The 104966-nt window shown below is 53.2% G+C and overlaps 3 protein-coding genes, 1 non-coding gene and 3 pseudogenes across 4 annotated transcripts; 3 read left to right on the plus strand and 4 right to left on the minus strand.

The window, feature by feature from the left end:
- The first annotated feature begins 2390 nt into the window (after window positions 1–2390).
- Window positions 2391–8413, plus strand: MAPK7 (mitogen-activated protein kinase 7). The gene is given in 8 exon segments (XM_070393351.1): window positions 2391–2697; window positions 2969–3205; window positions 3766–3931; window positions 4880–5961; window positions 6071–6207; window positions 6209–6736; window positions 7111–7244; window positions 7369–8413. Coding segments are annotated over 7 exon segments (2433 nt in total). The 5' UTR covers window positions 2391–2697; window positions 2969–2973; the 3' UTR covers window positions 7523–8413.
- On the minus strand, window positions 7707–10637 carry MFAP4 (microfibril associated protein 4). Its single transcript, XM_070393352.1, has 6 exons — window positions 10532–10637; window positions 10213–10294; window positions 9789–9943; window positions 9258–9354; window positions 9005–9187; window positions 7707–8782 (listed from the first exon to the last, which is right to left on the minus strand). The coding sequence occupies exons 1-6, from the start codon at window positions 10535–10537 to the stop codon at window positions 8535–8537; spliced, it is 771 nt and encodes a 256-aa protein (XP_070249453.1). The 5' UTR covers window positions 10538–10637; the 3' UTR covers window positions 7707–8534.
- A 12088-nt stretch (window positions 10638–22725) lies between these two features.
- On the minus strand, window positions 22726–23270 carry LOC138994556 (diamine acetyltransferase 1-like; annotated as a pseudogene).
- A 21460-nt stretch (window positions 23271–44730) lies between these two features.
- Window positions 44731–51210, plus strand: RNF112 (ring finger protein 112). The gene is given in 15 exon segments (XM_070394213.1): window positions 44731–44879; window positions 45048–45088; window positions 46367–46477; window positions 46479–46602; window positions 47045–47260; window positions 47334–47459; window positions 47622–47726; window positions 48092–48142; window positions 48417–48473; window positions 48553–48606; window positions 48720–48855; window positions 49250–49413; window positions 49485–49538; window positions 49655–49729; window positions 49836–51210. Coding segments are annotated over 15 exon segments (1839 nt in total). The 5' UTR covers window positions 44731–44825; the 3' UTR covers window positions 50307–51210.
- A 26933-nt stretch (window positions 51211–78143) lies between these two features.
- On the plus strand, window positions 78144–78215 carry TRNAW-CCA (transfer RNA tryptophan (anticodon CCA)). Its single transcript has one exon. It is a non-coding gene; the product is annotated as a tRNA-Trp (tRNA).
- Window positions 78216–95979: 17764 nt separating this feature from the next.
- On the minus strand, window positions 95980–100021 carry LOC138994557 (cold shock domain-containing protein E1-like; annotated as a pseudogene).
- Window positions 96151–98264, minus strand: LOC138994509 (cold shock domain-containing protein E1 pseudogene; annotated as a pseudogene).
- Window positions 100022–104966: the final 4945 nt, after the last annotated feature.

The raw sequence follows: 104966 nt of genomic DNA on the forward strand, positions 1-104966 counted from the left end.
AGTACCCTTCAGTCCGCAGGCCGACGCTCTATCCACTGAGCTAGGACTGATCTTTATGGGTCTAAATCAGGGGTGGGCAAACTTTTTGACTCGAGGGCCACAATGGGTTCTTAAACTGGACCGGAGGGCCGGAACAAAAGCATGGATGGAGTGTTTGTGTGAACTAATATAAATTCAAAGCAAACATCATTACATAAAAGGGTACGGTCTTTTTTTTTTTTTTTTTTTTAGTTTTATTCATTTCAAACAGGCCGGATCCGGCCCGAGGGCCGTAGTTTGCCCACAGCTGGTCTAAATACTAGATACCTATTTGTTCTAATACTGATACTGACTAGTGCTCCTAAATATATTTTCTAATGTTGAGTTTTTAAAAATGTAGTATCTACTTTTCTGACAATGTATGTATCCCAATAAAACTCTTAAAATTCAATGCAAAAAAAAAGGTATGGAAGAGTTAACAAAAACTATTGATAACATTGTAATTCAACATAGTTACTAATAACAGGAAAGGAGTGGGGAGGCCAAATATGGGCACCCACTGGTGCAGCTTTGCCAGGAAGCACGGTCTATTGGTCTATTCCCCCTGCAGATCGCTGCGGGGAGGGACTGGACAGGCCGGAATGGACGTAAGCCCAGTGAAGTCTGAGTGACAGAAGGTACTTGTTTGTCAGTCACACCCGGGAACAGGTCACTGGCCAGAGTAGGTGTGGCCACTGCAAGCTCAGGATGATGAGACGTTTATTTTTATTTCACAGAGGAAGGGAGAGATAGAAACATCAATGATGAGAGAGAATCATTGATCGGCTGCCTCCTGCACGCTTCCTACTGGGGGTTGAGCCCATAACCCAGGCATTTGCTCAGACTGGGGATCTCCTGGTTCATAGGTCAATGCCCAACCATTGAGCCACACTGGCCAGGCTGAGAGATATTTAATCTCCTAAACAAGGAGTTTTCTCTCTTGTGCTCTTGCCCTCGTGGCTTCTGGCTCCCTCTTGGCTCCCCTGCATGAGTCCACATGGCCCGGAGTCACGTGGCCACCACAAAGGCCTCATGGACGGCAACCAGCCTGCTGGGACCAGCTCCCCGGGAAAGGGGCCTGGACACTGGCTTTGCTTCTCGCTCTGCATCCCCAGCTGCATGCACGTCCTCCAGGACTAGATGAGAGCAATGGGACTGTGCCAGCCTAGGCTGCAATTCCACAGAAATACAGCTTCTACCACAGCTCCTCCCACCACGGGAGCCTCCAAAAAGGCCTATCCCCGCGGCACCCAGGAGCCCACTCCCACCGGAAACAGGATAACAGTCACCACCGGAAGAGGGAAGGGCCTGCCAAGAGCTTGTAATGGGTTTTTTAAATGCGTTTTTCTTTCATCTGAATTCAATACACTGGCATATTGTTTGTGAAAATTAGTGGAACGTTCTGTATGTTTTAATAAAAGGTTTTAAAAAACACAATAGTGGGGAATATAACGACACCATTTGGAAAGTGTAGCCACAGGCTCACCAAAACTCATCCGGTCCGGACGCGCTCTCCGCCCTGCGTGCGCCCCCGGAGACCCAGGGCCGCGGACACGGGGCCCAGCGCGCCCCGACTCCGGGCAAAGCCGGACCCCGCGCTGCGTGCGCCGCCAGGCTCCCCCCTGCCCCGCCTCCCCCGCTTCCACCGGGGAAACCCCGCGCTCCGAACCCTCCTCCTCGGGGCCCCGACGCCCGCTGAGCGCCTCCTCTCCGGTCCCGCCGCCGCCCGGCGCGGCTCAGCATCTGCTGTGAACCGGGAACTGCCGCGCGCGGGCCGGGGCTCGGGCACCGGGCTGCGGGGGCTCTGCCCGCTCGGGCTCCGGGCGCCATGGCCCCGCCCACGCCCCCTCCGCTCGCCGCCGCCCGCAGAGCCCGCGGCCGTGGGACAGAGCCGCCGCCGCGGGGACGCCGGGAGGCAGGAGAGCAGCCGAGGCCCAGCGACGCCGGGACCGTGAGGAAGACCAGCCCCGGGAGTTCGCGGCGGCCTCGGGCTGGACGCTCTAGAATCCCGAGGCCCGGGAAGCTGCGCGGCCGTGACGGGTCCCCTCTGTGGGATGGATGCTGTGTCCCGGAGCCAGCGCCCCGGAAGACGGGGAAATGGCGGGCACTGTCCCCGAGCGACGGGGCTGACGACGGAGACGGGTCTACCAGAGGGGGTTTCGCGAGCCGGCCCCCGGGACAGCCCGGTGTCTCAGCCGCTCGGGGCTCCCCAGGCCCGCGGTCCCCGGCCCGGCGCCCGGCGGATCGGGACCCGCGCGCGCACGGGGCGTGGCCTCCCTTTCAGCTGGGCCGGGGCTGCCGACGCGCATGCGCCGGGGCCGCCCGCCGAGAACACCCCTGCGAGAGCCGAGCGCACACTGGGCGGCGTCCGCCGGGGAGCTGGACAGCGGCGCGCGGAGGGGTGGGGCGGGGGCGTGGCTTCCTCGGTCGATGGGCTCGTATTGGGCGAAGCAAACAGAGGGGGTGGGAACTCCGCAGAACCCCCCGGCGATTGGCCAGAGGCTGGAGGGAGCGTGGTCTTGGGAGGCGGGGCGGAGGGCCCCGAGGGGCACAGCGCGACGTTGAGGTGGTGGCGGCGGCCTTGAACGAGTGAGCTTTCGGGGTCCCCTCCACTGGGCCGGAGGCCGGGGACCCGCGGGGACCTCCGAGAGCCCGAGGGGCGTCGGCGAGGCGCGGTCGGTGAGTGTAAGCCGGGGACAGCCGGTGCCCCTCCCCTCCCTTTCTTCCTGGACCGCGCTTCGGGCGCCTCCCCCACCCGACCCTGCGTTCACCGGACCCGAGCCCCGAGCCCCGGTGTGGACGTCTCCCACGTGCCAGCCACCCTCTGTGCCTCCTACCCGGTCTCCATCGGCTTAGGGAACTTGGAAGTTCCCTGGTCCTGCCCCCCAGCCTCAGAGGGGAAACTGAGGTCCTGGCGGGCGGGCCTCCCCTCACCAGCGTTTCCACGCAGGCGCCATGGCCGAGCCCCTGAAGGAGGAAGACGGCGAGGACGGCTCTGGGGAGCCGCCCGGGCCAGTGAAGGCGGAGCCCGCCAGCACCGCTGCCTCCGTAGCGGCCAAGAACCTGGCCCTGCTGAAAGCTCGCTCCTTGGACGTGACCTTTGACGTGGGGGACGAGTACGAGATCATCGAGACCATCGGCAACGGCGCCTACGGGGTGGTGTCCTCCGCCCGCCGCCGCCTGACCGGTGAGCCGCCCCAGGTGTCCTGTGCCAGGTGTGGAAACCGCCTCCGTCCCAGACAGCCAGGAGGGAAGGCTGGGACGCAGATTCTGGTTTAAGTCACACATGGGGTGGGTGCCATCTGGGCGCCAGGCTCTGTGTTGGGCACGGGTCTCAGAGACCCGCCGTGATGGTTTTGCCAGCACATCAGCCGACTTCCTCCGTAGAAAAACGAGTCCCGATTGGACCCGGTTGGAGTTCCTGTGCTGGGCAGATGTAGGGCGGTAGAATGAGCAGGCATTAGGGAGTCTAGACTACCACTCACTAGCTATGTCACCCCGAGTAAATTACTGAGATGAGATTTCCTCATCTAACGATGAGCTGTTAGTAACTGTCTCAGCTGGTGGATGAGAAGGGAGAACCTGATCATGTCTGTAAAGTGCTTAGCACAGGGCTCGGCACTAGTAGGTGCTCAGTATACAGCAGCTGCTGTTATTTGCATCCTGGATGGGAGGTGTTGAAGGCGGCCCTGTGCCACTGCAGCTGCCCCAGGAACCTTACAGTATCTGCCTTTCCTCTGCTCCCAGGCCAGCAGGTGGCCATTAAGAAGATCCCTAATGCGTTTGATGTGGTGACTAATGCCAAGCGGACCCTCAGGGAGCTGAAGATCCTCAAGCACTTCAAGCATGACAACATCATCGCCATCAAGGACATCCTGAGGCCCACCGTGCCCTACGGCGAGTTCACGTCTGTGTAAGGAGTGGTGTTGGGAGAGGAGGCTGGACTGGGATGTTTTCTGAAGGCTGGGACCGGGTTGCCACCGTTCTGGAAGGACAGCTGAACCTCTGTAAGGCAGGCCAGAAAATTCCCACGGTTTCAGGACCAGTGTTCCCTTAGGGCAGCGGTTCTCAACCTGTGGGTCGCGACCCCTTTGGGGGTCGAACGACCCTTTCACAGGGGTCACCTAAGATCATTGGAAAACACATATATAATTACTTATTGTTTTGTGATTAATCACTATGCTTTAATTATGTTCAGTTTGTAACAATGAAAATACATCCTGCATATCAGATATTTACATTACGATTCATAACAGTAGCAAAATTACAGTTATGAAGTAGCAACAAAAATAATTTTATGGTTGTGGGTCACCACAACATGAGGAACTGTATTAAAGGGTCTTGGCATTAGGAAGGTTGAGAACCACTGCCCTAGGGCATTCCCAGGGACAGCTGTGATTCCTCAGGAAGAGGACAGGTGCTACAATTTTATAGACTCTCAGAATATGGATGTCGAATGGAGGACACTCGACTATAACCACACCCTCCTTTTCCCACAGCAGACATCACTAGTCAATCACAGAACATGTTCCTACAGAAAATGGACAAGATACCAGTTTTCATCATAGTCTTTCAAGCAGCCACTCCCAAATAATAGAGATGGCTGCCAAACGAAAACTCTTGGCCAGCCCTGGTTTAGTGCAACCTCACTTTCTCATGGGGAAATAGGTCTGGAGAGAAAGGGATCTAACTTCACTTAAGTTCATGGAAAAGCTGTAGAGACTCTAGGATCTTTATACCATGCTGTTGGCCCCTACAGAATCTGCGGGTAAGGCCATTACATGTCTGCAGTCAGGAGGGCATGTGAGGCTGGGGCTGGAGTGTGGGCAAGACAGCCATGCCTCTTCCCTGTCTCTTCCAGTTATGTGGTCCTGGACCTGATGGAGAGCGACCTGCACCAGATCATCCACTCTTCGCAGCCGCTCACACTGGAGCACGTGCGCTACTTCCTGTACCAGCTGCTACGGGGCCTCAAGTACATGCACTCAGCTCAGGTTATCCACCGTGACCTCAAGCCCTCTAACTTGTTGGTGAATGAGAACTGTGAGCTCAAGATCGGTGACTTCGGCATGGCACGGGGCCTGTGCACCTCGCCTGCTGAGCATCAGTACTTCATGACCGAATATGTGGCCACGCGCTGGTACCGTGCCCCTGAGCTCATGCTGTCGCTGCATGAGTACACGCAGGCTATTGACCTGTGGTCCGTGGGCTGCATCTTTGGTGAGATGCTGGCCAGGCGCCAGCTCTTCCCAGGCAAAAACTATGTGCACCAGCTGCAGCTGATCATGATGGTGTTGGGTACCCCATCGCCAGCTGTGATTCAGGCTGTAGGGGCTGAAAGGGTACGGGCATATATCCAGAGTCTGCCACCACGCCAGCCTGTGCCCTGGGAGACAGTGTACCCAGGTGCTGACCGCCAGGCCCTCTCACTGCTGGGGCGAATGCTGCGTTTTGAGCCCAGTGCCCGCATGTCAGCAGCTGCTGCCCTTCGCCACCCCTTCCTGGCCAAGTACCATGACCCTGATGATGAGCCTGACTGTGCCCCACCCTTTGACTTTGCCTTTGACCGGGAAGCCCTCACCCGGGAGCGGATTAAGGAGGCCATTGTGGCCGAGATTGAGGACTTTCATGCCAGGCGCGAGGGCATCCGCCAGCAGATACGCTTCCAGCCTTCTCTGCAGCCTGTGGCCAGTGAGCCTAGCTGCCCTGACATTGAGATGCCCAGTTCCTGGGCTCCCAGTGGGGACTGTGCCATGGAGTCACCTCCGCCAGCTCCACTGCCGTGCCCTGGCCCTGCACCGGACACCATTGATATGACCCTGCAGCCACCCCCCGCGTTGGCCAGTGAACCAGCCCCTCCAAAGAGGGAGGGTGCCATCTCCGACAACACCAAGGCAGCCCTCAAAGCTGCCCTGCTCAAGTCCTTGCGGAGCCGGCTCCGAGGTGCCTTCCAGAAGCAGCTGCTGACTGGGGAATGGGGTGGCAGGAGGGGAACTCTGGGCTTGTACAGGGCCACCGGCTCTTACCTTCCCCCTGTTCAACTTCCCTGTAGATGGGCCCAGTGCCCCCCTAGAAGCACCGGAGCCTCGGAAGCCAGTGACAGCCCAGGAGCGCCAGCGTGAGCGGGAAGAGAAGCGGCGGCGGAGGCAGGAGCGAGCAAAGGAGCGGGAAAAGCGGCGGCAGGAGCGGGGAGCGCAAGGAGCGAGGGACTGGGGCCTCTGGGGGCCCCTCCACCGATCCCCTGGCTGGGCTGGTGCTTAGTGACAATGATCGCAGTCTGCTGGAGCGCTGGACTCGGATGGCCCAGCCCCCAGCCCCCACCCCTGCACCAGCCCCTGCCACAGTAACAACACCCCCGGCCTGGCCCACCAGTCCTGCTGGCTCTGTAGCCCAGCCCACTGGACCCCCACCACCTGCAGGCGCCACCCCTGGTCCTGCACCACAGCCGGCCTGCCCAGCCGCTGGCCCTGCTCCCCACCCTGCTGGCCCTCCTAGGCCTGTGCCTGGCCCTGCTCCACTCCAGACCACCACCACCTCCAGCCTCCTGGCCCCCCAGTCGCTTGTGCCACCCCCTGGGATGCCTGGTTCCAGCACCCTGGGTGTTCTGCCTTACTTCCCACCTGGCCCAGCCCCTCCAGACCCCAGGGGAACCCCTCAACCCTCCACCTCAGAGTCACCCGATGTCAACCTGGTGACCCAGCAGCTGTCCAAGTCTCAGGTGAGAGAGAAGCCTGGCCGTGCGGACCCCTGGACCTGGGCCCAGGGACATGGGTGTGGGAAGTCCTTGCTGTTGGAGGTGTGTCTTGTTCCATGAAAAGTGAGCAGCAGAGGCTTTCTCTCTGAACGTATGCCCATGCTCGTAGGAGGAGCATAATGCTGATGAGCAGGTGGCTGAGAGGTAAATGCGATGCTCCCCAGGAAGGGCCCGGCCTGGAGAGGGGCCCAGCCAGCTCGCAGGGATTGTCGAGGCTGGCGCTGGCACCCATGGCGGGCATCCAGGCGGAGTCTAGAGCAGTATCAGGACGGGTTCCCTGCAGACCGCAGTCCGCTCTTGGTGGTGCCTGCGTCGTAACCTGCCAATATCCCCTGCAGGTGGAGGACCCTCTGCCCCCCGCGTTCTCGGGCACGCCAAAGGGCAGTGGGGCCGGTTATGGCGTTGGCTTTAACCTGGAAGAATTCCTCTACCAGTCTTTCGATATGGGCATGGCAGATGAGCCACAGGATGGGTGAGTTGGCTGGACCGAACTTCTGGAGCGCAGCTGGGTTCCTGGTGCAGGAGGAACGTGCCTTGGGGGGCAGGCAGGGGAGCCAGCCCCGGTAACAACTCTCCCTGCTCCCCTTTCCCTGCAGCCAGACAGACTCGGCCTCGCTCTCAGCATCCCTGCTGGCTGACTGGCTCGAGGGCCACGGCATGAACCCTTCTGACATCGAGTCTCTGCAGCGTGAGATCCAGATGGATTCCCCGATGCTGCTGGCTGACCTGCCTGACCTCCAGGAGCCCTGAGGCCCACAGCGTGTGCCGGGGGAGACCCAGGGCCCAGGCCCCAGGCCCAGCAGGGGAAGCTTGGCTTGGGATTATCCTGAGGCTCCTCTGAGACCCACCCCACAGCCTTAAGCAGCCACCTGAGCCACCACCGAGCCACGACAGGATCAGGAAACCCCTATTCCCGGGGCGAGCCTTCTCAGTATTCTATTTTTATTATGTAATTTTATTAGTCGTTCTCTTTGCCATAAAAATGAGGCCTGTGAAATAGAAGTTTCCCTTTGGTGCTAACTCCGCGTGTCTTTGGAGTGGAGGGCGGGTGCTGTTAGGAAGGGGAAGGAGGGGCCAGGCCCCACGTTGAGAGCCAACAGATGCAGTTGCACGTACAACCTCCACAGCCCACTCGCCCTCCTGAGGCTGAGACCTCCTCCCCCGCCTGCTTCCAGCCTCCCACGGCGGCCTGTGCTCCGGTGGCCCGACCTCATCTGCCTGCCCGGGTTGTGGCTGTTTGGGGTGCGTGCAGGAACTGTGGTGAAATACACTTTGGGGGCCTGGGACAGGAAGCGGAGAAGCTGAGGTGATAGATGGGGCGAGGGGCCCACGGTGCTCACCACTAGAGGAGGAAGCTACGGGTGAGACGCTCTGAGAACAGCCAGGGGGGTTGCTAGGGTGTGTGATGGCGGCCACGCAGGTGGCCTGGCGTACTTGGGGTGCGGATCACGCCAGGCGCGCCCCGGCAGATGAGCCGCGGGAAGGAGGCTGGCTAAGGGGAACACCAGCCTGCCGCCCGGGCGAGCAGCTCCTGGCTCGGTGTTGGGCGGAGGCAGAGGAGGCCTGGGGACTGGTTGGCAGCTTCGCCTCAGGTGGCGGGGGAGAGGCCTGGCTCGGGTGGACGCCTGCTGTGAAGGTGAGCTGAGCCATAAAGCCCTGTGAGAAGCAGAGCTGATGGGGGAGGGGTGCAGGGGGGCGCAGGCCCAGCAAGGGGAGTGCTCCTGGAGGCCAGCAGCCAGGAGCAGGGGCTTGGGGCCAGGCCTCAGGCCCGGCGTATTTTCATCTCCGTGCGCTTGAGGGAGTAGTAAAAGCCCTTCCACTGGGCCCAGTTGATGCCGTTGGCGTAGGAGAGATGGGGGCCACCCAGGTAGAAGCCATTGAGGTTGGCGAAGTGGCAGCTTCGGAACCAGAAGGCTCCTGAGGAGAGGGCAGCGCAGTTCTGCAGAAAGAGGTCCTGATCGCGGTCGAAGGTGGAGAATTTCTGGCCGCTGTGGTAAGACAGGGAGTCGCCTGGTGGGAAGAGGAGCGGCTGTGGAGGCTGAGCTGACGGGAGGCGCCCTTCCCCAGCCAGAGCCTGGGTGCTGAGCTGCACAAAGGGAAGCAGCTGCTCCCGGCAGCGGGTGTGGCTGCTCCAGCGCTGCGTGGGGCTGGCTGGGAGCCAGGAAGGGAGAGGGGCCACCAGGGTCAGGGACAGCCCGCCTTCCCCACCCCCTCCGCCTGCCAGGAGGGTACCTGCCCCGCCGTCCTCGAAGCCTGCCACATAGAGGGAGTAGCCGTCCTCCTCGGCGCTGACTGCGTTGGGCGCAATGGAGAAGTCGGCGTACTTGGCATAGGCCGTGTTGTTCTCAAAGTCTTCCAGGTCCACTCGCAGCTCGTACTTCTGCTTCAGCGTGAGGAGGTGCAGGTTCTGCAGCCCTGCGGAGGGGCAGCAGGTCAGCCAAGCCCTGGCCCGGGGGTCCCCCCGCCTGCCCGGGCCCCGCCTTACCCAGCCAGTACTCCCCATCTGCACGGCCGAAGCCCATCTTGTAGTCGTTCCAGCCCCGGAAGAAACTCACTGAGCCATTGAATCGCTTCTGGAAAACCTGGAGCAGAGATGACAGGCCTGGGTTTTCAAGGTCCAGTGGACAGGGCCTCACCCCGGACTGGGCCCTGATCTACTAAGGTGGTTTGTTAGAGGACTGAGCAGGGAGCTGAAACCAGGCGCACACTGGCACCCCTCGAGCAGCTGCTGAGTGCTGGGAAGAGGTTAGGACGGTGTCAAACGCCAGGGTAGGAGTCTATGTTGGCTGTGTGATGTTGAGTAAGTTACTTCACCTCTCTGGGCTTCAGTTCCTTTATAAAAGGAACCTTCCTCCAAGAGTTATTATGGGAATTACGTGCCCCTAGAATTCACTGTTGACAGCAGTTTACAAACTATGCTGTGGGGACAGAGATGAAGAAATTGAGGTTCCCAGAGGTGCAGCCTGGTCACATGCTGGGACCAGAACTGGGCCTCTGTTTTCCTCCTCCCACTCACCGTCCACTTCCCGCCCTCAGTGGTCATGTCGCAGAAGACAGGCACCGGCACGCTGGGCCCCTCGGGGTAGATGAGGTACACGCCGTCGGTCTGGTAGCCCTGGCTGTAGATGTCGTCACAGTCCAGGGGCTGCTGAAGGCAGGACTTCTCCAGAGCTGGGGGCCAGGGAGGGGGAGGAAGGGGCTAAGGCAGAGCTCACACCGTGCACCCCACAATTTGCCTCTGTCCCTAGGGGCAGGGTACTCTCACAAGAAATTGCAAGAGTTCTCAGAGAGGGGGTGTTCGAAGGTCATCTCGTCCACCTGCCCTGTTTAGAGCAGGAGCTGAGTCCTGAGAGCTGGCGGGCTCCAGACACTGGCTAGGAGCCTCGCCCGCCCGCCCGCCCGCCTGTGGGCCCGGCTGCGTTTGTGAACGGGCTCCTTACCATCTCCTCGGATCAAGGGGGTCTGGGGGGCACAGTGGGGAGTGGAGAGCAGCAGCAGTAGCAGCGGCAGGGCCAGGAGGGCCTGTTGGCAGGAAATTAGGGTCCTCAACACAGTTCTTCCGACACCGCAGAGCCCCTGCTTTCTGCGCACTTGCCCCCCCCCCCCCCCCCCCACCGCCCCGCCAGAAACCCGCTCTGAGACAGGCTCCGTGCCCTCGGAGGTGAGCAAGCTGCTGCCAGAGCCCCGGTGCCGTCCCAGTCCCCTCTCTGGCTGGGGCCCTCTCCAAAAAGGGCTCAGTCCCCCACCCAGGGCCCGTACCTTCATGCTGCCAGTTCAGCTCGGAGCGGCTGGGTCTGGGTGTCTGCTGCCCCAGACGGCGACCGCGCCGAGTTATGTGCTGGGCCCCCCGCCAGCAGCCCGGCCCCACCTCCTGGAGCTGCAGACCCCCCTCTCCCCGGCCGGGCGCCGAACCAGCTTCTGCTGGAGCCAGGGGACCACCTGGGTCTCATTAGGCCTGTCGGGCAGACGCCGCAGACGTTAACTCTCACTGGCTCGGCTCGAAGCTGGTTTCCTTCTCTCCTTCCGGGCCTGTGACCTGTGTCACCTGCTGCCAGGGGAGCTGGGGTGATGGGGAGGGTGCGCGTGCCTGGGTTCTGCGAAGGGGAGGCCCACGGGGGACAGCTTCAGAGCCCCCGTGTTGGGCCAGGCTGGGGGGTGGGCGAGGAGGCGGCAGGGCCCGCAGCTCCTGGCAGGGCTGGGGCATTGCTGAGCCATGAGCTCGGCTCGCAGGCGTCCAACTGCTGTCTGCTGCAGCTCCAGCCAGGCCCTCTCCAGCCCTTCCTTCCTCCAGACTCCCCCGGGGCCTGGCTGGCCGGCTCCGGAGCACAGGGCCTCCTTTGTCTTCTTCCACTGCGCCGTCTCCCCTCCTTTTCTCAGACCCCTCACTTTGGCCTCCAACCTCAGACTCCCTCCTAGGCCACTCGCAACCATCGCACGATTTCCCAGCCCCACAGCCACCTCTTCCCTTCTTGCCCCCACGGGGCATCCTGTCTGCCGGCCAACGTCCTGAGGACCCGTGCTCCTTGTGTCGCTCTGGCTGGCCTCCTAGAGCCCTCTCCCCAGCCGCGTCAGCTCTTCATGGTCCCCCCTGCTCTGTACTCTCTGCTGCTCTGTCCCCTCCCCCCCGCTCTGTCCCCCCAGCTGCTCTGTCCCCCCTGCTCTGTCCCCCCATTCTGTCCCCCCAGCTGCTCTGCCCCCCATTCTGTCCCCCCAGCTGCTCTGTCCCCCCTGTTCTGTCCCCCCAGCTGCTCTGTCCCCCCTGTCCTGTCCCCCCTGTCCTGTCCCCCCTGTCCTGTCCCCCCGGCTGCTCTGTCCCCCCTGTCCTGTCCCCCCAGCTGCTCTGCCCCCGTTCTGTCCCCCCAGCTGCTCTGTCCCCCCTGTCCTGTCCCCCCGGCTGCTCTGTCCCCCCTGTCCTGTCCCCCCTGTCCTGTCCCCCCAGCTGCTCTGCCCCCCGTTCTGTCCCCCCGGCTGCTCTGTCCCCCCTGTTCTGTCCCCCCAGCTGCTCTGCCCCCCGTTCTGTCCCCCCAGCTGCTCTGCCTCCCTGCTCTGTCCCCCCTGTTCTGTCCCCCCAGCTGCTCTGTCCCCCCTGTCCTGTCCCCCATGCTGCTCTGTCCCCCCTGTTCTGTCCCCCCGGCTGCTCTGTCCCCCCAGCTGCTCTGTCCCCCCAGCTGCTCTGCCCCCCGTTCTGTCCCCCCAGCTGCTCTGTCCCCCCTGTCCTGTCCCCCCTGTTCTGTCCCCCCGGCTGCTCTGTCCCCCCGGCTGCTCTGTCCCCCCTGTCCTGTCCCCCCGGCTGTTCTGTCCCCCCGGCTGCTCTGTCCCCCCTGTCCTGTCCCCCCGGCTGTTCTGTCCCCCCGGCTGCTCTGTCCCCCCTGTCCTGTCCCCCCTGTTCTGTCCCCCCGGCTGCTCTGCCCCCCCGTTCTGTCCCCCCAGCTGCTCTGCCCCCCGTTCTGTCCCCCCAGCTGCTCTGTCCCCCCTGTTCTGTCCCCCCGGCTGCTCTGTCCCTCCAGCTGCTCTGTCCCCCCTGTTCTGTCCCCCCGGCTGCTCTGTCCCCCCTGTTCTGTCCCCCCGGCTGCTCTGTCCCCCCTGTCCTGTCCCCCATGCTGAAAGCCACGGGTGGCTACATTTCTCACCTTGGGCTTGAGAGGAACTTGAAGTCGCACTTTAAGGACCTGACCCCTTATTGCCTGCAGCTCATAAAGCACAGCCCAGCCCCGCCAGCTCCCCGCTTCGCCTGCTCTGGGAGTCTTCTGGTGGCACCTGTTGGCCTCCTCTGGTGGCCATGAGTGCCAAGGGCAGGTCTCCCCCTGCACCCTCAGCACCCGTCCCAGAGCTGGCCACAGAGGACTGGCACAGCCTCATTCACAGACCCAATGTCTTCTGAGCAGGGGCTCGGTGCTGCTGCTGGGGATACAATATCTGCCCCCAAGGAGAGGCAAGCACAGGCATTAGCCAGTCCACGCAAGTGTAGAGTGTGGAGTGCTGTGAAAGAACAAAGGGAATGCTCAGAAGTACAAAGGAAGAAAGCAGCTGTGCCTCTGGTGCCCTGAACCCTGCAGGCAAGCCCCGCTGGCCTCCAGGATGGTGGTCTGTCCTCGGGGCCCTTCTCCCGCGGCCCTGAGCACCAGGCTGTTGCAGCTGACTGCCTGCCTAGCCCCCTGGTGCAGCCACATTTCTGAGTTTTGCCAACAAGATGCAAACAGCAGTGTCGTAAAGGTAGGTTTCTACCCCGTCCTGTCACTGGGCGGATGTAGGAGCGCCAGCTGCCACCTTAGACAGTGAGGACGAGGCCACTGGGGAGCTGTCCGGCTGTCCGGCTGTCTGGCTGTCCGGCTGTCCTGTTGTCCGGAGGAGCGGTCCTGCCAGCCTCAGGCAGTGGCCCAGGGCCAGCTTCGGCCTGACCTCTAGGCCTGTTTTACGTGGAAGAGAAAGAAACATGGATCTAGTTTAAGGCTCTTTCCCCTGTTCCCACCGCTGAATGGAACCTGAGTGCAAATGCCAGCTGGTTTTAGCATGGGCTACAAAAAGGAAAATAATGAAAAATCGGCCATTGAAACAAAATGAAATGTGTTCGAAGCCAAGTATCAGAGACTTTTGCAGAATACAACTAGTAAAGGAACCAAAAAAGAAAGAAAAATTAAGCAATGAGATATCAATCCTATTTTGTCTATTAGTGTTCTTTTAAGTTTTTTTTAAAAATATGTTTTTATTAATTTCAGAGAGGAAGGGAGAGGGAGAGAGAGCTAGAAACATCAATGATGAGAATCATTGATCGGCTGCCTCCTACACGCCCCCCACTGGGAATTGAGCCTGCAAACCGGGTCATGTGTCCTGACCAGGAATTGAACCGTGACCTGGTTCACAGGTCAACACTCAACCACTGAGCCACGCTGGCCAGGGCCTCCCTACTAGTTTTTTGAAAAGAGGCAGTGTTCACTGGGCACAGTTATGAATGAGCATCGGGGAGAGAAATTCGGCGACACGTACCGAGGTCAGGGGCCAGGATCCCAGTCTGGAAATACTGTCGGAAGGACACTGACTTAGAAGAAGTATCTGTGGACATTGTTGGCTGCCCAGCCTTTGAAACTTCCTCCCAACTTCGTGGTTTCCGCCTAATTGGAATGTGGGGTGCTTGCTTTCCCAGGCTTTCTTCAAGGTTGTTTGCAGGCACCTGACCTTGGTTTAGCCAATCAAATGCCCTGCCCTCGGTTTCATTTTGGGAGGTGTTGGTTAGAGAAGCAGGGGCATGAAAAATCCATTCTGGGGGTGGTGGTGACCCCAGAGTGTCTGGGTCCTAGGGCCTCTGGCTGGTTGGGGGTGACTTTGCAAGTGCTGGCTTCGGCTGCAGAGCCCTGAGCTTGGTTCTGAGCCCTTCTGGCGATGGGTTGGTTCTGCCCATTCTCTGTTGGAGAGACTCCCAACTCACACAGGTGATGCTCACCAGCTCGGACTTTGCTGGGAGGCTTTCTGGGCGTCGCAGGTGGGAGCACCCCTGCCTGTTGGCCTTGCTTGGGTCCCTTGCCTACCCCCCCTCCCCCCCGCCCCACGTTGCTCTGAACTGCTCTGTGCCCAGGACATCACTGGGTTCCAGGGCCCCTGGCTTCTGACTGGATTTGGCCACTGGGAGCACTGGCCGAGATGGGAGAGGAGAGAGGCGAGGGTAGTTCTCGCTGGCTCAGACCTACCCAGCCTGCAGCTCTGGTGATGGCTGTGCCCTCCCCTGGCCCTCTCTTCCCTCCCCCTGCTGGTCCCAGGGGGCCTCACACCCAGCTGGGTTCCTTGATGCCCACACTCAATAGTCCCTCATCAGAGTCTCTTAAAAACAAACGACAGCTGAGTCTGCTTCCTTTCCTGGCAGGCCACTGGTTTTGTTTTCAAGCCCAGCAGCCTGGGGAGTGGCTGAGGACAAGACCCCAAGCTCCTCCTCTGATCCCTGCTTTGAGTGGGAGGGAACTCCCTGCAGGGAGAGCACTCGAGGGGAGAGGTGTCCCCAGCCCAGGCCAGTGAGGGGCTCTGAGGGGACAGGGGTCCTGCCAGATGGAGACTGTGGCTGAGCCCCCGAAGCCCAGCCCTCCCGGGGCTGCTCCTGGGGTGGGTGGAGGGACTCAGGAGCCAGGGCAGGAAGTGGTGCTCCATGTGGAGGGAGGGCCTGTGCAGCTGGCGGGACCAGCATGTGTCGTCCTGGGGGCTGGTGGGTGCTGGGGGCCTCAGGCAGCAGGGTGAGGGCCACTCCAGTGGTCTCACTGGAACACGCCGACTCTTCAAAGGCCTGTCTCCATGCAGTCACGGTCTGAGGTGCTGGGTTAGACTTCTGGGGTCACATTTCAGCCCCTAACACGCACCTGCAAAGATGCATTAGACACTGTACCTCTACACAGGCAGCGCTGGGCAGACACCCACCTTTCAGGTCTCCTGGAGCTGGCGGGGGGGGGGGGGGGGGGGCGGCGTGTGGAGGAGATGATGACCAGCGCTGTGAGGAGGGTGGTGAGGGGTGGAGGCCCTGCCAGGAGAGGGAGAGTTTGTGTAGGGAGCACATTCCCTCCCCACGTTTTCTTCTTTGTAAAGGAGATTGTGAGGAATTCGGGGTCTCCCCGCCTTTTTGTAGTGTTGGGGCTAGTTCATTCGAGCTGAGAATGTGGCCAAGAGAAGCAGAAGGCTGGAGATGCGGGTGGGCATCGAATGCCAGGCTAGGGGGGTTGAAGGTGCCCGAGGCCTCTGGGATTGGGGTGTGAGACACCACCTCCATTCTGGCCTCCCTCTGGATTTATGCTGGCGTCAGGCCTGGGGCTGTTGCATTCTGGGAGAAAACATGCCTACAAAAGGCTCCTGTGCTGTGCTTTTCAAACAATCAGATGAATGCCTATATGTAGCTGGGAAAGGCCCCCTGGGGCCTGAGGGACAGTGGCGGTCTCCCCGCCTCACGGTGGCCCCTCGGTTGCCCTGGTGCAGTGAGCTCGTGTCCTCATTCTGAGACAGTCTCCCCTGTTGCCTCTTTTTTCACTGCTTCCTGCCTTCCATTTTCTCTGTTGTCTTTCTGATAATTTTATGAGTAGGACTAGTGGCCCAGTGCACAAAATTCGTGCATGGGGTGGGGGGGTGTTCCTCAGCCCGGCCTGCACCCTCTCCAATCTGGGACCCCTGGAAGGATGTCCTACTGCCGGTTTATAGGGATCGGGCTTAAACCAGCAGTCGGACATCCCTCTCGCAATCCGGGACTGCTGGCTCCTAACTGCTCACCTGCCTGCCTGCCTGATTGCCCCTAACCACTCTGCCTGCTGGCTTGCTCACCCCCAACTGCCCCCCTGTTGGCCTGCTCACTCCAAACTGCCCCCCCACAGTCCTGATCACCCCCAACTGCCTCCCACCCGCCAGCCTGATCACCGCCACCGGCCCCCCCCACCGGCCTAATGATCCACAACTGCTCTCCCCTCTTGGCCTCTAACCGCCTCTAACTCTGCCCTGCCACCATGGCTTTGTCCAGTAGAACATCCGGAAGATCTCCTGGAAGGTCTCCCAGTCTACTTAGCATATTATCCTTTTATTAGTATAGAGGCCTGGTGCACGGGTCAGGGCTGACTGGTTTGCCCTGAAGGGTGTCCTGGATCAGGGTGGGGGTTCCCTTGGGGTGTGGGGCAGCCTAGGCAAGGGACCTGTGATGGTTTGCAGGCCGGCCATGCCCCCATGGGGTGAGGGTCCCCGCTGGGGGACGTGGCCAGCCTGGGTGAGGGGCTGAGGGCTGTTTTCAGGCTGGCCATACCCCCCAGCGACCCAGGCCCCCAGCCCCTCCTTGAGTGGCAGCCAGGGTGGGCGGGAAGTTTGGCTTCCTCCATCGCCGGGGGCAACCCAAGCCTCCAGCTCTGTGGCCGCCACCATCTTTGTTGGGTTAATTTGCATACTCACCCTGATTGGCTGGTGGGCGTAGCGGAGGGATGGTCATTTGCATGTTTCTCTTTTATTAGTGTAGATGTTGGACCTCCCAAACCAAACCTTTATTTGTTCTTATCTTTTCTCCAGCATTTTCCATCTGTGTTTTTAAATCTAATTTCTGGAGCATACCTTTCATGTCCAACACTCCTATTGATGTAAAAAAAAATTGGCTTTCGTATTATTTTTATTTTTCATTTCCTCCTTGTTTTAAGGCTTTATGGGGGATATAATTTACAAATCGTGCAACCTATTCACTGTAACTGAACAGTTCAACAATTGTTCCTTTAAACAAATTTACTTTACCTTTTAGAGTACTTTCAGGTTCACAGCAAAACTGAAGAAAAGGCACACAGATTCCCCATACAACACATGCAGAGCCGACCCACTGCCAGCACCCCGCCGGAGTTACCCCCGTGACCCGACACGCTCTTCCTTCTGCGGAGCAGCACACAGTATCACATGTTGGAATCACGCGGTCTGTGCCCTTTCCCATTGGCCACTTGCACTTAGTAGTATGCTTTTCTGTCTCCTCCAGGCCTTTTCATGGCTGGGTAGTGCATTTGTTTTTAGCGCTAATACTCCATTGTCTAGATGCTATAGTTGGGTCAATACCAAGGAGTGTGATTGGTTGCTGGATTGTATGGTAAGAGTATGTCTAGTATTTTATGAAACTGCCGACTGCCTTCCCAAGTGGCTATGCCATTTAGCAGTCCCGCCAGCAGCGAGTGGGAGTCCCCATTGCTCCACCTCCTTGCCAGCATCTGTCGTCAGTGCTCTGGTTTTCGCCGTGCTAGTAGGGGCATCATTTTGTTGTTTTACTTTGCAGTTCCCTGATGACATGATGTGGAGCGTGCTTTCATGTGCTTATATGCCATCTGCGTATCTTTTTTGTGAGGTGTTTGTTCAGATCTTTAGCCCATTTTTAAATTGGGTTGTTCACATTCTTATTGTTTAATGAATTGCTCCACTTTAATAGCATGCATTATTTTCTCTTGGTTTTGGTTTGTTTCATGGTTACATTTTTTTTTTACCTCTTTGAGGATATAAACTATAATTTGTGAATTTTTCTTCTGTTTCCTGCATCGTCTCTCTTCCCTCCACCTGTTTGACTTGGTCACTGTCTCTCGTGTTGGCGGCTTCCTTCCAATGCCTGCCCCTGCTTTTTCCGGTTTGGGAGGAGGCGCTGGGACCGGTTCGGGCCTGTGTGGGCCAGCGCGGCTGTGCCTCCCTGTGGCTGCGGCGTGCTCTGCTCCACAGAACAGAAAACCCGGCGGCAGCAGCACAACCAGATGGAGGTGTTCTCAAAACAAGCCAAACAGAAACGGGCAGAGCAGGGCTGCTTGAGCCTTTATAGCTTTTCTCACTTCCATACACTTTTCAGCGGGTTTGGGAAGGAAGAGGAAATAAGTATCAGAGATGAATTCACCAGTTTAAACCCCATGGGTTAGTCACACATTTCATCTTATTCTAAACAATTTCCTGTTGCAGGCACAATGTTTTCCCTTAAAAAAAAAAAACTTTTAAAACCCAGTGTTTTATTTTTTTCAAATATATTTTTATTGATTTCAGAGAGGAAGGGAGAGGGAGAGAGAGATAGAAACATCAATGATGAGAGAGAATCATTGAGCGGCTGCCTCCTGCACACCCCACACTGGGGATCAAGCCTGCAACCCCGGGCATGTGCCCTTGACTGGAATCAAACCTGGGACCCCTCAGTCCACAGGCCAGCGCTCTATCCAGCCACACAAGCTAGGGCCAGTGTTTATTTTAACAGTAAAATGCTCAAGAGTCTTTAGAAAGATCCAAAGGCCGAGGGATACCCAGGTGTCAGGCAAGATCACAGGCAGGTGTGAGTGTTGGTTTCTCCATTGCTAAAACCTAAACTTGAATGTGCTCGAGTCTGTCCCCCATGGCTCTGCTTGTTGGGAGCCGTGACCCTCTGACTCCTGCCCATCACAGCGCCACTCGAACCCGAACCCGGACCCGGACCAGGAGAGGAGAGGGCGCAGCGGGCGCTGTCGTTGCCCGGGGGCGTTTACGGCGGGAGGAAGCTGCCACAGCAGCAAAAGCAAAGCTCACCCGCTCAGGCAGGAGGGAGTCGCCGCAGAACCACATGAACACGTTCCGGTGCTCCCCGCCAGGCCTGCGGGCTGAACGCAGATGCTGGGCCTCGACTTAAACCAGCTCAGCTCGACCCACGGGCCTCAGGCTCCCTTCAAGATGAGGTGGGTCTGCTTGTTATAAATGAGAGAAACTGGCGCTCACCAGGGCCAGGACCTGCGCCTTCTTTCCCACATTCCTGGGCCCAAGAGACCTCTGGTGGGCCGCGTGCAGGGGAGATCCGGGCAGGGAGGAGGGTGAGGGCCCGCCGCCCACAGAGGAGCTGGGTGGCTGGCCTGTCACGGCCCACGTGGGGGGACACACGGCGCTTTCTGTGGTGCCTCCCACTGTGCCCGTCCCCGACACCTAGTTGGCCAGGCTCTGGCCTCTGTTGCCGTCTGGCTCCTGCCCACCTGTCGGCTCCCGAGGCAGGCCCTGCCCAGCCTAACTCCAGCCCAGCGCGCTGGGAGCCACCTTGTGCTGGCGGCTGGGGGAACAGCTCTGTGCAGGTGCTGGCACCGGTGGGAGGAGGGGAGCCTGGGGAGAAGGAGGAGGGGGAGGAGGAGGAGGAGGAGAAGGAGGAGGAGGAGAGGAGGGAGAAGAGGGGGAGGAGGAGGAGGGGAGGAGGGGGAGGAGGGAGCTGCGTCAGGAGTGGGTGGGCGCCTGGCCTGGCTGAGGGTGGTGGGCAGGGGCGCGGGGCGTCGGGCTCAAGCACAGGGCTCTGTGAGAGTGAAGGAAGGTTCTGGTTTACACACTGCAAGTCCGCACAGCCAGGAGCGCCGTCTAGAGCTCTGTGAGTAAAGCCAGAGCGGGCGGGCAGGAGCGGGGACCCTGGCTCAAGTCCCAAGTGCCATTCCTGCTGATGGAGGACCGGGCTCAGAGTTCTCTCCAGCAGTTGTCTCAGCACTGAGCTTCCACCCTGAGTTCCATACGCTCCCTCTCCATACTGCAGTGTTTAGGGAGCACACGCTGTGAGTTTAGGGAGACAAACAGTCCTGCACCCCCAAACCCTCACTCATTCATCTTACTGACCCTCCCCCCCCCCGCCTGTGGCAATGGGGATGCACCAAGGAACGAGGCAGAGACAGTCACCTGCCCCGGGGCTGACTTGGGTGGGAGAACAGACAATGAACAAGACACAGGTGGCTCGTGCAGCTCTCGGGGTGAGTGTGGTGGAGGGGAAACAGCATGCAGGTGGCGGTGGAGGGACTGGCATTGTATCTCCCTTGGGCGGGGAGGGCCCACGGAGGTGAAGACGGGATTAGACCAGGGATCAGCCAGCGTGTTCTGTGAAGAGCCGAATGGGAATGACTTTAGGCCGTGGGAGCGTGTGGTCTCTCACAATTCTCCAGTTCTGCCGCTGTGGGCACAGCTGCCGGTCACCCCACAGAAGCAGGGCACGGCCCTGCTCCACGGAGCCTCTGGCAGCACCGTGCCCACCCCTGGAGGAAGGCCCTAGGAAATGAGGGTGGAGCTGTGAGGATTTTGAGTAAAGAACAGTTTACTCAAGGCCCTGAGCGGCAGTGTGCCCCCATGTTCGAGGGACTGAGTCAGGGGCGGCGGCTAGAGCAGCGAGGACAAAGCGGGAGACCAGCAGGAGAGTGGGGAGAAGTGGAGCAGTCTCTGGGGCCTGGTCGACGTAGGAAGGGCCGTGGCCTGTGCAGTTATAAGCGGTGGAAGGAAGGGCTGCGAGGAAGTCTGAGGCCGGTGCATGGTTGTATCGATCAGGTCACACCGAGACTCAATGTCGAGCGCCTGCCTGAGGTAGAACCACGAGCTGGTTCTGCTTTTTCCTGCCCAGAGAGCTGGTCATGAGTCAAAGAAGAGACTGACCAGGCCAGAAAATCCAAAGTCAGCTTTAATGCCTCTCCTCACCCGGACCTTGGAGGGAGCACGGGGCAGGCACTCCTGCCCAGGGCCTCGCAGACTGTGGCCAGGCAGGGTGCAGAGGGGTGAGATTCTGGGCGACCTGTGGGTCCCGAGGCACCAGGTCTCCCTGACCCAGCCATGGCATTGCCACCTGAGTGTCCTATGGCCTTGGAGGTCTTCCCTGGCTGGATGAGGGTGATCTTGGCTCTCACTGGGACCCTCACCGGTGGCCTCTGATCTTGACAAGCTAAAGGGCAGTCACGCCCTGGCATTTCGAATGAAGCCGATGAGCCAGGATGTGTTTCCCCGTCCGGCCTCCTGCTGGTGGGCATCTGGGTTCTTTCGGTTTGGTTGTTAGGAATAAAGCCACCGTGAACATTCATGGCTCTGTCTCCGGCGACGTTCCCCTCACTCCCCACCGATGTTTGTGTAGGCACGGATGCGGGAAGGGAGAGGGGGAGAGAGAGGAACATCGACGTGAAAGAGAAACATGGGTCCGTTGCCTCCCACATGCATCCCACCGGGGATTAAACCCGCCACCTGGGCATGTGCCCTGACCAGAAATGGACCCGACCTTCCTGTGCACAGGGTGATGCTCAACCACCAGAGCCACACCGGCCAGGGCGACTGCAGCGAGAGTACCATCTGGTCCCCAGAGAGGGCACCTCAACACACACTGGCTATTTCAGGGGCTTGTCCTGGGGTCCCACCAGCACACTCAGTACAGCCAGCCTGCGTGCAGGCCGGGTGGTCACAAGTGGTGCCCGAGGGTGAAGTCTGGTGTGTGGTCCCCTGAGGGGGATCCCCCCAACTGGAGGTTCAAGGCAGGCCTCGTGGGGGAGGGGGATCCAAGCAGAGACCAGGGCGGTGAGTAAGAGTGGCCCAGGCTGGGCAGCCTCTCATGGGCCCTGCCAGGGAGGGAGGGAAAAAACGTGTGGGTGGGCCGTGGGGAGAAGTTCAGGCTGGCACCATAACACCCTTGGAGAGTTTGAAGCAGGAAGGGACACACTTTAAATGTTTTATTTTATTTTCCAGTTAGATTCACATGCAGTTGCAAGAAATAATACAGAGAGATCCATGAATCTTGCGCCCAGTTTTCCCCAATGGCGGCGTCTTGTAAAATTCTAGTTCAGTATCACGGGATATGGACTTGCATGCAGACAGCTGAGCTCACTTCCCTGCTGCCTTCTCCAGCTACTTCCGCTTCCGCCTCCCCAAGCCCCGCCCATAAGCCCGGCCTCCCAGCAACCACCCAGCTTCTGTATGATTTTGTCCTTCAGGAATGTCATGTAAATGACATCATACAACATATAACCTTTCGGGACCGGCTTTTTCACTCAACATACTTCTCTGGAGATTCATCCGTATCGTTGTGTGTATCAGCATTTCATTCCTTGTTATTGGTAAGTTATTGGTCCATGATGTTCATGAACCACGTGGTTTAATCATTTGCCTATTGGAGGCCACCTGGGTTGCTTCCAGTTTGGGGCTGTTATGAATGAAGCTGCTGTAAACATCTGTGTGCAGGCTTTTGTGTGGACTTAATTCTTTATTTCTCTGAGACAATGCCCAGGAGTGCAGCTACTGGGTTGTATGGTAGTTGCGTGTTTAGTCTTTTAAGAAACTGCCAAAGTGTTGCCCAGAGTGGTTGTACCATTTTACACTGTTCCCATCAATGTGTGAGCAATCCAGTCTCTCCGTGTCCTTGCCAGCATTTGATATCGTCTTTACTTTTATTTTATTTTATTTTTTTGAAATCAAAGGGTAGTTTATTTAAAAAAAAATCAAAACAGAAGCTCTGAGTACCAGTGTGTACATTGTACACATTTAAATGACTCACAAGAATGAAGTTTTTCATGTACATGAAGACTACACCACCATGTTACCTTCTCAAAAGATGTTCCAGGGTAAATCCGACTCCACACTGCATTGCCATCTTAAAGTGGCCACATTCCAAACATGCAACAACGAACGCCACCGGCAATAAAGCTTGGGGATGGGTGCTCCTTCTCCTATTTCACTGCAGACACGAGAGAAAGAAGGCAAGTTGAGGATTTGCTCTAAAACACAACGGGAGGTGTAGTCTGCACCCCACTCCTCACGCCTCCGCTGCCATGTTTAGTGAGTGATCTGTGGAACTTGAAGCGTCTCCATCCCTCCTCGCTGGACAGACCAGAGCACCTCTTTGTTCGTAGAGGTTGATAGATGGTGTATTCCGTCCCGCTACCAGGAGGTGCACGCTGCTGCGGCGACATTTCATCACAACCTGCCTTAGAGTCTTCAGAACGTCTGCTCCTATCCCCAAGCCTCTAAAATCACCCACTAGGAAGAAGTCCTCGAGATGCAAGAGTTTCCAATCCATGGGTCACCGGTAAAATAGTTCGTGGAGAAGCCACAATGCTGTGTCCTCCCGGGTGGTGCGCTCCCTGGCTACTCTGCCAGCGGGCAGTGGTGGGAGGGAGGCCCTCCGAGCCCATCCTCCCGCAGGTCTCTCTCCGTTACTATTGCTTGTCCTTCCATATATTCATATTCAGCCAGTTCCTGGAGCAGGCGCGGACGTCACTGCAGTCGCGGCGGCGGCAGGGCGGGCGGCGAAGTTAGCCATTTCGTCCTTTGCTTTTCTCCCCTTTGCAGGCCAGGCCTCTGCACTTGAGCAGCAGGAGGAGCGGCCTCTTCTCAGTCGGGCTGGCCCGTGACGGGAGCCTCGGTGAGCAACTGAGAGACGCGACCCGCGAGGGGGGAGCTGCACGTTGTGGCGCAGCTGACCTGCCTCGTTACTTTTATTTTCACCTTTCCGATGGCTGTGTCGCGTGGAGTTTTCATTTCCCTGGTGACTGGTGATGTTGACGATCTCTTCATGTCCTTATTTGCCACCCGCACAGCCTTTCCAGGGAAATGTCCGTGCGTGTGTTTGCCGTGTTGTAATTGGTGGTTTGCTTTTTCACTGCCAGGTTTTGAGGGATCTTCACATGTTCTAGGTAATAGTTTTTGTCAGACACGTGGTTTGCAAATATTTTCTCCCACACGGTGACTAGCCTTTTATCCTCTTTCAGGGTTGGCCTTTCACAGAGCAAACATTTTACATTTCGATTGTCTAATTTATCAATTTCTCCTTCGTGGATTGTGCGTTTGGTGTCATGTCTAACAACTTTTTGCCTAGTTCTGTGTCCCAAAGATTTCCTATTTTTTTTCCCTAGAAGTTTTATAATTTTACATTTGGGTTGGTGATCCATTTTGAGTTAATTTTTATAAAAGCGTGAGGCTTAAGTTAAAGTTATTATTTTGGGCTATAGATATCCAATTGCTGCAGCATCATTTGTTGAAGAGGCTGTCTTTCCTACACTGAATTATTTTTATATCTTTGTCAAAGTCAGTTGGGTAAACCTGGTCAGTGTGGCTCCGTTGTTTGGGGCATCATCCGCACATAAGAGGCGGCAGGTCCAGTTCCTGGTCAGGGCACATGCAGGAGCCAACTGATCAATGTAGCTCTCTCTCTCCCCTCCCATCTCGCTAAAAAGCAAGTCAGTGGGGATATTTATGTGGGTCTGTGGCTGGGCTCTCTATTTGTTCCATTGACCTATGTGTCTGTCCCTGTGCCAGCACCATGCAGTCTTGATTACTGTAGCTATATCATGTCTTCAAGTTGGATAAACTAGTTTCTTTTTCTTTTTTTTTAAAAAAATGTCACTATTCTAGTCTCCCTGCCTTTCCATATAAATTTTAGAATAATCTTGATATATGTACAAAAATATCTTATTGGGATTTTGATAGAAATTGTATTAAATCTGCATATCAGTTTGGGGAGAATTGATCAACATCTTTACTATCTTGAATCTTCTAATTCATGAACATGGTCTGTCTCTCCATTTATTTAGATCTTTGGTTCTTTTATTGGAGTTGTGTAATTTTCAGCATACAAATCCTGCCTGTGGCTTGTTAGATTACAAATAATTACAAAATAGCTACAAAATACAAAATAAATGCCAAAAAAGTATTGTTTTAGTGTTGTAAATACTCAAATATTATAAAAGTATTGTGTTTTAATTTCAGTGTCCATGTGTTCATTGCTAGTATATAGAACTAGAATTGATTTTTGTACATGCTTCTTGCATCCACTGACCTTGCCAAACCACTTATTCCTTCTAGGAGTTTTTAGGTTTTTTTTTGTGGATCCCTAGGGATTCTCTACATTGACAGTCATGTCATCTGCAATTCGAGACAGATTTATTTCATCCTTTCCTGTCTGCCTTTTATTTCCTTTTCTTGCCTTATTGCCTGGTTAGGACTTCCCGTGCTCTGCCGAGCACGAGTAGTGAGAGCAGACACCGTGCCTAGCTCTCGGGGGAGCCCCGTCTTTCACTGTAAGTGTAATGTCGGCTGTAGATGCTCTTTATCAAGCAGAAGAAGCTTCCCTATTCTTCTAAGAGGTGTTGTTTTTTTTTTATCATTAATGGATATTGAATTTTTAAAATAGTTTTTCTGCTCCAACTGATATTGATTATGTGCTTTTTTTCTTGAGTCTGTTCGTAGGACGGATTGCATTGATTGATTTTCAAACACTGGACCAGTTTTTCACCCTTGGATTATTAAGTCTAATTTATCTTCTCTCTACCTTTCAGTCTTTCCTGGTTTTATATCCACTTTGTCACGGTGTACAATTCTTTTTCTTACTTTGCTGGATTCTGTGTGCTGGTATTTTGTTAAGGACTTTGCATCTACTGATGAGGCATACTGGTTTGGGTATTTACTTTTTAGAATTATTTTTGTTTTGGTAAAGGCAGTACCAGGTTTGTAAATAAACTGGGAAGTGTTTCCTCTTCCTTCCATTTTTCTGGGAGAAATTGTATAGAATTCATGTTGATTCTTCGTTAGAAGTTTGGTGAGATTCTCGAAGGAAAGCACGTGATCCTGGAGATCTTCTCCCTGGAAAACGTTGTGCCACTTGTTTCTGGCCGCCATGGTTTCTGAAGAGAAATGTGCTGTCGTTTGAAATGTTTTCCCCGTAGATAACGTGTCGTTTTTCTCTGGCTGCTTTAAACACATTATTTTCGTCTTCAAAGTCTAATTACGATGCCTCTTGCCTTGAATGTTTTGGGTTTGCCTGTCTGGTTTGCTCATCTTCATTCATCTGGGGGTTTATGTCTCTGGTCAGATTTGGGGTGTTTTCAGCCAGTATTTCTTTGAGTCTTTTTCTGCCCGTCCCTCCTTTCCGCTCCTTCTAGGACCCCTTTGTTACGGCCCCACAGTCCTGAGTTCCCCCCCTCCCCCAATCCTTTTCCTCCCTGTTGTCTGTGGGTATTTCTATTGTTTTATCTTCCAATTTGCTGACATTGCCTGTCCCTCCATTCTGAGCCCATCCACTAAACATGTTATTTCAGTGACTGTATTTTCAGTTCTAAAAGTTCCATCTGGTGCCTCTGCAAAGCTTTCATTGTTTTGCTGAGACTTTCTCTGTTTCCATTTGTCTCAAGTGTGCTCGTAGTTGCTGTTTGGAGCATTCACCACGGCCGCGCTACACTGTCAGACGTTCTAACGTCTCTGTCCCCCAGTGCTGGCACCCAGTCACCGTTCTCTCATTCAGGGCGAGATCTTCCCAGTTCCTAGTGTGATGAGTGATTTCTCAAACGAAAGCTGGGCAGTTTTGAATGATGTGAGGAGACACTGACTCTGCTTAAACGTGTCGTCGCTGGCTTTTCCTGGCGCCCTTTGGCAGGGCAGGGTGCTGCGTCCTGTGCCCGGGAAGGGAGCGTGCAGGTCCTCCTCCTGCCTTGCCCGCATCCAGGGGCTCGGGGCTTTGGCTCCCCAGGGACCTCCACTAACACTTTGGGGTGGGCATCGAGCTTGTTACTGGCTGGGAGGAAAGTCAGGGCCCTCCTCCTTGGCCTCCTCTGATACAACCTGGGGGAGGGGGGAGGTCTGGGCCTGGTGGGGGCGGGCGGCTCCTCTGCGGGGTCTGGCCGCAGTAGAGTATTTATTGTCCAGGAGTTTTCTGTCTTGCCAGATTTTCCCTTTCCTGGCTTCTTGGCTAGAGAGAGCAGGCTTGGGAGCGTGTGTGTGTGTGTGTATGTGTGTGTGTGTGTGTGTGTGTATGCGTGTGTGTGTGTGTGTGTGAGAGAGAAGGGGGGCGGCGGGGCTTTTTGTTTGTGCTCATTGGCATTTCCAGGCGCCAGCACGTCAGTTCTGGGCCTGGGGCAGTGAGGCAAAAGCCCAACCCGGGCTCCTCCCGTCGTTGCACGGATGTCCCCAGCCATCAGCCTTCACCTCTCCAGCCCCCGGCGCTTCCCCGTGTTGTATCTGCTGCCCAGGCGTTAGGCGTCTTTGCACAGGAGCAGGGAGAAGCACCAACCGTGTTCCCTGGGGTGGAAGGCCCTTGGATGCGTTTCCACACAGAGCAGCGGACTCATCCTCACGCCCTCAGTCCTCACCGGCGTTCACACCGCCAGCCCCGGGCGGCTGTTCTGGCAGCCTGCAGGCTCCCTGTCCGGGAGGGGCTCCAGTGACGTTCATTCTGTAAACCCTGGGCCGGCGCAGGGGGAGGCGGGTGGGTGAGAAGCAGGGGAGGGGAGCCTCAGGGTCTCCAGCCTGTGGTCTGTGCCAGGCGGCCTGCGGGTTGGGTGGCACCTGTACCAGGTGGCTGCTCCCGGCCCACGGCCTGCTTTCCGCCTCCCTGTTGGCCCTGGAGCATCCGTTAGGCACGGGCTGCCTGGACCACCGGATTCGGGGTCTCCTGCTCTCCCTGCATAGACTCGCTGTCAGAAAGCAGAAGCCGGTCCAGCTTTGCAACCTCCTTTCTGACCTCTGGGGGCAGCTGTGCTCTCCTGTTCCCTGACCTCGCGTCAGTGGTTCCACATGCATTTCATCAGCAAACATGCTGGACTGAGGGCGACAAGGCCGCTGCGCTCTGCCCCCCCGCCCCCCCCTCCCCGGGGTTATGGGGCGGGGAGGGGAAAGCCATTGGCCAGGGGTTTGAGGGAGGAAGGAGAAACAGTGTGTGTGTGTGTGTGTGTGTGTGTGTGTGTGACAGAGGGAGAGGGAGCGGAGGGGGGGAGACTAGAGGGAAGATGGGCATGGCTGTGAGTCCCTGGGTACTGTTCCCCTCTGTGAAACGGGGCGTGCCCCCCTTTGGAGGAGCCCAGGAGAACTGGAGGACCTGCTGCGCACAGGGCAGCGAGTGCTAGGAGCCCAGTAAACACGGGATCATCATTTCAGTGGCATAAGTGGCGTTATCTGTTGGGCATCTGTCCTCATGTGCTCCCTGAGATCCTGCTTCTGTAGGAATCTCTTGGCTTTTATTTGACAAAGAAAAGGAGGTCAGGCTTTGCGGGGAGGCTGAGAGCCACTGCAGGAGTTGGGGAGACGTGGGCACAGTGGGAGGAGTGGCATGGGCTTCTGTCAGTGAGCAGAGCGATGGCCCGGGGAGCTGGCGGGACGGGGTCTGAGGGTGCTGCCCAGTGCCCCGCATGCTGCTGGCCTGGTCCACGCTGAGGACAGCCTTATGCAGGGGTCTGGTGCCCCCACAGCTGAGGACAGCCTTATGCAGGGGTCTGGTGCCCCCACAGCTGAGGACAGCCTTATGGCGGCCGGCGGGCTCGCTTTGGCCGCCCGCCTGTGTCCAGCTGTGAGTCTCTGCCTCTCACTTCAGAGGGCCCTGGTCCGGGGCCTGGGCTCCGCTGGGCAGAGTCGGCAGCGTGGAGTGTGCTCGGCCGCAGCTGGCCCGGCGCTCCGCTTCCTGGCTGACCCCCTGGGTGCTCCAGGCCTGGTGGGCAGCATGGGAGTCGGAAAGAGGGTGGCACAGAGCAGGGGAGGGTCTTCAGCCAAGTCTCAATGCTGGTTTGGGGGGAAGATGAAGCATGAGGGAGGGCTGGTGCCAACAGCCAGGGGCCCACCAGCCGGTGCGAACCTCCAGAAGGACGCTGTGGTCCTCGCGCCACCGCTGGCCTCGCCCTCCTCCTCTCTGCTGGCCCCTCCTGCGGTGCCGCCAGCGGGACCTTCCGCTTGGCTGGCCTCTGCAGCCGCTTCCTCCATGTTTCACGCTCGGCTTCTCTGGTTTTCCGTTACACTCAGCAAGTGGCTGCCGGGCTTCCGCGGCCGGACGTGTAGCTGTTGGAGCGGCGTGGCCCTGGCCGGGCGGCTCAGTGGGTTGGAGCATCGTCCTGCACACGGAAAGCTTGGCTGTTTGATTCAGGGCACAGATTAGGCTGCAGGTTCAGCCCCCTGTGTATGTCTTTTTCTTTCTTCCCCCTTCCTAGCTCTCTGAAATCAATAAACATATCATGAGGTGAGGATTCCCCCTCCCCCCCAAACTGGTGTGAGCGTTGGGAAGTGATTTAAGCTCTCCAAGTCTCATTTTCCTCACCTGTAAAATGGTGGTGGGGGGGTTAATTCCCACCTCAGGGTGTTGTGAGGGTTAGCGAGGTGGCTCCAGTCCTAGGTGCCCCCTGCCCCCCCTCCCTCGCCCACAGACTGGTCCCCAGCTCCCCTCCCCTCTGATCTACTGAACCGGCTGCCGAGCGAGGGCCCAAACGGGCTGCGGAAAGTTCTGCCCTCTGGTTCCCGTTGTTTCTAGTTCTCTGCGCCTGAGGGCAGGGCCTTCCTGGCCCCGCAGCCTCTGAGCTCCTCTCTCACCGTGGTCACACGCATGTGGTCACTGCGCCGTTCTGGGCTGAGCTGTGTTCCATCAAAATCCACCTGTTGCAGTCCCACCCCCAGCGTCTCACTTGTGGCCGCATTTGGAGATAGAGCTTTAAGAAGGTGATTAAGGTGACAGGAGGTCAGGTGGGTGGCCCTAACCCAGTGACTGGTGAGCAGAAGAGATTGGGACACAGAAGTCACAGAGGGAAGATGAAGTGAGGACGAGAAGCGGGTCTGGAAGCCCAGGAGAGGCCTCCGGGCAGAGGAACCCTCCGGCACCTGCTCTGCAACTCCAGCTCCGAAGCGGTGAGAAAGGCTGTTTCGGCCACCCAGTGGGTGGTACCCTGCGCAGGCCGCCCGCCAGGGCCTCCATCAGACCTCACTCATGGCCAGGTGACGTCTTCGCTGTCCAAAGCATCCACTGTAGATGCTTAAAAGGTGCCCGGCTTCTATAAGCTTGTTTGGCATGACTTCAACTAGCACTGTGCCAGGACCTCTGACTGCGGGCGGGACTGCCCATGTGCTGACCCCACCCTCCGCTCGCCCGCTGTGCCCTCCTGGCCGCCTGCTCCCCGTGGGCCTTCCCTGCCCGCCGCCAGCACGGTGGCTTTGCCAGGGACGGCCTCTGAGGGCGCCGTGGCTGAAGGAGCCCTGGTGGGCCCGGGTGCCACACCGTGTCGTATGTGAGACCTCTAATCGGGAATGGGCTCATCCTGTGGGACAGGCCTGGAGGTGCCCGGACACCAGCAACATGCTGCCGGGTAGCCCTGAGTGTACATCGCCTAGTTATTAATCACTCACCCACTATCTTATATAATAAAGAGGAATATGCAAATTGACCATCGCTCCACCACAAAGATGGCGGTGCCCACAGCAGAGGCGGGGGGGGGGGGGGGGGGGGGCGTTCCATAACACAAGATGGCTGCACCCACAGTGGAGGCTGAGTTCCTGTAATAAGCCTTAATGAGCAATCAGCAGGGACCTGAGGCTGCGCCCCACCCAACCCCCCCATCCTCCTGGGGCTTGACAGGGGACCTCAGGCCGCTCCCCCCGCCCTGGTGCCAGGCTGGAGACCTCAGGACATGCCCCCCACCCTGGCACTGGGCCAGGGGACCTGAGGCCGCACCCCCAACCCAGCAGGGCTTGACAGGGGACCTCAAGGTGCACCCCCCGGCCTGGGATGGAGAACCTCAGGCAGTGCCCTCCACCCCGGTGCTGGGCCAGGGGACCTCAGGCCATGCCCCCCCCAGTGGGGCTTGATGGGGGAATCTCAGGCCATGCCCCCCGCCTAGTGGGGCTTGATGGGGGAATCTCAGGCCGTGTCCCCCACCTGGCGGGGCTTGATGGGGGACCTCAGGCCATGCCCCCCACCCAGTGCCAGGCCAGAGGACCTGAGGCTGCGACCCCGCCTGGCGGGGCTTGACAAGGGTGAAACCGGCCGGGTCTGGATCTAGCCCAATGGGGGTGGGGCCAGCCGGGTCTTTTTGAGGCACACGTGGGTGGGTGGGGACTTGACTCTGGGTCCTGTGGAGCACCCCAGGCTCTGACAGGAGGAAGATTTTCATATATATTTTACTAATTTTCTTTCATCTCTGACACTTCTATTATAGAGAAAGGGCAAATAGCAATATTCAAATATTTCCTCTAATTCATCCCCCTTTAATGTGCATGAATTTCGTGTGCCAGGCCACTAGTCTATCTATATATATAAAAGCCTAATATGCAAAGTGTCCCCTCGAGAGTTCAATTGTTTGCTATGATGTGTGCTGACCACCAGGGGTCGGTGCAGAATGAAGGAAGGCTCTGGCCAGCAGTGGCAGCTGCTAGGGACCCTACTAGTTCATTTATAACTGGACATTTAGGAAGCTTTACAACCTCCCCTTTAACTAAAAACTTCTGTTTTGGGCCACATGGCTAATAGAGAACCTCAAGGCTGCAGAGCAAACGAGAGCTGGTGGGGGCTGCGAGCCTCCCCCTCATGCTTGCAGCTGATGGGGCGGCCCTGTGGGAGCGGCTGCGTGGGGGGCTCCCCTCCACACCCACTAGGTGTCAGACGGGGACATGGGACAGCATGCTCCTGACAGAAAAGCGCCTAAGCCCCTCCAGACCTCTGCCCCGAGGGCTGGCTCAGGGCTGTTTGACACTCAGGCGCCCGCAAAGCGGCTGTCTGTCATGATCAGGGACACACTCTGGCCACACGCCTCCTGCTTACACTGCTCACGGTTCCCAGCGTCATGGAGGTCAAGCCGGAGATCAAACCCGCCCGGTGGGTGCTCCCTGACCCCCTCGGCCCTGGCCCTGCCTCTGCTCTCACTCCAGCCCCACCCCACGCCGGCCTTCGCGCATGCTGTTCCCTGCGCCCGGAATGCCTCTCCTTCCCCTACTGTTCCCGGGGTTCATTCTCACCCCCCGCAAGGCTGGGTGAGGGCTTTCCCAGGTCCACGGTCCCTGGACTGCTCAGCGCCGGCCCTGCCGAGGGCAGCTGCCTGGAGCGGGGGGCGTGGCGGGCAGGGCCTCCCTCTGTTACCTGTAGCTCCTGCGTCCAGGCCCAGGCTCGGCACACAGGAGGCCTTTCCTGAGCACAAGGGACACCTGGGACAGGGGCACGTTCCCTGTGGGAAGTCTGAGCCGACTGGACCTGGGTGAGGCTGTGAGGGCCTCCCAGGGGGCGTGCAGGGCCAGGTGTGGCGGTGGGCGCGCTGGCGACGCTGGGCTACGGGGACTCACAAGCGCACAAGGCAGGTGAGGGTGCCACACAGCCTCCGTCTGGCGCTGGCTCCGCCCGGGCTGGTGCCGCGGGAGGTCTCAGCTCTCCCAGCTCGGTTCCATTTCCCTGTTAACAACGGAGCTGAGTCACCTGTTGTGAACACCACTGAGCAGCTCAATGGCAAGGCACTGTGACCCCTGAATTGCTAAGCAAATGTTGGTTCATGTTCTCCTTAGAAATTCTTTCAGGAAGCCTGGGATCGGATTGATGCGGGGGAGGGAGGTGAGGAGCTCAGCCTTGCTCCAGCCAGCCAGCTGGAGCAGACGACAGGGTCAGGTCAGGGTCAGGAGCAGCACACGTGGGCCGGGCTCTCCAGCGTCTGGGCAACTTCCGCCAGCGAAGAGGTCAGGGCCTGGCCTCGGTGTCCCTCTGCCCAGTGCCCTACCGCTCTGAGCACAGAGGGCAAGATAGACACCACTTGTAGCCAGCCTGTCGGCGGGTGGGGCATGTGCCTCATTCTCGGGCAGCTGAGCGGACAGCGGCCTCTCCAGCTCGTCAGGGCTTGGGCTTCTGGCTGCAGCTGGGGAGGGGCTGACTCAGGGCCGGGCCCTGTGAGAAGGGGCAGATGGGCTGGGAGGGAATTCCAGACCATGCACGGCCTTATCTGGATCTTCATCCAAAACTAACGGACGCCGGCCGAGTGTGGAGGCTCCCGGAGAGCAGCGTGCCCTCTAGCTCCGTGGTCTCTGCTTCACCCCAAAGAGGCCTGACCCCCAGGCCCAGCTGCGCAGGCGTCTTAGCGGCGTGCACAGGGGTCCTGGTGCGGATGCCCTGTGGCCAGGCAGGGGTGAGAGCAGGGATGGCCGGGGGCCTGTGGGCCTGGGGAACATCCTGCTGCACCCGGGGACCAGGGCGAGGGGCAGCCATGATGGATGGGCACCAGGCAGTTGGGGATACCACAGCGCCCACCCCCCAGCTCACGGCACCTGACAGCACCCCGGGGCCTCTTCCTGAGTCTGCAGGGGCCTGAGGGGTGGAGCCTGCGATGGTGCCCTGCAGGTCTGGCCCTGGCGCTTGCCGCCCCTTCACAAGGGTACCTCTGGGTCTGGTACCTCTGGGTCTGCGCAGGTGCGGGTCTTCCCGCTAGAAATGTTTCCTCACCCCCAGCCTTCAGCGACCAACTCATGCCGGGAGCCGGTCCATCCTTGCGGCTTGACACAGTCGCTGCAGGAAAGAAACATCTGCACAGCATATGTTTCAAGGGACCTGGCATATATAGCATATTGTTCTTAACATGTTTGCTCTCCTTAGTGCCATGTGTTTTAACCAAGGTCACCTCTCTGAGAAAGGTTGTTTCCCCAGGTGGGGATTTTTCCCTGAGGTTAGGGAGAGGATACAACCCCTTAATTAAGTGGCAGGCGGGTAGTTAAGCTACATAATCTTTACTCCCTGGAATGGAGATAAGAAACACCCTAACCTTTGTAATAGAAATTGACAGGATTAAAATCGGCTGGTATAAATACGGATGTAACAAGACAATAAACATGAGATCCTCATCAGAACCTCATCAGTTCCTAACCAGAGCTCCGACCAGAACTTTGGCTGGAGATCCTGGCTAGAGGTCCTGACTAGGCTGCTGATCAACTGAAGGCTGTCTTCGTGTCATTCCTTCTTCGCCGACTCCATCCACACCTTTGGGGACCCCTGGACCCGCTGGGATTGGACCCCAGCAACTGGCGCCCAACGTGGGGCACGAAGGTAAGTCCCCCCGTACTTTGGACGTACTTGGGACGGATAGGACTGCACAGCAGGGTGCTGAAGACCCCTCGTATAGAGGATAAGTAGGGTAAGCAGGTAGTTAGTACAAAACTTAGATTGACAAGATGGGTCATACTGAGTCTAAAGAAAAAAGACTCTGTGTTAATCTTTTGATGCATCTGCTTGCTAGCAGAGGAGTTGAGATTACTCCCAGTCAGATAGAAAGTTTTATAGAATATGCATGTCAATGGGTTCCTGAGGATGGAACTGTTAATTTAACAACTTGGACTAAAATAGGAGAGCAATTTATGAATTATCACACCTTCCATCCGCAGGACCAGAAGGTCCCGGAAAATGCTTTTCCCCTCTGGAATTTAATTCGTGGCATCTTGGCACCAGAGGCAGAAACTATTGAACGTTCTCAAACTTTAAATAGTCCCTCGGATCCACCTAGAGAAGACACATCATTATTGTCTCCAGCTCAATCTAAGAGCAATTTAGCTATGCCTAATGATCGGAAGGAGAATAAATATCATAAACATGATCATTGTTCCTTTCCAGTCAGTAGAGAGGAGAGAGGCCCTCCCATTCAAAACAGGCTCCCTAAATTAGAAAGAAAGCCTAAACCAGGTCCTGCGGCTCCTAGGAGCTCCATGTCTAAATTTCAAAGGGCGATAAGAGAAGCTGAAGCTAATGGAGATCTTGAGTTCTCACTCTGCTTCCCAGTTGCATATGAGAATGAGTTTGATGAGGACGAAAGCCCCACCTGGGAGGCTATACCTTACAAAATACTTAAAGAATTAAAATTGGCCTGCTCTGAATATGGACCTCTAGCTCCTTACACACTAACCTTGGTAGAAACCCTAGCCAATAAATGGATGACTCCTTATGATTGGTCACAGGTTTGTAAATCCTGTCTCTCAGGAGGCAATTACTTATTATGGAAAACTGAATATGACGATCTTGCTAAGAAAGCTGTAGCCACTAGCAAAAAATCCAGAGGAGGAGTAACCCTAGACATGATATTAGGAGAAGGTGATTTTAACACGGCTCAGGAGCAAATGTATATGCCCAAAGAGGCACTTATTAAAGTAAACAGTTGTGCAGTAAATGCCTGGAAATCCCTACCTTATACAGCAGGAAAAACAACCTCCCTTACAGAGATTAAACAGAAGTTCGAGGAACCATATCAGGATTTCCTTTCTCGCCTCATACAGGCAGTCAAGAGAGTAATCAATAATGAAGAGGCTGCCGATATCCTAATCAAACAACTGGCTTTTGAAAATGCTAATAATACCTGTCAGGCTTTATTAAGGCCGATTCGCAGAACGGGAACTATAAATGATTTTATAAAACAGTGTGCTGATGTAAGTCCAGCATTTATACAGGGTGTAGCTATAGCTGCAGCTCTCAAAGGGGAGACATACCCTCAATATGTACAGGGCATAGGACAAGCCAGCAATAATACAGGTAATAAAAGAAATATGAACTGCTACTCTTGTGGCTTATCTGGGCACTTTAGCAGAGAATGCCCAAATAGAAATAATAATACTCAAGCCAGATGGCAAGCTCCTCGACAGCCTGGAAATACATCAGGGAATAATATTAATCCTCCAAAAACCGTTTGTCCCCGATGTCAGAAAGGATTCCATTGGGCAAAAGAATGTAGATCGAAATACCATAAAAATGGTCGGCCTTTAAATTCTACAAATCGCTCCCAAGGAGGTTATATCCCATCACCTCAATTGGGAAACTTGAGAAGGGGCCGGCCCCAGGCCCCTGCAATAATAGGGGCATCGACCCTCAACCCCTCTGCTGCAAATTTCAATCCGTCAGTGACCTCTTCAGAGCAACCCCAGGCAGTGCAGGATTGGACCTCCATTCAACCACCCACGCAATACTAACCCCAGACTCGCCAGTAGCAGCCATTCCTACAGGAGTGTCTGGGCCGCTGCCTGAGGGAACTGTAGGATTAATATTAGGGCGGAGCTCCACCTCGTTATAGGGGATCTTAGTCATCCCAGGAGTTGTTGATGCAGACTACACAGGAGAAATACAGATTTTACTTTCCCCACCCACCACAACTATACAGATTCAGCCCAACCAGAGAATTGCCCAATTACTCCTGTTACCAATACATAAAATAGGGACAGCTGTTACCCAGGAAGCCAGAGGGGCCGGAGGCTTTGGATCTAGTGATGCAGCATTTTGGATACAAGAAATCCATGCTACTAGACCTACAAAAATTTTACAAATTCAGGGAAAACCAATTGAAGGTATATTGGATACAGGAGCAGATGTTTCCTGCATAGCAGGGAAGGATTGGCCCTCTTCATGGCCCACGCATACCACCTCCACTTCCCTAGTAGGACTAGGCAAGGCATCTAATGTAAAAAAGAGTTCTCAGATTTTAACTTGGGCTGATGAAGATCAACATTCAGGAACCTTCTGTCCCTATGTAATTACGACTATCCCCTTTACATTATGGGGAAGAGATATCTTGTCTCAAATGGGAGTTCTATTATATAGCCCCAGTGATAGAGTAACATCACAGATGCTGCACATGGGATTTAATCCAGAAAAGGGATTAGGAAAAGAGAGTAATACCTCACACTCCTCGACAGGATTTATAATTGGGGCCATTGCCCATAGGACTGCTGATCCCATAGTCTGGAAATCATCACAACCAGTATGGGTTGAGCAATGGCCCTTAACATCTGAGAAAATATCAGCAGCCCGACAATTAATTGATCAGCAATTAGCAGAGGGACATATAGAGCCATCAAATAGTCCCTGGAACACACCTATATTTGTAATAAAAAAGAAATCAGGCAAGTGGAGACTTTTGCAAGATCTAAGAGCCATAAATGACACCATGGAAGATATGGGCTCCTTACAACCTGGATTGCCCTCCCCTGTGGCAATTCCACAGGAGTATTGTGTTGTTGTTATTGACTTACAGGATTGTTTTTTCACTATACCTCTTCATCCAGCTGATTGTCAAAGATTTGCATTCAGCATACCATCAGAAAACTTTAAACAGCCTTATCAGAGATATCAATGGAAGGTTCTCCCACAAGGGATGAAAAATAGTCCTACATTATGTCAAAAGTTTGTAGATCAGGCATTGCAAGTTATTAGAAAGAAATTTTCAGATCTATATCTTATTCATTATATGGATGATATTTTACTAGCTCATAAAGATCGGGCTACTTTACAGGAAATTCTTACTCAGACCGTCCTTACTTTAGAAAATTATGGTCTAAAAATAGCCCCAGAAAAGATTCAGACTGAACCTTCTTTTTCCTACTTAGGCAGAATATTACATACCTCTACTATCACCCATCAGCCTTTACAATTAAGAAAAGATCATTTAAACACATTAAATGATTATCAGAAACTATTAGGTGATATCAACTGGGTCAGGCCATATCTAAAAATAACCACTTTTGACTTAAAACCTCTATTTGACATTTTAAAGGGAGATTCTAACCCTAAGTCTCCCCGACAATTAACTGTAGAAGGAGAAAAGGCTATAGCAAAAATAGAACAGGCCATCAATAAACAGCAACTACAGTATCTAGATTATTCCAAATCTTGGGCCTTAATTATTCTAGCCACTAAATATACTCCTACAGGATGTTTATGGCAGGAAGGACCATTAGAATGGATACATTTACCTGTCACTCCTAGGAAGATTGTACCATCCTATCCTTCCCTAGTGGCCACTCTCATTATCAAAGGTAGACGCCGCAGTATCGAACTCTTTGGAAGAGAAGTTACTGAGATAATAATACCTTATAAAAGAGAACAATTAGACACACTATTACAATTTGAAGAAGAGTGGCAAATAGCTATAGGTAACTTCCCAGGACAAATTTTACATCATTTGCCAAGATCACCTATATTGCAATTTCTCTCCCTACATCCATTTATATTTCCTATTAAATGTTCAAAAGAGCCATTATCACCTCCTGCCTCCTTAGTATTCACAGATGGCTCCTCTAATGGTAAGGCAGTAACAATCATTGATTCAATAACCCATGTTCAACAAACCCTAGAGACGTCAGCCCAGAGAACAGAGCTTTTGGCAGTCATTTATGCTTTTGAACAATTGCAACAGGTTCCCTTTAACTTGTACACTGACTCTCAATATATAGTTAAATTATTTCCTCATATTGAGACCGCCTCTCTCCCACAAGGAAGAACAGCCATTTTCTCTTTGTTAACTCAGCTACAAACTTACATTCATAAACGAGAAAAGGCTTTCTATATTGGACATATTAGAGCTCATTCCTGCCTACCAGGACCCTTAAGCGAAGGAAATTATCAGGCGGATCTACTAACTCGCCCAGTAGTTTGTACAGCTCTAGAAGAAGCCCGGCGGTCTCATGCCATTCACCATCAAAATGCTATATTATCACATATCTAGAGAAGCTGCTCGAAGTATTGTGCGTGACTGCGGCCATTGTCCTACTCATTTTCCTAGCCCTGCTACTGGAGTTAATCCTAGAGGACTTAGACCCTGTGACTTATGGCAGATGGATATTACTCATGTCCCATCTTTTGGCAAACTTTGCTATGTGCATGTTTGTATTGATACCTTTTCTCATGTTATCCTTGCTTCTGCACGTACAGGAGAAGCCTTTAAAGATGTAAGTCAACATTTATTCCAATGTTTTTCCTACCTAGGAATACCAAGGGCACTTAAAACAGACAATGGGCCTGCCTATACCTCTAGAGCTTTTAAAAACTTATGCTCTACATTTGGCATCGCACATACTACAGGAATACCTTACAATCCTCAAGGCCAAGCAATAGTAGAAAGGGCTCACCAAACTTTAAAAACACAAATTAAAAAATTACAAGAAAATGAGTTTAAATATTCCTCTCCTCATCATGTTCTACAACATAGTTTATTTGTAATTAATATACTAAATGTAGATTCTGAGGGAAATTCCCCGATGTACAGGCATTGGAACCCTGATCTAACTAAACCTAAAGTCCTCGTCAAATGGAGAGACTTGCTTACAGGAGCCTGGAAGGGACCTGATGTACTTTTAACCCGGGGGAGAGGATATGCTTGTATATTTCCATAGGACGCAGACTCACCTGTGTGGATTCCAGACCGTCTAGTCCGACCTTATGTCTCACCGCCCTCCATCTCCGCCTCAACCTAGCACACCTGACCAGAGCCCGTCTGCAGTAGATGTGCAGCCCTGAGCTGGAACCACCTGTCCATTGGAAGGATCACATGTGCCCCCTTTTTGTCTGTCCTTATGTTCCAGCTTTGCCCCACATCTCCTTTCCTTTTTCCTTTTTTTAAAATCTAACTACTTGTTTGCTGGTTCTTTGGCCTTTCTCCTTCTCTCCTGAACACAGCCTTTTCTAGAATCTCCCTACCCTACTGTTCCAGGAAGGGCACCTCCCTTTTATGCCGTGACTATGGATGTTTGGTATATGTCCCATACATGGAGTTGTCTTGTGCCAAGAGCCCGACATCCTGGGCTGAGAAAGCCCTGTCCCAGGACTCTCCTTTTTCCTGTATTGGCCCCTCTGACCCTTGTGTCAAGAGGGACCCTCTTCTTACAATCCAATTGCCCACAGCTGTTGCCTGAGTTCTCTGTTAATGCTGAGGTCACGGTGACTGGTACAATGGATATGTCTCTCGCCCAATGGAGTGAGCTGGGTTCTCTCTGGAGAAGAAACCTGGGTTCCCCAAGATATGTGATCAATGCCGGGACCCCGCCAGCAGGCGAGGGGATCCAAAGGCAGTTGCTGGGCATGGAGGCCAGAGGGACATAGACTACCAAGGAGACAGAACTGAACCTCACATTACCCTGCTTGGCCCCGGAGCTTGGCTGGTTAGTCAAAGACGGGTAAGATTCCTCAGGGAGGAACAACCTAAGACAGGCACAGTCACAGAGGGGCCAGTAGGAGAGAACTTGGGGTTCAACAGAGGTGGGGCACAGATCCTCACCCCCCCAATGGTGCAGGGGCTTGAACACTCGCCCCTTCTGAGGAAGGTCTCCTTCCCCCATGGCTGCTTCTCGCTTCCCATGTCCAGCCCAGATAGGGACCCAGATAACGAATAGAGACTTGGTCCAGCTCAGATCGGGAACAGAAAGAGACTTGGTCCAGCTGGGATCAGTACCCAGATAAGAGACCTGGCTGACAGCAGCTGCCCTCTCACTGCAACAGGACTTGTTTCCCATTTCCACCTTGGACCACAGGGAAAGGGGCAGCTGAAAGAAAGGGCTGGAGCAGGATGCTGCCTTCTTCCCTTTCTTCTTCCTCTTTTTTCTAAACACTTCCATGCCTTGTAGTTCTTTTGCTTTCTTTTCTTTTTCTCTCTACTACCCTCCATCCTCCATAACAGCTGACCCAGAGAACACAGCTGACTCCTCCTTGGACGCAGACGCCACCATCAAGCACGGCCCTGATGGACCCTTTGATGCAGCCCTTCAACTCGCTGACACGTCGGGAAGCCCGTCGCCAGTGATGCCACCCGCTAGCCAGACCAACAAAGACAACCAAACCAACAACTTGAGGACAGCTGAAATCTCTTGACTGAAGAGGCCGGCAACCTCCTAAGGAACGGGGCTCCTTGTGCGCTTCATCCACTATGTTTATAGCTATGCTTGTTGTCATTGCTTGCCAGTCTTCTTCCAAGTCTTAAACAGCCCAATCTGAGAGGTGGCCACTGATTTGCATGCGCTATCATTTAAAAAATAAAAAAGGGGGAATTTGCCGGGAGCCGGTCCATCCTTGCGGCTTGACACAGTCGCTGCAGGAAAGAAACATCTGCACAGCATATGTTTCAAGGGACCTGGCATATATAGCATACTGTTCTTAATATGTTTGCTCTCCTTAGTGCCATGTGTTTTAACCAAGGTCACCTCTCTGAGAAAGGTTGTTTCCCCAGGTGGGGATTTTTCCCTGAGGTTAGGGAGAGGATACAACCCCTTAATTAAGTGGCAGGCGGGTAGTTAAGCTACATAATCTTTACTCCCTGGAATGGAGATAAGAAACACCCTAACCTTTGTAATAGAAATTGACAGGATTAAAATCGGCTGGTATAAATACGGATGTAACAAGACAATAAACATGAGATCCTCATCAGAACCTCATCAGTTCCTAACCAGAGCTCCGACCAGAACTTTGGCTGGAGATCCTGGCTAGAGGTCCTGACTAGGCTGCTGATCAACTGAAGGCTGTCTTCGTGTCATTCCTTCTTCGCCGACTCCATCCACACCTTTGGGGACCCCTGGACCCGCTGGGATTGGACCCCAGCAAACTCACTCATTTTTCAGGCTGAGCTTGGGCACTGCTCTGTGGAGAGTCCCTGCGCAGGTGCCCAGACCCGGTGAGGTGCCACCGGACCTTCCACCTACCGCTCACTGTGCTGCTCAGAGCGCTCTCACCGGGACCTGTCTGACCACTTCGCCAGGCTGAGGAACCCGAGGCCACCCGTCCACTCCCGGGCAGGCGTGATGCCTGGCGGGCACTGCTCAATACAGATTTGCCCTAGGGCCCTGGCCTGCCGTGGCTCCATTGGTTGGAGCGTCATCCCGTGCACCAGAAGGTTGTAGGTTTGATTCCTGGCCAGGGCACATACCTAGGTTGTGGGTTCGATCCCCAGTCAGGGTGCATGTAAGACTGATTGCTGTATCTCTGTCACATTGATGCCTCTCCCCCTGCCCCCTTCTCCCTCTCTGAAAATCAATTTAAAAGTTTGTGATATGGATGGGTACGTATAGAAATAGATGACTGGATGGACAGACATGTGAATAGTGATCGGTGAAAGGATGGACAGTGGCTGGGTGGACTCACCTGGCAGGCATAGGGCCGCCTTGGGTGGAGTCAGCACAGGCACATCCTGCCCAGGAGCAGGGGCCCTCCTGGGAAACCCCGCCGACTGCCCTGGAGACCTTCACAGGCCTCTCAGTCTGAGAAGCACTTGCACCTCTGCAGGGACTGTGGAGGAGAAGGAAGCTCTGGAGGGAAAGGGAGCAGGGAGCGGCCATCTCGCCTTGGCCCTAGCCAGAGAGAGTGGGGCATTGGGGAGCGCACGGTGGACGGGCCTGGTGAGGTAGCTGGGGGCTCAGGCTGGGGTGGGGCTAACAGTGCTGCTGGCTCAGCCCCAGGGTCCCAAGTCCGGCTTGTCTCCCTCCCTTGTCCCAGGCACGCACCCAGCAGGAAGTGCCCCTGGGCAGCTGCTGGGTGGAGGCAGGCAGGCGACAGCGGGCCCTCCTGGGAGAGGACACAGGGCTGGAGAGCCGCAGCAGGGCCCGAGGCTGTGTGACACCACCCCCACCCCCCCCCCACCACCACCCCGTGTGGCCTGCGCCTGGCTGCAGAGGCCTCCAGGTGTCTCCGAGGGAGAGGCACTGATGGCAGCGCTCCTCACGCTGTGCAGGGCCAGCCTCCCGCCCCGGCAGCTCCCAGGCCGGGAGGTGGGAGAGGAGCCAGACTCTCCGACAGAAGGGTTTCTGGTCCTTTGAGCCCCTCCACTCACACGCAGGAGACGGAGGCCGCTTTGCCCAAGGCCACCGGGAAGCTGGGCTCAGGACCATCCCAAACTCGGTTGCCTGCTTCTGCATAGACTGGCTGGTGGGTCTTCTTCCCACTTCCAGCGACGTGGCTGAGCTGCAGTAAGACCACAAACTCCTCGCTGTCAGCACAGGGGCCTGATCTGCCGCCCGAGACAACCATGGAGGGTAGTGATTAAAAGCCTGGTGGGTGCTGGGCGTGGCTTCCAGCTCTGCCATTCACAGCCGTGTGACCTGGGACAGTGATTTCGCCGCTCTCGCCTCGGTTTCCTCACCTGGAACACGGTGCCTCCCCCGTGGGCTGTGTTGATGAGGGTGAGTTCATGTGCACGCTTGGAATGGCACCGTGAGCAGGAGTGTGGGACCTGCGTTTGCATATGGGAGTAAGTGTGAGCTCATGTGTAAGTGTGCGCGAGTGTGAGGGCCTCGGTGCACAAGCAGAGTGTGTGTCTGAGAGTGTTAATTAGTGAGCAGATGAGTGTGCGTGGAGGTACAGTTGTGAGTCTAAGTGCCCTTGTGTGAACTCAGTGCATGAGTGTTGGGGTAAGAGAGGACAGAGTAGTGAGGGTGTGTGCGTGTGGGGAGTGGGAGCATTTCCGAGTTACAGGGAGGGCCGTGAGCAGGTGATGCGTGTGCCTGTGCCGGGGACTCCGAAGCCCCGCCAGCAGGGTCCAGTCTGAGAGGCTGGATTTTGGGCTCCGAAGCCGCTTTTTCCTAAAGTGACTTCACCCGTCACCTCCTGGCCCAGCAGCTGCAGCTGGAGCGCAGGTCGGCGGCCGGGCTGGGCCCCACGAGCCTGGTCCCCCGGGGGGTGGGGGGAGCCCGATGGCTGCTGGGTGGACGAGTGGACACAGGGATGAAATAATGACAGTTCACTCCAGCCCCACAGCTCAAGCCCCTGAACCCAGGACCACCCCCCTCAGCCCCAGCGCCCGGGCCGGTCTGCCTTGCAGGGCGGGGCCTGGCTCCGGTGGCCTTTCCTTCCCCATGAGCCCTGGGGTGGGTCAGGGCCGTGGAGCCCCTGCATGGAGCCCTCACCCCGTTAGAGAGCAGGGCGCTTCCTTTCCTTCCCGACAGCGAGGCCCGTGCCGGCGACGCCAGCCGTGGCCGCCCCTGGGCAGGGCTTGCCTACCAGGCAGGGACCTGCCATGGGCCCGGCCGTTGACCTGGGGAGAGCACAGAAGGAGCTGCCCACAGCCCACACGGAACTGACCTTTTTTACCACGAATTTGTAAGAGAGGATTTAAGTAGTCTTTACAATGTTGAATTTGGCAAGAACCAATTACATGTACTTATTATTGTGCAGGAACAGCCGCCATTTCCTGTTTTGGTCACCCTGACATTCCAGAACAGCGGTTCTCAACCTGTGGGCCGTGACCCTTTCACAGGGGTCGCCTAAGGCCATCGGAAAACACATGTATAATTACATATTGTTTCTGTGATCAATCACTATGCTTTAATTATGTTCAATTTGTAACAGTGAAATTGGGGTCACCACAACATGAGGAACTGTTTTAAAGGGTCGCGGCATTAGGAAGGTTGAGAACCACTGTTCCAGAACCTAGTTCAGTGCTTGGCACTTAGTAGGTGTTCAAATAGCTGTTGGCTCAGTGGCACTCGTGACTGGAATCTGACTTCCCAGAAGACAGTGCGGCCGCGGTCACCGTCACCGGAGGACATGATGGCGGCAGCAGACAGAGTTAAGTGGCACTACTCGGATTTGACGTTTTCTTTCGCAGTTTAGACTCATTTTCTCATCAGGTTGCAGCCATCCCCGAGGCTAGGAGCGCTCACGGGCCTGTGGCCGGAGGATACGGTGGGGCCATCCCTGCCTGACCGCCACCGCCGGTGTCCCTGGGCCGGGGCTCTCCTCGAGCCCAGGAGCAGGCCAGGCCTTCCTCCAGGGGTACCGGCTCTCGGCAGGGTGCTCTCCCCTCGCCGCTGCCCCCTCTCCCTGTGCCTCACAGTGAGCCCTTCGGTTGCCCAGGCCTGGGATGGGGGCTCTGCTGGGTAGCTGGGCCTCCCTCCCGCCCTGTCCTTCTAACCTGTTGTGCAGGCGGCAGCCAGAGTGACCAGGGCTTCTGCCTAGGGGTGTGACCAGTCGGTGCAGTCTTCTGGGGAAGTCACAGCTTGGAGTGTGTTTCAAGTGCAGTCTGACGGGAAAATGGAGCATGCACCCTCCCCCTCCTGCCCTTGTCTTTCCCGTCTCCATGGTGACTCACCACTTTGCCTGCCACATCCCAGCATCCCAGCCTCTGCCAGGGACTCGGAGCCGGCCGGTCCCTCCCTCCTCCCGGCTTGTTCCCGCAGCCCTGCCTCCTCCCCCGGGGCGAGTCCAGAGGCAGCCTCCTCTTCCATCTATTCTTCTGCTCTGGCAGCCGGCTCCTCGGGGAGACCATCCCCACACCCTCCACCTGCACAGGCACCAGCCTTTCCATCCTCCGCTGCTCAAGGTCTCTGGGCCTCCGCCCTCGCCCTCGGCCTCCGGACCCATCCCCACTCCCAGCCTCCCATGCCCAGGTCCGCCTTCTCAGTCATTTCCCTTTGTCACCGGTTTGGCAAACAGGCAAGTCTTCTCCTAAGATGTGGGAGAGAATGGGGTGGGAAGGGGCTCCCTGGATGGAGCGGAGCGCAGAGGGCGAGGGAGAGGCCATGAAAACCCAGGACTGAGACAGGGATCTGGATTCTTTTCTAAATAACGTTTTTGTTATTTCCCTGCCAAATTCTCTCCAAGGAGAGGAACCAGAGCTTCATGGGAAACAGCAGCAACAGTTGGTAAGCGGCGGGGCCTGCTGGATGTGGGTGAGGCCTCCCGGGCAGCCGGGCGGGAACACGGGCTGCGCTGTCCCGGGAGGGGGCTCCAGGTTGGATCTGCCCGGATCTGGAGAGGAGGTGGCACCGGAAATGGCGGGTGCTGCAGGGAGGCCGATTGGAGCTCGGAAGGGGAGCGTGGGAGCGTCTAAGAACCAGGCCTCTGCCCCACCACCAGGGGCCCCACCCTTGGATCCCACCTCCGGGGTGTTTAGAGGCTGCAGAAGGGATCACTCCTTAGGCGGCCCTAACTCCTCCAGGGAGCCCTGGCAGCAGGGGGCTGTGGGTGAGGTATTCACAAGCATTTGTGCCAGGTGCTGGTGGGGTGCAGGCGCTGGGTGTGGTGTAGGTGCTGGTGGGGTGCAGGCACTGGGTGTGGTGTAGGTGGTGGTGGGGTGCAGGCACTGGGTGTGGGTGTAGGTGCTGGTGGGGTGCAGGCACTGGGTGTGGTGTAGGTGCTGGTGGGGTGCAGGCACTGGGTGTGGTGTAGGTGCTGGTGGGGTGCAGGTACTGGGTGTGGTGTAGGTGCTGGTTGGGTGCAGGCACTGGGTGTGGTGTAGGTGCTGGGTGGGGTGCAGGTACTGGTGGGGTGCAGGTACTGGTGTGGTGTAGGTGCTGGTGGGGTGCAGGCGCTGGTGGAGTGCAGGCACTGGGAGGGGTGCAGGCGCTGGTGGGGTGCAGGCACTGGGAGGGGTACAGGCGCTGGTGGGGTGCAGGCACTGGGAGGGGTGCAGGCGCTGGGAGGGGTGCAGGCGCTGGTGGGGTGTAGGTGCTGGGTGGGGTGCAGGTACTGGTGGGGTGTAGGCACTGGTGGGGTGCAGGCGCTGGTGGAGTGCAGGCACTGGGAGGGGTGCAGGCGCTGGTGGAGTGCAGGCACTGGGAGGGGTGCAGGCGCTGGTGGGGTGCAGGTGTTGGTGGGGTGCAGGCGCTGGGAGGGGTGCAGGCGCTGGTGGGGTGTAGGTGCTGGGTGGGGTGCAGGTGTTGGTGGGGTGCAGGTGCTAGTTGGGTGCAGGCGCAGTGCCTGGGGCACCATCGCATCAGCTCACTCGATGGCCCCACGTGGCCGGCACTGCCCGCCTGATGGGCACTGAGGGAGGCCGGATGGAGGGAGCCTTGCCCAGGCGGCACTTGGTCTGAGAGCCAAGGTTTCACCCTCCAGGCAGCTCTCTGCTGCCCCGGTTCTGACTCTGAGTCCCTGCCCCACATGCTGCTCTCAAATGACCCGTCTGCCCACCCCCCCAGGTCCCACGCACCGTCCCCCAGGCTGGAGCGGGGCCTGGGGTCCCGGCCCGGGGAACCTCGGGAGCCGCCCACCTGCACCCACTGCCCAGAGAGGCGCCACGAGCCCCCGCGGGACCGCGGCCCCCGACGCCCACAGCCGGTGCTCCCAGCGCCGCAGGGGCTGCCCGCGGAAGGGCCTCCGGGGCCTGGAGGAGAGGATGGGGCGCCTGCTGCGGAGGCCGCCGCCCACCGTGCAGGTGGGGACCAGGCCCCCTGGCGGGGTGGGCGGGTCCGAGAGGGGTGGCTTCGGCCTGTCCTGGGGTGTCACCTGTCCTAGGGTGCCGGGTGTCCCGGGGTGCCGGGTGTCCTGGGGTGCTGGGTGTCCTGGGGTGCCGGGTGTCCTGGGGTGCTGCCTGTCCTGGGGTGCCGGGTGTTTTAGGGTGCCGGGTGTCCCGGGGTGCCGGGTGTTTTAGGGTGCCGGGTGTCCCGGGGTGCCGGGTGTCCCGGGGTGCCGGGTGTCCTGGGGTGCCACCTGTCCTGGGGTGCCGGGTGTCTTGGGGTGCCGGGTGTTTTAGGGTGCCGGGTGTCCTGGGGTGCCATCTGTCCTGGGGTGCCGGGTGAAAATGGGCCGGGTTGGACGCACCAGCTGGGGGCCCCCCTCCCGCACTCGGGTGCTGAAGGATCCCCCTCCTCGGGCAGGAGAGCTGCGTGCAGGCGGAGCCGGAGCCGCTGCTGCTGGTGCGGGTCGGTGCCGCCGGAGGCCCGCGGCTGAGGATGGGGGCCGTCAACCGCTGCCTGAAGCACCCGCTGGCCCGGGACACCCCCGTCTGCCTCCTCGCCGTGCTGGGGGCGCCGCGCTCCGGGAAGACCCTGCTCCTCGACGGCCTGCTCCGGGGGCTGCCGGGCCTGGCGCGGGTGGGCTCCGCGGGGCTGGGCGGCTGGGGGGGAGCGGGCCGGACGCACCCTGATGCCCTCCCCTTCCCCGCAGGAGGCGGGCGAGGGCTGGCCGAGCGGAGGGGGCGCCCTGCCAGGATGCAGATGGGGCGCCGACAGCCTTGACCGGGGTGTGCGGATGTGGAGCCACCCCTTCCTGCTGGGGAAGGAGGGGCGGGAGGTGAGGGAAGGGCCCAGGAGGTCAAGGTTGGGCAGGGAAGGCAGGGGAAGGAGGAGCGGAGATGGGCCAAGGGGAGGAGGACGGAGGAGAGCTGGGGCGGCCGAGGAGCCGGCGCGAGGCTGGGAGGCAGGCTCGGCCCGCGGTCTGCCCTGCCCTGCACAGGTGGCTGTGTTTCTGGTGGACACCGGGGACGCCATGAGCCCTGAGCTGAGCCGAGAGACAAGGACCAAGCTGTGTGCCCTCATCATGATGCTGAGCTCCTACCAGGTGAGGCGCTGCCTCCTGGCCCCGGGGCGCCCCGCTGGGTCTGGCCCTCAGAGCCGGACGGTCACTCGGTCTCGCAGGCTTTTGTGTCCCGGGCCCGGCAGATTCTGGGGCTGTCCCTGCGAGGGAAGGATGCCCCCAGTTGGTGAAGGTGGGAGCATCGCTTGTTCTGAAGGAGGTTGAAGTCGCTGGGGGGCAGTTGAAGTTCAGGATCATCCCGCCTGCCTTTGTCCCGCAGGCTGTGCAGACCCTGGGCTGGCTCTCCCAGGTCCCGAGACCCACAGCCGGACTGTGAGCGCCCTCCTCACTGGGTCTTCCCAGTGTCTCTGCCCTCGCAGACCCTCTTCCCTTTGTTCTCCTTGTTCTAGATCCTCAACACTTCCCAGGAGCTGACGGACACAGACCTCGAATACCTGGAGGTGAGGAGTCATCTGGGGTTGGGGTGCCACCCGTCCCTGCCTGACCATAAGGCTAGTGGGCTGGACCAGCCGGAATCAGGGGCCTCCCAGTTCCGACCCAGCATCCCCTGACCTGCAGGTTTGGTGGGTTCGAGGCAGAGGATGAAGCCCGAGACACCTGGTGGGAGGGAGGCTGGGAGTGTGCATCGCCCTGTGGGCCCCGTGGGGGGGGGGGGGGGGGGGGCGGCAGGCGGCCGCCCTGGAGTGGCCCAGCTGTGACCCTCATTGCCTCTAGATGTTTGTCCACGTGGCTGAGGTGATGGGCAGGCATTATGGGATGGTGCCCATCCAGGTGAGATGCCTGTTTCTGGACTCGTCACTCAGACCCAGACACCCGCTGGCTGCTGGTGTCAGGAGCCCTTCTCTTCCAGCACCTGGATCTCCTAGTTCGTGACTCATTCCACCCCAACCAGGCAGGGCGGGGGGCCCGAGGGGGATGCCCTCCGGGTGAGTGTGCGGAGGGCGGGCTGCGGGGGTGGCAGGCAGAGGCGAGGGCCCTGTAGGTCAGCGAGGAGGGGGGCTGGGCCCCAGCTCAGAGATCTCCTCCTCCATCTCTCAGAAGCCTGGCAAATACCCCAGGGTCCGGGCGCTGCTGCGAGGGAGGCGAGCCCGCTACTGCCTGCTGCCTGCTCTGCGGCGACCATGGGCCGGCAGAGAGCACGGGAGCCCGGGCAGTAAGTGTCGCAGCAGCAAAGGCCCCCAGCTTGCTTGCCCTCCTCTAGTGACTGGACCCTCCTCCCGCGTACCGGTGTCTCCCAGCCTCGGCCGCCCCCCCCCCCCCCGCCCCCGCAGCAGGTCCCCCCGCCCCCCGCCCCGCCCCCCCAGCAGGTCCCCCGCAGCAGGTTCCCCCGCCCCCCGCCCCCCCCCAGCAGGTCCCCCCCCAGCAGGTCCCCCCCCCAGCAGGTCCCCCCCCCAGCAGGTCCCCCGCAGCAGGTCCCCCCGCCCCCGCCCCCCCCCCCGCAGCAGGTCCCCCCGCCCCCGCCCCCCCCCCCCGCAGCAGGTCCCCCCGCCCCCGCCCCCCCCCCCCAGCAGGTCCCCCGCAGCCGTCCTCAGCGAGTCTCTTCTCAGGCCCGGAGGAAGCCTGCCCGCTGCGGGCCTACATTGCGGACGTGCTGAGTGCCGCCCCGCAGCATGCCAAGAGCCGCTGCCAGGGGGACTGGGGTGAGGGACGCCCGGTGGCCAGGGGGGACGGACGCCTGCTCACAGGGCAGCAGCTCGCTCAGGAAATCAAGGTGCGACACCTCTCCAAAGACCCAGAGCGCGCCCGCCCCTCCCTCCCTGATCCCTCGCGATGTTTCCGCAGAACCTCTCGGGCTGGATGGGGAGGCCAGGGCCCGGCTTCGCCTCTCCGGATGAGGTACAGAGCTCCCCGGGGACCCAGGGGGACGGGGGACAGGGGCGGGGGGTGGGGGGGAGAGCTGGTGCACCCGGCCCGGGAGGAAGGAGCGGCAGCCTGGGCTTTCCTGTGGACAGATGGCCGCCCAGCTGCACGACCTGAGGATGGTGGAAGCTGCCAAGAAGGAGTTTAAGGAGTACGTGCGGCAGCAGGTGGGGCCCGGCCTGTGCAGGGCACAGGTGTCCAGCGAGGCGGGGCCGTGGGGGAGCGGCTCTCGAGTCTCCTGGTCAGGGCGCCCTCTTTCTCCGCCCGGCATAGGACGTGGCCACCAAGCGCATATTCTCTGCGCTCCGGGTCCTGCCAGACACGATGAGGAGCCTCCTCGCTGCCCAGAAAGATGCCATCCTGGCGCGCCACGGAGCGGCCTTGCGATGCCAGGGCAGAGCGCAGGCCCTGGAGGCCCTGGAGGCTGAGCTGCAGGCCCAGGCCAGGGCCTTCATGGACACCTACACCATGCGCTTCTGCGGCCACCTGGCCGCCGTGGGCGGGGCCGTGGGGGCCGGGCTCATGGGCCTGGCGGGGGGCGTGGTGGGCGCAGGCATGGCCGCAGCGGCACTGGCCGCGGAGGCTGGGATGGTGGCCGCTGGAGCTGCGGTGGGGGCCACAGGGGCCGCCGTGGTTGGGGGTGGCGTGGGCGCTGGGCTGGCTGCCACCTTGGGCTGCATGGAGAAGGAGGAGGAGGAGAGGCTGCAGGAAGGGGACCGAGAGCCGCTGCTCCGGGGAGAGTAACAGCCCCAGGAGACAGGAAAAGGAGGGAGGGATGCGAGGCAGGAGGGAAGGAAGGGGGGTTCCGAGGACCCCCATGTCCACGCTGCCCTAGAGAATGCCCAGGTCTGGGTGGCTGGCTGAGCTGAAGAATCCAGGGAGAACCCGGGGAGGGGCCCAGGGGCAGGAGCAGTGGTGGGGTGGTAAGTAGGATGTAGGGCCTGTTTTTGGCTGCAGGCGATTGCCAACTGGCCATTGACCCAAATAAACCTGACCACGTGTCCCCAGCAGTTGTTTGCTCCACCCTCCCCGCCCTGGCTTATCCCTGGCGGACGCAGGAAGGCTGAGCGAGCTGGACCTCCCGGGGGGAGAGGGCCTGTCCTTTCAGATGGGGGCAGCTCTGGGATCAGCGACCTTGGTGATCAGTATTGGGGAGCACTAAAGTGGCCTGACCCCTGGAGGTGAGAAAGCTGTCCCTGGGACTGCTCCCAAGCTGCCCAGCAGGGGGCGTCCCTGCTCCTGAACCTCGGGGAGTCTGCAGGGGCCTCGAGCGGGGCCTCGGGCTGTGCCCTTTGTCACGCTGGTCAGGTGCAGCGTGCCTGTGCTTTGTGTGGGATGCCATCCCGGCGCTGGGCTAGCTGCCAAAGATGAAACCCCTGCGATTGCATCCGCGCTGGACAGACGGCCCCGGGAGCATCTGAGAAAGTCCTCGAGCTTCAGCGAGGGAGCACGCTCTATCCTGTGCCCCCACCAGCCTGTGGGGAGACCCTCTGCTCCACGTCAGCAGGAGGCCTGGGTGCAGCCCACAGGGAGCCTGAGGGCCCAGGGCCTCCCAGGGGGCCAGGAGGCCCTACCAGGAAGACTGCCAAGCTATTGAACTTAAAAAGTTGAAGGGCACATTGTACGAAAAATAAAATGTGTGCTTGAATGCTCGCTTCCCAGTCAATTATTGGAACAGTTCTCTTCAGCCCCCAGAGGGTTTGGGGCAGGAGGAGGTGAACCAAGCGCTCCATTATGGGGACTCATGGATGGGAAGGGGACGCATGAAATTCAAGGGATCTGGGAGCTGCGTGTCCGAGGCCCCCACGGGGCTGTGGGCGGTGGGGGAGGGGGGTGGGCAGGCGCGGGATTGTAGGAGGGCTCAGGCCAAAGGCTTGTCCACTCGGACTTGGGTCTTGCTTCCTGGGTCCCTGCTGCTTCACATGGGCCTGTGATCAGGTGGCCACCGGCCTCCGTCCTGGCAGGAGGAGAGTGGAGGTCTAGTGGGAAGTCCTTGCTGGAGTGGAGAGAGGGGGAGCCAGGCCACTTCTGTGGGGCCAGGCGGCTGAGGGTTCACGGGACGTCTCCCCCTGACCCAGGCCGCCAGCTCAGAGTCGCCGCAGTGGCCGTGGTGTCCGGACCCCGCCTTCCACAGATGCAAACGCAGAGAGAAGTCTCGGCTAAGGCCCCCCAGCTGGTGACAGCAAAGCCGGGGCCCCGAACGCCTGGTCCCCAGCCAGTGCTCCTCACAGACGCGGCCTCGGCTGTGCTGACACTGAGATGCTCCTCTTGGGGGATTCTTGCCCCCCCCCCCCACCCCCCAGCTCTAAGAGGCAGTGTCGGGGGACAGAGGCGAGGACGTGGCCGGGAACGGGTGGCTCAGCGGTAGAGGCTGCAGTTAGTGAGATGGGGGCAAAATAGCGAGTGGAGAAACCTCACAGCCAGGGTGGAGCACAGGTGGGTGAAGACGAAGGGCCGAGGGGGAGCTGAGGACGGAGCCCGCGGGGCGGGCCCACACTTTGTGAGGAATTTGCTGAGAAAGGCTTCCTGAGAGCATCTCTTCGGTCCCTCCACCTGGCGGACACAGAGCTACAAAATCTCCCAGACCTGGGGCGCAGGGTTGGGACTTGGGGGTGTGGGTGGCTTTAAGAGGAGCCGCCCAGGCAGGGGTTGTGCTTAGCTAGAGTCCACCCAGTGGCGCTGGAAGGAACTGCAGCGGGTGCTCCCTGCTCTTCGGAAGGGACACAGGACACAGGGGGTCGCGCTCTGCAGAGGCAAGAGGAATCCTATTAAGTGCTGTTTGTCTTGTGCCTGATCGCTCTCTTCTTAATCCTCACTCCAGGATATTTTTCATTGATTTTCAGAGAGAGAGAGAGAGTGATGTAGGGAGGGAGAGAGACACACACATACAGAGAGAAACATCTATGTGAGAGAGACACATCGATTGGTTGACTCCCGCACATGCCCTGACAGGGGCCGGGGGACGAAGCTGCAACCCAAGTATGTGCCCTTGATCTGCAATCAAACCTGAGAGCCTTTGGTGCACGGGCCCGATGCCCTACCACTGAGCCACACTGGCCAGGGCTGTGCCTTACAGCTCTCAAAGCATTTTCCCAAACATCATCTCTCCTCAGCCTCAAAACTGTCTCATGCAGCATGTACTTATTTTTTAAAATATGTTTTTATTGATTTTAGAGGGCTGCCCCCTGCACGTCTCTACCTGGGATGGAGCCCACAACCCAAGCATGTGCATTAATGGGAATCGAACTGGCAACCTCTTAGTACATGGGATGATGCTCAACCAACTGAGCCACGCCGGCCAGGGCTAGAGTACTTATTTTTACAGACGCTCAGAGGAATGATGTGAACAGTTGAAACAACTAGTCCAAGAGAAGCCAGGACTTGAACCCAAGTTTTCTGGTGCCGAATTCCTTGCTCAAGTGAGCCCTCTCCCACAGTCTCCCAGCCTCTCGGTCCCAGCCCAGTCAGGGGGAACCTCTGGCTTCCAACATTAATTCACAAGAGCCCAGGTGACGCTGTCCAAGGGGTCAGCCGCTAGCTGACGTCGCTGGTTTCTCCTCTATGACCTGTTGAAGGTCACTCCAAGGTACTTTAAGATTCTTGTGTGACACGTTTCTGGGTTAGAGATCTGGCGACTTACTTCCAGTTCCTGCTTCGGAGGGCTCCCTCCTGTTGAAGACGGCAGTACCACAGCACAAAGGGACACAGCCCTGCTTGGACTGAATGTTTGATTTCCTCAAACTCCTGTTGGAATCAGTCCTCACTGTGATGCAATCAGGTGGTGCGGCCTTTGGGGTGACTAGGCCATGAGGGTGGAGCCCCCGTGAGTGGGATCAGTGCTTCCACCAGGTGGGGACGTGGCCACCGATGAGCCGGGAAGAGGCTCTCATCAGCTACTGTTACCAGCGATGTTGGCGGCAAAACGGCCCCAGTTGTTATCAGTGAACTTGGGCCTCGGTTCTTTTTTGTTTTTTTTTATCTTTATTGTTGAAAATATTACAGATGTTGCCCTTTTTTTTTTGGACCTGGGTTCTTGAGCTCAGCAAAGAAAGAATTCAGAGCCAGGAGCTCAAATTATGAAAGAAAGTTTAATTAGAACATTACAGAAGGAAGTGAGCCAGATGGGCTGCGTGGGCTCAGGAAAAAAGCCACAGAAGCAAAAGAAGGGCCCTTGCAGCTTAGGAGAGGGAAAGGTAACGCTCTGAGGGGGAGGAGAGGTGATGGGAAATGTGGGGTGTCTCCTGGGAGGGAGGGCATGCTGGGTCCTTTCTCATCAGTGTTTTGTTGTTGCTGTTAATCCTCACATGAGGATATTTTTTCCATTGCTTATGAGACACACACACACACACACACACACACACAGAAAAACATTGATGTGAGAGAGACACATTGATTGGTTGCCTCCTGCATGAGCCCTGACTAGGAATTGAACCTGCAACACTTTGCTGCATGGGCTGATGCTCTAACCACTTAGCACACTGGCCAGGAGAGTTTTAAAGACAGAGTTTAGGGGAGGTCTATGGGGGATCTCAATAAAATTCAATAGCTTTATGCTGATGCACACAAAAAAAGAAAGAAAGAAAAAGAGAGAGATTTCTTTCTCTGACTTGTCTGTCCTCGGGTGTGGTTGGCACAAAGAGCACTGGATTGGGTTTCTGCTGTCTGTCTCCCTGAGGTGGGTGACTTAAGCTATTTCCCTCTGGTTGGGAGGAGAAGTATAAGCCATTATTCCTAAGTGGCCTTGGGTAGGGGAGACAGGAGTTTGAGATTTACTAGATGGCTGTGAACTGCGTGGCCTTTTAACTATTTCCGTTTCTCTATTGCACTGTCCCGGCTTACCAGCCTGTCTCAACATCTCACCGCATCTGCTGGCTCCAGGACTTTGGACTCCCGATACTCAGAACTGTGAGTTAGTGTTTGCTGCTTTTAGCCACCTGGTAATGTGTTTGTTATAGCAGCACCTTGACTGCAGGAGCAGGAGCCCCTGACTGCATGAAACCATGTCATGAGCAAGAAGAACCCACGAGAGCCGGACACACCACACGCAGGAGAGGCTTGGAGGGAAGGAGGACCTAGCTTGTAAGACACCGGAGCTGGGGGTGAGGAGGTGCATCTTGGGGGCTTGCCGGGCCATGGCAGGACAACAGGCTATAGATACGTCCAAAGAAATCTCTGCCTGGCCAGTGTTGCTCGGTGGTTAGGGTCATGAACCAGGAGGTCACGGTTCGATTCCCAGTCAGGGCACATGCCTGGGTTGTGGGCTCCATCCCTAGTGGGGGGCATGCAGAAGGCAGCCAATCAATGCTTTTCTCTCATCATTGATGTTTCTATCTCTCTCTCCCTCTCCCTTCCTCTCTGAAATCAATAAAAATATATTTTCAAAAATTATCTCTGATAATCTCCCATAGTGGGCAGGGTTCTTAATTCAAGTTCTTCTAGGAAGTCAGGGAGGGACAGAAGTTTCTCTCCAGCCCGTGGCTAAAGCTGCCTCTAGCACAGAGCAATCTGCTACAGAGGCACAACTTGGGGTGACTCGTTCAAACTCCACAATGCGATAAATAGGCCTATTTATTACCACATTATAGCCTCCCCTACTCTAACTAGACAGAGATTTGTCCCCTGGAGGGGGTGATGCTCCCATAAAAATCTGCCACGCTCGTGGCTGGGTGGAGGCCGTACGGAAGCACTGCTGGGTCCGCCGCAGGCACTGGCACAGCGTTTGGTAAAACTTGCCCAGATAACATGGGGTGCAGACCCTGTGCTGTCGAGGGAAATTTTTAAAAATCTGCCATTTGCGGAGGTTTTCTAGAAAACCTCCATAAATGTAGAAAAGAAATAGTTTTGGTATTGAACAAGCATTAAACCAGGCTGGGCTGTGTTGAGGAGTTCGGAGCAGGCCAGGCAGGTAGGGGTGGGACTGTGGGAGAGGGATGTGAAAGGGAGGAGCAGCTGAACCCCGTGAGCAGAAACAGTAAGTCAGCCACACCCTGTCCCAGGTAAAATCCCCAGAACTGCTGGGGTCCAACCCCAGCGGGTCCAAGGGTCCCCAAAGGTGTGGACGGAGTCGGCGAAGAAGGAATGGCACAGGGTCAGCGTTCAGTTGATCAGCATAGCGAGGTTCTCCCTCCAGGATCTCCAGCGAAGTTCTGGTTAGGAACCAGCCAAGTTCTGGTCAGGATCTCCAACCAAATTCTGGTGCCATGTTCTCTCGCTAGGTTCTCCAGCCAGGTTCTCCAGGTTCAGTCACCAGGTTCTATCCAGGTTCTTTTGCCATGTTCTGTCTAGGTTCTCCAGTGAAGTTCTGTAGCCAGGTTCTGTCCAGGATCTTTTGCCATGTTCTCTGGCTAGGTTCTGGTTAGGATCTGATCAGGATCTGATCAGGATCTGATGAGGAGCTGATGAGGAGCTGATGAGGAGCTGATGAGGAGCTGATGTTTATTGTCTTGTTACATCCGTTTTTATACCAGCCGATTTTAATCCTGTCAATTTCTATTACAAAGGTTAGGGCGTTTCTTATCTCCATTCCAGGGAGTAAAGATTATGTAGCTTAACTACCCGCCTGGCACTTAATTAAGGGGTTGTATCCCCTCCCTAACCTCAGGGAAAGATCCCCACCTGGGGAAACAACCTTTCTCTGAGAGGTGACCTTGGTTAAAACACATGGCGCTAAAGGGAGCAAACATATTAAGAACAGTATGCTATATATGCCAGGTCCCTTGAAACAGCAAGGATGGACCGGCTCCCGGCACAGAACAAAGGGCCCTGATCCCAGGCCAAACACATCGGGCCCAGAAAATGAGCCAAAACCCAGTTGTGTGTGTAAAATGTATGGATATTGCTGGGGCCACATTTTTAGAACCAGCCAATGGGAAGTTAGCAGGGCACATGTCAACCTCTAGACAAAGGAGCTGCCCCCGCGGCCCACCTGGGTCCCCGCTCTGCAGGGCGTCTTGGCTTTCACGCATCTCTTTGTTCCTGGACTCATTCTTCGATTTCGTGAGACAACGGACTCGGACCGGAACAGAAATGTTGGATACCGGTGTCACATGTAATCTAATATTTATAAAGGAGATTACAAAGAGAGAAAAGAAACCCCACCATTTTCATACAGCCAAGCAGATACAACCCAGCACATGCGTGTTCTCAGGCGTGAGGACTCGGCCTCGGGGAGAGGGCTTGGCAGCGGCACCTGCTCTGTGTGCCTTCCTAGTTCAGCCTCTAGTAACTGCTCCTGGGCCTGGCTGGCCCCTGTGCTGGCACAGCCTTGTCTGAAGGAAGCTTAGAACCTGTGTCTATAAGGAGCTGGTTGTCAATGTGTCTCCGCTACCAGCCCAGGTGACAAGGAGATGGGAGTTGGTGTTGACATTGAAGAGTTGACTCCCAGGCCCTTCTGAAAAAAAATTCCTGGGTTTTAATGCTGGTAAAAGGCTTATTTAGCCTTTAAACAGATTTGCATATATATTAAAAGGACAAAGTACTTGCAAATACAAGTTTACTCTAAGAAAAAAGAGGGGGGAGAAAAGATCTCTTTCCATTTTTGTAACAAGGAAAACTCGCTCTCATTTTTACTTGCCCTACCATGTCCGCCCTTTGTCACTATTGTGTCCCAGCAATGTCAGCACAGGTGGCTGGTTAGCTACGGGAGCATGTGGAATTGGACATTAGGCCTGACTCACTGGGAAGCCACAGCATTCACAGGCTCCCGGAGGACAGCCACGGCCTCCCCCAAGGGGACTTCATCCCCCAGCGGCAGAGAGAGTCCCTGCCGGTTCCCTCAAACTCCCAGCCTATAAAACCCCCCAAACAAAGCTCCAGGGAACCCTCCTTCCCAGGGGCCGCCCGCGCCTCTGCCCCCCTGCCCCCCACAGGCCTGCATCTCCTAAACTCTAAGGACCCCACATGGCTTGCGGCCAGGGCAGCAATGGGCAGTGGCAGTTGGTCTCAGGCTACCCCCTCCCCCCGCTACCTGTCCCCAAAGCCCCCTTTTCTCTCACTTCTTAGTGAGCCAAAGCAGCCGAGGCTCCTTCCCCGTCCTTCCTTGTGTGAGGTCCCCAGCGCTAGCAAACGTCCTCTCACAGTCACCGGGACCCGTAATGTGACATCTTTCCTGCACCGAGCCAAGAACACCCGCGGGCAGCCTGCAGCAGGGAGCTTCTCTGTAATGAAACTGCTTTCACTCATCAAAAAACAAAACAGCCGAAACCGGTTTGGCTCAGTGGATGGAGCGTCGGCCTGCGGACTGAAAGGTCCCAGCTTCGATTCCGGTCAAAGGCATGTACCTGGGTTGCGGGCACATCCCCAGTAGGAGATGTGCAGGAGGCAGCTGATCGATGTTTCTCTCTCATCGATGTTTCTAACTCTCTATCTCTCTCCCTTCCTCTCTGTAAAAAATCAATAAAATATATTTAAAAAAACAAAACAAACAAAAACCCACAAAAAAACAAACAAAAACCAACACACGCTCATTACCGGCTGACCCCAGCAGACCCGCTCAGGGCCCGGTCCCCTTTCGGGAAAAGTCATGCATGAGAGCCTGGGCACCGGGAAGTGGTCCTTCACTTTGCTCACTAAATCTCACCACGAAACTCACCTTCCTGTGCCTGGGCGCCAGGAAGAAGCCGATTTCCACCGGCAACACCAGCACCATGTCTAACGAATGCCAGTGCGGCTTCTGCCCTTCTCCTGGCGTCTCGCAGCATCAAACAGCCAGCGAGTCTATAGCAGAATGCAGAGCAATGACCAGACTCACAGGGGGTGAGTGAGGAAATGAAGTATGTGGCGTGGGGAACAACCTTTAAACACATGCAGCAACTATGTCAGGGACGAAAAACATTCTTCTTCTGCTTGTGAAACACAAGACAACAGCCCCAAATGGCGCTGTTTACGCTCAGCTCTGCATCGCTGGACCGAGACGGAACTTAAGTAGAGTTTTTGCTCCCTGAGAAACGGAACCTTAGCCGGTCAGCCAGGATCCGGGTCAGCACTCGTGAGGTCACGGGCCTGACGGCCCTGCCACCCTGCAGGGAAGTGACCTTGCAATGCCCAGCTCGCTTTGTCCTAGTTCAGCTTTCTTGTTCCTGCTGCCTTCTGCCTGTGAAGGTCTTTCCTTTTCCGCAGCCCCTCAGAGCTCCCCTTCATCTGCTGGGCAGGAGGCTGCCTGGTTCATTGAATAAAGTTAATAAGATCTTTAAAATGTACCCAGTTGCCCAACCGGGTGTGGCTCATCAGTTGAGCTTCAACTCAGGAACCAAGAGGTCACCGGTTCTATTCCCAGTCAGGGCATATACCCGGTGGTGGGCTTGATCCCCAGTGTGGGGTGTGCAGGAGGCAGTCAATCAATGATTCTCTCTCATCATTGATGTTTCTATCTCTCTCTCCTTCTCCCTTCCTCTCTGAAATCAATAAAAATATATTTTTAAAAAATCAACTGAGTACATTATTTTTTTTCCAGTTGCTCTTTTTTTAAAATATATTTTTATTGATTTCCGAGAGGAAGGGAGAGGGAGAGAGAGATAGAAACATCAATGATGAGAGAGAATCATTGATCAGCTGATTCTGCACGCCCGGCACAACCCGGGCATGTGCCCCTGACCAGAATCGAACCCAGGACCCTTCAGTCCGCAGGTCCTCACTCTATTTACTGAGCCAAACCATCCAGGGCAGTTGATTTTTTTTTTTTTTTTTGTCTGTTTGTTTACATGCTTTTCTAAATTCTTGGCTGGATCCATATAACAAAAGGCAGATTAATAAGATAAAAGCATACACATTGTGTAATATAAGTTTCATGTGACATGGGAGCCTTCGTAAGAAAACGGAGACCCAAGGCTGTGGATGGGGGTTGGCGCTGTCCCTGGACTGAGCGGGGGTGGGGTGCGGGGGAGGGGGGAAGGGGGGGGCGGGGGGGGGAGGGGGGGGGCAGGGGGGAAGCTTGGCGGCCCTGGGTGAGCGCGCCCGCGCAGGGGGCGGGGTGAGGGCTGGGGGGGGGGCCTGCCCGCTCCCTCTCCCCACCGCGCCCCCAGGCTGCTCGGTCCTCCCGCCAGGATGAGGGGCGGCAGTCTTGCATCCAGGGGCCGGTGCCGGCGTCTCTCCAGGCTGCTGTGCAGGAGTAGCGATGCCTGCAAACCCTAGACCTCCCAGCTCAGCCCCTGGGGCGCCCCAGCTGCCCTGGTTCACCGTTTACCCGGAGAGGAGCTCCCTGCCGAGTGCGACACCGCCTGCTCTCCCAGATTGCCGGGCGGGCGGGCGGCCGGGCGGACATGTCTGCTAGGGGATGCGTGGCGGCAGCTGCCCTTGCCTCCTCCCTCCGCTCCGTGTCCTTGCCGGCACTGCGACAGCCCCACAGCAAACCGCTTGTTTGATTACATTTAAACGGTTTCCCTGCCATCCTCTCTCTTACCCTCTCCTCCTAGAAGAAAGATCACAAACTAAACAGCAATTACAGCTACAGCCCCCGCACGAGGACTGGTTGTTCATGGTCTCTCCGAGGGGAGTACTCTCTCAGGGTCTGCTTTCTGTTTCTGTTTTTGCTAATCCTCACCCGAGGATATTTCCCCATTGAAATTTGAGAGAGTGGAAGGGGGGGAGGAGAGGGAGAGAAACATCCATGTGAGAGAGACACATCGATTGGTGGCCCCGATCGGGTCCAGGGATTGAACCTGCAACCCAGGTGCGTGCCCTTGAGGGGAATCGAACCCAGAATGAGACCCTTCGGTGCTCCGCTGCCGCTCTAACCACTGAGCCACGTGGGCCAGGGCTTATCTCAGGATCTTTAGGAAACGTTTTTGTGAGGCTTCTCTGATTAGCTTTAGAATGTGTGTGTGTGTGGAGGGGGGGGGGGGGGGGGCACGACACGTTACCAGATAGAATGGATTTTGTTTCTAACTAAGGAGAAAAGCACATTTTCTGTGAGTTTGGGGTCTACTTTGCTGGGAGTGAACGAATAGCCGCATGAAGCCTGCTTTGCAACAGCACTGACATTTAGTCACCTGGCAGGCTGCATGCAGTTTGACCTTCCTCAGTCTAGTTTCTAGATTCAAGGTTTCAGAGCTTTCTTTGTGCAGATGTACAAACTAATCTCAGGAAATGAAAGCACACCACGTGTGGCCAGGCCGGTCTTGTCTTTCTGGGTCGCCGAGTGTCGTTTATACTATACGGGCACCCTTTTTCGGCCTCGCAATGTCTATCAAGTGTGTAACGCTGGGCCCCTTCACCAGGTCTTTAACTCGCCGTGTTCTTCCAGTGATGGAACCTCAGGCTCTCTCATCTTAAACTGCCCTGAGCACTGGCTGAGTCACACGCAGCCTCTGTTCAGCTCTACGGAGCAAAGCAGAAATTTCAGAGAAACAACTCCTTTCAGAGACAACGGAGTGGGTAGCGTCAGACCAACTTCCAGGGGAGGACCTGAGGTAGAAATGCCCTGTGGAGCCCGGCCAGGGCGGCTCAGGGGCTGAGCATCGACCCATGAGCCCGGAGTCACAGTTGGATTCCCGGTCGGGGCACATGCCCAGGTTGCGGGCTCCATCCCCGGTGGGGTGTGCAGGAGGCAGCCGATTCATGATTCTCTCTCATCATTGATGTTTCTCTCTCTCCCTCTCCCTTCCTCTCTGAAGTCAATAAAAATACATTTTTAAAAAACGTCCTGTGGAATCTGCTTGTGACAAGCACTGCAGCCGCACGTGGTGTCTCCAGGACGGTCCGCGAGTCTGCCCTGAGTAGGCGTTTCCCTCGGTCACCACTCCAGTCAGACACGGGCCTGCGGTGCCAGCGGGGCCAGCGGGGCCTGCGGGGCCTGCGGACGCCGGGCCGCCCGATGGGAACCAGGCCTCGCAGAGAGCCGGCTCCTTCGCCTCAGCAGCCACTCCCCACAGAGGTGCCGCAGGACATCCGGACACATTGAAATTCCGGCAGCACCGCACCGAGACCCGCGTAGAAATATAACAAACCTAATAAAGAACAGGCCTACCTAATATGCACAAAGTATGAACACTTGGCTTATTTACTGATACTGTAAATTATGTTAAAAAACACCAGTCAGAATTTTTAGAAAATGTAGCATTTTTTCTAACATTTAGGTAAAAAGTTTTGAGTCCAGAAATATTGTACATTTTGAAAATGAACAAAAACGAAGTGGAAAACACACAAAGAGATATCGAGATACATTTTAAAACAAAAAATTAAAAATGATGAGGCTTTTGCAGAGACTGAAGAGAACACAGAATCAACCAAAAACCCATGCTCAGGGAATCAGAATTCGTCATCTCGGAGAGACCGTGGACGTGGGCACAGACAGGCACCTGGTGAGCTGCGAACACCGGCCTGACTTCCGAGCGCTGACGCCAGCTGTGGGTGTGCCCTGTGGTCCCCACACGCTGCTCCGAGAGGCCCATTCATGCAAGAACCCGGCCTGAGGCCAAGCATCGCCCTGCCCCCGCCCCCCCCCCCCCCAGCAGGTGCAGCCCCTGCTGGTCCTCCAGATGTCCATGGAGCTCGGCCGTGACTCCCGCTGTTAGATCTCCGTTGCACCTACTTCTCCGTGGACCCTTAGTTCTGCCAATGTCACATCCTCGTCTTCATTACAAGCAACTATTTGATTTATTTACTGCTCTTATTCTCACTATGTTCATGGTTTTTACAAGCAGAATTTTCTAGATCAGAGATAAAAATTTCCCAGTGCGGACATTTGAGGAGGCCAAACCAGGTTGGTTCAGACCGTGCCAGCTCAGGGTTGAGGAGGGTCAGTGTGCTCCATTCTGAACTTCGTGATACAAGCCACACACAGAAGTAAACTGTGTTCCCCGTGTTAGCAGAGGATTGCCAAAATGCTTGGAATTCACATCAATACCATTTGTAACGACAGCTCTCTCCCCGCCTCCTGGCCGCCGCCACACTGCTGTGCCCAGGGGTATGCACCGACGTTCTTCAGCTGCTCCTGTCAGCGGCCGCATTGGGCGCCCCCACCACCTCCTCCTGGGCTCTGGCCAGGCTGTTCCACGTGGCCATGCTTCTCCTTCCATTTTGTCCGTTTATTTTGTTCATTACGTCCACATACGGTATTTGCCTTTTTCTAACGGGCTTGTTTCCCTTAGCACAGTGCTCTCCCGGCCCATTTGCGCGGCAGCGAAGGGTCAGAGCTCCTTCCTTCACAGCCCTGCAGGCCCCTTGGGTGGTGAAGGCGGGCAGCGGGCGGGGCAATAGGGAGGCACGGGCGAGGGTGTGAACATTAAACATTAAAAAAGGAAACATTTAAGAAGTCTGAGAATGCCTTGGTCGGTATACACACCAAAGGGTCACAGGTTCGATTCCCGGTCAAGGGCCTGGACCAAGGTTGCAGGTTCAATTCTGTCCCTGGTTGGGGCAGATTCAGGAGGCAACCAATTGATGTGTCTCTCCCACATCTAAGTTTTTCCTCAGGTTAGGATTCTCACACACACACACACACACACACACACAATAAATTTGAGAAAAATGTACAGTGAAAACTATAAAAATTACAAGGAAATTAAACTTGAGTAGATATTTCAGTTTGCTGTTCAAAATACCCAGTGACATTGAGATAACAGTTTTCCCCTAATTGAATTAAAAACAATTGCAAGAGCCCTAGCCGGTTTGTCTCAGTGGATAGAGCATCAGCCTGCGGACTGAAGGGTCCCGGGTTCGATTCCAGTCAAGGGCACATGCCCGGGTTGTGGGCTTGATCTCCAGTAGGGGTCAGCCAATCAATGATTCTCTCTCATCATTGATGTTTCTCTCTCTCGCTCTCTCTCTCTCTCTTTCCTCTCTGGGAAAAAAAAGCTACCAATCTGAAAATGTACCAAAGGGGGTGTGATTTCCCCAACCCTTTCAGGGGCCATGTGGACCAAGCCACCTGAAGGCCACTGACCTAGTTCAAATCTCTTGGGGAAGATGAGGAAACTGAGGCTGAGAGGAGACAGACTTGCCCACTACCGCACGGGTGTTGGTAAGACAGAGGCAGGGTGTACAAATGACCAGCGGGCCTGGGAGAGATGCTGAACGTCCTGAGTCATCCAGGAAATGCAAACCCAAACCACCAGGAGATGCCACGCCCCCGTAGCAGGGCTATATTCACTTTTTAAAAATATATATATATTTTATTGATTTCAGAGAGGAAGGGAGAGGGAGAGAGATAGAAACATCAATGATGAGAGAATCATTGATCTGCTGCCTTCTGCACGTCCCCACACTGCGGATCGAGCCCACAACCGAGGCATGTGCCCTGACTGGGAATCAAACGTTGACCTCCTGGTTCATAGGTGGATGCTCAACCACTGAGCCATGCTGTTTAGGCAATCCTGTGTATTTTGAATAATTGTTAGAGGTCTGTGTGAGCCATGTCCCACGTGGCTTAGGGTTCGAGATCTGGAGAAGGGGTGCGTGCAAATGACAGAGACGAGACAAGAAATAATAATTTGGAAATAATGGGGGCCAGGCAGAGAGTCCAACGCAAGGGGAAGGACTTCACTGGTGCCCAGGCCTTGCCAACCTTTTATTCAATTTTGGATACACATATAGCCCTTAGTCAGGCAGGCAATTCCGGTAACAGACTGCCTTAAAGGTCAGTAAGTATTAGTAAAGATTTACTCTGAGACTATTTGGTCAGGAAATTGCTTGAGCCACCATGGTCTCAACTAAACAATCAGTGCATAGCTCTGGCCCTTGCCAGGGCTCAAGGTTCACCAGTGTTCCGGGCTCCTTGTTTACACTTCTCTGATAGTGAAGACAGTGGGTAGCTTCCAACAGAGGTATCCAGATATTTAAAACTACTCTCTCTCCAGTTAATCATCCTATATGATAAAAGGGTAATATGCTAAGTGTCCGACCGATTGGTCGACTGTTTGGTCAACTGCTCGACCAGTCACTATGACACGCACTGACCAACAGAGGGCAGATGTTCTGGTAGGTTAGCTTGCTGCTGGGGTCTGGCTGATTGGGACTGGGCGAGAGGGCCGGACACGCCCTGGAGTCCTCCCACAGTCCCTCCCCGGCCGGCTGGCCCCCATTGGCCCCGATTGGGACTGGGCAAGACGGCCCCGATCGGCCCCAATCACCAGCCAGGCCAAGGGATCCCACCCGTGCACGAATTCATGCACCGGGCCTCTAGTCTATCTACATAAAAGGCTACTATGCTAAGTGTCCTTCCCACTATCCAACCAGTCACTCTGATGCGCACTGACCACCATGGGGCAGACACTCAACACAGGAGCTGCTGTGAGGCACGCTTGTCATTTATAGACAAACGGCAGTGCAGACCTGCCAACAAAGCAACACTCGGCTTCCCCCAAGTGAGTCACAGGCCCCGCCACCACCCCGGGTGACACCCCACCAAACTGCGGCCAATGCTGCCGAGAATCCACGGCCAGCCTGGAAATGGCTCCAGGTAATGATGTCACATAGCAATGCCCAGCTTCCTCTCCCTAGCGACTAGCCCAGTGGTTGGCAAACTGCGGCTCGCAAGCCACATGCGGCTCTTTGGCTCCTTGAATGTGGTTCTTCCACAAAATACCACGTGTGGGCGCGCATGTACAGTGCGATTGAAACTTCGTGGCCCATGCACAGAAGTCAGTATTTTGTGGAAGAGCCACACTGAAGGGGCCAAAGAGCCACATGTGGCTCGCGAGCCACGGTTTGCCGACCACTGGACTAGCCTCCTTGCAGTTTCTTCAGCCCAGGAACACGACTTGCTTTATAGCCAGGAGGAAACACTTTACACTTTAACCAAATGTATGTGAAGCGTTTTCCCGTGCCTCATCTCATTGATCCTCACAGAAGTCCTGGAGTAGATAGACAGGAGACTAGAGGGAATCCTATTTTCTTTTCATTAGCCGGAAAACGGAGATTTAGAAAGCTTAGAAACTTGACCTGACTGAAAAGAAGAAATGGTGGACCTTGAAAATGACTTCAGGTTTTCTCACTGCACAGAATATAGTCAAACACTGCTGCAGTTAAATATTTTACCCTTTGTTCTCCCTACGTGATCTACAATAATAATCTGCTTCGTGTTGATATTTACTGCTGTGTTGCTGACAATTGCCTGAAAGAGAAGTTGGGGTGCTTCACTGGGCTGGAAAAAGTTTAGCTACATCAGAAAGCAGGTCTAATTAAGCAAGTTTATTCTATATCCATAAAAGGCTAAGTTGACTCCCAAATGCACGATACATATAAAGCTCTCCCTGGTGCCAATTGCACATGTGTTTCCATCTGTCATTGTCGATCGTGAATTTGGTTGACACTTCTATTATAAAGGCCAAATAGCGATATTAAAATATTTCTTCTAATTAATTTCCTTTCAATGTGCACGAATTCGTGCACTGGGCCACTAGTATATCAATAAGAAGATGTCCAGAAGCTTCTAAAACAAATGAAACACTAATTATTCTTAAAAATTTCTAGAGAAGATAATTTATTCCCTTTCCATGCATAGCCTACAAAAAGCAATTCCCACAAGTGGAATAAAACAATTAGAAAAGGTGGCTCAAAGCTGTCTCTAACCTTGACAAGTCATAAATAATGTCACTTTTGTCCCCAAGGCCCAGCAGACGACAACCTGTTAACTAAAGCATCGTGAACAGTCGTGTGGTCTTTGATCTGCTCTTGGCCAGTCGAGGGGAGTACGTGCTATAGCACATATTTCTTGTGAGGCCTACCCAGGCACTCCAGGGCGCAGAGAACAGCGTGACTGAGCCGGAAGGACACGGACCCAACTCTCTAAAGCAAACGCCACCAGGTTCTGGGCCCCCTGAGTTACGCCCGTTCAAGCTCTAACCGTCATTTTGTTGGCGACACGTGTCTCTTTCAGTTGGTCTCTGTGTCCTGTCTGGAGTGTTAATGCTGCTGCACAGCCACTGTCACGTCAGTGGTTCAGCAGCTCATCCTGCAAATGAAAGGAAAAAAGAGACCGACCTCGGGTTAACTGCAGAGCATATTTAAAACGTGTGCATCTGATCTTAACAAGATCGTGACCAGGGTAAAACCCCCGACGTCATGAATGACAGGCCTGTGGCCTGATGCTTGTGCTTGGCCGAAGGAGAGCCCCGAGAGAGCCGCTGCTGGCACCTGGCACAGATCTGAGCTCCTCAGGCCTCACACGACACGAGCCTGCGGGGCTCCGCCAGGCCACTGTGCTCCGTTGGACATGAAATTCTCACAGACCACCAGCCTCAGAGGTTACCCCGAGACCAGGATGAAATAAAACAAAACAAGGCTGCTTCATGATTTACCCAAGAACAACACGAAGCGCCAGTCACGGACCTGTCCCTGCTTCCCGATAGCATTTCATCTAGATCGGAGGTTCTCAACCTGTGGGTCGCGACCCCTTTGGCGGTCGAACGACCCTTTCACAGGGGTCGCCTAAGACCATCCTGCATATCAGATATTTACATGACGATTCATAACAGTAGCAACATTACAGTTATGAAGTAGCAACGAAAATAATTTTATGGTTGGGTCACAACATGAGGAACTGTATTTAAAGGGTCAGAAGGCTGAGAACCACTGATCTAGATCAAATTCCCGGCTTCCTTGGACCCTCCATCAAATCACCCACCTAACACCCAAATCCTCCCCTAGGCTGGTTCTAGCACCTTCTCGCTCAGCCCTGCCCCCAGTGTGCTCGCTCCCTCCCGCAGCCAGTCCAAGCCCAGTGCGCTCCGTTACCGTTACGCACACGCTCCTGGTGCGCGGCTGGGAGCACTGAGGAGTCAGGGCACACGAGACACAGAGGCTGCGAGTGGGCTGAGTGGGCCGGGCGCGGCTCCCACACCTCCTCCCCGCACCCTTGTCCCACTCACTGGTGATCTTCTGGACACCTACTGCCCAAGGACCCCCTGCCGATTCTAGGAGACTTGCTTTACCCAAATGCATAAAACGGGAGCATTGTATCGCAAAGGGGGGTGGTGTGAACAATAATGAGAAGAGACAAAAAAATAACAAAAGATAACAGTGACTGTTACTATTTCTTCTTACAATTGTAAATTATCCCAATCACAACTCAAGGTCTGAGGTCTGCAGCTCAGGTGTCGCTCCTGCAGGCAGGGCCCGGAGCCCCACAGCCACCACTGCGGCTCCACAGGCCACCGCTGGGCCACGCTCCCTCAGGGTGGCTCACCCTCCAGGCGTGGAGAGGGGCCCATGGACCTGTTCCCCCTCCATCTTACCAGGGAGCTCGGCCGGTCTCCCCAGCCCCCTACTCCTACCCTGAATGGAAGTATCACCATTAGCTTTATTGCATCTGTGACCAACCCCTTCTGGGGTCTACAGATCCTCTCCCAATTCCATCAGGAGAGGGAACAAGTGGCCAGACCCCACCTTCCACCTGGGGCCGGACCGTCTCTAGTTTGTTCTGCCCGTGGCAGGGAGAGGAGTGTGGCCGCAGACGTTACCTCCCACCTCCCACCTCACACCCGCGTCCTTTACCCGTGGCCCAGTGATGGATTGAATATTTAATCCACCCAGCAAGCACCCTTAACATTTTTCAGTTAAAAATTAAGCTATTTATAGCCGAAACCGGTTTGGCTCAGTGGATAGAGCATCAGCCTGCGGACTGAAAGGTCCCAGGTTCGATTCTGGTCAAGGGCATGTACCTGGGTTGCGGGTACATCCCCAGTAGGAGATGTGCAGGAGGCAGCTGATCGATGTTTCTCTCTCATCCATGTTTCTAACTCTCTTTCCCTCTCCCTTCCTCTCTGTAAAAAATCAATAAAATATATTTTAAAAAAAAATTAAGCTATTTATATTTGTTGTGGTAAAATATACATAGCATAAAATTTGCCATTTTGCTATATTTCAGTATACAGTTCTTGGGCATTACGTACATTCACACTGTCGTTCAAGTCAGCAGCATCACAGAGGAGCGAGATGCTTGTCTGTGTCCCCTATAACTCAACGAAGATTCCTCTGCTCAACGCACGGGATGCCTGAGAGACCCACACACCTGCCCCCCGAAGGTGGTGGGTGAGCACGCGTGGGGGAGGCGGAACTGGGGAAACAGCAGGGATGGTGCCCACAGCCCTATGGCCCCAGCCAGTGTGGTGGGGATGGCAGATGAGGCCCATGGCTCTGCCCCCACCCCACCGAGCCACAACGAAGGGGAAAGAAGGCGGCAGCCACATCTGTGCCCACCACTCTGGCTCCCTCCCCGGGCTGTGGCAGTGATGGTGGCAGAAGTGGAGACAGCGCAAGTGACTCAGGCACTGAGGCCACAGGGCACTGGGCAGCAAGAACCCCCCCCGCCCCCCCCCCCCCCCCCCCCCCCCCCCGCGCCAGCCCTTGGTGCAGAGATCCAGACGCCCCAGGAGCAGCAGGGACACAGGCTGTCCTGGTCCCTGTGGTGATACCTGCAACTGCAGTAAAATGCGTGACTGCAGTGACATGGCAGCAACACGGCCCAGTGACTCCGGAGGCAGGAGCCGGGACAAAGAGGGACAAAGTCCTACAACCAGAGAAGCAAAGAAGAAGGCACATATGGGAGCCTCGGGCCCAGGCAGAGGAGGGTGGAAAGCACTGGCTCTCAAATGTAAGCAAGCACAGGCGAGAAAAATAAAAAAAAAACACCTGTGCTGTAGCGCCACCTATGGGAGACAAAAGAAAGGCCTCTAACTTCCAACTTACTGAATTGTTAAATGAAACAAAAAATGTACCTAAGTAAGAAGTGTTTGCTACTTCAAATGTGCTGACAGAACAACAACCCATCAAGAACCATGAATAACCACAGTAACACTGTCTCACCAAAAGTGCGTGACAATTCTCCAGAAACCTGCTGGGGTCCTGCCCCAGCAGGTCCAGGGGTCCCCAAAGGTGTGGACGGAGTCGGCGAAGAAGGAATGACACGAAGACAGCCTTCAGTTGATCAGCAGCCTAGTCAGGACCTCTAGCCAGGATCTCCAGCCAAAGTTCTGGTCGGAGTTCTGGTTAGGAACTGATTAGGAACTGATGAGGATCTGATGAGGATCTGATGTTTATTGTCTTGTTACATCCATATTTATACCAGCCGATTTTAATCCTGTCAATTTCTATTACAAAGGTTAGGGCGTTTCTTATCTCCATTCCAGGGAGTAAAGATTATGTAGCTTAACTACCCGCCTGGCACTTAATTAAGGGGTTGTATCCCCTCCCTAACCTCAGGGAAAAATCCCCACCTGGGGAAACAACCTTTCTCGGAGAGGTGACCTTGGTTAAAACACATGGCGCTAAGGAGAGCAAACATATTAAGAACAATATGCTATATATGCCAGGTCCCTTGAAACATATTCTGTGCAGATGTTTCTTTCCTGCAGCGACTGTGTCAAGCAGCAAGGATGGACCGGCTTCCGGCAAATTCCCCCTTTTTTATTTTTTAAATGATAGCGCATGTAAAACAGTGGCCACCTCTCAGAATGGGTTGTTTAAGACTCGGAATAAGACTGGCAAGCAATGACAACAAGCATAGCTATAAACATAGTGGATGGAGCGCACAAGGAGCCCCGTTCCTGCAGAAGGTTGCTGGCCTCTTCAGTCAAGGGATTTCAGCTGTCCTCAAGTTGTTGGTTTGATTGTCTTTGTTGGTCTGGCTAGCGGGCGGCGTCACTGGTGACGGGCTTCCCGAAGCGTCATCGAGTTCAAGGGCTGCATCAAAGGGTCCATCAGGGTGGAGTCAGCTGTGTCCTCTGGGTTGGCCGATATGGATGATACCGGGGAAGGGGATGAGGCGGAGATGGAGGGTGGTGTGACATAAGGTCAGATTGGACGGTCTGGAATCCACACAGGTGAGTCTGCATCCTGTGGAAACATACAAGCATCTCCTCTCCCCCAGGTTAAAAGTACATCAGGTCCCTTCCAGGCTCCTGTAAGTAAGTCTTTCCATTTGATGAAATAAGTGAGTTTCTGCTAAATGAAAGTTTCTTTTGCTGATTTACTCAGAGCCCTCGGACTTGGCTGAGAGAGTAGCTTCTACTTCTTGCTTTTCTACCATCTGTTGGGCCTCAGTTGTTAACTTCTTCGGCTGACCCCATGTTGGTACCTCAGTCCCTTGCATAGCCTTCCTTTTCTTCTTTTTTCCACTTTTCTGTCATCGGGGCAACTCTAAGTCTTTGGAACGATGGGACAAGGAGCTCCTCTGGGTCTATTGTGGTGACGCACGTAATGCATTTACTCAATCCAAAGCAGGCATTAAAAAGAAAAACCCCAAATGCTCTCTTGTATCCATTTTAAGAGTAGGATTGGCGCTTTCCGCTATTACCTGAGTCCTGATCTATCACCCCAGGGAGAGCTTGCCAATCCTGCACTTTTCCGGGGTGGAAAGGCTGCAGTGGGGTTAAGGATAAGGCTCCTTGGGCCTACCTTCTCCCATGCCTCTACATTTACCTTTCTGGCACCTTTCCTTCCTCAGAAAAGCATGGACATACTTCTTGTATAAAACATTCCGTCTGACTGGGAGTAACCTTAACTCCTCTGCTAGCAAGCATATGTGTTAAAAGATCAATACAGAGTCTTCTTTCTTGGACTCAGTATGGCACATCTTCTCAATCTAAGTTCTATACTATCCACCTTCTTACCCTACTTATCCTCTATGGGGTGGGGGGCTGTAGCACCCTGGTGGAGTCCTATCCATCCCGAGTGTGGGGGTTCTCAAAGGGGGGGCTCTTACGTAGGGGAATCCTGTTCCAGGGGTTCCCAAAGGTGTGGACGGAGTCGGCGAAGACTATCCACCCTCTTTCTACGGTGGAGTCCTACCCGTCCCGAGTGCGGGGGGGGGGGGGGGGGTTACCTAGGGGTCCCTGTTTGGGCACCATCAGTTGGGGTCCAGCCCCAGCAGGTCCAGGGGTTCCCCAAGGTGTGGACGGAGTCGGTGAAGAAGGAATGACACAGAGACAGCGTTCAGTTGATCATAGCGAGGTTCTCCCTCCAGGTTCTAGCCAGGTTCTCCAGTCAGGTTCTGTCGCCAGGTTCTAGTCAGGTTCTCTTGCCATGTTTTCTTGCTAGGTTCTGTCTCTAGGTTCTGTCCAGGATCTCCAGCCAAGACCTGTCTCTAGGTTCTGTCTCTAGGTTCTTCAGCCAGTTTCTCTCGCTAGGTTCTGTGTCCATGTTCTCTCGCTAGGTTCTCCAGCCAGGTTCTAGCCCAGATCTCCAGTCAGGTTCTGTCGCCAGGTTCTAGTCAGGTTCTCTTGCCATGTTCTGTTGCCAGGTTCTGTCCAGGATCTTTTGCCATGTTCTCTCCCTAGGTTCTCTCTCTAGGTTCTCTGTCTTGTTGTCTTGTTACATCTGTATTTATACCAGTTGATTTTAATCCTATCAATTTCTATTACAAAGGTTAGGGCGTTTCTTATCTCCATTCCAGGGAGTAAAGATTATGTAGCTTAACTACCCGCCTGGCACTTAATTAAGGGGTTGTATTCCCTCCCTAACCTCAGGGGAAAATCCCCACCTGGGGAAACAACCTTTCTCGGAGAGGTGACCTTGGTTAAAACACATGGCGCTAAGGAGAGCAAACATATTAAGAACAATATGCTATATATGCCAGGTCCCTTGAAACATATGCTGTGCAGATGTTTCTTTCCTGCAGCGACTGTCAAGCAGCAAGGATGGACCAGCTTCCGGCAGAAACCAAACTGAAGGCGCAGAAGATGTGATGTGAATAACAGAGAATTAAATGTGGCTCTCAGGGAAGAACTCGACGAGATACAAGGAAACGGAGAAAGGCAGTTCAGTGAGTTCAGGAGTGAAATTAATGAGCAGAAGTAGTACTTTACCAAAGAGATCTAAACTCTGACAAACAAATTCTGGAGCTGATGAACTCAATAAATAAGATGAAAAATTGATTGAAAGCAATGGAAACAGAGCAGACCATGTAGGAGAGAGTAGCCAGCTTGGAGATAGAAACAGAAACGACTCCTGTGGCAGAGGGAACGGGGTGTGTTAATGAGAGACTCTATGGGAACTAGCTGGCTCGTAGAAAGGGCAGCAGAAGGGCCATGGGAGTCCGGCAGAAGAGAGGGAGAAGGGAACAGAACCTGCTTGAAGAAATAATAGAAAGAACTTCTCAAAACTGGGGGCGGGGCGGGGCATAAGAGTACAAGAAGCTACTAGAACAGCTAGTTGTCTCAACAAAAAAAGACCTTCTTCCGGACACATTAAAACAGCGACAAAGAAAGAATTCTAAAGTCAACCAAGGGGAGGAAAGACAGTCCCATAGACAGGAAACCCCTGTCCAGCTGTCATCAGATTTCTCAGCAGAAACTACAGACCAGGGCAGGGTGGAGAGACATATTCAAAATATTGAAAGATGAAAGCTGCCAGCCAAGAATAATCTCTCTAACACGGTCCCACTCCAGGTATGAAGGGGAAATAGAGGCTTTCCCAGACAAACAAGAGTTGAGGAGTTCACAACAGAACCTTCTAGACACGAAATGTTGAAAGGAGCTTTGCTGCCAGAAAGAAAAAGGCAAAAGTCCATCAAACTTTGAGTAGGATGATGGAGTCAGAACATTGAAGCTATTACAGAACCGGGTGTTAAACACATTATAGCATAAAGGTCCAAGGAGAAAAAGCATGAAACACAGCTACAGCCACTTCAACTTGGTAATGAACACACAACACAAAGGGAGTCTGTGACAACAAAAAGGAGGGAGGAAAAGGCCTGAAGTTGTACAGGCAAAAGGAAATGATATGCTATCGCCTATGAGACACTTTATGTCAGCGGTTCTCAACCTGTGGGTCGCAACCCCTTCGGCGGTCGAACGACCCTTTCACAGGGGTCACCTAAGACCATCCTGCATATCAGATATTTACATGACGATTCATGACAGTAGCAGCATTACAGTTATGAAGTAGCAACGAAAATAATTTTATGGTTGGGTCACAACGTGAGGAACTGTATTTAAAGGGCCAGAAGGTTGAGAACCACTGCTTTATGTAAACCTCAGGATGACCACAAGACAGAAATTTAGGCAGAGATGTAAGACATTTAAAAAAGGAAAATGGAGAAAAGTTATACAAAACCACCAAACTAAGAGGGTGAAGAAACAATGTAGAGAGAACCAAGCCGGCGGCATAGGTAAACGCCTGTACTCGCCGCCTCCCACCACCACATCAACATTACACCTAAAATACAGAACCACCATCATCCAGAACCTCCTGAAAGCTGGCTGAGTGGAAGTCCTACAACCAGAGAAGCAAAGAAGAAGGCACATGGGAGGGACGGAGGCGCAGAACGGGCTGGTCCGACACCCACGTGTGCCGTGTTTTAATCAGGAGGGAGATCGTCTCTGCAGAGGCCTCCGTGAGGAGCAAGGGGTCCCGGCCCCACACCAGATCCCAGCCCAGGGTCCCAGAGCTGGGAAGAGAAGACCCCAAAACTATGGGCTGTAAAAGCCGGCAGGGATTGTGGCTCAGTGTGTGACACGGAGGCTATGGGAGACCCAGGTGTTCCTCTTAAAGGGCCAGCGCATGAACTTACATAGACTCACTTCCTCTGAGCTCCAGCACCAAGCGCCAGGTGGCAGCTCTGGGGGACCCAACACATACAAGGAGGAACTGGATTGTCTGGCAGTGGGGCAGGAACTTGGGGAGGCCTTCTCCAGATGGAGGTGCTTGCAGGGGTCATTGTTCCTGTGCTGGGGCCTCTTGGCCTCAGGGATGACTGACAGCCATTTCTGTTTGCTCCACTCTGGTGATTCCCTGAGACCCCGCCCCATCCAATTCGCAGCCCCACCCAGCACAATTCACAATAGCTAAGGTCTGGAAACAGCCCAGTGCCCATCAGTAGGTGAGTGGATAAAAAAGCTGTGGTACATTTACACCATGGGATACTACACAGCAGTAAAGAAGAAGAATCTCTTACCCTTTGAGACAGCATGGAGGGCCCTGGAGAGTATCATGCTAAGAGAAATAAGTCAGTCAGAGTAAGACAAGTATCACACGATCTCACTCATATGTGGAGTCTAAGTAACAAAATAAACTAATGAACGGAGTGGATCCAGAGCCATGGAAGCATGGAACAGAGTGCGGAATCTCAGAGGGAAGGTGGGGGGGGGAGGGGGGGGAGGTGGAGGGGGGGGAGGCGGACGGGGAGGGGGGCAGATGGGGGAGGTGGGGAGGGGTGGGTGGGAGCTAATCCACCAAAGACCTTGTATGCACATATGCATGGCCCATGCATAGACAATAGGGTGCTGAAGGCCTGGGGCAGGGGGTGGGGTGGGCTGGAGGAGGTCAGGGGTCAATGGGGGAAAATGAAGGACATATGTAATACTTTCAATAATAAAGAATTTTTTTAAAAAAGAATTAACATGAAAAAAAAAAGGGGCAGGAACTTAAGATCCCCCTGAGGTGGGCATGCACCATTTAACAGGATGCTAGGGAAAAACGTGAACTCCAGGGGCCAATATAACAAGTGAGAAAATTAGCATGTACAATATAATCTCCCGCAACAAGGAATCTGAAGTGACTGGAGGGGATGCTGATGTTCTCTTTCTTTTTCTTTTTTTTTTTTTTTCATGGCCTATTTAATTAATATGTTTTTTTTTAATTAAATTTTTATTGTTCAGATTACATTTGTTCCTCTTCCCCCGCCCCCATAACTCCCCTCCTTCCAGTTCCCGCCCCACCCTCCACCCTCACTCCCCACCCACTGTCCTCATCCATAGGTGCACGATTTTTGTCCAGTCTCTTCCCGAATCTCCCATTCCCCTTTCCCCCCCAAGAATAGTCAGTCCACTCCCTTTCTATGTCCCTGATTCATTATAATCACCAGTTCATTCTGTACATCAGATTATTTATTCACTTGATTCTTAGATTCACTTGTTGATAGATGCATGTTTGTTGTTCACAATTTGTATCTTTACCTTTTTCTTCTTCCTCTTCTTAAAGGATACCGCTCAGCATTTCGTATAATACTGGTTTAGTGGTGATGAACTCCTTTAGCTTTTCCTTATCTGTGAAGCTCTTTATCTGACCTTCAATTCTGAATGATAGCTTTGCTGGATAAAGTAGTCTTGGTTGTTGGTTCTTGGTATTCAGCACTTTGAATATTTCTTGCCACTCCCTTCTGACCTGCAAAGTTTCTGTTGAGAAATCAGCTGACAGTCGTATGGGTACTCCCTTGTAGGTAATTGAGTCTCTTTCTCTTGCTGCTTTTAAGATTCTCTCTTTGTCTTTTGCTCTTGGCATTTTACTTATGATGTGTCTTGGTGTGGTCCTCTTTGGATTCCTTTTGTTTGGGGTTCTCTGCGCTTCTTGGACCTGTAAGTCCATTTCTTTCACCAGGTGGGGGAAGTTCTCTGCCATTATTTCTTGAAATAGGTTTTCAATATCTTGCTGTCTCTCATCTTCTGGCACTCCTATTATTCTGATGTTGGTACGCTTGTAGCTGTCCCAGAGGCTCCTTACACTATCTTCACACTTTCGGATTCTTTTTTCATTTTGCTTTTCCAGTTGGGTGTTTTTTGCTTCTTCGGTTTGATTCTTGTGCTCCTCTGGTCTGCTATTGGGTATAATAGTCTTTATTTCAGTCCGTGTATGCTTACTTTCTAATTTCTTTATCGTAGCATTGAGGGTCTCATTAGTTTTCGTGAGGCTCTGCTCAAGTTTATAGCAAGCCCTCAAAATTGCGATTCTTAGCTCCATATCCTCCATTTCTGTCATGTTTTTTTGTCTCCGCATCTTTTATGCTTTCTTGGTGCACCCCCTTGTGGTCTTTGTGCGCAGTCTTGTTCTAGCCAAGCCTTAATTGTTGTAGTTAACACTAGAGGGATTTGACCACCAGGCCGACTGGCTGTAGGAATCAGCTGTGTGGAAAACTTCAGTCCTCTGGGAAGGCTCTAGTCCAGCCTTTGCCTGAGGCGATCGGCAAATGACTCTGCGCAGGGTTTGGGCGGGGCGGGCTCAACAGGGCGGGGGGAGGGAGCAGCTATGGCTGCTCTCAGTCTGTCTCCAGGGGCTCTGCCTCTCTGTCCCCGCAACCGCTGCAAACCTCGGAGGGACCGTAGCCGGACAGTCCCGCTTCTCCCGTTTGAGTCAGGGTCCCTAGAGACTCGCCCGGATCTGTAGCCCAGAGTCTGAGACTCCCTCCTGATTGAAAACGACAACCGCGCCCTCAGCCACCAGCCCGCTTTGCGCGCGCACCGCCGCACCACCGTACCTTTAAATTTTCCACACTGCGCCTCCTCTGAGCCTCGTAATGCTGTTGTTTTTCCTTCTAGTTGAAGAGTCTCTCCTCAGCCAGCCTTCCTGTGGTTCTGGGTGATGTCCTTTCCGTCTTTTAGTTGTATTTTTGAAGTGGTTGTTCGAGGCAGCAAACTCCGGTGTTTACCTATGCCGCCATCTTGGTTTCTCCTCGATGTTCTCTTTCTTATGTGGGTGCTGGACCCAAAGTATCTGCACTTTGAAAAAATAATTATCCAACTGAAGATTCAAAAACATATTTGGAGATACGAAATCAACACCCAAGAATCGATGGCTTTTTTATACACCAATAATGAATTCTCAGAAAGATAAATTAAACAATCCCATTTACTATTGCAACAACAACAACAACAACAAAATTAAGATACTTAGGTATAAACTTAACCAAGGAGGCAAAAGACCTGTACTCAGAAAACTACAGGACCTTAAAAAAAGACAGAGGAAGATATAAATAAGTGGAAGATTACTCCATGTTCATGGATTGGTAGACTCAACATCATTAAAATGTCCATACTACCCAAGGCAATCTACAGATTCCGTGCAATCCCTATTAAAATACCAACAGCATATTTCACAAATCTAGAACAAATACTACAAAAACTTATATGGAGTCAAAAAAGACCCTGAGTAGCTGCAGCAATTTTGAGAACAAAAAATAAAGTTGGAGGAATCACATACCAGATTTCAAGTTATACTACAAAGCCACCGCAATAAAAACATATTTGGGACATATATGTAGCCAGTAAAATCCTGCTTCATTACTATTCCTCCTTTCCGCAAAGAAAATGCTTACAGTTTAAAAATAATAAAACGAAGTTTCCCAGCTCCTTCATCAAGCCCGCTGTCCTCTGGCGCGGGAGTGGCCGGCCGGGGAGGCGGGAGGAGCCGGCCCGGGTCCCGGCGCCCAGGGGACACCGTGGAGCCTCTGTCCGGCTCCGCTTGGGGTGAGGCTGGGGTCAGGCGGGGTGTGTGCTGCGCGGGGTGCGGGTCTATGTACCGACAGGCCCCCCGGATCAGGGGGTGGCCGGCCTGGGCGGGAGGCAGCTGGGGGGCGCGAGGTCAGCAGAGGGGCGGTGGTGCGGGGCTGCATCTGTGATGCTCAACATTAAGATTTAAAGAATGAAGCAGCAAAGTGAAAAAGCAACTCACGGAATGCATTAAGTTATTTGCAAATCACGTATCTGCTTGAGGTTAATATCCAAACGATACCGCTCAGTAGCAAACAGTCTGACTTTTAGAATCGGCAGAGGAATAGACATTTTCCCAAAGGAGACGTCCCGGGGGGCCGCCGGCGCAGGCAGCGGCGCTTCTCTCCCGGGAGGCGCGGCCGGCCCGGAAGGACCGCGGCCCCGCCCCCAGCCGGCCCCGCGGCGCAGCAAGGACTTCAATGAAGCGGAGCCGTCCGCCCGCCAGGACCTCGTGGCGCAATGGTAGCGCGTCTGACTCCAGATCAGAAGGTTGCGTGTTCAAGTCACGTCGGGGTCAATCGGCTCTTTTTCTCCCCCGGCTGCGGGGAGCGTCGCCGCCACCCCTGAGCGAGGACTGCGGCCTCGCGAGGTTCGTTATCTCCCAACAGCCCAGAAAAGCCCGCTCCTTTTTCCTTCATCACAAAAATGACATAGAATTTACCGGCGCCGACTGCGAGGGCTTCCTTCCGGAGGCGACGGAAGCCGCCGCACCCAGCCTCGCGGAGCCCCGAGGGGCGGGGACCGGCCCGGCCACCCGGCGGCGCCCTGACCCCGCCGCCCCCTGCAGCGGCCCCACGCCGGCCCCACGCCGACCCCGCACAGCCACGCTCCCCCTGCCGCCCCGGGTAACTCGCCCCCGGAGCGGTCCAGGTGGGCCTCCTCCCGCCGCGCCTCCATCATCTCCTGTGTCTGCGGTCCTCCTCTCACCGCTGGGTGGTCCCCACGCTCAGGAGTTCCGTGGACTTAGTCACATCCATAAGACCTAGGTATTCACGTCAATGTTGTTTGTTAATAGTTAAAAAAAAAAAATCCCTGCCTGCTCACCAGCCGAGGAATGTATAGGAAAAAATCAGGCTGCATGAAATATTAAAAACAAAAAATGTAATATGTGCATGTAGCCATATTAAAGCTGTGAATGGGAATTACACACCAACTCTGGAATACGGTTACCTCCGGGGAGTGGGGAAGAAGGGATAAGACAATTTCTAATTTTTGTTTTTAATGAATATTTTCAAAATGTTAATATTTATTAAATTTGGTTAGCGGGGTCATGGAATCTAGTGCTGTGAAGCATGAGTTTCAGGTTGGAATTCACTCTACATGCATAGTCCAAAGCCTCCAAATAGAGAAATTCATTTACAATTTCCCAGGTTAGTAGGACCCAGAGCATGCCAGCAGAAGCAGAGTTAAATTCTCTGAAAGAAATACACCCTCAAAACAGGCCTTCTAGTTTTCACACATACAAAGTTCCAATCAAAATTTGCTCATAATATATTTTATTTTTATTTTAAAAAATATATTTTTATTGGTTTTAGAGATGAAAGGAGAGGGAGAGAGAGAAACATCAATGATGAGAGAGAATCATTGATCAGCTGCCTCTTCACTGGGGATTGAGTCTGCAGCCCAGCCCAGGCATGTGCCCTGACCAGGGGTGGAACTGTGACCTCTTGGTTACTAGGTCAACGCTCAACCACCGAGCCACACTGGCAGGGCAAAATTTGCTCATAATATATTTGAAAAGAAAATAAATTGATAGAGAAGCCCTTATAAATAGGAACCAGCAAAATCAGATCCACAGACTTCAGATATGGGGATTAACACAATTACCCATTTAGTCTTTTAAAAATAAAAGAGAGAATTTTAAAAATAAATAAAAATAAAAGAGAGGACTAAAAAATGGACCAAGTATACTAGTATTTTAAATAACTGAAAAGTATATATTTCTAAAAATGAAAGAATTAGAAACAATAGTTATATTAAACAGCAGATAAAACACAGCTGAAAAAAAGATTAATAAATGGAATATTTAGGTGGTTCAAAACATGCCCACAAATTCTTGATACGCCCTTCAAAAGGTGATGCCTCGTTCTCCTTCCCTTGAGTGTGGACTATACCTAAACCCTTGAGTCTAATTTAAAGAAAAAGCAGAAGTTGTAGCATGTGACTTGGGAGGCGAGGTCATAAAAGGAGCTCTGGTTTCCTGCTCCTGTCTCTGTGGGTCACTGGCTTTGGGACAGCCAGCTGCCGTGCTAGGGGGAAACATAGGAAGTCCTATGGGGAGGTTCACTCGATGCAGAACTGAAGCCGCCAGCCAACAGCCCTGTGAGTAAGCTTTCCCATCTCTGTGGCCCCAGCTAACATCTTGACTCCAATCTCATAGGAGACTCAACCAGAACCAACTAGCCAAGTCACACCTGAATTTTGGACCCTCAGAAACTAATGCTTGTGATATAACAAATGTTAAGATCTTAGATTTGGGGGGTTCTTGCTTTCTTAATTTTTTCTATTATTTTTTATACTCTACTTTATTTCTTTTTTTCTTACCTGATTGTTATTATTTCCTTCCTTTTACTCAGTTTGGACTTTGTTTCCCCTTTTCTAGTTACTTAAAGTATAAGGTTGGATTATTTATTTGAGATTTTTCTTCTTTCTTGAGATAGGCCTATATTGCTATGAATTTTCTTCATAGAACGACTTTGGCTGTGTCCCATAGATTTTGGTCCTTGTGTTTTCATTTTCATTTGTCTCAAGGCACTTTTTGATTTCTTCCTTGATCTCATTGTTAACCTATTCATTGTTTAGTAACATGTCATTTAACCTCCAGGTGTTGGTGTGCTTTTCAGTTTTTTCTTGTCATTGATTTCTAGTTTCATATCATTGTGATCAGAGAAGATGCTTGATATGATTTTAACTTTAAATTTATTGAAACTTGTTTTATGGCCTAAAATGTGGTCTATTCTAAAAAACATTCTATGTGCACTTTACAAGAATGTATATTCTGCTGCTTTGGGGTGAAATGTCAAAAAATGTCAATTAAATTCATCTGGCCTAATGTATTATTTAAGGCCACAGTTTTTTTTTTTTTTTTTTTTTTTTTTTTAATTAAATCTTTATTGTTCAGATTATTACATTTGTTCCTCTTTTTTCCCCCCATAACTCCCCTCCTTCCAGCTCCCACCCCACCCTCCACCCTCACTCCCCACCCACTGTGTTCATCCATAGGTGCATGATTTTTGTCCAGTCACTTCCCGCATCTCCCACACCCCTTTTTCCCCCAAGAATAGTCAGTCTATTCCCTTTCTATGTCCCTGATTCTATTATAATCACCAGTTCATTCTGTACATCAGGTTATTTATTCACTTGATTCTTAGATTCATTTGTTGATAGATGCATGTTTGTTGTTCATAATTTGTATCTTTACCTTTTTCTTCTTCTTCCTCTTCTTAAAGGATACCTTTCAGCATTTCATATAATACTGGTTTGGCGGTGATGAACTCCTTTAGCTTTTCCTTATCTGTGAAGCTCTTTATCTGACCTTCAATTCTGAATGATAGCTTTGCTGGATAAAGTAATCTTGGTTGTAGGTTCTTGGTATTCAGCACTTTGAATATTTCTTGCCATTCCCTTCTGGCCTGCAAAGTTTCTGTTGAGAAATCAGCTGACAGTCGTATGGGTATTCCCTTGTAGGTAATTGAGCCTCTTTCTCTTGCTGCTTTTAAGATTTTCTCTTTGTCTTTTGCTCTTGGCATTTTAATGATGATGTGTCTTGGTGTGGTCCTCTTTGGATTCCTTTTGTTTGGGGTTCTCTGCGCTTCTTGGACCTGTATGTCCATTTCTTTCACCAGGTGGGGGAAGTTTTCTGCCATTATTTCTTGAAATAGGTTTTCAATATCTTGCTGTCTCTCATCTTCTGGCACTCCAATGACTCTGATATTAGACCGCTTAAAGCTGTCCCAGAGGCTCCTTACACTATCTTCACACTTTCGGATTCTTTTTTCATTTTGCTTTTCCAATTGGGTGTTTTTTGTCGAATCTTTGGTTTGATTATTGTACTCCTCTGGTCTGCTATTGGGTATAATATTCTTTATTTCAGTCCGTGTATGCTTACTTTCTAATTTCTTTATCGTAGCATCGAGGGTCTCATTAGTTTTCGTGAGGCTCTGCACAAATTTATGGCAAGCCCTCAAAATTGCGATTCTTAGCTCCATATCCTCCATTTCTGTCATGTTTTTTTGTCTCCGCATCTTTTATGCTTTCTTGGTGCAACCCCTTGTGGTCTCTGTGCGCAGTCTTGTTCTAGCCAAGCCTTAATTGTTGTAGTTAACACTAGAGGGATTTGACCCCCAGGCCCACTGGCTATAGGAATCAGCTGTATGGAAAACGTCTGCCTTCTGGGGAGGCGCTAATCCAGCCTTTGCCTGAGGCGATCGGCAAATGGCTGTGCGCAGGTTTTGGGCGGGGCGGGATCAGCAGGGCGGGCGGAGGGAGCAGTTATGGCCACGCTCAGTCCCGTTCCCAGAGGCTCTGCTTCTCAGAACCCCGGCAGCCGCTGCAAACCTCGGAGAGAAAGCTGCCCTCAGATCCCAACTGATGCCGGATAATCCCGCTTCTCCCGTTTGAGTCTGGGTCCCTAGAGACTCGCCCGGATCTGGAGCCCAGAGTCTGAGGAGTGACCCAGAGTCTGAGACTCACTCCCGGCAGAAAACGACAACCGCGCCCTCAGCCACCAGCCCGCTTTTCGCGCGCACCTCGGTACCTTTGTATTTTCCACACTGCGCCGCCTCTGAGCCTCGATTTGCTGTTCTCTTTCTTTCTAGTTGTAGAGTCTCTCTTCAGCCAGCCTTCCTGTGGTTCTGGGTGATGTCCGTTCAGTCTTTTAGTTGTATTTTTGAAATGGTTGTTCGCGGCAGCGGTCTCCGGTGTTTACCTACGCCGCCATCTTGGTCTCCTCCCTCTAAGGCCACAGTTTTCTTGTTGATTTTCTGTCTAGATGATCTATCTACTGATGATGATTGGGTGCTACAAGTTCCCTACTAGCTTTATAGTTAGTTGATCCACTGCTTTTACTAAGTGTTTGCTTTTGTTAGTTAGAATATATTTCTTGCCTATATCTTCTTACTCATATTTAGATCTATTCTTTTCTACTTAAAGAAGTCCTTTCAATATTTCTTGTAATACTGGTTAGTGGTGATGAACTTCTTTACCATTTTCTTGTCTGGGAAACTATCTCTTCTTCAATTCTAAATGATTGCCTCTGCCATGAAATATTTCTTTTTTTTTTTAATATTTTATTGATTTCTTACAGAGAGGAAAGGAGAGGGATAGAGAGTTAGAAACATCGATGAGAGAGATCGATCAGCTGCCTCCTGCACGCCCCCCAGTGGGAATGTGCCCGCAACCAAGGTACATGCCCCCGACCGGAATTGAACCTGGGACCCTTGAGTCCGCAGGTCGACACTCTATCCACTGAGCCAAACCGGTTCGGCGATGAAATATTTCTGTTGAAAAATCAGCTGATAGTCTTATGGGATCTCCCTTGTAGGTAACTAACTGCTTTTCTCTTGCTAATTTTAAGATTCTCTCATTGTCTTTAACCTTTGGCATTTTAATTATGATGTATCTTAGAGTGGGCTCCTTTGTTTTCATTTTATTTAATTAACTAGAGGTCTGGGGCACAAAATTCATGCACAGGGGAGTGGGGGGTCCCTCAGCCCGGCCTGCACCCTCTCCAATCCGGGACCCCTTGGGGGACGTTTGACTGCCAGTTTAGGCCCGATCCCACAGGGCAGTCGGACATCCCTCTCGCAATCTGGAACCACTGGCTCCTAACTGCTCACCTGCCTGCCTGCCTGATCCCCCCTAACCACCTCTACCTGCTGGCCTGATCACCCTTAACTGCATTCCCCTGCTGGCCTGGTTGCCCCTAACCACCTCTGCCTCGGCCCCCACAAATGTGGCTTTGTGCGGAAGGATGTCCAGGTGGATGTCTGGAAGATGTCTGGTCTAATTAGCATATTACCCTTTTATTAGTATAGATTATTACTTATTTTTATTAAATATATTTTCTATCAATTTCAGGGAGGGAAGAAGGGAGGAAGAGAGAGAAGAGAAAGAGAGAGAGAGAAATACATCAATGATAAGAGAGAATCATTGATTGGCTGCTTCCTGCACACCCGCCACTGGGGATAGAGCCTGCAACCCAGGCATGGGTCCTGATGGGGAACTGAACCCTGACCTCCTGGTTCATAGGTCAATGCTCAACCACTGAGCAACACCAGCCAGGTTATTATTTTATTATTTTTAGTCCTCACCTGAGGACACGTTTTTCGCTTATTTTAGAGAGAGAAAGGAAGAGAGAGAAGGGGAGAGAGAAACATTGATGTGAGAGAGAAACATCAATTGGTTGCCTCTCGTATGTGCCCTGACTGGAGATAGAGCCACAGCCATGCCCTGATCAAACCTGGGACCCTTTGGTGCACAGGACGGCGCTCCAACCAACCGAGCCACATCGGCCGGCGGGTTGGTTTTATCTGCGACTCTCTGCACTTCCTGGATTTGTGTGTCTGTCTCCTGCACCAGGCTAGGGAAATTCTCAGTCATTGTTTATTCAAATAGGGTCTCCATCCCTTGCTTTCATTCATGATCTCACAGTCTTTGCATCAATCTTACAAGGGATTTAGTCTCTTTCTTCAGATGGTGGTTTACATTCAAATAGATAAATGACTTGCTCAGTGCTCAGTGGCCAAAAGTGCCAGAGAAAGGTCTGGAAGTAACTTCTGCCTCACTCCAGAGGTAGAAGCGGGAATAAAAGGTCGTAATTTAAAACCAGATAGTTAAGAGATAGGAATGTCCAACTCTGCCCATTCGGTCATCAGTAACCTAGCAAATGCATGTGAGCACTTGCTGTCCCCAGAAACTAACATTAAAAATAAATAAACTCTATATCCTCTATTGTGAGGGGTCAGAAATAAAGGCCATCATCTCTGAAATGTCAGGAGCAGCCTAACCCCCAGAGCCTGTGAAGTGTCTGTATTTGCAGTCATTCTGGCTGTTTGGTTCTTTCTCTAAGATGCCTCAACTTTATTTAATCTAGAATAGTAGAGCAGGGGTGCCTGCTATTTTTTTTCCAGGGTGGAATATCTTTAAATTTCTATTTCCTTTAATAAATACTATAGGGGTGGTTTTTTTCCCTAATTTACCATACGAAGAAATGTATTTCTATTAGGAAAGACTTATAAGATAAGCAATTGCATCAAATACAGTCATTCTTTATCAGTAACTGAAAAAACTGATCAGCACTGATGATCACACATAATTACCAAGTGGAAAAGGAGCCCAGCACTTAATTAACACTAATAATCTACATGGGCACAACTGTGTTTCAGACATTTGATAAATTAGCAAAATATCTAAAAGTAGTAACTATGCAGAAATAGTCTTTTATTTCCTGGTAGATAAAAACTTAATAGCTCTACATAATCTCTCTCTATAAAAGCCTAATATGCAAAGTGTCCCCTTGGGAGTTCGACCTACTAGAAGTTTGATCACTCGCTATGACGTGCGTTGACCACCAGGGGGTGGAGCAGAATGAAGGAAGGCCCTGGCCAGCAGCTGGCAGCCAGGGAAGGGAGGCCCTGGCCAGTAGCCAGCAGCCAGCAGCCACTAGGGACCCTACCCTTGCACAAATTTTGTTCTCTGGGCCTCTAGTAAAGATATAATCATGAAAGTCCATGAGTTTTTAATAACATTAATATACCAGGCACATCCTATCTAATAAAAGAGAAACATGGTAATTAGCCGTACATCCGCTACCCTTCCCATTGGCTAATCAGTGAGATATGCAAATTAACTGCCAGCCAAGATGGCGGCGGCCGGCAGCCAGGCAGCTTGAAGCAGAACAGGGAGGCTTGCTTGCTTCAGTGTTGGAGGAAGCCAGGTTCTCCGCCTGCCTTGCCGGCCTCAGCTTGCAGTTTGAAACATTGTAACAAATATAGAAGCTAAACAAAACCCCAGAAACCTGCTTTAGTCAGCCGGGCTTCAGCCAGCCGGACCGAAACATTGTATCAAATACAGAAGGTAAACAAAGCAGCCGAGGCCTCAGAGCTAAAGCTGGCCCAGAATAAAAAAAAAAAAAAGAAAGTAAAAAAGGAGTGGTTGGGAGCTTCAGTCGCCCGCCAGCCTGAAAACGGCCCTCAGCCCCTCACCCAGGCTGGCCAGGCACCCCAGTGGGGACCCTCACCCTGATCCAGGACACCCTTCAGGGCAAACCAGCCGGCCCCCACCCATGTACCAGGCCTCTATCCTATATAGTAAAAGGGTAATATGCCTCCCAGCACCGGGATCAGCGGAGCCGCGAGGCCTCCCAGCACTGGGATCAGCATGACAGGGGGCAGCGACCAAGCCCCCTGTTTGCCCTGCAGCTCTGTGTGTGACAGGGGGTGGGGCCACAACCTCCCTATGTGCCCTGCTCTGTTTGTGACAGGGGAAGGTGACCCAACCCCCTGATCAGCCCTGCTCTGTGCCTGATAGGGGGGAGCTCCCCAACTCCCTGATCAGCCCTGCGGCTCTGTGTGTGACAGGGGGCGGTGCCCTAACTCCTCTATTGGCCCTACTCTGTGCGTGACAGGGGGGAGCTCCCTAATCCCCTGATGGGCCCTGCTCTGTGCCTGATGGGGGGAGCTCCCCAACCCCCTGATCGCCCTGCAGCTCTGTGTGTGACAGGGTGCGGCGCCCCAACCACCCCCCGCCCCACGGGCCCTGCTCTGTGTGTGACGGGGTAGAGCCATAACCTCCCCATCGGCCCTGCCCTGAGTGTGACAGGGTGCAGCGCCCCAACCCCCTGATCCGCCCGGCTCTGTGTGTGACAGGGGGCGGTGCCCCAACTCCCCTACCGGCCCTACTCTGTGAGTGACAGGGGGTGCTCCCTAACCCCCTGATGGGCCCTGCTCTGTGCATGACAGGGGGGAGCTCCCCAACCCCCTGATGGGCCCTGCTCTGTGTGTGACAGGGTACGGAGCCCCAACCCCCCTGATGGGCCCTGCTCTGTGCATGACAGGGGGGTGCTCCCCAACCCCCTGATGGGCCCTGCTCTGTGTGTGACAGGGTACGGAGCCCCAACCCCCCTGATGGGCCCTGCTCTGTGCGTGACAGGGGGAGCTCCCCAACCCCCTGATGGGCCCTGCTCTGTGCATGACAGGGGGCAGCACCCCAACCCCCTGATCGGCCCTGCTCTGTGTGTGACAGGGGGTGGCGCCGCAACCTCCCCATCGACCCTGCCTTGAGTGTGACACGGGGCGGTGCCCCAACCCCCCAATCGGCCCTACCCTGAGCATGACTAGGGATGGCATCGCAACCTCCCGATCCACCCTGCTCTGTGCATGACAGGGGGCAGCGCCCCAACTCCCCAATTGGCCCTGCTCTGAGCCCGACCAGGGGCTGCACCTAGGGATTGGGCCTGCCCTCTGCCACCCGGGAGCAGGCCTAAGCCAGCAGATCGTTATCTCCCGAGGGGTCCCAGACTGTGAGAGGGCACAGGCCGGGCTGAGGGACCCCCTCTCCCCGCCGAGTGCACAAATTTTTGTGCACCGGGCCTCTAGTATATAATAACAGGAACATTGGTATGTAACACAAGCAACTGTAACTTAAGCAAATGATTTTGTGAGGAGACACTAATATTGGATAAAATTAAAAGCTGGGGTTGAACTTTTTAAAAAAGGCCTAACGGCATATAATAAGTAAATTTTAATTGAAAAAGTTAAGTCCAACCTGATGGCCAGTATCCTGAGTTTAAATCATCTCTGAATGAAATTCCATGACTAGACAAAAGATTATGTAGTTAACAACCTAGAATACACAAATTTAAGAGGCAACCTTTTTGTTTTTTTTAAGCAGGGTATGGTTACTAAATCCAAGGGAACTACAAAAATAGACTCAGGTATTTCTGAAATCTCAGGGAAACAAATCTTTGTGAAATTCAGATTAAAAGTTAGTAAACCTGAGGTGGGTTCTGCATTTTACTCCAAGACATGCCTCTGCTTCAGGTGTAAGGACCACATTCTGAGTATCAAGGTTGGAGAGAGTGAAGATTGGAGAGTGTTAACCTGGACGGGCCTTAAAGAGTATCCAGTACAAGCCTTGCATTGAACACATTGGTAACTAGGCCTAAGCGGGAGAAGAACCCTGTGAATGACCCCACAGGAATTTAGGGGAAGAGCTGACCTGGAAGTCAGTGACCTTAGGCCAATCGGTATAAAAACAACATTGGTCAACATTAGTATAAGAGTAACCAACATTTTTTAACATCTCTAGGCCCTGGAACACATTACGCCATTTGATTCCTATTGGGGGAAAAGAGAGCAAGTTAGGCATATTATTCCTTATTATTATTATTCAGTTTAAAAATATTCAAGGCTTACCTGACTGGCATGGCTCAGTGGTTTTGCATTGCCCTATGAACCAGGAGGTCATGGTTCCATTCCCAGCCAGGGCACATGCCTGGGTTGCGGGCTCGATCCCCAGTGTGGGACATGCAGGAGGCAGCCAATCAATGATTTCTCTCTCATCGTTGATGTTTCTATCTCTCTTTCCCTCTCCCTTCCTTTCTGAAATCAAGAAAAATATATTTTTAAAAAATGACCCACATAAGGCTTATAGCTCTACATAATAAAGATGTAATCATGAAAGTACATTAGTTTTTAATAACATTAATATACCCGGCATATATATCATAACTAGTAGCTGGTGCATGAATTCGTGCACACTGAAAGGAAATTAATTAGAAGAAATACTTTAATATCACTATTCGCCCTTTCTCTATAATAGAAGTGTCAACCAAATTCATGGTAGACAATGACAGATTGAAACACACTTGTGCAATTGGTGCCAGTGAGAGCTTTACATGTATGGCGCATGCGCGAGTCAACTTAGCCTTTTATAGATGTAGAGTAAACTTGCTTAATTAGACCTGCTTTCTGATGTAACTAAACCTTTTCCAGCCCAGTGAAGCACCCCAACTTCTCTTTCAGGTAATTGTCAGCAACACAGCAGTAAATACCAACACAAAGCAGATTATTATTGTAGATCACACAGGGAGAACAAAGGATAAAATATTTACCTGCAGCAGTGTTTGACTATATTCTGCGCAGTGAGAAAACCTGAAGTCATTTTCAAGGTCCACCATTTCTTACTTCTTTTCAGTTGGGTCAAGTTTCTAAGCTTTCTAAATCTCCGTTTTCCAGCTAATGAAAAGAAAAGAGGATTCCACCGAGTATCCTATCTACATACTCCAGGATTTCTGTGAGGATCAAATGAGATGAGGGAAAACGCTTCACAGACATTTGGTTAAAGTGTAAAATGTTTCCACCTGGCTATAAAACAAGTCGTGTTTCTGGGCTGAAGACACTGCAAGGAGGCTAGTCACTAGGGAGAGGAAGCTGGGCGTTGCTACGTGATGTCATTATCTGGCACCCACAGCAACCATTTCTGGGCTGGGCTGGGCTGGGCTGGGCTGTGGGCTGCATTTTGTGCCATAGGGTCTTGGCAGCATTGGCTGCGATTTGGTGGGGTGTCGCTCCTGGATGGTGGTGGGGCCCACTTGGGGGAAGCCAAATATTGCTTTGTGGGCATCAGGTCTGCAGTGCAGTTCCTCTGTAAATGGCCAGCACGTGTCATGGCAGCTCCTGTGTTGAGCGTCTGTCCTCTGGTGGTCAGTGTGTGTCATAGTGACTGGTCGGACAGACACTTAGCATATTAGCCTTTTATATATATAGATAACAGGATTTGATTGTAAACTAACTTCAAGACACACACATATTTATCCTATTTCAAAACATCTAAGACGAGACAGCATGCATGATTTTCAAATACCAGGAGACTCAAACTGCATTCAATTACAAACTACCCCTATTTTTCAAAATGAAAAAAATACACACACCAATGAGATGGTTTTCAAATATTTTAATTTTCCCATAATCAAATTCTACTTATGTGGCTTGGTGTAAATGGAATTTAAAGTTCTGTAAATTACTTCAATGATCCAAGTAAGACAATCCTAATATATAGGAGCCCAGGGTTGTAACCACCAATCACAACTGAAGGCTGACCAACCTGGAAGTCCTTCAGTCAGAGCTGGGTTGCCATGGCGACCCAGCATTGACTGCCCAGGGTGCTGAGACCCACAGAGAGAGGCAGGGTCTGATCCACAGCTCAGTAGCAGCTGTTGATCAGTACTTGCCTCTCTCTTTCTCTCCCTCTTTCTTTCCAGGCTTCCCCAGCAGCTGGGCCTTTCTTTCTCCCCCAGCATCCTCGGGGGCTGCTGTTCAGCCCCACCTCTCTGATCAGGCCTGGAGATAGGCCTGGAGATGTTGACTGGCATAGGAACCAACCAATCAGAACCAAATGTGGGTGCTGTGAAGAACCAATGGCTGCCTAGGAGGCAGAGCTTTTGACACTGACTGGCATAGAAACCAACCAATCAGAACCAAATCTGGGTGCTGTGGTGAGGCAATGGCTGCCTAGGAGGTGGAGCTTTTGACGCTGACTGGCATAGAAACCGACCAATCAGAACCAAATCTGGGTGCTGTGAGGAGCCAATGGCTGCCTAGGAGGTGGAACTTTGGACAATGACTCGCATAGAAACTGACAAATCAGAACCAAATTGGCCAGCAGAGGAGGGCAGTTGAGGGCAAGATCAGGCCTGCAGGGGAGGGCCATTGGGGGCGAGATCAGGCAAGCAGAGAAGGGCAGTTGAGGTCAACCAAGCCAGGAGGGAAGGGCAGTTGGGGGCAAGATCAGGCTGGTAGGGGAGGGCCATTGGGGGCAAGATCAGGCCATCAGGGGAGGTCAGTTAGGGGCAATCAGGCAGGCAGAGGCAGTTAGGGGTAACCAGGCCGGCAGGGGAGGGGAGTTAGGGGCAATCAGGCAGGCAGGCAGGTGAGCAGTTAGGAGCCAGTGGTCCCAGATTGTGAGAGGGATGTCTGACTACCGGACATCCCCCAAAGGGTCCCCAATTGGAGAGGGTGCAGCCTGGGCTGAGAGAACCCCCACCCCTCTGTGCACGAATTTTGTGCACTGGGCCTCTAGTCTATATAATAAAAACCCAGTGGTTGTAACGCCCTAACAACCAAAGGCTAGTTGCTATGATGCCCACTGTGACCAGTGAGCCCAGCCCCTCCCTCGGCCCCACTCCAAATCAGCCTCTCCCACCCCAATTGAGGGTGGGGCAGCTAGCTAACCCCCCCACAGCCCTGCAGCCCCTCCCTCAGGCCAGTCCAGCGCCTCAGAGGGAACCCCCTGCCACGATCAGGGGTGTGGCCAGCTTGCAAACTGCCAGCAATCCCTCTCCCAGGTTGGCCCAGCACCCCAGAGGGGACCCCCGCCTGTATTGGGGGTACAGCCGTCCTTCAAACTGCCGGCAGCCCCTCACCCAGGCCGTGGCGGCACTGGGGGCTGGGAGTGTGAGGCTCAGTCTTTTAAGATAAAGAAAGACCCACTGGTGTTCCAAGGCGCCTCCCAGCACTGGCCGCCCTGCCCCGACCCCCACGCTGTGTGGAGCCCCAGGCAGAGCAGCTCGGGTGGGTGTGGGCCGTGCGGCCCCAGGCTCCAGGCCCTGTGGGGTGGAGAGGTTCGCACCGCAGCCAGTGTAGCCGGTTAACTTTGCTGGGGAGGCCGCGGGGCTCCCGTGTGTTCGGGGGCAGCCTGTTCATGCCGGGACCCAGGTGCGCGGCCGCACACACACGGTGAGCATGTGCTGGCATCATATGGACATCTGTGCGTGAAAAGGTGTGCACACATACATCTGTTTCTCAGAGCGTACCTGGAAAGGCGCTTTATCTGTAATAGGCAGTTTTCAAAATGTAACCCAGAGCAAGGGGTCTGTAGTGATAACACGCCCACAAGGAAAGGCTTTTGATACTAAACACAAAGCTGTAATCGAAGTGTTTAAGCCCAAATTCTCTGTGAATCAAACGAACGGTGATACTTATCTTCTGGTGGGTCTGTTTGAAAGGTGTGGCCGATCAGTTCTCATTTCAGAAAAATAAAATAACGTACCTAAGTGATGACTAAATGCACACTCTGAGGCAGTAGTTGACCCGCTGTGTGTACTTTGTGCGCGGGTCTAGCACATCAGGCTGTTTATAAAGTGTAACCTGGATGATGTGACACTATGGTTGAGGAAGGGGGTGTGGCCAGTTGTTTTTAAAAATTAGGCACCTCCCAGTTTTTAAGACAAACGTGTTAACCCACAATCTTCAGAAGGCAGGTCGGGGTCTTTGAAGACCTTAGTTTAGGCCTAAGACATAGAAAAGCAGCTGCCTTTTTAGGACGTGGCCTGAAAGAAACCTGCTATTTTCAGTTATTACTGTCTTCCAAGTAAAATTACATTTTTGCAGCCTTTTTATGAGGGTTTTTTTTTCATTACAATATTTGAAATAGGTGTTGTCGTTATTTTAAAGCAGTAGTTTTTTCCTCTCAGTATCAGAGACCTAAACTTTCACACGCACCCCCGACCCCCCAACAATGTTTATTTGAAGTAACTTATGTGTCTGGACTCCGGGGGCCTGATGAGCTCAGTGATGAGGCAGGTGCTTTTATGGCCAAGGTCAAAGGCTCTTTCCCTGATTAGCCCTTGAGTGGGGAGCAGCCAGGGGCCTTCCTGACCAGCAAAGAGAGAGGGGGGAGGGGCAGGAAAAGAAGTGGGTTGGAAACTCCCTCCCAACCACCCTTCAGAGAGTTCAAACACTGCAAGCAGCTGCGGGCGGGTGGGTAGGGTGCATTTGGTGGGCGGGGCTGCGGACCACTGCGTGATTTCGCGTGCTGGGCCTCTAGTTAAATATAATATAGACATTAGTAATACTTATATAATAAAACTACTTAAAATAATATAAAACATTTAGAGTAATAAAAACCAATAGAATTTGACAAATTTCAAAATCATTTATGATAAAAACTCTGCAAAGCGAGAATAAAAGAGCGTGTGTAGCTCAGCGGTTGAGCGTTGACCTATGAACCAGGAGGTCACAGTTCAATTCCCGGTCAGGGCACATGCTGGGTTGCTGGCTCGATCCCTAATATGGGGCATGCAGGAGGCAGCTGATCAATTATTCTCTCTCATCATTGATGTTTCTATCTCTCTCTCCCTCTCCCTTCCTCTCTGAAATCAAGAAAAATATATTTTAAAAAATAACTCAAAATAATAAAGGTCATATGTCACTGAGAGCTAACATCATACTCAATGGTGAAAAGCTGCAAGTGTTTTCCTTAAGATCAGGAATGTGACAAGAATGTACCCTTTCACCACTTTTATTCAACACAGTATTGGAAGTCCTACCCACAGCAATCAGACAACAAAACTAACTACAGACATACAAACTGGAAAGGAAGAAGTAACATTGTCAATATTAGCAGATAATTTAATCTATGTATATAAAAGCCTAAGTGACCGGTATGACCAGACAACTGGAACGACCAGAACGACCGGTCGACCAGTCACTATGACGCGCACTGACCACCAGGGGTCAGACGCTCAATGCAGGAGCTGCCCCCTGCTGCTCCCACAGCCAACCTCCCTCGGCTGGCCAACCTCCCCCGGTCCCTCCCCGAGGCCAGCCAACCTCCTGTTCTTCCCCCCAGCTGGTCCCTCCCCCAGCCAGCAGGCCCCGATCAGCCTGGTCCCGATTGGCCCGGCCCTGATGGGGACTGGGCGAGATGGCCCCAATCGGCCCTGATCGCTGGCCAGGCCCAGGGACCTCACCCAGGCACGAATTCATGCATCAGGCCTCTAGTACTATATATACAGAACCTTCTATATATAAGATTACACCAAGAACTATTAGGACTAAAAAATGAATTCACTGAAAGAAGCAAGATAAAATTAATATTCACCAACACAAACTTTTATATGCCATTAATAAGCTATTATAAAGAGAAATTAAGAAACCAATTCCATTTACAGTTGCAACAACAACAACCAATGAAAAAACTTTACTCTATACTTGGAAACCTATAAGACAATGAAGAAAAATAATGAAAAGATATAAATAAGTGGAAGTATATATTGTGCTAATGGATAGGAAAATCAGCATAGTTAAAATGCCCATATTATCCAAAACAAACTACAAATTTAATGCAATCCCTATCAAAATATCAATGGCATTTTTTCATTATATATATATATTTAAATACTAGTGGCCCGGTGCATGAAATTCATGCACATTAAAAGGGAATTAATTAGAGGAAATATTTTAATATTGCTATTTGCCCTTTCTCTATAATAGAAGTGTCAGAGATGAAAGAAAATTAGTAAAATGTATATGAAAATAATATATAAATTTATTAATAAATAAACAATAACAGCTTCACGTCCCCTGGCTGGCGCACACAGCTCTGCCCACCCACACCTGCTGTGCATGCAGCCTCCTGATGATCGGTTATGAGGGTGTCATGACCATTTGCATATTAGCCTTTTATTATTATAGATATTTTTATTGATTTCAGAGAGGAAAGAAGAGGGAGAGAGAGATGGAAACACCAATGATGAGAGAGAATAATTGATCAGCTGCCTCCTGTGTACCCCACACTGGGGATCGAGCCCAAACCTGGGCATGTGCCCTTTACCAGAATTGAACCCAGACCCTTCAGTACACAAGCTGACGCTCTATCCACTGAGCCAAACCAGCTAGGGCAGTGGTTCTCAACCTTGACTGCACATTAGAATCACCTGGGAATCTTTTTAAAATCCTGATTTCTGGGCCTCATCCTCTGGAAATTCTGTTTCTTTGTTACTAATGTTGTGGCCTCACCCCATAACAAAGAAACAGAATTTCTGGAGGATGAGGCCCAGAAATCAGGATTTTAGAAAGATTCCCAGGTGACTCTAATGTGCAGCCAAGTTGAGAACCACTGAGCTAGGGCATCAATAGCATTTTTTACAGAACTAGAATAATCTTAAAATTTATATGAAACCCAAAAGTGGAGGTATCACTCTACCTGAATCAAACTATACTATAAGGTTATAGTAATTAAAACAGCATGGTACTGACATAAAAACAGATTCATAGATTAATGGAATCCATCAGAGAGTCCAGAAATAAAAACATGGCTATATGGTTAATTAACCCATGATAAAGGAGGCAAAACTATATGATAAGGTAAAGACAGTCTCTTCAATAAATGGTATGGGGAAAACTGGGCAGATACATACAAAAGAATGAAACTGGATTACTCTCTTATACAAAAATAAACTCAAAGTGGATTAAAGGCTTAAATGTAAGACCTGAAACCATACAACTTCTAGAAAAAAACATAGGCAGTAAACTCTTTGACATCGCTCTTAGTAATACTTTTTGGATATATCTCCTCGATCAATTGAAGCAAAAGAAAAAATAAACAAATGAGACTACATCAAACTAAAAAGTTTTTGCACAGCAAATAACTTGTTTACGTAATTGGAAATTTGTTTTGTTATCCAAGATTGATTTCATTCGCTTGCATCTCATAATAATTAATATTTTAAAGTTTTTTATTAACGCTGTCTTAGCTGATTGTTTCGTTTTATTTTTCTTTCAGCCTCATCCCAAGTGTAAAATTAATGAACTACAATTAAATGAATGTATTTTTAAAAAAATCCTCACCCAAGGATATTTTTTTCCACTGATCTTTAGAGAGAGAGTGGAAGGGAAGAAGGAAAGGGAGAGAGAGAGAGAGAGAGAGAGAGAGAGAGAGAAACCGACTTGTTCCCTCTCGAACATGCCCCTACCAGGGCCAAGGATTGAAACTGCAACTGAAGTATGTGCCCTTGGCCAGGGACTCAAACCTGCAGCTCTTTGTTCCCTCGGCCAATGCTCTAACCATTGAGCTCCCAGCCAGGGCAGCTTGCTACTTTGTTGTTGTTGGTAATCCTCACCAGAGGATATTTTTCCATTGATTATTAGAGAGAGTGGAAGGGAAGGGGAGAGACAGAGAGAGGGAAACATCAATGTGAGATGAAACATATTGATTGGTTGCCTTCCACACTCGCATCAACCTGGGCTGGAGATTAAACCTACAACCCAAGCATGTGCCCTTGACCAGAATCGAACCCAGGACCCTTCTGTCTGTGGGCTGACGCTCTACCCACTGAGCCACACTGGCCAGGCAGCTTGCTACTCTTTTTTTTTTTATTATTGATCTTCTTTTTTTTTTTTTTTTTTTTATTGCTTAAAGCATTACAAAGGGTATTACATATGTGTCCTTTTTTTTTTCCCCCCGCCCTTGACAATACCCCGGCTTCCCCTACCCCCCAGTGTCTTATATCCATTGGTTATGCTCATATGCATGCATACACAGCTTGCTACTCTTTATGGAGGAAGATGACAGTCACCGCTCACATCTGCATGATGCAAGCGCCCCGTCTTTCCCTTTTAGAAGCAGCGCTGTGCTCTGCGAGTTGCCAAGCTGCTTCGAGGTGCTGCCATTTCTCTAAAAACAGAGAACATAAGAGGCCCGCCCCACTTACTTTATTTTTTCATTTCTTTTTTAAAATATATTTTATTGATTTTTTTACAGAGAGGAAGGAAGAGGGATAGAGAGTTAGAAACATCGATGAGAGAGAAACATCGATCAGCTGCCTCCTGCACACTCCCCACTCTCCCCTTTCTTTTTTAAAATATATTTTTATTGATTTCAGAGAGAAAGGGAGAAAGAGAAACAATGATAAGAGAGAATCATGGATCGGCTGCCTCCTGCACCCCTCCCTCTCCCGACTGGGGTTGGCGCCCACAACCTGGGCATGTGCCCTGACCTCCAGAAATCAAACTGTGACCTCCTGGTTCATAGGTTGAGGCTCTACCACTGAGCCACACCGGCCTGGCAACACTCTCCCCTTTCTGCAGGCAACCCCCTCCGCCAGCCATTCCACTGTGCCCAGAGGGTAGGTCCCCTCTCAGACCCCTTCCTCCGCTAGCTCAGTCTTTCCTTGGTTCTCAGCCTGGGTTGGACCAACATTTCTCAAGGGCGGGTGACTTTACCAGGGCAGACGGCAGGGTGAGTTCACCGAGTGTTTGTTGACTTGCTCTGCACTGACTTTGTTGCTCGACCATGTCCCCCAGTTCCAGGCGATCGCCACCCCCCCCCCCCCCCCCCCCCCCCGCCCCAGAGGACCCTCTGTAATGGAGAAAGATTTCCTATCATGATTGGCTGTTTCAGTAAATCCCACTTATCCTTCAGAGCTGCCAGGTAGCCCAAGAGCCTCTTGGAGGTAGAATGAAGACCTAAAAGTCACACACAGGTTGCAGCCTGCTGCCCGGGCCTGTCATGGCGCTAAATTCAACCTCATCCCCTATTTGAGAAGTAGATCCGTCCACATCCTCCGCTTGAAAAGTAACAGTCAGTTCACCCCACAATCCCCACAAGCAATACCATCCCGGCCGCCTTTTTCTTGCCTTTATTTGGGCTGGTGGTTTCAGGATTAGGAAAAGTGGCTTCTTTTTCTACAGGGCCCAGAAAACGAAGATCTGCATGGGGGTGGAACGAAATCGGGCCCCTGGGAAGCTTTTTAATCCTAACAGTGTGGTGGGCAGTTAGACAAGAGCAGAGCAAGGACGAGGGCCAGGAACAGGTCACCGGGTGGAAGCCAGGTGCCTAGCAAAGGACAATCAGCTGGAGGGAGGGACCTCGCCCCCAGGTGACCTTTCCTCCCCAGCATATCGCTGGGCGTGAGGTTTGGACTCCTGACCCTTCTGGCCTAGAGATAACTTCTAGGCCTCAGCTGTGTTCAGCTCCAGGCCCAGAAAAGCAGCAAAACCAGCCACCGCTGACCTCAGGACCAGCCACATCGGATAATGGCTCTCCGCCCCGTGCCAATCAGTCAGTGGAGACCACAACCCTGAAAGCCCACACCTGGAAAACCGCTGCATATTCTACTGCGATCTTCCCTGGAACCTCCCTAAAATCTCTGCCCTGGCATGTGCCCTAGGCTGGAATTGAACCTGGGACCCTTCAGTCCGCAGACTGACACTCCACCCACTGAGCCAAGCAAGGGCACATGCCTGGGTTGGGGGCTGCGTCCCCAGTGGGGGGCGTGCGGGAGGCAGCCGATCGGTGATTTTCTCTCATTGATGTTTCTATCTCTTTGTCCTTCCCCCTTCCTCTCTGAAATCAATAAAGAAATATATATATATATTTAAATCTCTGCCCTTAAAACCCTTAGGATGGAGGACCCAGTGCCTCTCCCTCCAGGGAGCGCGCCTGTGCCTTTCCCCTTTCCTTCCCCTCTCACCACCCTCTTCCCCATCCTCTCCCCCTCCCCCTCCCCACCTCCCTCTCCCCCTCCTCCTCCCCCCTCCTCCCCCCCTCCCCCTCCTCCTCCCCCTCCCCACTTCCCTCTCCCTCTCCCCCTCCCCCTTCCCCTCCCCACTTCCCTCTCCCCCTCCCTCTCCCCCTTCCCCTCGCCACTTCCCTCTCCCCCTCCCTCTCCCCCTTCCCCTCCCCACTTCCCTCTCCCCCTCCCTGGCACATTCCAGCCTGGAGCTGAAATACCACTGAGGCCTAGATTGCCCTGCCCCGGGCACATTACCATTAGCTTCCTCATTCTCAAGCTCCAAGGGCCCTTTCTTTGCCTCTAAAACTTGTTTCCTAACCCATTTCTTCTAGGAGTTACTTCTACTTCTGCCTCTGTGATCTACCCAGTAAATGTTCTCTCAGTTTGCGAATGGACCTGAATTCTTTCCCAGCCAGAACCCAGGTACTGAGATTGCTGAACCCAGGTTTGGTCTGACCCCGCTGGTCAGACATGTGGCGCCCGCACCGCCTTCAACAAGGGCCGGCCTCCGGGGGGCGGGGAGCAGGTCGGCAAGCCCAGGACCCCCTCACCTGCAGCACGGGCACCCCCACAACAACGGCCTGCCTCCGGGGGGCGGGGAGCAGGTCGGCAAGCCCAGGACCCCCTCACCTGCAGCACGGGCACCCCCACAACAACAGCCTGCCTCCGGGGGGCGGGGAGCAGGTCGGCAAGCCCAGGACCCCCTCACCTGCAGCACGGGCACCCCCACAACAACAGCCTGCCTCCGGGGGGCGGGGAGCAGGTCGGCAAGCCCAGGACCCCCTCACCTGCAGCACGGGCACCCCCACAACAACAGCCTGCCTCCGGGGGGCGGGGAGCAGGTCGGCAAGCCCAGGGGTGCAGCACGGGCACCCCCACAACAATGGCCGGCCTCCGGGGGGCGGGGAGCAGGTCGGCAAGCCCAGGACCCCCTCACCTGCGGCGGAGCTGGTTCGCACCCCAAGCCCTCGCGCTGCAGAAGGACGTGGCCATCGCAGCCCGCACTTGAAGCCCAAACCCCTCCCCCGGCAGCAGGCACCCATTTCTCCGCGTCACTGGTGACGAGGTGTGTTTGCTGCAGCTTCCGTTGGTTGCGCGGTCTAATTTGTCACGTCAATCTGTTGAAATATTAAACCTAACGTGGTTGCCTTCGGAAGATACAAAGATTTTCTGTCTTTGTCGGGAAAGGAGAGTTCTTTAGGAATCACAAAGTTAACTTCAATGCCGCCTGGTTTTTATTGGCAACTTTTAGGATAACTTTGGTTACATTTCCCTCAAAACGTTCAAGGCTGATGCCTTCAGAAATGACTGTGCCGTGAGGCAAGTCTGACACCTGTTGTAACGCCTTTACCACGTCCGTCCGTCTGTCCGTCTGTCCGTCCGTCCGTCTGTCCGTGCCTGAGGTCCACTCACCTCCCGGCGGTAAGGCTTTCCGTCCCCCTTGAATTCACGAGGGAAAGCATCTCTCTTCGCCGGCCCGGCGCCTCCTTCATGAGCAAACACCCCCTGGCGGGGCTGGTTTCCTCTCCACCAGCGTCATGTCCAAGCTCTGACAGCACCAGCATGTTCACTGTTATCAGTTGCAAAGTTATTTATCTCCGGTTCCCAGCTGAACGCCCAGTCCACGTCTTCAGGGGTGAGGTCAGATGACACACTCCCCCGAGCACCCGCCCCTGTTGGACTCTGACCCGGCAGCTGGGGAGCTAGTCGCTAGGTTGTGAGGAACAGCGCGCTCAGCCTGTCCACTCATTCGTCTGCAGGGAGGGTTTCCTGTTTCATCTTCACCAGTTTAACAGCCATGGGTTCCCGGTCCCCAGGTCAGACGGTGCTTCGAAGCCCACACCATCTCCTGCTTTGACGTCTGCAGGTGGCCACTGCATGGAACAGTGGGAGGAACGTCTAGCTTGACGTCATGAGCCCTGAACACACCCTTGAAAGGTTAGCAGCTTCTCCACGCCCAGGTCCCCGGTGCTGCCCCAGGACCCACAGTGCCCGCTGCTGTGGGGAAGGTTCGGACCAATGCCCATCTCGCAGTGATGATCAGATATTGCACTCCAGCAGTATTTGCTGAGTCCTCTTTTCCAGCACACGTTTTAAAGGGTGAGCGTTGCTAATATTAAAAAAGCGCGGGAGAAAATGGCCCATCGAAGACCTATTCTATCTGATGAAGCATGCACTGCTGCTGCCTGGCTCTCGGCGCAGCACTGCCGAGAGCCGGCGAGACTGCAGGAGTGTCCCTCAGGCTGCGGAGGCACAGCTTCTCCTTCCAGATCCAGCACTGTGTCTGCAGCTTCGGGCCTCTTCCTGGTCTCGTTGGCTGTTTCAAGGCTGCTCCTGGCCTGACCTGCCCTGGAAACAGCAGTTTCCGGTGGTGAGGTCTGTTCTGTTGCACTTCACACCCACAGCTCAGCGCCCGCTCCCCAGTGCCACGCACAGTGCGCCCAGTGTGTAGGCTCTTTTGTTTAAATGGTTAAACATTATTTGTTACTTCTGTGAGATGAAGTACATCAAACTTGGGAAAGATTTGAGGATGCTTACAGGAGGGACTTTTCTTTTATTTTTTAACTAGAGGCCTGGTGCATGAAATTCGTGCACTGGAGGGGGGGCGGTCCCTCAGCCCGGACTGTGCCCTCTCACCATCTGGGACCCCTCAGGGAATGTCCGCCTGCCAGCTTAGGGGGGGATTGGGCTTAAGCCGGCAGATGGACATCCCTCTCGCAGTCCAGGACCCCTCATTCTTTACCGCCCGCCTGCAGTGGAGGTGGGAGAAGCTCCCGCCACCGTGACTGCGCTCGCCAGCCGTGAGCCCAGCTTCTGGTTGAGTGGTGCTCCCCCTGTGGGAGCACACTGACCACCAGGGGACAGCTCCTGCATTGAGCATCTGCCCCCTGGTGTCAGTGCATGTCATAGCAACTGGTTGTTCTGCTGTTTGGTCAGTTTGCATATTAGGGTTTTATTATATAGGATATATTTTTATTGATTTCAGAGAGAAAGGTAGAGGGAGAGATAGAAACATCGATGATGAGAGAGAATCATTGATTGGCTGCCTCCTGTACGCCCCACACTGGGGATGGAACCCACACTCTGCGCATGTGCCCTTGACGAACTGAACCCAGGACCCATCAGTGCACAGGCCTCTATCCACTGAGCCAAGCCGGCTAGGGCAAGGGGGGGGTGACATTTTAGAAGTGATTCCAGAGGTGAAGTCAAACACTTCACAGTTCCTTTCTCTGCCAAGACTTCATCATTCAGTGAAAGATTTCAGTTTTTTTAATGTGTTCTTGTCATTTTATTTTTTTTCTGAAAACCATTTTCAAAAACTTGAAAATAAAATCACAGTCTTTTCTTCTTATAAAAAAATGAAAGACAACCTACTGAGTGGAAGAAGCTATTTGTTGATACATCGGTAAGGGGTTAATATCTAAAATATATAGGGAACTCATACAACTTAACATAAAAGAAATCCTATTAAAGAATTGGGCAGAGGACCAACACCTTAAATGTTCTTGTGTTTCCATGTTTGGACATTGCCCTAGTCCTGTGGTTGGCAAACTCATCAGTCAACAGAGCCAAATATATCAACAGTACAACGATTGAAATTTCTTTTGAGAGCCAAATTTTTTAAACTTAAACTATATAGGTAGGTACATTGTTATTAACTTAATGAGGGTACTCCTAAGGCTTAGGAAGAGCCACACTCAAGGGGCCAAAAAGCCACATGTGGCTCGTGAGCCGCAGTTGGCCGACCACGGCCCTAGTCCGTTTGGCTCAGTGGATATAATGTTGGCCTGCAGAGGGTCCGGGGTTCGATTCTGGTTAAGAGCACGTGCCTGTGTTGCGGGATCGACCCCCAGTAGGGGGGCATGCAGGAGGCAACCAATCAATGATTCTCTCTCATCATTGATGTTTCTATCTCTCCCTCTCCCTTCCTCTCTGACGTCAATAAAAATATATTTTAAAAAATAGAATCTTGCCATTTGCAACAACATAGATGTGTATAGAAGGTATTATGCTAAGTAACATAAGTCAGACAGAGAAAGACAAATATCATATGATTTCACTTACATGTGGAATCGAAAAAGCAAAATGAACAAACAAAACACCTAAACTCTAAGGGTCCCCATTGCAACCAGAGGAGCAATGGGCAGCGGCAGCTTGTCCCAGGCTCACCCTCTGATCCTGTCTCAAGGCCCTTCCCTCTGCCTCCTACGCTAAGCCCCTTGCTGTCTCCCTGTCCTGAGGGTGCGCTTGCTGCGGCCAATACATTCTCGCTTGCTTTGCTGCACTTGTCTCTTGATTGAAAGCTTTCCTTTAAGAAGACAAGAATGTATTGTCTCACCAATAACAATCGTCAATCTCTGGACTGTTAAAAAGGCAAAATAATATTTTGATGGGGCATAAAGCAATATTGTCTCTCAAAAACCTGTTTGTAAAGATAACAGGAAAGCAGTTATTATGACTACTGGACTGAAAGGTAAAAGCATTTATTAGAATTAGCATCACTATGCATGTTACCTGGACCAATAGAAATGCCTTTCTTCTGTATCAGTGTAATTGTCCCCTTTCCTTTCTCATAAGCACCCCTCGCCTTTGCCTCCCAATCAGAACACTATGTGGACTTGTGCCTGAATCAGTGCTCCCCATGTTGCTATTCTTATTGATCTCAATAAATGCTTGTTGCCCCTCACTTTTATTTTTAGGTTACCAAAACCCTTATCAATGCAGGCCAAGACTTAAATCTGCTTTTTTCCTGGTCACCTCTCATACCTGACTCCCTCAACACCCAATATCTTTTTTGTCTTCAACTGAAGATGGTATTTAAGGTAATGGCTTCAGCCATTTTGATGAGTTACTTTTATTTGTTTCTCTCTTGTTGATCTGTCTTTTATTACAGGGAGGCTCAGCCAAGAACGCAGCGGGTGGAGGAAAAGTTATCCCCCGCTCCCCTGCCGTACTGATGATCACCCATGGAGGCAGTTCTCAGAAATCACATTACTAAGCAGCAGCATTTAGGGGAATCCCATAAACTGACCGGATTCGGGGTGTGATTAAACTAGAAGACTCAGTATCTAATTAGGTACATTCTTTCTGAATAGATCATGGATTCCATGTAATGTCAGTCAAAATCCCAGCACTTTCCAGAGCACGCAGGCTTTTTTCAGCTTCTGAGACAGGTTGAGCCCTTGTCATCCGGGTGGAGAGTGAACATTCTAATGCAACACGTGACACATGAAAAGGCAGGTCGTTCCACTGCACGCACGTCCATCTCAACCGCTACACACATAGACGTCACCTTTCCGGTCTCAACTGCTTCCAAACTGTTCCAGCCTTTGCTCAGGGAGCAGCGTTTTCCCTCTTCCTGGGGCCGACTCCCTGTGTGCAGGAGCGTTGTAGCAAACCTCCTGTCTGGTGCTGCTTTTGTGTCAACTACCTCCATTTCCCTCTGGGGAGGCCCCAAGAACCCCTGCACCCATCACACTTGTAAAATAGCCCTTTTCTTAATCAATTTCAATGGCCTTCTCAGAGGTGACATTAGAACATAATGGATGCGGTCACCTGTGGGCGAGGTCAATTTCTTGGATGCTATTGTTCCCTTGTCTAGCTGTATAGTCTTGCGCTAACTGCATATTGTTTTAAAAACTATTTATTGATTAATAAAGTTACTTCTTTCCCCATTACTCTGTGTGTGTGTTTTTTTCGTATCCTTGCCTGTTTATACTCTCAAATTTTTTTAGAATCACTATTAAAATGTTAAAATATTAAGTAGAGAGTGTCCCAAACACATGTACACACTTTCACAGCTGGTAGCTCTATTGATGTTGCTTTCTTTTCAGCCAGACTAAGCTTTGAACAAGGGAAATTCATACTGAAAAGCTACTGGGAGTTTGGGAATACAGTTGAAGTACAAACACTGTCTTTGTAATTATTCAAAGTGTGTATGCATTTTTAGGGTATCCCCCAGTAATGGCTGAAACTGGACTAAGCTTTGAACGAGGAAAATTTATCCAGTAGACTTTTTATGGGCATACAGAAATGATAAGTTTATGGCACTGAAGCATAGTAATCCCTCCTTTGGAAAATGGCTGTTTGAACTACTCTGTTATTCTTAGACAGTCTCTTATTCTGTAGGTCAACTCTGTCATTTTTAGATGGTCTCTTATTCTGTAAAATATAACTTTGTCTTTTAGCTTGAATAATAGAAAAGATAAACTTAATTGTCTGACCTTGCAAGCTAGCCATCTAACATAAGGGACTGATACGCTGATACTGATGCCAGGTGTCTGTATAGATATGTACTCAAGGTTACAGGTGTCTGTATACATATGATATGTACTCAAGGTTACAAGTTGTCTATATAGATATGACAGGTGTTTGCTAGATATGATATGTACTCAAGGTTATAAGCAGTCTACAAACATAACTTACACAAAGAACTAGAAGGATATAAAAAGGAAACTCCTTCCTGTGTTTGTTCAGAATTTGACAGCTGCAATCTGCTCTGAACCTGCGTGCAATAAAGATGACTCCTAACTAATTGGCTCATTAAGGCGTCTTGTCTAGCTCGCTGATTTGCAATACAACAGCACAAAACCAGCAACAGCTGGTGAAGGTACACAAATATCAAACTAAATGATTCTTGATGTTTGGGACTCCATTGCTTTGCATTATCAGCAGTGCCTGGGCCAGGACGGCCATCAGCTTGAAATCAGACATTGACAAAAAAATTGTTCATTTCTGTAGGTTCTTTTAAATTTTGAAAATGAACTGTATGATAAGCGCTGACTTTAGAATCATTCAAAGGGTGTATACTTTTGGGGGGACACCCTATAGGTCGGGCTGGTTTAAAGCCTGGCATAGTGATGGGAAAAGAGGGGTGCTCTCCAAGGACAGCGTGTGCTGTCCACTAACTCAGGTCTTTCCTAAAATTCATAAATAAATGCCCCGTATATTTCACGATAAATTTATCCACAT

Source organism: Myotis yumanensis, unplaced genomic scaffold (assembly GCF_028538775.1).
Source record: "Myotis yumanensis isolate MYYU_CA2020_CCGP unplaced genomic scaffold, mMyoYum1.0.hap1 SCAF_16, whole genome shotgun sequence".
NCBI lineage: Eukaryota > Metazoa > Chordata > Mammalia > Chiroptera > Vespertilionidae > Myotis > Myotis yumanensis.

Bases quoted from the DNA above. Each gene is read 5' to 3' on its own strand.
- MFAP4 (XM_070393352.1), bottom strand. The intron at 9,944-10,212 runs GTAAGGAGCCCG...CCTGGCCCCCAG, and splicing joins CCCCTTGATCCGAGGAGATG to CTCTGGAGAAGTCCTGCCTT. The intron at 9,188-9,257 runs GTAAGGCGGGGC...GCCCCTCCGCAG, and splicing joins AGATGGGGAGTACTGGCTGG to GGCTGCAGAACCTGCACCTC.